This window comes from Oncorhynchus keta, chromosome 20, assembly GCF_023373465.1.
Source record: "Oncorhynchus keta strain PuntledgeMale-10-30-2019 chromosome 20, Oket_V2, whole genome shotgun sequence".
Lineage (NCBI taxonomy): Eukaryota > Metazoa > Chordata > Actinopteri > Salmoniformes > Salmonidae > Oncorhynchus > Oncorhynchus keta.
In genome coordinates this window covers 10040110-10184288 of record NC_068440.1, presented here as the reverse complement: position 1 = coordinate 10184288, position 144179 = coordinate 10040110, and the positions used below count along the sequence as shown (strand labels likewise).

The 144179-nt window shown below is 43.3% G+C and overlaps 6 protein-coding genes and 1 non-coding gene across 18 annotated transcripts in view; 2 read left to right on the top strand and 5 right to left on the bottom strand.

The window, feature by feature from the left end:
- Window positions 1-33484, top strand: part of LOC118399358 (semaphorin-6D-like) — a 186714-nt gene extending 153230 nt beyond the window's left edge. For 4 of the 5 annotated variants that reach the window (XM_035795378.2, XM_035795377.2, XM_035795380.2 and 1 more), the window contains 17 exons: window positions 1043-1257; window positions 2848-2962; window positions 3177-3234; window positions 3809-3865; window positions 4059-4160; window positions 5744-5834; window positions 6175-6297; window positions 8125-8213; window positions 10320-10537; window positions 13702-13833; window positions 13976-14131; window positions 15476-15649; window positions 16281-16421; window positions 17603-17680; window positions 20996-21054; window positions 21719-21772; window positions 29037-33484. In XM_035795378.2, coding sequence (XP_035651271.1) covers window positions 1128-1257; window positions 2848-2962; window positions 3177-3234; window positions 3809-3865; window positions 4059-4160; window positions 5744-5834; window positions 6175-6297; window positions 8125-8213; window positions 10320-10537; window positions 13702-13833; window positions 13976-14131; window positions 15476-15649; window positions 16281-16421; window positions 17603-17680; window positions 20996-21054; window positions 21719-21772; window positions 29037-30364 — 3105 coding nt within the window. In that variant the 5' untranslated portion in view covers window positions 1043-1127 and the 3' untranslated portion in view covers window positions 30365-33484. The remainder of the gene's footprint in view (window positions 1-1042; window positions 1258-2847; window positions 2963-3176; window positions 3235-3808; window positions 3866-4058; window positions 4161-5743; window positions 5835-6174; window positions 6298-8124; window positions 8214-10319; window positions 10538-13701; window positions 13834-13975; window positions 14132-15475; window positions 15650-16280; window positions 16422-17602; window positions 17681-20995; window positions 21055-21718; window positions 21773-29036) is intronic. The other variant, XM_035795382.2, reaches the window with a different exon arrangement.
- A 17786-nt stretch (window positions 33485-51270) lies between these two features.
- Window positions 51271-73041, bottom strand: tmem65 (transmembrane protein 65). 5 transcript variants are annotated; one of them, XM_035795374.2, is made up of 9 exons: window positions 72356-73041; window positions 71826-72063; window positions 63284-63358; window positions 59019-59063; window positions 57068-57135; window positions 56550-56604; window positions 54098-54140; window positions 52825-52930; window positions 51271-52595 (listed from the first exon to the last, which is right to left on the bottom strand). In XM_035795374.2, the coding sequence occupies exons 1-9, from the start codon at window positions 72374-72376 to the stop codon at window positions 52476-52478; spliced, it is 771 nt and encodes a 256-aa protein (XP_035651267.1). In that variant the 5' UTR covers window positions 72377-73041; the 3' UTR covers window positions 51271-52475. The 5 variants fall into 5 exon arrangements, with proteins under 5 accessions (XP_035651267.1, XP_052328021.1, XP_052328022.1 ...); XM_052472061.1 differs by having other exon boundaries at window positions 71826-72059; window positions 72356-73018; XM_052472062.1 differs by having other exon boundaries at window positions 71826-72059; window positions 72590-73017.
- A 5845-nt stretch (window positions 73042-78886) lies between these two features.
- Window positions 78887-83702, bottom strand: rnf139 (ring finger protein 139). 2 transcript variants are annotated; one of them, XM_035795372.2, is made up of 3 exons: window positions 83285-83702; window positions 80024-81733; window positions 78887-79654 (listed from the first exon to the last, which is right to left on the bottom strand). In XM_035795372.2, the coding sequence occupies exons 1-3, from the start codon at window positions 83445-83447 to the stop codon at window positions 79620-79622; spliced, it is 1908 nt and encodes a 635-aa protein (XP_035651265.1). In that variant the 5' UTR covers window positions 83448-83702; the 3' UTR covers window positions 78887-79619. The 2 variants fall into 2 exon arrangements, with proteins under 2 accessions (XP_035651265.1, XP_035651264.1); XM_035795371.2 differs by having other exon boundaries at window positions 78887-81733; window positions 83285-83701.
- Window positions 83703-84910: 1208 nt separating this feature from the next.
- On the bottom strand, window positions 84911-88197 carry tatdn1 (TatD DNase domain containing 1). 3 transcript variants are annotated; one of them, XM_035795368.1, is made up of 12 exons: window positions 88109-88197; window positions 87552-87617; window positions 87299-87348; window positions 86981-87044; window positions 86726-86869; window positions 86523-86565; window positions 86305-86390; window positions 86173-86213; window positions 85966-86042; window positions 85791-85861; window positions 85559-85685; window positions 84911-85340 (listed from the first exon to the last, which is right to left on the bottom strand). In XM_035795368.1, the coding sequence occupies exons 1-12, from the start codon at window positions 88173-88175 to the stop codon at window positions 85238-85240; spliced, it is 939 nt and encodes a 312-aa protein (XP_035651261.1). In that variant the 5' UTR covers window positions 88176-88197; the 3' UTR covers window positions 84911-85237. The 3 variants fall into 3 exon arrangements, with proteins under 3 accessions (XP_035651261.1, XP_052328020.1, XP_035651262.1); XM_052472060.1 differs by lacking the exon at window positions 88109-88197 and adding an exon at window positions 88028-88046; XM_035795369.2 differs by lacking the exon at window positions 88109-88197 and adding an exon at window positions 87723-87742.
- A 212-nt stretch (window positions 88198-88409) lies between these two features.
- On the top strand, window positions 88410-91949 carry ndufb9 (NADH:ubiquinone oxidoreductase subunit B9). Its single transcript, XM_035795367.2, has 4 exons — window positions 88410-88563; window positions 88902-89094; window positions 90840-90953; window positions 91560-91949. Exons 1-4 carry the CDS (start codon window positions 88475-88477, stop codon window positions 91689-91691), a joined length of 528 nt encoding a protein of 175 aa, XP_035651260.1. The 5' UTR covers window positions 88410-88474; the 3' UTR covers window positions 91692-91949.
- Window positions 91950-92071: 122 nt separating this feature from the next.
- LOC118399353 (protein MTSS 1-like) lies at window positions 92072-138852 on the bottom strand. The gene is given in 16 exon segments (XM_052472059.1): window positions 92072-94800; window positions 95082-95238; window positions 96455-96610; window positions 96985-97236; window positions 97604-97732; window positions 98869-99079; window positions 99625-99722; window positions 99909-99997; window positions 100000-100015; window positions 100806-100963; window positions 106048-106122; window positions 106790-106881; window positions 107144-107228; window positions 130672-130745; window positions 133057-133118; window positions 138344-138852. Coding segments are annotated over 16 exon segments (2364 nt in total). The 5' UTR covers window positions 138416-138852; the 3' UTR covers window positions 92072-94162.
- trnaa-ugc (transfer RNA alanine (anticodon UGC)) lies at window positions 134134-134208 on the bottom strand. Its single transcript has one exon. It is a non-coding gene; the product is annotated as a tRNA-Ala (tRNA).
- Window positions 138853-144179: the final 5327 nt, after the last annotated feature.

Genomic DNA, 144179 nt, shown 5'->3' with positions numbered 1-144179 from the left:
GTCCAGAGGGTCAGGATTTTAGAATGTTAACCTAGTAATGTATTATGTTGTAGTAAATCGAGATCTTGCTCTGTCCAATCCACTTGGTTTATCAACTTGATGCAGCCATTTACAATGTGAAACGTTTCCTGTGAGCTAATGTGGGACATTATAAAATGAGTCAAACAACTTCAATGAAACTATATTAATTGACTCGTTCAAAATGTCGATCGACACGTCTCTATGGTCCATTGGACTGATCCGTATTGTATCTCAGACAGAATGACCTTTTCCCGCCAGCGGCTCCCTCTTGTCATCGCTCTGGCTGTGTGTGTTAGCGCTGTATGTTAGTACTCTAAGAGGCAGATGTTGAAGTTGGCAGCCGTTCAGACCATCTGGGTTCCAGCTCGGACCGTTCGTTCCTCATTGATATCGTTTTGACGAAAGCAGACAGCCTGAAGTCGGTCATTAATATTTCTGACTAAAACTGTCTGGTGTCAGTCTGACCTTGGAGAGAGAGAAAAAAATGTTTTTGTGATTATTAGTGTTTGACGTTTAGTTTTAGGAGTTCTGGACTGCTGCCGGTGTCATGTGTTGATAGACCAGAACATGGAGACAATCACGTGAAACAATTGTCCTGTGTGATTTTTATTGTTGTGCATTTCTTTCAAATATTGTAATGAAGAATACATGTTGTTACGCTCACAGATTTGTGTTGCCATTAGATGCCATCAGGCTATGATGAATCATAACTGTAGCTTTTTTTTTTGATAATACAAGCATAAAATGCCTCGTCCTGAAATTGTATCATTCAATTAATAGACATCGGCTCCTGAATAAATGTTCTTTAAATCAAATCGATTTAATTTGCGAAGATCACTATCCAATTGAGAAAAGGTCCTAAATTGAGCAATTACAGATTTTGTCTGACATGTCGGTCTCTGCTGCATGATCTGTGAAATAGGTTTTCATGTATAGTCAAACAATGTGTGTGTGTTCTATGACCCCTTTTCGTCTGACTGAACTTAATTTCTCTCTTCTCCGTCCATATTTCCCTCTGCAGACAGGGCTCCTTTGGATCGGAGCCCCACACCATGACTTGCTGAAGCCGTCTTTGCTGCTACCCAACCCCCTTCTCCTCATTCAAGATGGTCCCTCCGAAACGGATGAGGAGGCGTCTCCTGCTGGCAGCCCTCGCACTCACTTCCTGTCTACTGTCCGCCATGGCCACGCCCTTCCCCAAGGACCTGGAGCCAATCAACGTTGTCGGATGGGAGCGTGAGTAGCCCCACCAGCTCCCTGATTGGCTTAGAGTGATTTAAAAGGGCAAGTGGTGCCATGTTGCATATTTTTCCTCTGTGATATAAGGGGATTAATTTAGTAGCACGGGACTGGTGGTTAGTGCACTAATATGATGTGACATATAAATTTACCCCAGAGTTAGGGGAGGAAGATTGCTGTGATATTTGTCACCAGCAGCACGCAAGGAACCGATACCCTATTTGCGTGGCCTGGCTCAGAGCCCTAATGCTACCTTGTTAATACATTGATGAGCCGAAGTCAGACTGTAGAGTTGTCCTGCACGAGAGATGAGTGTGGAGGGATGGTCTTGTGCAAATTAAACACAAGATTAGATTAACCAAAGATGTGCAAAGGGTGTTGGGCACAGTTTTCCCACAGTTCTCTAACTATACGTGGGGTCTATCGGCTCCAGGAGGTGTGGTTTACATGGGAGTTAATGAGCCGGACAGGTTCTATACATTATTGGTGTGAGAAAGGTGGATAAAGAGAGGCAAAGGTGAAAGTGTCCCTGAGGGGCTGTCATTGGGAGAGTGGCATTAGAAAGGAGTTGGTTTGCGTGAAATCGCGGAAAGAGAGAGGGAGTTTAGTGCGCTTCCAGTATGCACAAATCAAAGTCGAGGAGAAATGCTGAACATTTCCGACCGAGATCAGCTCTTATTTGCCGGATGTAGTAGCCTAACGCACCTTGAAACCGATTTGACTACGGATATATCTCCTGACATATTGGACAGTGTAAATGACAGCATCAAACCTATCTACACAAACTGGGAGTGAGAGTGGACTTCTCAAGGGCATTTTGTTTCGTGTTAGAGCATATTCGACTCTTCACCCCGCGTGTTGCGGGTTGGCGTCGTCTTTGCCATCGACGAAATGCCAACAGTCTTATCATTTAATGAACACTTTTGCCTCGTCAACATATTTGCTGTTGTGTTGTCCAAACAAAGCCTTTCGACAGAAGTTTAATCTTACGGCTACAGTATGTGCTTTAATAATTGCCATTTATGCAAATGACTTGCGCCAGAACTAGAGTAGCAGACACTTTATCTTGGCTCACTCATCACGAGCCAAATAAACTATGGATCTATCAAACCTTCATCTACCCTTCAGCAGGGTTGTGTTCATTAGGCACCAAACGGAAGAAAACGGACAACAAAAACAGGGATTTGTCCAATAAAAAAATGCTCATGTTTTCAAAAAATGTTATGTTCCGTGCCTTAATGAACAAGACTCAGGACTGGACACAAATGGCGAGAGCGGGGACTAGCAGAGGTTTCTGTTCATTACCTTCCCTCCAGTCTGACCTTTAGAAACAAGCAGGGCTCCTGAACCTGGATCCAGTCCACAGAAAGAATAGGACATGACTAGAATGGAAAGAGTTTGACCAGAGAGTGACTGGTTTAGTTTAGCTACGCCATATCAATTTATTGCCACTAGCAACTGAAAATCCAACAAATACTACATTATTAAAGATGTAAATACCATAGCAGTTGGGGTCATCAATTGGACATTGTTTTATGTATGTGATAATTCAGCTATTCTTTATATTATCATTTTCTCTCTTTGTAGACTCCTACCTCTGCCCAGGGTTCCAGGGGCTGGTGTCGGACAATGACACAGCCAGACTAGGCCTGGACTTCCAGAGGATGCTGAGGATCAATCACATACTCTACATTGCTGCCAGGTCAGTCAGCCAATCCACTGCCTCCGTTCTGGTCCACATGTTAACAATCCCAACCAATTAAACATCACAACCAGACTAACCAGTCCCGGGTCTGTTTCCCGGACACTGTAGCATTTTCAATGGAGAATCCGGGAAACCGACCCTTGGTTTGGCCTTATATTTATGAGACTGTAACAGCACACCCTGACACTAAATCTTAGTCTTTACCCCGCAGGGACCATGTCTTTGCAGTAAACCTGACCACAGCTGGTGACGACTTCGTCCCCCAGCTGGTAAGTTACGTAAATCAAACAGTCAATCAAACCTCACATGGCTATGCAAGATGGAATACAATGTACAAAACTAAAGAGGAAATAACATGGCCTTGTGGTTTATTACTGCACACGTTTGATCTGCTTGTTCTCTTCTAAACACAAAGTACCCATGATTTATTTGCAACATCAATAATATTTGTTTGTAGAAGTACCACAGCCTGGCCCCTAGTGAGTTTTCCTCACTAATGGACTCGCCTGCAAACAATGGCCCTCAGCTTGGCTGCTCCCCCAGCTACCTCCCCCTCTGTTTGACATGAAAGACCACAGTGGAGAACCCTCGAGCGTAACCCCAATATGGCAGAGGTCCAGTAGTTATACCCAGAAGCCCCTTTTCATATCAGCTTCCCAGAATCCCCCGCTGTTGACAGGGCAGACCCCAAAGGTCACAGAGAGGCCTCTGACAGGCTATGGCCACACGAGCACATTCTGTGATTGCGTCCGGTCTCTTTCATTTAACTCTGGGTGTGGTGGGGCATTCTCTAGAGCATGGTGTGGTGTCATCTTTAGTCCCCACCCCTTTCCTGTATTGCAGAAGCTCACATGGAGGTCCAAGGATGTGGCCAAGTGTACCGTGAGGGGTAGAAACAGTGTGAGTATCGATCACCATGTTCCTTGTGTGTCTACTTTGAGGTCAGGAGAGAAACTCTCCCTAGCAACATAAGCGCACCCTATAACATAATTGGATGGTTTCAAGGCTCCATAATTGTATTTGTGAATTGTTGTGATGCCCTGTAATGCCTGAGTGCTATTTTAACTATCTATCCTGTGTTTTTCTTTTCCAGGATGAGTGCTACAACTATGTCAAAGTGCTGGTACCGCGGAACGATGAGACCCTGTTTGCTTGCGGCACCAATGCCTTCAACCCCACCTGCCGCAACTACAAGGTGTGTGTGTGTGTGTGTCTAGGTGGGGATGTGTGCTGTTCATTTCTTTCTTTCATCAAACCTTTAGATTCTAGAGAGCCATGATTGACGTTTGTTAATGTCACTCCAATTAGAAGGCTGTGATTGCTGATTTGCGGGCATGCAGAGACAACGAAGCTAGTCATTATCACAATGCCACAATTTAAGTCTTCGTTCACCCCCTTTTTTTTCGCTAGGCCTTTTGTGTGTTCAGTCCTCTTGCATTGACAAGGTATAATTGCTACCTGGGCAGTCGGTTTGCACTTCAAAATGATGTCAATGTAGACTGACTTAGTTTTCATCACTCATTACTTTTTTAAATGAAAGTCAGCGCCATGCTTAATTTTTCACTACTTTTTACAATATGACTGTATGAATTAATCTGTTTATTTTCATAAAATACAACTGGCATACATAACATAGTGAGATTGTTGAAAAGCCAAGAAAGATGACTTGTCTTGTCATTTAGCATTAGAAACTAGAGGTAATTACAGCTCATTGAAGGCAGTGAGGTGAAGCCAATCAGACAGATGTTGTTTTGTTTTCCCTAGCACTGTGTGTGGGTGTGTGTGTGTGTGCGCGCACTCCTGCTCCTGCTTTGCCACAAATAGGAGACTGTCCCCAGAGGGACTGGAGGGGCAGCCAGATCATTTATGAGTGCCAACAAGGGGCTGAGCAACCACAGCCGTGCTAGCAAGGGGCCGAGCAACCACAGCCGTGCTAGCAAGGGGCTGAGCAACCACAGCCGTGCTAGCAAGGGGCCGAGCAACCAGAGTTGTGCTAGCAAGGGGCCGAGCAACCACAGCCGTGCTAACAAGGGGCCGAGCAACCACAGCCGTGCTAACAAGGGGCCGAGCAACCACAGCCGTGCTAACAAGGGGCCGAGCAACCACAGCCGTGCTAACAAGGGGCCGAGCAACCACAGCCGTGCTAACAACCAACAGCCGTGCTAACAAGGGGCCGTGCTAGCAAGGGGCCGAGCAACCACAGCCGTGCTAACAAGGGGCCGAGCAACCACAGCCGTGCTAACAAGGGGCCGAGCAACCACAGCCGTGCTAACAAGGGGCCGAGCAACCACAGCCGTGCCAACAAGGGGCCGAGCAACCACAGCCGTGCCAGCAAGGGGCCGAGCAACCACAGCCGTGCCAGCAAGGGGCTGAGCAACCACAGCCGTGCCAGCAAGGGGCTGAGCAACCACAGCCGTGCCAGCAAGGGGCTGAGCAACCACAGCCGTGCCAGCAAGGGGCTGAGCAACCACAGCCGTGCCAGCAAGGGGCTGAGCAACCACAGCCGTGCCAGCAAGGGGCTGAGCAACCACAGCCGTGCCAGCAAGGGGCTGAGCAACCACAGCCGTGCCAGCAAGGGGCTGAGCAACCACAGCCGTGCCAGCAAGGGGCTGAGCAACCACAGCCGTGCCAGCAAGGGGCTGAGCAACCACAGCCGTGCTAGCAATTCCACTGTTGCAAAGGAGGTATTGGGGATAAGGGGTTTGTGTAGTGCTAGTTTCAGTCCAGGCCCTAGGCCATAATGATGACAGAGAACTAAGTTTCCTCTCGCTCACACAGATGACCACCCTGGAGCAGGTTGGCGAAGAGGTGTTGGGTCAGGCGCGCTGTCCCTTCGAGTCGGGCCAATCCAACCTTGGCCTCTTTGCTGGTGAGTGGCTGAATCTATACATTTAGAGTTTGAAATGTCAATGTTTTGCCCATAGTCCATTAGCAATAAAATTTTGTCCAAAGCCTAAGTGTTAGGCCTTTTAGGTAGGTCAAGACGGAAGCCTAGTTTTATGGCTAAATCGATTAGTCATAATAAATCTGAGCATTCTTATAGCATAAATGTAAGTGTTTCATATATGAATTGGTAAATAGATATGACATGGACTTGTCTTTTATATAAAGCTTAACTATTTTAATTGTATTGTCTTACTATGACTTGCTTTTTTTATACTATCTTACTTATTAATTGCTATATTTACTATACTCACTTTATTTTCTAGGTGGTGATTTCTACTCTGCCACCATGACCGACTTCCTGGCCAGCGACGCTGTCATCTACCGTAGTCTTGGCGACGACAGCCCCGTCCTGCGGACCGTCAAGTACGACTCCAAGTGGCTCCGAGGTCGGTCACGTGAATGTCGTGTCTGTCAGTGTCCTGGTTGGGGGTGTGTCGATTTTTCAGCCCAGTACCAGTACACCCATTTTAACTCACCACTGCATCATCAAGTCCTTACCTACCCAGCCATCACAATGTCTTGAGACCTGTCTTAGCAAATGACGACACGTCTCTATAAACACGTATTGGAAATATCAAGACATTTTTATAATTTGTTCTTTTCATTTTCTAAAATTCATTATAAATACTAATCACTCACTCTACGACTTTCGTGCACATCCATAGCCCCAATTGTGATGGACACAAAATCAAAGTAATCAAGATTTTTTGACCAAAAATACCAATTTCATAAGCAACAAAATAACTGTAGTTGAAGGTGGTATAGAGCTCCAAACAACGCCTGCCTTTACAGCCAGAGATAGTCTTCTCTTGTTTGGGGATCTTAGAGATCCTCTTCCTTAATCTGTAAGAAAATCAAATGTAATTAGGTATCATTAGGTACCCTGCTATTTTCTTGTACGTTATTTATGAACAGCTCACCTGAAGCGTAAAGCCCCATCGTCCGCGAGGTCTTACCGTTTGACACCAGATAGGACGCCAGCTTTTGTCTATGTCCAGTCTGAAAATAGAATGAATCAGTTAAGCACTCCTGTTCTCATGGGAAGAAGTGACCGTTGCATGTGTCCTGGTCCTTTTTTTTTTTTTGCAATGCAGTGTTCTCACTTGTATTTGCTGGGTGACCACTTACCTTCATTTAGTTGGGTGGCTGACATGTCTTCCATCCTCGTATCCTGACAAAAGAGACATGGGCCGTGTCCATTACACAATGACTACCAAAGCACATGTGAAAACAAGAAAGCAGATGCAAGCATCCGTCATAACGTACCTCGTCAGCCTAACCATGCATGAAGGTCACTATAAGTCCAGTCTACTCTGCAGCACGTGAGGTTTGCAGGGCTGATCAATAAAACAAGAAACATCTATAAATGCACCAGCCATTTATCCATTTATTTGGGAGATGTTATTTAATGTAACATTTAGATGTATTCTCTGTTTAATAAAACTGCACAGGAAAGACCAGAATTAGTCGCCCGGTTAACGAGAGTAGGTCAACTTTGTCTTGAGACATCTTAAGGTGATCGGTGGTGATGGCTGAACGATCATCGAGGTTGAGACCTTTGACATGATCCCGTTCCCTCTTTGTGCTCCCCCATGGACTCCATTGGGCAAATTTAAAAAAAAGAGACATGCATTTAGAGATTTAACTATACTTGCTAGCTAATGACAGTTGTTAGCTCGCTAACCAGAGTCTGCACAATGTCACATTTGGTTGTGCCAAAACAAGATGTCTAACATATTTCTTCATATTGACTAAATATTATTTTGGCTAACGTACATTACATATTAAAATGCTTTGCATGCTTTCCTCAAGTTGAAAAAAAATCTTTCAGGTTTGACAGACTACCATTTGAGTCTTATATCAACTGTCAGTAGAATGTTCCATGAAGTTGAAATGTTAAACATTCCAAAATGAAGACTATATAAAGACTAAATCTTTTACATTAGTGTCTTGAGACATGTCTTGACACCCATAACATGTCTGGATAGATGGCATTGAGTGTTTCTTAAGACGTCTCAAGACGCAGGTGATGGCTGGGTATGTAATTAGTTGGATCTGGTGTTAGTACAGGGTTGGCGCAAATTCCTGAACAGCAAGGACTCCATCTCCGGCAGATACAGATACTCCCCAGAAAATGATGACTCCCCATAATGACTTTCATTTGATCTCACCTCTCACTTCTCCCCTCTTGTTGTGTCTGCTTGCCTCCCCAGAGCCCCATTTCCACCATGCGATCGAGTATGGGAATTATGTCTACTTCTTCCTCAGTGAGATTGCAGTGGAGTACACCACCCTGGGCAAGGTAAAAGGGTGTCAGTGATAGAACCACAAATGTATGTGCAGTCGTGGCCAAAAGTTCTGAGAATTACACAAATATAAATTTTCGCAAAGCCTGCTGTCTCAGTTTGTATGATGGCAATTTGCATATACTCCAGAATGTTATGAAGAGTGATCAGATGAATTGCAATTAATTGCAAAGTCCCTCTTTGCCATGCAAATGAACTGAATCCCCCCAAAAACATTTCCACTGCATTTCAGCCCTGCCACACAAGGACCAGCTGACATCATGTCAGTAATTCTCTTGTTAACACAAGTGTGAGTGTTGACGACGCCAAGGCTGGAGATCACTCTGTCATGCTGATTGAGTTCGAATAACAGACTGGAAGCTTCAAAAGGAGGGTGGTGCTTGGAATCATTGTTCTTCCTCTGTCAGCCATGGTTACCGCAAGGAAACACGTGCCGTCATCATTGCTTTGCACAAAAGGGCTTCACAGGCAAGGATACTGCTGCCAGTAAGATTGCATCTAAATCAACCATTTATCAGATCATCAAGAACTTCAAGGAGAGCGGTTCAATTGTTGTGAAGAAGGATTCAGGGCGCCCAAGAAAGTCCATCAAGCGCCAGGACCGTCTCCTAAAGTTGATTCAGCTGCGGAATCGGGGCACCACCAGTACAGAGCTTGCTCAGGAATGGCAGCAGGCAGGTGTGAGTGCATCTGCACGCACAGTGAGGCGAAGACTTTTGGAGGATGGCCTGGTGTCAAGAAGGGCAGCAAAGGAGCCACTTCTCTCCAGGAAAAACATCAGGGACAGACTGATATTCTGCAAAAGGTACAGGGATTTGACTGCTGAGGACTGGGGTAAAGTAATTTTCTCTGATGAATCCCCATTCCGATTGTTTGGGGCATCCAGAAAAAAGCTTGTCCTGTCCGGAGAAGACAAGGTGAGAGCTACCATCAGTCCTGTGTCATGCCAACAGTAAAGCATCCTGAGACCATTCATGTGTGGGGTTGCTTCTCAGCCAAGGGAGTGGGCTCACTCACAATTTTGCCTAAGAACACAGCCATGAATAAAGAATGGTACCAACACATCCTCCGAGAGCAACTTTTCCCAACCATCCAGGAACAGTTTGGTGACGAACAATGCCTTTTCCAGCATGATGGAGCACCTTGCCATAAGGCAAAAGTGATAACTAAGTGGCTCAGGGAACAAAACATCGATATTTTGAGTCCATGGCCAGGAAACTCCCCAGACCTTAATCCCATTGAGAACTTGTGGTCAATCCTCAAGAGGCGGGTGGACAAACATAAACCCACACATTCTAACAAACTCCAAGCATGGATTATGCAAGAATGGGCTGACATCAGTCAGGATGTGGCCCAGAAGTTAATTGACAGCATGCCAGGGTGGATTGCAGAGGTCTTGAAAAAGAAGGGTCAACACTGCAGATATTGACTCTTTGCATCAAATTCATGTAATTGTCAATAAAAGCCTTTGACACTTATGGAATGCTTGTAATTATACTTCAGTATTCCATAGTAACATCTGACAAAAATATCTAAAGACACTGACGCACCAGACTTTGAAAATGTATATTTGTGTCATTCTCAACTTTTGGCCATGACTGTACTGTATGGCCTGTGTTCTTCAGCTCTGTCCATTAGAGCAAGACGTGAGAATGGATGTACTATGTTCCCATATCAGATGTATCAAGACTAGTTGAGATGGGTGATCGATTCATTGTGAAAAAATAAAGGCACCATTATGGTCGGACATAGGAGATGAACTATAATGACAGGTCTGTAGCCTTCTGGACCGGATCCACTGAGCTAACATGGGAAATAGAACATCCATTTGGGGGAGTTAGTCTGGTGTAACCAGCGGGTTGCTGGTTGAAATCCCAGGTGAGGGCAGGTTGAAAATGAAATGGTAACGGCTGGTGACAGAATCTCAAGTACCCGCTACTACCGGTGTGCCCTTCAGCAAGGCACGTGTTAACCCCAGACAGCTAGAACTGTGGCTGCTTCAAGCCTCTCAAGTCCCATGTCCCAGGGGGTCAGGAGAAGAGCGCCAAGGATAGTAAAGCACTATTCTGTGATATTTAATTATTTTCTGGTTTTGCTCCAAGGTGGTGTTCTCTCGTGTGGCGCGGGTGTGTAAGAACGACAACGGCGGCTCTCCTCGGGTGCTGGAGCGCTACTGGACCTCCTTCCTGAAGGCGCGGCTCAACTGCTCGGTACCCGGCGACTCCTTCTTCTACTTCGACGTGCTGCAGTCACTCACCAACGTGCTGCAGATCAACCAGCGCCCCGCAGTGGTGGGAGTGTTCACTACGCAAGCTAACAGGTTAGCCGAGCGGTCATGAAAGTAGTGGTGAATGAATGTTAAATGACTGGGCGCTAGTCCATCAAAGCCAATATCCATACGTTTCCTATACCCCTTTCAGAGAGACAGAATTCCTACTATTTTACTATGGATTCTCCTTTTTACCTGCTATTTTGTATATCTGAAAGGGGTCGGGGGGTAAAAAAAAAGACATGGACAATTAAAACCCACCTAATGATCAAGTAATGTAACCAAAATACAGGTATTGGGTCTGTGTGATTTGTTCTCTGCTTTATTAAAGGTAAATTTGTTAACACTTCCATTGTTCAACACCTCCCTAATTTGAAATGCAAAAACAGCCCCCATGTACGGCTGGGCGAAATGGCCTAAAAATAATTGTTTATCTTTTTTTCAAACTTAACGGCGATTCACAATATACAACGTGTTTTCTCTAAATAGTCTTGCACAATTAAAGGTCAATAAACAGCATTTCAAACAGTCAGGAATAATCTAATGAATTCAGGGTTTATGAAAGTATACCTAAGCTAAATAAAATCCTTCCACAAGCATGAGACCCATTAACAATTTAATTATTTTCTCAAAATAGTTTAACCTGCTTTTCTTTGCAATAATCACTGATCTGGCTTTCAATTAGTCCTAGAAAATACATTTTTTTTTGTTACAAATTTTACCAGAAATATGCACGTCCACTCATAGTGACGAACTTCTTGTAGCAGGCATTATAGAAAATGAACACAGGTCTCCTAAACAATCTCTCAAGCACAAGCCCACATGCTAGCGAGTAGCCAGCTAATCTTTATATTTCAAGTCTAGCCAACTTGGATCTATTTGCTTGCTAACATGGTAGAACAATTGAACTGTTATGAATGCACCCTCCTGTCCAGCTGTTTGAATGACTTAGCCTGTTCACTTTCAGATTTGAAATCAAGTTGCCTACCTGGATAAGAAGAGGCTTATTTCACAGAATGAGAACGAGTTTCCAATTCCTTATATAAACGTGTCTCTTTATGCTCATTGCACTTTAATAAATTGCACATTTACAAAAACACAGACGAGAAAGCTAGCACATAACAGTATGTGGCTAAAATGCTGCTATGCCGCGCACAACAAACGTTTTCCGTTTTCCACAATACGTTTTCCACAATCATGTTCATTGATACTCTCGTTTTCGTAGGGTCTACTCTGTTTCACATGTTGGGAGCTGAGAGCTAAAAAAGGTTAAGTTCTCCCAGAGTGGCGCAGCGGCCTAAGGCACTGCATCACAGTGTTGAGGCGTCACTACAAGCCTGGGGTTCGATCCAAGGCTGTGTCACAGCAGGCCGTGACCGGGAGTCCCGTATGGTGGTGCACCTTTGGCCCAGCGAGGGTTTGGCGGGCGCTTTCCTTGGCTCATCGAAGCCTGCAAGCTGACTACAGTCGATCAGTTGAACAGTGTTTCCTCCGACACATTGGTGCGGCAGGCTTCCAGGCGTTAAGAAGCAGCGTGGCTTGGCGAGTCATGTTTTGGGAGGACGCGTGACACAAACTTTGCCTCTCCCAAGCCCGTTGAGGAGATTGGAAGGGAGTTGGAAATCCCGAAAATGGGGAGAAAAAAAATCTCAAAAATCAAGGTTCACTTCTCGTCTATCACAGTAAAATCATGTCTAATAGTTTTGGTGTCCATATGACCGATTCTGTTGGACCAAACCTCAAATGTAAATCGCGAGTTTAAACTGCGTGCTGTCAGAGAGGAAGAAGATACTCTGTCTTTTGTTGTACTGGAAGTGGCAGGGGCTTGGTGCGAGTGGGATGGTGCACAGTGCACACAGCACAGAAGGAGCGAGACCAAAGACCGAACGCTCATAAAAACAAGAACCTAGATTCTTGCGATACAGGCATTTTGGAATTTAATGTTTAGCCCAGCCCTACCCCCATGGTTTAACTACACCCCCCACCCCCTACCCTTCACAATTTGCCAGTTGCCCACTATGTATAAAAGAGAGATACATGCAAGAAAGTAGTATTTTTTATTTTTATTTCATCTTTATTTAACCAGGTAGGCTAGTTGAGAACAAGTTCTCATTTGCAACTGCGACCTGGCCAAGATAAAGCATAGCAGTGTGAACAGACAACACAGAGTTACACATGGAGTAAACAATTAACAAGTCAATAACACAGTAGAAAAAAAAGAGAGTCTATATACATTGTGTGCAAAAGGCATGCGGAGGTAGGCGAATAATTAAAATTTTGCAGATTAACACTGGAGTGATAAATGATCAGATGGTCATGTACAGGTAGGGATATTGGTGTGCAAAAGAGCAGAAAAGTAAATAAATAAAAACAGTATGGGGATGAGGTAGGTGAAAATGGGTGGGCTATTTACCAATAGACTATGTACAGCTGCAGCGATCGGTTAGCTGCTCAGATAGCAGATGTTTGAAGTTGGTGAGGGAGATAAAAGTCTCCAACTTCAGCGATTATTGCAATTCGTTCCAGTCACAGGCAGCAGAGTACTGGAACGAAAGTACTGGAAGAACAACATCATTGATATATACAGAGAAAAGAGTTGGCCCGAGAACTGAACCCTGTGGCACCCCCATAGAGACTGCCAGAGGACAGGACAGCATGCCCTCCGATTTGACACACTGAACTATGTCTGCAAAGTAATTGGTGAACCAGGCAAGGCAGTCATCCGAAAACCGAGGCTACTGAGTCTGCCGATCAGAATATGGTGATTGACAGAGTCGAAAGCCTTGTCAAGGTCGATGAAGACGGCTGCACAGTACTGTATAGTTTATAGTAAATGAGGGGCTGTTCGAAAGGGGGTCATATAAACATTGCCTTATACAGTATATTTTTGAGAATATACGACATCTTCTATCTGAAATGGGTATTCCACTGCAAGAATATGCGCAACACCACTAAAACTGGAAAAACAGCCTGATATTCACTCACACTGGACCTCCTTCCTCGCAGCCCAGGACCATTTTAGTTTTACCACAGAAACGTTTTGATATTGATTTTTAATTATACACATAGCTGTGCTCACCAGATCATGTCGCGTTTTTTCACCTTGTTTGACCAGCCAACCATGTTTCAACAAACCTTTTCGACAGCTCAATCCCGCGAGGCTCTTTTTTATTTATTTTTTTGAACACGCTCTTTGCGTCTGTCTCCCTCGTCAGTATCCCTGGCTCAGCTGTGTGTGCCTTCTACATGGACGACATAGAGAAGGCCTTCAATGGGAAGTTTAAGGAGCAGAAGACCAGTGACTCAGCCTGGACCCCAGTACCGGAGGAACAGGTGCCTAAGCCCAGGTATGAGACTGTCCTGAAGGGGCACTAGAATACATATGACCAGGCATGACCACAAACCTATGAGTTGGCTATACAGCACCAACAGATCTGGGACCAGCTAGCACAGTACACACCTGTGTAATTTCTCTATTCTCTGCTTTAGGCCTGGTTCCTGTGCCGGTGATGGCCCGGCCTCGGCCTACAAGTCATCCATCAACTTCCCCGACGACACGCTGACCTTCATCAAGTCTTATCCGCTGATGGACGAGGCGGTGCCCTCCGTCAACGACCGGCCCTGCTTCACCCGCACCACCAGCAGGTACAGTAGGGCAGTACCAAACAATATAACCACTTCTCTTTGTGTGGACAAATGGAAACCTAGACAAATATACAATAATGCAATGTAATATAACATTTGATCAAATTTAACATATATCAGTATTTCAGTGCAACAATAAATCGAATTAGTCAATGAATGACACTTTCCTCAAACCAGATAACTGTTCTCGCTCAGGAACAAAAACCCTGAAATTGCCTCAGCCTAGCTACTGCTAGTGTATTTGACCGGAGACTGTGGCTTCATCCACAAAGTTTGACATTTACTGGCGGTGCAAAGGTGATATGAGCTGTTTGAGTCTGCCTGCCGTACCCCCTGGGTGACCCGCCTGCTGCTTCTCACTGCAGGAAGCTGATGTGATACTCTGGTAAATGACAACAAAAGTCAGGGGTGCATGGGGAACGTGTTATCTCACACTGCTCCCAAATCTAGAGACGAAACATCCTGGTGAAATGTCCCGAGGTGAAGTCATGGAAATATTGGGAGATAAAATGGGGTTTAAATCATAAGATATTCTCATCGAGTGTGTTGCGTTCATGAACCCGAGGAAATACATATTTTATAGCATAGTTGATGTTAATGAACTGAAAATGACATACAGTGGCTATGCAGTCTTCAGCAGCCAGTTGAGATGACTGGCGTTAGATATGCACGTGCAAACACACAAAGATAAGAACCTGCACATTCTGGAAGCAATCATGGTTCATTTACAAAACCTTCCTTGACAGCTGTTATCCTGCTAGGCAACCAACAGTAACCATTCGGGAAAGTGCCAAATTTCACCCAGAAAGTAGCCTAAAGCAGAAGTGAAATTTCAACGCAGCTGCAGTCTAGCACTTCTGTCTACCCCATTTGAGTGTGCTCTCCACTCCCATCTTTTGGTGCACAGAAAATGACAGAATCACGTGGGTTAAAATCAGGAAAGCACAAAGGGTTGAAAAACCATATCCAACTGAAAGTCTCCCGAGTGGCCTAGCGGTCTAAAGCACTGCATCTCAGTGCTGGAGGCGTCACTACAGACGCCCTGGGTCGAATCCAGCCTCTATCACAACCGGCTGTGATTGAGAGTCCCATAGAACGGCGCACAATTGGTCCAGCGCTGGCTGGTTTTGGCCCGGGTAGGCCGACATTGTACATAAGAATTGTTCTTAACTGACTTGCCAAGTTAAATAAATACAAATTCTAAATTATTTATAACCCTATGTTGATCCGTATCTCCATGCCAGTCGTGGCGGTGCACTTGTTCTGAATGACTGACACATTATGGCTGACTAGTTACCGTTGCCGGCCGTACAATCAGCGCTAACTGTGTTTTCCCTTCTCCAGGTACAAGCTGACTCAGATTGCGGTGGACACCTCTGCCGGGCCGTCTAAGGACCGCACTGTAGTCTTTCTGGGCTCTGAGGATGGCAGGGTCCTGAAGGTGTTGTCCAGCACTCATCCGAACGCCTCCTTTGGCTCCCAACTCTTGGAGGACATTGATGTCTATAACCCCTCTAAGTCAGTACAGAACCTCTATAAGTCACTCTATAACGGGTTTAGTAATAGCAAAACTCGGTAATGGAATGAGAACCTGACTGTTATATAAGCACCCGTGTCTAATTTCAGCCGGGACCGTCTCCAAATGAATAAGTCTATACCTGATTTAAAGGAATACAGTATAAATACTGACCACGGCATCATAATGACGCAAAAAGCATAATAGGATGCAAAACGGTGAAAGTCCTATGTCTTGAAAACTTGATTTCTGACATGCACATTTTTGGGGGACTATACTAACAGTGGACTAATGAAACAAATACCAAAAATAGTTTTTGAGCGGAGTATTCCTTTGAAGCTTGTAACCTACATTATTATGGTATTACCCCTACCAAATGATCAAAATATGAACTAAGGTAGTTGACGGGCAGAGTAATTGCATTTTCCACACTATATTGGGTGTTCAAATGGTATATAAACTTACTAAATGAACATTTATTACACAGATAGAAATGGGAGCCCCGGAGGCTAAAGGCGACCTGTGACTAATGAATAGTACTGTGTTTCACGTGTCTGTGGTTCTAACTCTAATCCATTAGTATGGCTGTGCTGTAAGGGTTCTCACGTGTCACGTGACCATATCTTGCCACAGGTGCAACGTTCAAGGGCAGGAGGACAGGAGGATTCTGGGAATGGAGCTGGATAAGGAGCATCATGCCTTGTTCGTGGCCTTCACCAGCTGTGTCATCAGAGTACCACTCAGCCGCTGCACCGAGCACGGCGCCTGCAAAAAGTGAGTTACAACAAGGCAGAGATGATTGTGCAAGAGTGCAAAGGGGAGGATATGCAGTATTGTTAGGATTTAGTACCGCTTTTACACTGCTCAAAATGGTTTGCTCGGTGTTATAACAAATACTTAGTCTCTGGATACCAAGCTCGTTAGATGTCAATTTGTGGTCAAGTGATTTCAGTATAAACAAATGTTTATATTTGTTCTAGTCATTTTGCCAATTAATGGCGCAAGCAGAGTACAGGGAAGGCATGAGGAAATGACCAAATTCTCCAAATGTGTTTGGCGCAGAGAGCATATTTTGGCAAACAACCAAAACATTGAAAAGGGCGGCTTAATTGCCCATATAATCAATATTTGAACAGCCTGTAAATGTTGGGGGAAATGTTTGCGATATCAAGAATATATCAGTATAGTTGACTGATCCTCCCATTGGAATAATTCAACATTTAAACACCCAACTGCAAAACGAATTTCCTCCTTCGTAGTCTGTCACACACACACACTTGCACGTGCATGCAAACAAACACAGTAGGTCAGCCCACAATGATGCCGTGTGCATCATCTCCTACTGGCGGGATGTGAGGGAGGCAGGGGTTCATGGAAACAGAGAACTGAGTGACAAGTGAGAGACCCAAAGAAGACAACCCTCTCTCCTCCTCCCATAGGCAAGTGAAAGACAGACCCTCCCCTCTCCCTTCTTCCTCCCCGAGAGCTCCCCCTCAGTCCCCGTGGCCCTGGCTGTCAGTGTGTCACCACGGCTGGGGGAGAGAGACTGAGGACACCTGTCACTAAGATGACTGGCTTCACCCCTCCAGGCGGCCCATAATGACACGGCACACACAAATATTTAGAAACCGATGCACACACCTGTCCTCTAAGGTCTGTCACGGGCAGACTTGTCATCTTGGAGAAAGAGCTAAAACACACACTGACACTGTCAGACACAATCACCTCTCCCGAGTTCACACGCAGGCCAGCCAGTCTCGCTCTGCAGAGCACCAGCTGGGGAATAGCCCCAACAGAATACGCTCCACTAGACCGCAGCAGTATCCTTGGCTCAAGTGTGTGTGTGTGGCGTGTCACTGTGTCAAAGTAGACACAGTCGGGCGCCCATCGCCTGCACGCCAAGGAGCGATATCATACAGGGATTTTAACCGCCTCTTGCCTCGTCATTTTTCTAGGAGTTGTCTGTCGTCCCGCGACCCATACTGCATCTGGCTCCGGACTGGGAGCTGTGCCAACATGGCGCCAGGGTTCAAGTAAGTGTCACTTTCTGTCAATCTGAAAGGTAATAAAGGTTTGAGAGTGTGATCGTATATCTATCATCGGTATTGGGCCCCATAAAAGGAGAGGAGATTAGAGAGTAGAAGATATGAGGGAAATAAATCTCAAACCCTGTGGAAGTCATATTAAAGAAGAATGTATTGAGTGAGTGACATCATTGTACTGCAGATAAGGGCCGCTCTTCAAAGATGCATTTTCTTGCGCTAGTCAGTTTCTTTATACCAGCAAGTTATACACTCTGGTGCACCGTATGCTAATATGCATTCATTTGTTTCATTATATCTGCTGGCCTTGGGCCAGTTTCCACTTATGCAATGCACTTTAAGTGAAAGGAATGCTCAACCGCTTGAGCCACAATGGCTTGAGTTCATTGATTTATTTATGAGCTGACAGATACTGCAATCGTCAGGAATAAAACATGTTTTCACCCCGGACCTCCTGAAAATGAAAATAGTCTCTCTAATTATCTGGAACATAAGAAATGACTGAACAACTGATGGGTTGCCATCGATCAGTTCTCATGAACCGAAGAGGGGTCATTTGACACTGTGACTCATAATCGTTGATCTCCAGTGCTATCGAAAAAGCTGCTGTGTAAAAGGGTGATTATGGTGATTCACTTGGCCATGCCACCAGTTAACCTTGTTCCACAACCCCACCCATTCCCTAGCAGTGATCAGGTTTCTGTCCTGACCTAGTGCCATCGCACCCGATTTCAACTAATCAAACAAATTGCCAACACTTTGTTTCGCTGATATGAGACGATCCCCTTAAATATCCCAGTGTAGATTTTTATTTTTTGTCTGTTTGTTACTTGGTCAGTAAAAAGTGAAGATTTTAGATGTGTGGGACCGAGTAGAAGAGCGGAAAGCAGTCTGCCTGGTTTGACTGCTGAAGAATTGAGTTTCGACATGGCACTTCCAGGGTTGGCGGTTTAGCGCATTTTGTCATGTTGTGTCCGCAGTAAAAGCCTAGATTGAATCTTTTAGAGGCTGAAAAAAGGTCATTTAGCTTTCTTAAATGTCGTAGTGCACCAACATGAATTCAATACCACACACTGTAATCTAATATTGGGATTTGTGGGAAAACGTTTTGTGACATTCCTCATTCCAGCAGCACAGGAATTGGCGGTTTAAGATGAGGTTTCATCAAACTTGAGACTATTGCAAGTTCCATGAAGTTCCACTCAAAAGTATCAATCACAATTTTGGATAGAGAGTTGGAGTTCAGTGGGACGAGGAAAGTTTTCAGGGTTCTGGAAACACCTCATCCAGGACACTGTGGTTCCGCCACTTCCCTAAGAGGAGCAGCAGATGGGCCTTGTTGTCGTGGCAGCGAGTCAGTGGTTTCCCTGGAGACTAATTGGGTTGATCCAGAGGTGAATGTGACAGCTGCTTTGGCAGACCAGGCCGTCTTTGCAAAACGCTCCAAAGAGCTCCCAAGTGAGGCAACCCGGGAAAAAACTAAATGGAGCGGAAGTCGGTCCTGAAGGAACTCTGCAGCCTGGCCCGCCGCGGTTTAAAATATGTTGCTTGTTCTCCTAAACTTAAACTTCTATTTAGGCCAACTCCAAAACTGAATCCTCTGTATTTGGTTGTGAGTGGGTGTCCCTACCTGTGACTGTTTTATATGTTTTATTGGCAAACATTTGTATAAATATCCAGTGGTGGAAAAAGTACCCAATTGTCATACTTGAGTAAAAGTAAAGATATGCGTTGATAGAAAATAACTTGAATAAAAGTGAAAGTCAACCAGTAAAACAGTACTTGAGTAAAAGTATTTGGTTTTAAATGTACTTAAGTATCAAAAGTAAATGTAATTGATCAAAGTAGGGATGACCAGGGATGTCCTCTTGATGAGTGCATGAATTGGACCATTTTCCTGTCCTGCTAAGCATTCAAAATTGAGCGAGTACTTTTGGCTGTCAGGGAAAATGTATGGAGTAATAAGTACATTATTTTCTTTAGGAATGTAGTGAAGTAAAAGTTTTTTTTTTATTAAGAAAAAAAAAGAATCATGTACAGATACCAAAAAAAACGACTTAAGTCGTATTTGAAAGTATTTTTACTTAAGTACTTTACACCACTGTAAATATCTACTTATATCTACTTATATCACTGTGTCTGTATGCATCTCTGGTAGGTTGTTGTTTGCATGTATGCGTTGTCAGTCTTTTTTTCTGAGAATTTGCATCTATTCATATGTATGTCTCCTAGTCCTTTGCCCTCCTTCATTACAAGTAAATAGAGCTTTAAAGTGTCAGCGAGGGAAATGAATAGCGCTCTCTCTCGCTCACGCATCCCACACTTTTTTTGAGAATGGATACATAGAGAGCGAGTGAACGAGAGCGAGAGAGGAGGGGGAAAAGCAAAAACAAACAAATGAACACAAAGCAAGGACTCTGCAGCTCCAAGATGGAAAGGGCTGGAGGGTGAAAGAGAATGTGCGCCCGTTGGTGTCAGAAGTAGGATCCAACCTAATCCTATTCATTCCCCTTCCCATAATGGACACTTGTGTGCTGCCTTCAAACCACACATTCCATTAGCTTCCAGCCACTCTAAATGTATCTGGTTGTGTGTGGACCTTTTCTCTCATTCACAAGCACGCTAAATCTATCGATGGCTATCAGTGCAAGCGGCATGCACTGATTGAAAAATCCTAATGAGAATGAACACTCCGTGGGCAGGAGGGGAGAGTGGCCCCAAATACAGTGCTTAATAGTTAAAACCCGCACTCGTGTGTTTCACATCCCTCAAAAGTGTGCTGGAATATGCACAGGTAAGACACTGTACACTGTGTCTGGCTACATATTTTGTTTGAATAGGGTCTGGATTATGACCTTGGCTTCAGTCATAGCTGCCTTTTTTCTCCTGACTGATGCAGGCTGTCCTTGCCAAATGAGGCCCGGCGACATCTGCTCCCCCTGTCACCTGATAGGAAGAGTTATTGTCATCTGACCTTTATCAGTCGTGGCGCTGGCTTCTAATTGGACAGCAAAAATGGATGTTCTCTCCGTTCGTGCCATTCTCCTGATTCACCCACCTTGTCTGTGGATGGTGAAGTCATAGGCATATGCAGGATGTCTCTCTGACACAGTGTACGGGCTACAGGAATTCTTCTCTCCTCCACGACTGGCAGGTCGGGCAAGTTCTGTGTCAGGATGGCGCTAAATGGGCTTCCAGCCTGGAGTGAATGACACAGGTCCCAATTACAGTTGGATAGGTGGCAGCAAACAGGAAAACAGGTGATGAGCCTCCATTTTTACTCTCTCTCTCTCTCTCTCTCCCCAGGGCTGGCTTTGACCAGGACATCGAGGGAGACCACTCACTGTACCCTGAAAACTGCCATGGTGAGCTATCATCAACGTCCCCATGGCAACAGGCCACTCACCTAAACATTAGCCCTGTATGAAGAGGGTCTATTCCTTCATGGAAGAATGGGTTTCACAGGCTTCCATGGTGTTATATCAAATACCTCCTCCCCTTTTGTTATGGATTTAATTGATGATGTGGCAATTGAATTTGCTACCTGTCAATCTGCCAGCTAACATTGAAGTGGTACAGTATCAAATCAAATTGTATTCGTCACATGCCCCGAATTCAATAGGTGTAGACCTTACAGTGAAATGCTTACTTATAAGCCCTTAACCAACAATGCAGTTTTAAGAAAATACCTACAAATATACATTTTTTAAAAGTATGTTCACACGGAAGTTCTATCAACAAGGCTACATACTGCAGACACATTTACATGCTACACTGCATGTTTATACAAGGCAGACTAAAAGTACAAGAATATGAAGAGAAAAGTATGATAGGGGAGAAAAGGGCACATCTAAAAATTATTTTATGACACTTGAATCCACAACTGGGTCACATTTTGGAACCTACTACTTGTATTTCACGTCACGCCGTCGGGAAAACCCCATTTATTTTCTTCTGTCTTTGTGAGCGGTATGTAATTCACTCCGTCTCTTCTCTCTCCATATTAATGCTTTGTTTTGCTCCCATCAGCAGATGTCCTGGCGACCACACGAAACCAGAACTCCGCCGCAGACTCGGCCTACGGTCAGTTTCCATTTCTCCCAGTCTCTCGCCCTTTCTTTCTCCCTGTGTTGCTTTCCAATTCGTTTCATTGTAGTATGACTGAGCATAAACACTGAATTAAGTGACATACAATGAGTTTGCTATAACTATTTTGGCAATCAGTAGTTTCGCACCATGACGATGTGAACGCTGACCCTTTGCTTCTTGTATGTCTAATATCTTGAAAACTTGACTGCTGACATGCAAAACATTTTGGGACTGTATCAACAGGGGGACTAATGAAACCCCCAAAAAATTAAACAGTTTAAGTGTCTTTTCCCTTTAAGGCTTCTCACTAGACGACTTGAAAATGAAAGACCCCAAGCTTTTCCGTGTCTGTTAAACCTTTTGACTTAGAGACCATTATAGCTTTTTATTTGACTCGAAATTCAAAGTAATGTTTGATTGTTTGGTTCAGTTTGCTCCTTCACAGGGCTACAAACATTGCTCTAGTTCCACATCTTGTAGAGAAGATTAAACACGTGTTGCTGCTTCTGGAAATTGGAGGCTGAGGAGTAAGATCAGATACACTTTTTAAACCAAGAGGTTCTCCTTGGGTAGCCGATAGATAATGTACTTTCAATCTCGCAATTCATAACTCGGCATGGCCTAAGTCAATAAACCCCTCTGGTAGGCCTAATATTACTTGAGCGTGGTAATTGTAATTCACAGAGCGAGCCTCACACCAGAGAAGACCCTCGTGATGTAATAGAAGACCAGCCTTTGCCATTCACTGTGATTAACCCAAGGAGTGAATGACACTATTAGAGGCTAATGGAGAGACTAGCCTCGGCTGCCAACAGGCACGTTGGGCTTTAACCTCCTGGCCCTGGCGTGGCTCAGCCAAGCGTGAATGTCTGTCAGAGAAGTGATTTCTCGATTGGGGGAAGTCCAATTCTGACTAGAGTCTGTTTTTAAAAAATAATGCTATTTTGAGTGAACTTTGACTGGCCCCCAGGTGCAATCTGTGTATAAAATCATGGCGGTATCGCCTCATTAGCAGTCAATCCCATCATGCAGCAGCACACAGGGTTCAAGGTGGCCCTCCACGAGCACCGGGAACACAGCGAAGGTGGTTTTCAATCACTGAAACCCCCCAGAAACACTGGCAATGCCAAAGACCTTGAAACGGTCTTGATGGCTATGCAGAAAACGTCCTGACTCCAATGATGGACTAGGCGTAGGGAGCATGCCAACGTTTAGCCAGGTAATGGTCAGAGTGACTGTTTGTCATTTCTGAATGCCTATGAAACAAATCAATTTAATGAAGGCAGTACTTTACTGATCCTGGTTAAAACCAGAGGATGGAAATATGACATGAGAACTTACCACTGCACTTGGAATATATTATCTTTATCGTGGCTTTACATACAATGATTATTGATATACCCGTAAGCCAGTGAGGATGAACTTTGTCCATAAATCCTGCCCAAATCTGACACATTAACTTTAGTTCTAAAGTGGATACTTTATACATAATTTAGAGATGCATCAATAGGACATAGGGAATGCAGTTGGTTATTGAACTGCAGCTCATATAGTAAATTACAGTGGCCTTGTGCCCATCTATGATTACTCCACAAAGCCTAAGTGGTCCGCAGTGTTCTAAGAGATTGGTCCTGCGGCTGTAGAACATTGGACAGACCTGTGTTGTGCCAGCTGGCTCGAACAATCCGGTCCAAAAATTGGCCTTGGTTTGTTCCGAAAGCTCTACAAGGTCTTTTAAAAAGAACAAGAGCCCCTTTCGAAAAAGGTCTTGCGGGCGAACGCTGTGCAAATGATCATAATTACGGGCAATTTATGACTTATTTGGCAGTAACTGATGCTATAGACCTTCCCTTTTAATACAAGGAAGATAACACAGAGACACTCCATTTGTAAGTGCCTCAACTCATTAAAAAACACTTTAGGAACTCGGCGGTGGGTCGTCAGCTCGGGTGGAGGTATGCAATTATGGGGCCGAGACGAAGCAGAAATCACATCGGATTGTCTCATTTGCATGCGTTATGTGGACGTCCGCGTGGTAGGCCGACCTCCTAATTACTTTTACGGCAGCTTAACGTATTTCCTATAGCCGTCCGCGGTTTATCACCTTGTAGCAGTATGCACCACGCGGAGCCGCGGCCCGGGCCGTATCATTAACAAATGTACACGACACGCACGTCTTCACCTAGTGGAAATCCTTGGCATAAAGAGAGTCCTATACTGTGGTAGGTGTAACGCCGTATTGAAACGCCAATGTGTAAATAAATGAAGAGGCTGGGGAAACGATTGAATCGTCAGTTTGTATTGACGTTCAGATTGAGTCCGACAAAGGGAAGATTGGTCTTTTGAGACCGGGCTGAATATAATTTCTCTCACCACTGAGAACACCACCAACCTCTATTATACCCTGAGAGTGAGTCACTGGAGCCGGTTATCATGCTCAGGTTTTCATGTATTCAGCTTCTCTTGGGGGTGCCTAGTGGCTTTACTTGTTGACGCAGTGATTTCCCAGGCACATTCATGCAGGAAACATCAATCCTGAAGGGAAGCGCTGTCATGTTAGGCTTGGCAGCATCCATTACAGTGGTGACGAGGGTGCTCCGCCTGAAACGAGCAAAACAAGATAATGAATTTATTGCCCGTTGAGCGACGTGTACATATGGGAAAGCCAATGATTCCAGTGGCATCTATCCTGGAGATAGGCAAGGCGTTGTACAGGCCTAACAGCAGTGGCATCTATCCTGGAGATAGGCAAGGCGTTGTACAGGCCTAACAGCAGTGGCATCTATCCTGGAGATAGGCAAGGCGTTGTATATATGCCATTTAGCAGACGCTTTTATCCAAAGCGACTTACAGTCATGTGTGCATACATTCTACGTATGGGTGGTCCCGGGAATCGAACCCACTACCCTGGCGTTACAAGCGCCATGCTCTACCAACTGTGCTACAGGCCTAACAGCAGTGGCATCTATCCTGGAGATAGGCAAGGCATTGTACAGGCCTAACAGCAGTGTGTCATACTTGTACTGTACATTTAATGGTCGGATATTTGCCGGACTGGTGGTGAATTTACTTTAATGATTGGGTGGGGAAGATTTTAGGTGAAAATATTTTCCTTTCTTTGGCTGGCGAAAAGGTGTGCCTGACCTTTCACCTTTTATTTAACTAGGCAAGTCGGTTAAGAACAAATTCTTATTTACAATGACGGCCTACCACGGTCAAACCTGATCGACGCTGAGCCAAATGTGCGTCTCCCTATAGGACTCCCAATCACGGCCGGATGTGATACAGCCTGGATTCGAACCGGGGACTGTAGTGACGTCTCTTGCACTGAGATGCAGTGCCTTAGACCGCTGTGCCACTCGGGTGCCCGTACCATATAGATATGGTAATAAATAAATAAAAAATGTATGGCAATGAATGACTAAAGCTTTTCATAATTCTGAGTAAAAGGCTTTACTGATCAGTGTTCGTAGAAGATTTATTAACTGTTAGACCTCTCACAGTGACCAACCAGAAATTGAGCGAAGCCGTTTTTACCAAATATAAGCCGGTTTTGAAGCCGGTTGGATTATTTTAACCAATCACAAGCCTCTCCAGCATACATCATTTTACCTATTACTTAAACCTAACATTCCCATTGTCCTGGCTCAAGAGTGCTCAGGTTCAGAACGTACATGTGACTATAAACTCAAGCAGAAATACATTACCCAGCAACCTGAAGTGGAGCTCTGCTGAACTTAAAGACCTGCTGAAAATACCAGATGCTCCCCCATTCAATTGGATACGTGAAAATGCACCATTTTCTAGTTGTACAACTAGGAAACATATTATATTATGCAAACTGTTTGACAGCTCCGATTCTGTTCCCTGGCGGGCTCTAGTCATAATGCCTTTCCCCTCAACCACTAATCCCAAAAAGCCTTACATGTGTTAAGGTAACGTGCATATACACACTCATAATAGCACTATTCTGAGTGTTATCTGGATTTCAGTTACCGGAGCGTTCACTGGGCACTCCAATTCCACCACTAAGTGCTAAATGTTATATTCATCTTGTCAGAATTATCTCTTATCTGTTCTACTGTTAAATTACCATTTATGACCGAGAACAAAATGCACACTTCATTTTTTTTTATTTTATTGGGATTTATACAAAATGGCCTACAAAAATACATATATGCAGGTAACTGCCAAAATGAAGGAAACACCAACAAAGTGTCTGAATATAATTTTGGGCCACCATGAAGCCAGATCTGCTTCAATGCACCTTGACATAGATTCTACAGTGTCTGGAACTCTATTGGAGGGATGCGACACCCTTCTTCCACAAGAAATTCCATCATTTGGTGTGTTGCCGTCTCGGGCGTCGCTCCAGAATCTCCTATAAGCGTTCAATTGGGTTGAGATCTGGTGACTGAGACAGCCACGGCATATGGTTTACATTTGTCTTTATGCTCATTATACCATTCAGTGATCACTCGTGCTCTGTAGATGGAGGGGGGCATTGTCATCCTATAGCCATGACAGACAAAATAATGGACTGCCCAGCATTTTTATACATGACCCTAAGCATGATGGGATGTCGATTGCTTAACTAACTCACAAACCACTCTTTTGTAGAAGCACCTGCTTTCAATATACTTTGCATCCCTCTTACCCATTATTTTGGCAGTTGCCTATATCTACCAGAGGACGTTTGTTCAGAATATCACCTCAAGGCAGGGTAGACTTTCTGATGCTTGTTTTTCGCACCAGCAGTTCCGTAATCCTTCAAAAGGCACATCCTGCCAAGTCCTGAGGCCTGGTCATTGGCACTAAGCAGAGAAATCTAGATACCTCACACTCCCAGCAGATATACATATGTCCTGTTCATTGAAGCCAAATAAAGAGGCACGATCACACCCTTTTATTAGCACGGGCTATAATGCTTACACTGCGCCGTATCGTGTCAAAATAACGCCAAGATGAATGCTTCGTCAACATCTCATTATCTGTCTTCACGTACAGTAGCATTGCTGTCCTGCCAACAGAAGTAGCGCTGCTGTGAAGTATCAAACAGTCCCATTTTGATTGGCTGATATATTAACCGGTCTGTGCTTGACATTGCCAGAAGTGTCATGGAAAGTTATCAAATGTATTTATAAAGCCCTCAGCAGATGTCACAAAGTGCTATTCAGAAACACAGACTAAAACCCCAAACAGCAAGCAATGCAGGTGTAGGAAGGCAAAATAAAGTGCAGGTTACTTGGGACTGTGTATCTATCAGACTTGACTAATGGCCAAGACCATTTGGTCGCTGAATGAAACGAGAGACAACAGTTTGTGTGTGTGCGTGTGCGTGTGCGTGCGCCACACTCTCTTAGGCCAAAGGTAACAGGGTTTCTAATATTGGTCAGCAGTTTGTGACCTTTTTAAGCAACACTATCAATGGACAGTGTGTGCTGCAACAAAGGCAACATCAACAAACCTTGTCTCGCGCCGCGGGAATGCCACTGCATCGGCCTGTGAGTAGAATCTAATGCCAGTGCTGGAGTCCCTGTACCTACCGACGTACTCAGACCCTGAATATTCCTTTCTCTGTTCTTGCCCCTGTCATAAAATGTCTTTGATTGTGCGATAGCTTGGTTTCTAATTGAATTCATTTCTACTCTATGACAAACGGAAGATGTTGTTCTACAGTATATTGACTTTTCTTTGTTGTCAAACGATAGCTGGAGCATATCCAAGCCAATCAATTTTCCGTGTCATAACTGTTTATTGGAGTTGGTAGATACCTCACACATTCAACACTGTTTTGACAACAACAGAAGCCATGACTCTCTAAGCAGATCCCTCGGTTTTAACCCTTGAATGCTACTCTAAAGTTGGTTGGCAGGCCGTGCCAGCATATCGCTCGGTGCACGGGATCTCAAACCGGTGCTGAAATCCGAGGCTTATCATGCATTTGGTTCCCATTAGAGGCGAGGAATCCTCTGAGAACATCACTCTTTCTGGAAATATGTGACCTACATAAGAGTCTATATGAGAACCACACGGGAAGGGCATTGCTCGACGGGGCTTTCGAAGAGAAAGACATTCGTTTTGGTTGAGTCTAATTACCATATCTGTCTCTCTCTCGCCCTGTCCTATTTTTAACTTTTGGAGGGAAAAAAAAAGAGACAACGATGAGATGAAAGTCAGAGTGTTGGTGCTCACCAGGGGGAGATGCTATTAGTGGTGGGCGGGATGTGTGTGTTCTGTTTCGGTATCCTTTTGCATAAAGGATGTCATTATTGTGTATTCTTTTACCTCCAACTTTTAGTTCTAGAAATCTGTTCTGATTGCAAGACCACGGGGCCAAGCGCTGTTTCACACTTTAACAATTACTCCCAAGATATCAACATCTTATGAAACTATATACATGGTAGCCTTTGTAATGAAAAAATGTGATTTATTTTATTTTTTTCCCAGGAAGTGACAAGCGACGCTTTCTTTTAGTTACCCCGGTCCAGCATGCTCATCCACTCTTCCTGATCCCTCTGTTAGACCTTCATGACATTTTAATGGAGCTCCCCAGAGGACACAGACACCATTATCTCTGCTGGGCTAAACCCAACCCCAGCTGCTGCTCTGCTGGATAGGCTCGGGCACCATTCTCATTTAGCCTCGCCATAACCGAGCTGCAAATCCATGGCTTCAGCGTGCCTGTTCGAGCCCCGATAAGCTTCTGGATATCGGGAGTGTTGATCTTGGCCAGTGCGAGGAGCCAGGTGCACCTGCAGTGAAGTATGAACTCAAATCAACTCTGCAGAGGGGGAGAAAAAAACATGGCTTTCCTCCCAGGGTCCTCCTAAGCTTTGTGTGCTCTGTGTTTAGAGTCTGGGCTGATTTGGGTGTTTGTTATGATGAACGAGTAGACTGTCTGGAGGCTTCTCTGTTGTGGCCTCCTGAGACAGTGGCAGCAGAGTGCTTTGCAGGATAGCTCCCTGTGTTTGATGGAGGGAAGAATGAATGACTTGGGGGGCTGGATTCAATCCGTATTGCGGAAGTATAGCCTAAGATGCGCGTTGTAGCTTGATTTGACATTTTAAAAGCAATGTTTCTGTTTTTGCAGACACTGCAATGTTTCCGTTGTTACAGCCACAATGTGGCGGGGGGGAGAGAGAATGTGAAAGCCTTTTGATGTCATGACAGGACCTGACAAGGAAGGTTTTTATTTTCGTACGGGCTAAGTCATGACGTATTTTTCTTTCTTTTGTTCTTGCTTTTTCTCCTTTAGGTGTCCGAAGGCTCCCTGACATGGAGAAGTCCAGCCCCAGCGTCCACTATACCCTCCTGATCGCCTGCGTTCTGGTGGCCTTCTTCCTCGGCGCCATCCTCTCCGGCTTCTTGGTGTCATGCTACTGCAGTCACAACGCCCGCCGTGCCCACCGGCTTGGCAAGGACCCTGAGGCGTCCATCCACCCTGCCCTTTCGTTGCGCAGCCTGGCCAAGCTAAACGGCCTGCTGGACGGCCAACCCAAAGAGGAGAAGCTGGACGTGTCAACGCCCAAGATGTACAGCTCCTTCATTCCCAGTGGGAAGGAGCACACTCCAGAGAGGCACGGGATGTCCCTGGGAGACCCGGACCTTAACCTCTCCCAAGGGGAGAACCTCTCGGGCCTGCCCACCCCAGACTCCACCCCGGAGCTGCCCATCAAGAACATGAAGGCCTTCCGGAACCAGTGGGAGAGGAACCAGAACTGCAACAACGCCAAGGAGTCCAAGGCACCCCCCGGCACTGGCTTCAGCCTGGGTTCGTCAAGGTCCGTCACCCAGCAGGTGTTCCCCTTCTCTCACAGCCTGACCAACGGCCAAGCCCTGGGGCACCTGCCTGAGGAGAGGAAGATCCCCAACGATGAGCGTGCGCAGGGGGCTTCGGCCTCCCAATCCTGCTGCCCGCAGACGGTGGTGGACGTGGCGGCCCTGGACGAGCTCCTCAAGCACATCTACGAGGTCAGCGCCTCGGGCAGCCGCAGCATCACTGTGCTGACCTCACCGTGTGCCCCCCTACCGGGTAGCTCCAGTTCCAGCCATAACCACAGCAGCTTCAGATCCCAGCCCCAGATCCCCGAGACGGAGTCAGCCACGTACTACAGCTCCTCCACCCTGCCCAGGGACAGTCTGACCCGCCGCCTGGACATGCCCCCAGACGCCGCTGCCTCCTCCTCGGCCGGCGCCACCCCACTGCAGCAGCAGTCCATCCCCGAGCGAAGCGCAGTGACTCGCCACCACTCCCAAAGGCACTTAATGATCAAGATGGGCAACGGAGGAGCCGTCCCGCGCCAACACAACTTCAGACAGGACGGGGGTGGGCTACCGCCCCACCAACTGCTCACCCGGATGAACTCGTCAGGTGGTGGCGGGGGAGGGGTCGGCTGTGAGGTCCACCAGCCGCTCATCCCCAGTGCCTGCCTGACACGGCAGCACAGCTACAGTGAACCACCCCACCTTCACCGCGCAGCCATCGTACGCCGCACGGCCTCCCTCAAGCCCCAAGTGCCCCCCAAGCCCCTCTTCCTGCCTGCCACTTCGCCCGTAAATGAGCAAGGCAAGTACAACTACTGAGCGCTAAGGAGTCGGACCTAGAGGCTCCGAAACGACAGGCGATGTAACCGCGGTCCTCTGAGTTAGGGAAAGTGGAGCTGAAAGGGGGCAACTACTGGGACTGACACACCTTTTGGCGAGACGCCCGAGAATAGCCTCCACACCTGATGAATGTCTTTGTACCATATTGGTATTATTGCAATGCTCCTTGAGCACAGAAGGGTGATGGATTCACAGGATATAGAAAATGTGGTGGTATTATTTTTTTTTGGGGGGGGGTGCGGTTCTATACCCTTCAGTAAGGCCAAAGAATACATTAACAGGAGCCCCAGAACTCAATGTAAAGGACAGATCGCAAGTCGACCACCGACGCTATGGATAATGCCTGTTCTAGCTTGGACCCAAGCCCTCAACCTAAGAGAGCACCTCACGACACGAACGAACACCCTGCCTGTAATATGTGTATACTGTATGTGTGTGTGTACAGGCATATGCACTGCACGTGAAGATACACACATGGCGTCGCCATGAAGCAGCTACACGAACTGTGGTGAGACTCAACTCCTAGCCGTTTCTAGACCCTCTACGACATGGAGGCCCCACTCAGTACACACGTTCGGTATTACATCCCTCGACGCATGGGATTTAGCAATAACTTACCGTTGTGCAGCTAAGTGTCAACTGGACCCCTTGAGGTAAAAGGGTAGGTACTTTACTTCATGCAGCATACCTTGTGAAATGACTCCTTTGATAATGCTTCAAGTGATTCATTCTGTGTTAATGGAATGATGCTGCAGAACGAGACATGAGCGTCAGTATCGACCCAACATGCATCACAGATTTGCCATTTATGTTTGTCACTGGCGGGGGTGGGGGGTTTCATTGTCATGATACCTTAAACAATGACCGGGGGGCTCTGCTGCACCGTGACAGGTGGCGGCCGCCTCGGGGCCTGATAAGTTAGGAGAATCCTTGACCTGGTAGTGCTATGATAACTCCAGAGGAATTGAACTTGCCCCCAATATGACTGTCGTTGAAGAAGAGTATAGGGGCGAAGTGCATTGCAACCTCAAAAACGAGTTTGTTTCATTCTTGGTGAGAATTGGTTCCACGGTGAGGCGTAATCATTCAGGCTATTCAAGTGTCTTAAACCAGGGTCCCGAGAAATCACTCACAGGCACATAGCGCCCCCTTATGGACAAGCCCTTAATAACTGTAATAGTCAGTACTTATGTTTACCATATTGCTATTAACATTGTGGATATTGGTGTAAATAAAGGCAACTGTGGAAGAATACTAGCCAAACTTTGATTTGTATGTGTTAATGTGTGCCTTCTTTAATAGCGTGGTGTGTTTTTAAAAAAAAAGAGTTAAAAAGTATTTGTCTGCATTCTCAGCCTGTTATTACAAATGAATATTCAGTCTTGCCTCCTGCACGGATTCCATAGAGGTTCTGTTTTGACTGGCAGTTGAAGTCTACATTGTAGCTTGACAGATGTAAAAAAGAACAAATGGCATTCCTTGTCTTTTCTTTTGTTTCATGCTCTTCAAGCTTCTTTATATATACTCTGTACCAGTCGAAAGATTTGGAATTTCCCGGTAAAGCTGGTTGACAGAATGCCAAGAGGGTGCAAAGCTGTCGTCAAGGCTAACGGTGGATACTTTGAAGAATCTCAAATAAAATATATTTTGATTTGTTTAACAATTTTGGTTACTACATGATTCCATGTGTTATTTCATAGTTTTGATGTCTTCACTATTATTCTACAATGTAGAAAATAGTCAAACTAAAGAAAAACCCTTGAATGAGTATGTGTCCAAACTTTTGACTGGTACTGTATATATTTTTACGACGGGGGGGGCGGGGCTAGATGGATAAGATTGGAGTAGACCCAAAAGTGTATCTGCAATGTTAGGTCTGTTGATCTGTGTTGTGTTTTTGAAAGTTCTCAAATGTTTAACAAGGTATGGACATTAGGGTGATGCCCAACTCTGCTTTTAAAAGACTGTCTGTATTTAAGGGCTCCATTCAATCCGTAGATTCCCCAATAGAAATGCAAAGGTCATTTCCGATTTGCATTCGCGCTGTGCATGTCGGCTCAATCTCCGCTAAAGCAGGGACATTGCCTTTTACTTTTCGGTCATGCTATAGAATAGAGCCCCAGGTGTGTGGTGAAAGAAGCCAACTGACGGGGTGGTAAATGAAAATGCTGCGAGAGGCACTGAAAGGCTGGATGGTTGATGACGGCCTGGTCCAACAAATATGCTATTCAAATGAAGTTCAGCATTATAGGACATGAATTAGGTGTGTCTGGAGATGCATGAAGCGATGACTACAGTGAGAAGTGCCCATAGGGTAGATATTTATTTGCTATTACTGTGTAAAAATGTTAACTCCACCCAACCTATGTTGGTATTTGTTTCATGTTGGTACTATATCAACAATGGGCTCATGAAACAAAATACCGAAAGATAGTTTTGGGTTGTAACTTTCCTTAAATACAGTAATAGCATCGTGTGTGTGTGTGTGTGTGTGTGTGTGTGTGTGTGTGTGTGTGTGTGTGTGTGTGTGTGTGTGTGTGTGTGCGCGTGCGTGGAACCAAGACTTTAACAAGCGAGTTGATTGAGTGTGTGCACAGCACTGGCACCTTCTCTGCTTCAAGTTAAGCAGAAATACAGAATGAATATCATAATTCAATGCTAATGTCAATTGCAAGACACATAGCGTGGTTTTAGTGTTGTCATGAAATGCCTATCTATAGCCCCTCTCCTCTGGCCACTTTGACAACAATCAAAGTTGAGTCGGTTGCTAGAAGAGATTTTCCAAGTCAGATGAATGTGAGCTGGTTCCATTGGAGGGCTTTCTGCCATGTATACCTTTTTCAATTGCTATAAATATGGCTTCAGAAGAATGCTCTGACATGCATCTAAAATGTATTTCATTTGACATCTTATGTATCATACCATTCACTTGAGGTTTTGCTTTTTTGTTGTTGTAAATATAGCAAACCAGCGGTCACCTGCATCTCTGTGGTGATTTCTTTTCACAGGTGAACTATGGCCCAGATGCTCCTGAGTTCTATTAAATGCAGCTGTATGTCCCAATTTGAAAGATATCTAATAAAATGCTCTTCAAATGCATGTTGTACATGTGTCAAATAGTTCATACAACTGAGCAGCACCCGTCTAAGCTGAACCAATAGGGGCCCAGTTCTGACCAGAGTTAAGTGAATGTGAATGGAAAGTAATTCCCTTTTTAATTCCCACTCTTCTCTCTCTGCACATTCTGAGCTTTAACTTAAGCATGATAATAGAGTGCTATTCACCTGCTATTTGTTCAGGTGGAGATCGAAACAATTGAGGTGTGTCCGTATTCTGACCTTTTTGACTTAATTCCACAACTTTTACACACGAGGAATCCATGAATATGATCGAGCAAACCTACTGGTTCCAAGTGGGAAAAGCATCTACTTCACTTTTTTCTCTCACTATTTTCCATGCACTGTAATGTACATCTTCGTACGAGCTATTGGTAAGAGCTAGGTAAATGAGTAATCTGTTTGGAAAAGGGAATTGTAAATATATGACACTTGCTTTTAAATATTTTCCCTTATCAACTGAAAACAAATGTGAAACCAGTCATATGGCAGCTAACAAGTATAACATCACCTTTCCCACAGTAAAGTTTCAGAAATGCTGTGCCATTATGAAGAATTTAAAATGTATGGCCTTTTAAGGTGCAGGGATGGGCACTTAAATGTCTTAATTATGGGCTACAGACTTTCCTATGATGTCAAATATTAGTCACTATCTGTATCGACCATCGGTAGGCCTAATATGTTGCATGGATTCACTCGTGTGCAATAAGTGTTTAAAATGCTTTTTGAATGACTACCACATCTCTGTACCCCACACATACAATTATCTGTAAAGTCCCTCAGTCAAGCAGTGGATTTCGAACACGGATTCAACCACAAAGACCAGGGAGGTTTTCCAATGCCTCACAAAGAAATCTACCTACTGGTAGATGGGTAAAAATAAAATGTAAAAAATGACATTGAATATTGCTTTGAACATGGTGAAGTTATTTATTACACTTGGGGTGGTGTATCGATTCACCCAAATCGCTACATAGATACAGACATCCTTCCTAACACAGTTGCCGGAGAGGAAGAAAACCATTCAGGGATTTCACCATGAGGCCAATGGTGACTTTAAAGCAGTTACCGGTTAGAGTTTAATGGCTGTGATCGGAGAACACTGAGGATGGATCAACATTGTAGTTACTCTACAACCTAATTGACAGTGAAAAGAAGGAAGCCTGCGCAGAATATTAATATCCCAAAACATGCATCCTGTTTGCCCCAAGGCACCTAAGTATTAATGCAAAAAAATGTGGCAAAGCAATTAACTTTGTGTCCTGAATACAAAGAGTTATGTTTGTGGCAAATCCAATTGAACACATTATTGAGAACCACTCTCCATATTTTCAAGCATAGTGGCAGCTGTGTCATGTTATGGGTATGCTTGTTTTTTATTTTATTTTCCCTTTATTTATACAGGTTTTTCTCATTGAGAGAACATGTCTTTTCCAAGAGAGACCTGGTCCAATAGCAGCAGGGGGAACAACGTTTCAGACAAAACAACTTACATACACTAACACAACATTAAACAAAACTATAAACACACAGTACAAAAAAAAAAACATTTAGCAAAAAAACACAAGTCTTGACAAAAAAAAAACAGCTTTCCTAAAGACAATTACACTCTTCTATGATATATACACCGATCAAGTGTTTAAACTCCACCAACGAAACTAGATCATCAAATTTTTCAATGTTCAGGAGAGAATTCCAGGGAGTTAAGTAACTAAAACTATTTCTACCATGACCTGTTCTATGTTTTGGTACTGTTAGAAGCAAATGAGAATGGGACTGTAATTTGATATTTATTTACTTGTAATCATTAAGGACTCCCAAGATATAAAAAAAGAAACGGAATGGAGCTAAGAACAGGCAAAATCCTAGAGGAAAACCTGGTTCAGTCTGCTTTCCACCAGACACTGGGAGACATTCACCTTTCATCAGGACAAAACATTTCACAAGGCCAAATATACAGTGGCCGAGTTACAGTTTTGACTTAAATCTATGGCAAGACCTGAAAATGGTTGTCTAACAATGATCAACAACCAACTTGACAGAGCTTTGAAGTATTTTAAAAAGAATCATGTGCAAATATTGTACAATCCAGGTGTACAAAGCTCTTAGAGACTTACCCAGAAAGACTCTCAGCTGTAATCACGGCCAAAGGTGCTTCTACAAAGTCGATAAGGGAACACAAAGTAGATAACTGAACACATTTCTCTATTGCTGTGTGCAAACATTTCCAAAAACATGTTATCACTTTGTCATTGTGAGGTATTTTGTGTAAAATAAATCTATTTAATTTGAATTCAGGCTCTAACAACACATTGGGGAATAAGTCAAGGGGTATTAATACTTTTTGAAGGCAGTGTAGGATCATTAAAACGTTATGGCACGCAGCACGCAGACCAAGCCCGAACCGTTTGAACTGGACGCATGGCGCAATACTTGGCTGTGTCTTCAGACAGTTCCATAGTTAGTGCAGGCAATACATGAAGGTAGCCAGCCTACTATTGTGCACTATTCTCCCTATTATAAGTCGATGTACACTAATCTTCCAACATTACCGCGTGGTAATTATCTGAATTCATCAAACCACCGCTTTTTTTTCTTTCATGTGCAAAGGCTCTCAAAACCAGTTTAATGATCAATAAATACTTCCCTAAGCCCTGAATAATCTACACGATCAGAGTATTTTTAAATCTACAAATTGCTGCTGAAACAGATATGATTATGCATATATTTAGATGGCTTTCTTAGATTCTGAACCCGTTCTGTCAGCAAAATTTTTAAAAAATTCAAAAGGCACACCGTATTTAAAGGGATGGCTTAAGATAAACGTACTGAAAACCCTATTGAATGAAAACTCCAGGAGAAAACCTGTTCGCCGGCAAGTGGGAGGGTTTTCAGCGATTGAAATACATTTATTCAATGCGAGCAAGGGAACCACGCCTGCAAAGCCTGTTATACAACTTCTTAAGGGAAGTCTGAATACCAACTACTGAGAATGTGTTTGAAAGATGTGTAAGAAAGGCCTAATTTCCTAAATCGCAATCGGCCCCTGTGTGAAGAGCAAGGTTATGAATAAATCACATTGCTCCAAGTGGACCATGTCCTCTGCATGTCCAGTCAATTGCGCTTTTTACTTGGTCTGATCAGACATTAAGATTGCTTTCTATTTTAAGAATCGAAATCACTCATTTACATAGTTAATTTAAATTATAACCATACCTTGTGCCTGTCAGATTCTGATTTTCCGAGTATGTTAATGTAAAGTTTCTAAAAAATGTTTTAAAAATCAAATAATAAAAAGGTGAAGTCTGTCCTATGACATTTCCTGCCAAGAAATGTGGTATTCATATCACTTCAAATGCACATCTGGGTCATTTATCTTTAATGTAACATAAAATTGGAACAAGAACAGCTTGCAAAAGGTCAAGAATGTGATTTTATGATATACTTGGAGAAGAATAAACCATATTTTTGTGGGTGGATTAAAAAGAAATGGTTCAGGTTGCAGCCACATGCCCATGTAAAACTCAGATCTTTGGCCCTCTCGTGGGGTCTATTGCGCACTGTGCAGCGCAGAAGGAGATGGCAGCTTCTGCATCGTTTATTGATGAGTAAGTGTAGAGCCGGGATTCAAGCCCACCGCGGGTTACAGGCATTGCAGCTTTTAAAGGAAATTCCCGATAAGAGCCGACATGGTGAATGGGAACTCTGCGAAAGCAGGAACATTGCCTTGAGAAATCGCAATGCCGATAACCTGCTCTCAAATTGAATCCCGGGCCCGGTGTTTTTATGCAGACACTTTTGTGTAGTAAATTGACCAAAGAGGAAACTTGAATTCAATTATTCATTTATTAATCATAGAGAAGAGAACATGTTCAATCAATAGACAAGGGAATCTCTCATAAGTGGCTGCATGGGACCCAAATAACATTTTAAACGGGTAAAAAAGACCAAACAATTAGTCATCAATGAATAGTGAAAGGAAGTAACATAATAAAATGTAACAACATCTATCCAATGATTAGAACAGTTATAATAGCCTCAAAAACTCTACTACAAACGTTGGTGATGTACTGCTCACAGGTGTGTTGACGAGCAACATGAACACTCTCTGGTTCTTTTGTAAGTAAATCCAAAACAAGAACACAAAAAAAACAGGCCCCATTGACTAAGAACCGACTGATCAAACACCAGGTAGTACTGGATCCATTTTCCATTCAGACAAGTGTAAGACACACTCGATAGGTTAAAGCCTCTCTGCTTGGCATTAAAGAGATGGATTGGGGGGGGGGTGTATCCTGTGGAGGGGTGTACTTGTCGGCCTACATAAAGCTGCCTCACGCTACAGGGCCATTCTGCCTCAGACAGGTCTATATTGTTCAATGGTTACTTACTTCTCCCTGGCTTCCTCATACTTAAAATACTCAGCTAACACGAGGTATTTTACACAACAAAATCGCTCCGATGCTTAACCAAACATTGTTTACATCAGTAAACCTGTTGCAACCCACACATAAGGCTTTGTTTGGGCATAGCCTGCCCTGCTTGTGGTTGACCATTTATCGTGGCTGAGATTATTTATTTTTGCTCCAAATAAAGTATTTTCATAGGGGGCGCTGAATTCCATAGTCTGTAGTACTCTACTTTCTACAGAAGGAAGGACATACATCCTTCATATGCACCAAAGTCCAGGTCATAGCCTAAGTGCTGTTTGTCCATTAGTTTACACCAATTAGGGGAGGGGTGGTAGGATTAGCAGAAAATAAAGGAATCCTAGTGGAAAACCTGGTTCAGTCTGCTTTCAACCAGACACTGAGATGAATTCACCTTTCGGCAGGACAATATACTAAAACGCAAGGCCAAATCTACTCTGGAGTTGCTTACCAAGAAGACCGGAGTGGCCGAGTTACAGTTTAAACTTAAATCTACTTGAACATCTATGGCAAGATCTGAAATGGTTGTCTAGCAATGACCAACAGCCAATTTGACAGAGCTTGAAGAATAATTATGGGCAAATTATGTTGCACAATCCAGATGTGGAAAGGTTTTAGAGACTTACCCAGTAAGACTCACAGCTGTAATCACTTCCAAATATGCTTCTACAAAGTTTTGACTCAGTGGTGTGAATACTTATGTGAATGAGAACTGTATTCAATTTCTTATACATTTGCAAAACGTTTAAAACAAAACGTGTTTTCACTTTGTCTTTATTGGGTAATATATTTAATCCATTTCGAATTCAGGCTGTAACATGACAAAATGTGGAAAAGGTCAAGGGGTTTGAATACTTTCTGAATACACTGTTCATTCTCTTGTTGCAATTTCACGGTACAACAGTACATTTGGTTTGCGTTTGGAAGACATCGGCATGGCCTTTGACTTTTGGTGGCTACCATCACCACCTTATTTGCCCGTGCCTTCTGTATGACTGACTCAAGGCACCGTACAGGATCCATCGTTCCCCTGCCTTTCCTGAACCCACTTTGATCTGGTGACATTAGTCCTCTACTCTCCAGAAAGTCTGTCGGCCTTTCTGTTACCATCCTTTCCATAAGTTTACATACTTTGAGATGTCAAAGTTATCGGCCTGTAGTTTGAAGGACTAGTACGGGCTTTCCCTAGGTGTCTGTATCAGCACCTCTACAGGCTGCTTCCGACTTCCAGGCAGTTTCCCTTCCTGCCGCAGCTTATTGTATAAATCCCCAATACTTTCCCCATTGCAGTATCAGTGAGATGAGCAATCATGATATAGCGCACGTTATCCTTCCCAGGAGATGATACCCCTGATTAAGCTATTGCCCTCTTCATCTCAGCCAATGTAAAAAAGGGGCCTTCAATGCATCCCTCACCATCTCTCTCCGATCCAGGACCCCGGATGTTCTCCTCTGACCCTCTCTCCCCCACGCTGCCAGAAATGGTCTTGATTTCTTTGTTCCTTTTTCCGCTTTGAAACCGGATTTTGAGGGGGGGTAATGCTGCATTCATAACCAAGTGGGAAGGTGGTAATTTCCAGCTTGTCAGCTTGTAGTCCGAAAACCATGAAATTTGTTCTCTCTGGCTCGTTTAAGCCATTCTTATTGGTCTAGGTAGGACCCAGCTTTTGTCATATTTATATAAAAAGTAGATTTTTTTGTTTCGCATTTTAGTTGACCCTAACATTATTATCCTCACCTGCCACATGAATTCTCTTAACCTGCTGCATACGTTCTCCTCAACTTGCTACGAAACGTATATTCTGACAAAAGCCGGATCCCTTCTAGCCATAACCAAAAATGAATGGGGAAAAAATAAGGTTTAGGGATAAATGGCACCAAAAATAAGGTCTAAGGTTAACACAGGCTTAGGAGATCTTATACGTTTTGTTTCTAATATCAGTCAGTTAACATTGCCTTATTATGAAGCCTTTGTTCTTTCGGGTACTCAGGGGTAACTGCCCCCCCTGTAATTCACATTCACACCACAAGATGTCACCAAATTATTGTCCCACCACTTTCCCTGGCTGCCACTGCTCTTGCTCAACAAAAATTGTCCTCTGTGTCATAACTTTTGGAGATATTTCAACAAAATAGATTTTGTGGTAAGTTTATCTAATTACTAGGGGGTAACTGGCCCCTGAGGTGTATTTCTGTCTGTAATAAAGCCCTTTGTGGGGAAAAGCTCATTAATTCATTTACGCATTCATTCATCGCTTCTGCCCTCCCAGGCCCATCCATGTTTGCGCCACTGCCCAGTCATGTGAAATCCATAGATTAGGGCCTAATTTAATTGATTTCAATTGACTGATTTCCATACATGAACTGTAACTCAACAAAATCTTTGAGTGTTGTGTTTATATTTTTGTTCAGTATTTTATTTTTTATTTAACTAGGCAAGTCAGTTTAGAACAAATTCTTATTTGCAATGATGGCCTAGGAACAGTGGGTTAACTGCCTTGTTCAGGGGCAGAACAGATTTATATATTTTTTTACCTTGTCAGCTCTGGGATTCAATCCTGCAACCTTCGGTTACTAGTCCAACGCTCTAACCACTAGGCTACCTGCCGCCCTTAGTATAATAATGAGTAGTTATTTATGATACAAGGTTCATTGTAGATCAGTCAGTCAGCAGTCGCATGCACTGTCGAACAAGCCGAAAGACTTCTTAAACCCCAAACCCCAGTCTGCTCTAGTTAGTCTGCCTCGCCCGTGTTCCCAGAAGTCTGGCGATGTTGGGTCTCTGGCTTTAGATAATATGTGCCGTTTGTTTCATAACAGGGCTGCCTCCCTTAAGTGAATAAGGATTCTGAGTTTTCACCTAAATATATTTTCACATGCTTAAGTGTTTGCTTTGGAAAACGTTTTAAGGAAATGGCATGTATGTTCCTGAACGATTCGCCGTACTGCTCGTTGACAATATGACCGGCCGGTCAGATTACTTTTTGATTTGAGAAGGGTCCTCCTCCCTCACATATTTTTTATTTTAATTTCATTTTAATTTGTTTACCTTTATTTAACTAGGCAAGTCAGTTCAGAACAAATTATTATTTTCAATGACGGCCTAGGAACAGTGGGTTAACTGCCTTGTTCAGGGGCAGAACGACATATTTGTACCTTGTCAGCTGGGGGGTTGAACTTGCAACCTTCCGGTTACTCGATCAAACGCTCTAACCACTCGGCTACCCTGCCGCCCAATTTTACCTGGTCACATAACGGGCACCCCGGTTCAGCCTAATCAATCTCCCTCATTACCTGTTTGAAAGTGACTCACATCTGCACCCCTAGTCCCCCCCTCCCCCCCATGTGCTTTGACTGAACCGTCTGTACATGTGACACAATACAGCAGTTTCCTCAAGCTATTGAAAAAAGGGATTACCTGACATCACAACAGTGGTTGCGAAAGAATATACAAGATTCCCTTTGTGATCTAGCCCTTAAATGACCTGCCATTTTACATAGGCTCTACAGATGGGCATTACACGATCGCTTTCCTTATCAATTCTAAACCTAGTTGATATTATGAATATTACATAACAGTTGTATTTGATGTCATAAATGTATTCATACCAAACATAAATTGACTTCAAAGTTACTTTATATTACTAACTTTGCAGCAGCCTTGGGGTACACAAAGTGGGGACAGTCTGTTAGGTTTATTTTACCCAATGCAGTTGGCATTTTTCCTGTTTGTCCTTAAGAAAACAAAAACACATTTTTACACAGTAGAAAAGAGAGACTCGACATATAATATACACGGTTGGTTCATCTTAGAGGTACATTTTGGCTCTTGTAGTAACTACTCTTTCTTTTTTTGAGAATGACCCAGTAAAATGAAGTGAGAACCTGGGTTCTTTCGAGGTCGATTCTTTCACACAGCTGAAAATACATTGTTGGTCATAGTAGCGTCCCCACATTTATGAGCCATAGGGTTGCAATATATGTTTCTGACTCGGTTGTTCTGTGTGGTAAGCGAGCGGTTTCGCTTGGGGTTGAGAGCCGTGGTACTTTGGACTTGAGAGAGGGTGAGGCCAGCACTCTTTTATGTGGGGAATGGGTCTTTGCAGACGGGCTATGCTATTGGGCTGGATGTAAGGTTCTCGGCAGATGAACTTCATCTTCGTCAGTTTAAACACTATGAAGACAAACAGTTATTATCAAATCAGTTACAAAACAACACTTCAGTTGAGCTGCAGCTGTGCAAAAGGCTTTATCAGTATTGGGACTTCAGTTCACTTTAAAACTTGACGGTAAAAAAAGACCCCTCCCCCCATCCCAAGCAAACACAGTTGATTAAACTACACTGAACACAAATATAAAAGGCAACATGTTGGTCCTGTGTTTCATGAGCTTTTCCTTACGCACAAAAAGCTTATTTCTCAAAAATGTTTGTTTACATCCCTGTTAATGAGCTGATTAAACTGCATGATCATTGCACAGGTGCACCTTGCTGGGGACCTGGCTGGTGCTTCCTGTGTAGTTGCTGCCGCACAGCCTTTTTATGATTTCAGTTCCTTTTCCATCCTCATAGAAAGACGGAGAAAGAAAAGAAGAACATATGGTGGTTGTACCAGGCCTAGACAGCAGGATACAGGATCCAACATTTCCGGACCTTTCCTCCCGACTGCTTACGGTCCCAAAGCCTCTGTGCATGTGGGGGACGCTCCACGAGGCCAAATATGTCCTTTGATCGAAACTAAATACAGGTAGGCTATGGTACCGTGTGTTAACGCCATCCAGTTGGTATACAGATGCTGCATGGACGTTTCACCGGTACAATCGTGAGAAGTACCATTCGCGATTGACAGTGAGAAATGTAAAGGAAGATTCTCTGCGAGTAGAGGAGAGAACGTGTGAAAAGTAGAGAATCCTGCAAATGCGCAGAAGCCCCAGGGACACCCAACCTGCAACAGTTTTAAAAACAGCAACTCAGTTATGGACATCACATTTATTTGAGAATGTGGCTACTTTCATAATGAAAGGATTTGGAGGGGAAGGCATTCTCACCTGTGAAAGGTGTCGTTTGGCCCCCAAAACCTCGTTTTGCACATTCAAATGGAAAGTATGCAGTATAATTCCTTGTTTCACTAGTAATAAACAGTGCCTTCCGAAAGTATTCAGACTCCCTGACTTTCCACATTTTCTTAAATTACAGCATTATTCTAAAATAGATTCAAAAGATAATCGTCAGCAATCTACACAATACCCTAATATTGACAAAGTGAAAACCGGTTTATAAATGATTGCAAATCTATGAAAATGCTTAAAACAGAAATACCTTATTTACATCAGTATTCAGACCCTTTGCTGAGACTTGAAATTGAGCACAGGTGCATCCTGTTTCCATAGATCATCCTTGAGATGTTTCTACAACTTGATTGGAGTCCACCTGTGGTAAACTCAATTGATTGGACATGATTTGGAAAGGCACACACCTGTCTATATAAGGTCCCACAGTTGACAGTGCATGTCAGAGCAAAAACCAAGCCATGATGTCCAAGGAATTGTCCGTAGAGCTCTGAGACAGGATCGTGTCAAGGCACAGATCTGGGGATAGGTACCAAAACATTTCTGTGGCATTGAATTTCCCCCCAAAACACAGTGGGCTTCATAATTCTTAAATGGAAGAAGTTTGGAACCACCAAGACTCTTCCTTGGGCTGGCCACCCGTCCAAACTGAGCAATTCAGGGGGAGAAGGGCCTTGGTCAGGGAGGTGACCAAGAACCCGATGGTCACTCTGATAGGGCTCTAGAGGTCCTCTGTGGAGATGGGTAGAACCTTCTAGATGGACGACCATCTCTGCAGCACTCCACCAATCAGGCCGGGGGCCAGACAGAAGCCAACCCTCAGTAAAAAGGCACATGACAGCCCGCTCGTGCGCCATCGCTCACATGTTGACTTTGTCCACCCACACCAGACGCGACCAGGACACGCAGGTTGTAATATCAAAATGTTGACGCGAGTGAGCAGTGTGGGTTTAATCATTGAATAAGATGTATGTGTACGTTTATTTTGTAACACAAGCAGTGAGGTCGGCACGTAAGGCTGTAAAGTAACAACATGTGGAATAAGTCAACGGGTCTGAATGCTTTCCGAAGGCACTGTATGCTGTCACTGTGAGTTGTGTGTTCTACACAACACGTACTGTACTTTATTTGTGTTGAAGATGGTGTATTTCCTCTGTCTAGACCATTGAGGTATAAAGGAACTGGAGATTGCTTCCGAGATGGACAGCCATCGTTTTCAGTGTAATCTACTCACATTTCATGGTCGCTGCCATCTGGTTTACAGAGCCAATACCGCCTGTGCACTAGCACTCAGCGCGCACTGGATCAAGCATGAGCAGCGCATCACATTATCCAGACGCATGACAGAAATTGTATGAAGATTAAAATGTTAATATCTTCGGCTGTGAGTGATGAAAAAAGAACGGCCTTTAAGACAGTTACTGGACAAATGTAATGGATCATTTTGGCACAAAGATGATAACAAATGTGTATTTTTAGGAATTGGACTTCTCTATCGGGCATATCTATGGGAATTTTGCCAAGTGTGCAAAGGTGTCAAGGCAAAGGTGGGCTACTTTGAAGAACCTCAAATATAAAATATTTTGATTTAACACTTTTTGGTTACGAAATGATTCCATGTGTTATTTCATAGTTTTGATGTCTTCACAACTATTCTACAGTGTATAAAATAATGAGTAGGTGTGTCCAATCTTTTGACTGGTACTGTGTGTGTGTGTGTGTGTGTGTGTATATATATATATATATATATATATGTGTGTGTGTTGAAAAAATCAGCAACTTCCCGAATGGTGGTCCTCAAGACTAATGAAATAACGTTACCTACCTGAAGTTTTTAGTCTAATTCAAAACACCGGTCCTACCCACCAGAGGGAGTCATTCTACTGTCCTTACTCTGCCTCGACTTGCTGGCAAAGAACAAAATAACCTCACTGTTGTCTAAAAAAACATGCACAAATCAAATGGAAGGTCTGCGGTGTCCTTAGGCTCTGGAAGGGGTTCTTCACACTTAAAAACGAAACAAGCATTTGATATTTCACTGTGTTTTCTTCTGTGTTGTGCAGCTAAGCCGCTCTGCTTTGCCACACATTAGACACTGGTAGGAGGGAGCATCAGCACTGGCAATGGACCCAGGAACAGGTGAGGAATGGATGCCCAATAGCACTCACATCAGTAGCCATGAAGTGCTTTGAAAGGCTGGTCGTGGCTCACATCAACAGCATCCTCCCGGATACCCTAGACCCACTCCAATTCGTATACCGCCCCAACAGATGCACAGATGACGCAATCTCAATCGCACTCTACACTGCCCTTTCCCACCTGGACAAAAGGAACGCCAATGTTCATTGACTACAGCTCATAGTGCCCACAAAGTTCATCACTAAGCCATGGGACTAAACTCTGCAACTGGATCCTGAACTTCCAGACGGGCCGCCCCCAGGTGGTAAGGGTAGGCAACAACCCATCTGCCACGCTGATCCTAAACACGGGGGCCGCTCAGGGGTGCGTGCTTAGTCCCTTCCTGTACTCCCTGTTCACCCACGACTGCGTGGCCAAGCACGACTCCAACATCAACATTAAGTTTGCTGACAATACAACAGTGGTAGGCCTGATTACCGACAACGATGAGACAGCCTATAGGGAGGAGGTCAGAGACCTGACAGTGTTGCCAGGACAACAACCTCTCCCTCAATGTGAGCAAGACAAAGGAGCTGAACATGGACTAGAGGAAAAGGAGGGCCGAACACGCCCCCATTCACATCGACGGGGGTTGTAGTGGAGCGGGTCAAGAGTTAAGTTCCTTGGTGTCCACATCACCAAAAACGATCATCGTCCAAACACACCAAGACAGTCGTGAAGAGGGCATGACAAAGCCTATTCCCCCTCAGGAGACTGAAAATATTTGGCATGGGTTCCCAGATCCTCAAAAAGTTAGCCAGCTGTACCATCGAGAGCATCCTGACCAGTTGCATCACCACCTGGTATGGAAACTGCTCAGCATTGACTGTTCTCTCTGCTACCACACGGCAAGCGGTACTGGAGCGCCAAGTCTAGGTCCAAAAGGCTCCTTAACAGCTTCTACTCCCAAGCCATAAGAAAGACTGCTAAACAATTCATCACCACCCAAACTATTTACATTGACCCCCTCCCCCCTTTGTTTTTACACTGCTGCTACTTGCTGTTTATCATCATTGCATAGTCACTTTACCCCTAAGTACAAATTACTGACTAACGTGTACATTGACTCGGTACCAGTACCCCCTGTATATAGCCTCGTTATTGTTATTGTGTACTTCATTTAATTTTTTACTTTATTTTATTTAGTAAATATTTTCTTAACTCTGTTTCTTGAACTGCATTGTTGGTTAAGTAAACATTTCACGGTAAGGTGTTTATATTCGGCGCATGAGACAAATACAATTTCATTTGAATACGAGTTTGACTCTCCTTACTGGGAGGAAACTGGGACAATATCGTCGACCCAGGTACACTAGTCCTCCACTCTCAGACGAGAGAGACATAAATTGTTGTGTGTCTCTCTTTGGTGATTTTTTAAAACTAAATACTTTAGTGTCCACCTGATAGAGATAGACCCAAGGATACGCTACACTTGTGACCAGGCTCTTCAGTACCCCTGGTACGGTGCACAGATGCGTGTACACACACCTTCTTTTGCCCCCCCAACAGAACCTGGCCCTCAAGTTGCTCTCCCTCCCTCAGTACCTTAAAAAAAAGGTATGGGCGTGGATCAGAAAACCCATCAGTATCTGGTGTTACCACCATTTGCCTTGTGCAGCGTGACATCTCCTTCGCATAGAGTTGATCAGGCTGTTGATTGTGGCCTGTGGAAGTTGCTGGATATTGGCGAGAACTTCAACACGTTGTCGTACACGTTGATCCAGAGCATCCCAAAGATGCTTAATGGGTGACATGCCGAGTGAATATGCAGACCATGGAAGAACTGTGACATTTTCATCTTCCAGCAATTGTGTACAGACATGTGGCTGTGCATTATCATGCTGAGACGAGGTGATGGAGGTGGTTGTTCTGTGCATTCAAAATGACATCGATAAAATAAAAATGTAATTGTGTTCATTGTCCATAGCTTATGCTTGCCCATACCATAACCCCACCGCCACCATGGGGTAACTCTGTTCACAACGTTGACATCAACAAACCGCTCACCCACACAACGCCATAAACGTGGTCTGCGGTTGAGGCCGGTTAGACATACGGCCAAGTTCTCTCAAACGACATTGGAATCTGCTTATGGAGAGAAATTAACATCAAATTCTCTGGCAACAGATTTGGTGGACACTCCTGCAGTCAGCATCCCAATTGCACGCTCCCTCAGTACATGAGACATACAGTGCACTCAAAGTATTCAGACCCCTTGACTTATTCCACATATCGTTACAGCCTTATTCTAAAATAGATTAAATTGTTTTTTCCCCCCTCAATCTACACAATACCCCATAATGACAAAGCAAATGTATAAAACATTTAAATAGCAAATGTTCATAAGTATTCAGACCCTTTACTCAGTACTTGAAGCACCTTTGGCAGCGATTACAGGCTTGAATCTTCTTGTGTATGACACTACAAGCTTGGCACACCTGTATTTGGGGAGTTTCTCCCATTCTTCTCTGCAGATCCCGTCAGGTTGAATGGGGAGTGTAGCTGCACAGCTATTTTCAGAGATTTTAGATCGGGTTCAAGTCCGGGCTCTGGCTGGGCCACTCAAGGACATTCAGAGACTTGTCTCGAGGCCACTCCTGCATTGTCTTGGCTGTGTGCTTAGGGTCATTGTCCTGTTGGAATGTGAACCTTCGCCCCCAGATCTCTCTGTACTTTGCTCCATTCATCTTTCCCTCGATCCTAACTAGTCCCCCAGTCCCTGCCGCTTAAAAACATCCCAACAGCAGGATGCTGCCACCACCATGCTTCACCGTAGGGATGGTGCCAGGTTTCCTCCAGACGTGACAGTTGGCATTCAGGCCAAAGAGTTCAATCTTGGTTACATCAGACCAGAGAATCTTGTTTCTCATGGTCTGAAAGTCCTTTAGGTGCCTTTTGGCAAACTCCAAGCGGGCTGTCATGTGCCTTTTACTGAGGAATGGCGTCTGTCTGGCCCCTCTACAATAAAGGCCTGATTGGTGGAGTTGGTTGTCCTTCTGGAAGGTTCTTCAATCTCCACAGAGGAACTCTGGAGCTCTGTCAGTGTGACCATCGGGTTCTTGGTCACCTCCCTGACCAAGGCCCTTCTCCCACCATTGCTCAGTTTGACCATGTGGCCAGCTCTAGGAAGAGTCTTGTTGGTTCCAAACATCTCCCATTTAAAAATAATGGAGGACACTGTGTTCTTGGGGACCTTCAATGCTGCAGACTTTTTTTGGTACCCTTTCCCAGATCTGTGCCTCGACACAATCCTGTCTCATGGCTTGGTTTTTGCTCTGACATGCACTGTCAACAGTGGGACTTTATATAGACAGGTGTGTGCCTTTCTCAATCATGTCCAGTCAATTGAATTTACCACAGGTGGACTCCAATCAAGTTGTAGAAACACCTCAAGGATGGTCAATGGAAACAGGATGTACTGGAGTTCAATTTCGAGTCTCATAGCAAAGGGTCTGAATACTTATGTAAATAAGGTATTTCTGTTTTCGCTTTGATTATGGGGTACTGTGTAGTTTGATGAGAATTTAATTTATTTAATCACATTTAGAATAAGGTTAAGTAACAAAATGTGGAAAAATAAAGGGTTCTGAATACTTTCCGTAAGCACTGTATGCCACTCAGTGAGAGAAAGTGTAATTGATTTGGGTCAGAATGTTGTGTTGTTGGAGGTGAGTCTTCATCAGTTCAGCTCAGAAAATACCGTCCTCGTCAATCTGCCGCCATTGGCCGGCCTTTTCTGTCACCAAAAATTGTGAAACTAAAAATAAGTTGTAAATGACTAACATCCTACAATATCTTTTGGAGTGACTTCAAGAAAAATGTAGGTTTGTGTTTTTATGCTAGACATGTCAAATTCAGTTGCCCTTTGGTTCAAGACCCTGCAGTTACCTTTACGGAAAATTAACATTCCCTCAAATGACTACCTCAATGAAAATAAAAAGTTCAATAAATGTAAAGGGAATAATGAAATCAACGCATTCAAAAGTGAGAAAATGTACGATGACGTATGGTGGGCCTCACGTACTGTGCAGTGTAGTATTATGGAGGTCTATAGGTACTTTAAAAGCAATTAATTATAATAAGTTTTCTATAAACCATGTTTTGAAGAAAGAAAAAAATGTATTTAAAGAAATATATCCATTAACTTCTGCAAACTTCCACAACCTGCCCGAATGCATAGTGCAAACTGTAAAGTTTGGTGGAGGAGGAATAATGGTTCAGGATAGGCCCCTTAGTTCCAGTGAAGGGAACTCTTAACGCTATAGCATACAATGACATTCTGGACAATTCTGTGCATCAAACTTTATGGCAGCAGTTTGGGGAAGGCCCTTTCCTGTTTCAGCATGATAATGCCCCCGTGCACAAAACGAGGTAAATACAGAAATGGTTTGTCGAGACCGGTGTGGAAGAACTTGACTGGCCCTATTGAACACCTTTGGGATTAATTGGAATGCCTACTGCGAGCCAGTCCTAATCACCAAACCTCAGCGCCCAACCTTACTAATCCTCGTGGCTGAATGGAAGCAAGTCCCCACAGCAATGTTCCAACATCTAGTTGAAAGCCTTCCCAGAATAGTGGAGTTATAGCAGCAAAAGGGAGGACCAACTCCATATTAATGCCCATGATTTTGGATTGAGATGTTCGACAAGAAGGTGTCCACATACACTGCATGAACAAAAGTATCTTCTTAATCCCATGGCTTCTATCTAGATCATTCAGTTTGATAAATTAGGGTGGAATCATCCATCCTCCTCTACAACCCCATGGACCTTGACAAGCCAGTGCATCAAATTGGTAGCGAAAGGAGTTCCTGGAAGCTCAAGGGGTCACCAGGAATTTGTCAACATTTTACTGGTACAGTATTTGTTTGAATTTTTGACTTGGAATATGCCCAAAATGTACAGTATGGTATAGAACTATCTTTTCCCCACAGCTCCCACTGGAAATGTATTTAAAGAGCTTCAGATCTTCTACACAGGACATTTAGTATGATGTCTACCTCTTTTTCATGGAGGAAAACCAGGCACACAACCATTCTGGTATCTCATACTTCAGACACCATTTTGAACACCAACCTGTACTGTAGCGTTCTGTACCTACTTGTTCAGTCTCATCCCTCCCACTTCAGTTCCATTGCCATTTTCTTTGTGAATTGATTTTAGCAGTTGTTTGATTCTAAACGTTTCCTACACACAATAGGATGCCCCTGCGGGTGTGATTGACAGATGCGCCTGAATTTGTCTTGGCACCACCAGTGCGCCTCCGACTGGCTCACACCAGTAATAAAAACAAAATACTAGTTGGAAAGAAAAATCTTGGTGACTCAGGGGAATATTTTATAATGTCTAGCTACCTGTCGAGATGCAAGGAAAAATAATTAACGCGCCCAGCTGGTTAGCAAAAGGTATATTTTTAAGGAACACATGTCTAGCTACCTGTTCACTTGTTGAAATGTTCAATTAATAAAGGACTGTTATAGAAATTGGTATTTTTAATTCTGTCATTTGTATTGACTTACTCACCTGCAAAACACTGTAGCAAATTCATGGGGTGGCCCCGACCAGGACTCAAACCTGGGTCTAGCGACTCTCAACCCAACACCTTAGCCGTTACGCCGTAGAACCTAAAACAGCTGAAGGGCACATGTGACCAGGAGTCTCCAGCAAGCCCAGAACAGTGGTGCAACAAGCAAGACCAGAGGACGCCAGGAGGATAAGCAGTAGGGAGAACGAGTCGGGGCAGATACAAAATGTCTCCGTCCACCAGAGGGCAGAGGAGGTGAGGAACAAGTGCATGGCTTCTATTAGCGCTGAAGAAAAGGATGGAGTGAGACCATGATCAAACTGCAGAAATACGAGTCACCCAGAACAGAACATTTTCATTGCTTTCAAACAAAAGCCATCAAAGCATTTATGTTAAACCTTGGTGCCCGTTTTCTTATCAGTCTGGTTGTGCTGAAATATGCAGGTTTTTTTTTTACAGCCAAGTACTTTGGTGACAAAAATAAACTGCATTTGGCAGTAATAGTTTAAATAATAAGGGTCATTATGAACATTCACTACAGTTCATGAGGAAATACAGCAGCATGGTGAGGGGCATTCCAGTTTAAGTACTGCATTTACTGTAATACGAAAAGGCAAACGGAAAAATGAAAACCAATATTCGTAGACAGAAAACACAAAGATCCTTTCACACAATAAATGACTAGTTTGATTAGGCCACCATAAGCAAATGGTTGTCTATCAGTGAACAAACAGTAACTATCCTACAAAAAGTCAATCATAATGGCAACGGAATAGTAGGTGCTGTAATTGCATTTCAACAAACAGTGAGTGCGCAGTTTTACTCTGTTGTTCAGCTTACTTCGTTTCCTTAATTTCTTTAAAATCAAGCATATTAACAATGACGTTCTTTCAAACATGAAGTTTAATACTTCACAAAATAAAATCTACGTACTGGTTTTTAAAAAGGTCATAAAAATACATTTGGTTAGAGTGATGTGAAGAAAATAAAGTGAGGCACTTCTATGGTATGGACTGTGAAAATTGGCTTTGCTAAAAATAAATGTGAAAGCTAAGAGACATAGATCAGCAGTTAGAAAAGATAGGTAACTTAAGCCTGACATGCTAGGAACCCAAGGCATTACACCCACTCAATTTAGTGCGCGTATAGTAGAGGTATGTTTGTAATTATGTGTCTGAAAAACAGGTTTGGTAGTGCTAATAATCATAGCGTAATTGCTTTTTCCTTGTTGACAAACTAAATCAATGAAGTTCAATGCATAATATACTGTACAGAAATGCCTCAACAAAAAATATATATTGCACAAGCTAGTTCAACTCTTGCCATTTCAAATACCAAAAAATAAAATGCCATCGAGGTAGCAGTTCACACGTGTTCCTTTGTTTCACAATCTTAAAACATTGGTTTAAAGTCATCTCAAACTCATTTTCAACTCCTAGGCAAATTCATCTACAAAATCCATCCTATGAAAATAACTTGCCATCAAATGCAACTACTTTGTAAGCCTAATGGCTCATAGTACATTTTTGGAAGGTTATTTGGTAGCTCAGTTGGTAGAGTATGGCGCTTGCAACGCCAGCACAGTGGGTTCAATTACCGGGACCACCCGAAAGTAAAATGTGTGCACCCATGACTATGTCGCTTTGAATAAATTAGAAGTATTATATTATGAAATAGAGAACAAAGATTTTCTAGAGTTAAGAGATTCATTTAAAATCATGCTGATGATGCAGCTTGCAATTGACCCTGAGACCAGAAAGCTGGTTCACATGCTGTTAAGAGTCTGTGGTGTTGGTGTGTGCTTCTTTTTTCTTGCTCTCATCCTCATCATCCCCTAGGAATAACAGAGGGAACATTCCGAGAATGCATCCGATTGTGACTCCAATGCCTTTTCCCTGCACACAACGGGAGAAAAATGCATGTCAAATGGGAAGTTCAACAGTTTGAGTTTTGTGCATGTTTCTCTTACTATTAAGGTTATCATAAATCTTTGAACATGGATCGCTAGTAACCCACCCATCTAAATATCTCAACCTTATAGGACCAGTTTCCCCTAACCAGACTAAGATTTTTAGTACAGGAGTAGACCAGCCCATAAAAGGTAATCATTTCTAAATCACTCACCATGTGGGAGCTAACCCTGGTCTGCCACATGTCCGCCTGCTTGGGTGTGAGGTCAGGAACCTGCATCCCTAGCCTGGAGGCTAAGACCTCCACGTATCCGGCAAGACTGCCCACAGACAGACAATATAAGAAACACAGCTGTGGTTGTCATGTAAAATTTATATTACCATTCCATTTCAAGAAAGAAAAAGAAAAAAAAAAAAATCACAATCATACAGTATGTGGACACCCCTTCAAATTAGTGGATTTGGCTATTCCAGCCACACCCGTTGCTGACAGGTGTATTAAAAAATACAAAATAAAAATCGAGCACACAGCCATGCAATCTCCAGAGAAAAACGTCAGCACAATAACTTTTCTTCTGGAGCTTCATGAAATGGGCTTCCTTGTCCGAGCAGCAGCACACAAGCCTAAGATCACCATGCGCAATGCCAAGCATTGGCTGGAGTGGTGTAAAGCTTGCTGCCATTGGACTCTGGAGCAGTGGGTACGCGTTCTCTGGAGTGATGAATCACGATTCACCATCTGGCAGTCCGACAAACTAATCTGGATTTGGCGGATGCCAGGAGAACGCTACCTGCTGGAATGCATAGAGCCAACTGTAAAGTTTGGTGGAGGAGGAATAATGGTCTGGGGCTGTTTTTCATGGTTTGGGCTAGGCCCCTTAGTTGTTCCAGTGAAGGGAAATCTTAACGCTACAGCATACAATAACCTTTTATACGATTCTGTGCTTCCACTTTGTGGCAACAGTTTGGGGAAGGCCCTTTCCTGTTTCAGCATGACAAGGCCCCTGTCCACAAAGCGAAGTCCATACAGAAATGGTTTGTCGAGATCGGTGTGGAAGAACTTGACTGGCCTTCCCCAAACAGAGCCCTGACCTCAATGCCATCGAACACCTTTGGGATGAATTGGAACGCAGACTGCGAGCCAGACCTAATCACCCAACATCAGTGCCCGACCTCACTAATGCTCGTGGCTGAATGGAAGCAAGTCCCTGCAGCAATGTTCCAACATGTAGTGGAAAACCTTCCCAGAAGAGTAGAGGCTGTTGTAGCAGCAAAGGGGGGCACAACTTAATATTAATGCCCATGATTTTGAAATGAGATGTTCGGCGAGCAGGCGTCCACATACACTACATTACCAAAAGTATGTCAAAATCATACCAGTCTACCCAGTAACTTGTGATCCCCACCCCTGAAATACTTGCAAGGCTGTGAAAGTTATATAACTGACTAAATATTACACCGAATGGAGAAGTGGTTGGTGCTCTTACCCAAGTCCAGCCAGGTCTGACACTAGGTTCCCAAGAGCTGCAGCTGTAACAGAAGACGAATGAGATTTCACAGTCTCTAAACCAAACGATTCTTGAAATCAGATCATTATTCAATACAACTGCTCCTGATGCTTGTTTAAACATGTAAACAATGCTTAACAGCTGTTGTGGCATGTTGATTCCTTTTTCAAACGTTCAAAAAGGTCAGCCACTGTCTCCACAGTTTATAAAATCGGATCAGTGTACTGAATTGTATTATCACTTCATTTCATAAGCAGTCAGTCACAATATGAACCAGGCCCAAGGAACTGCATAGATCCAACTGCTATAAACCCCGAAAGCCTCATGAGAACGCTGCTTGTGCATCGCACTGGGATGAGGAGCGACTGTAAATTGCATTGTGGATGTATGGTGGCACTTGGTAAATCATGGATGAGACAAGCCAATATCAAGCACAGTTCATTCAAGTAGATCGATGTATATTAAATGTGTGCCAGCATTAGACAGCACTGATTATGAGGATTGGAATTGGCTAACATATGTTCTTGTTTTCAATTATCAAACTGTTATTCATTCGACAGTGGTGATATTACAAAAATGATCCGAGGCACTAGAATGGTGCAGGGATTCTGTTCCACATACTAGTGTTGCATCTAGTGACATGGGGGGGTAAAAAATATTTAAATATTATTTTTACGCTAGTTTGCTGTACATGCACCAAAATTCCAGTATAGCTTGTTCTCCATCTTTAAAAAAAGGTGCAATATGCAGAAATTGCTCCTCCATTTCCTGGTTACTAAAATTGTAGTACTTTACATAATTTCAGTTTAGTGTAGAGAATCATTGTAACATCTAAACCACTTGATTTGCTTCAATAAAAACAAATATTGTATTTTCAGTTGGTGTGCAAAACCAAAAGTAGAAGTAGCACACATAGAACATATACCTCTTCTTAGACTTGATTTGGATGCAAATTATAGATCTATAACTCACATTTCTATGTAAATTTGGCCAATTCGCCCAAAAAGTTAAATATTGCAGCTTTAAATAGGGAGCTCTTATTTCCATGGCTCATCAAAACGTATTGTTTTCTCGTGGCTCTCGTCCTTCTGCATCAATTTTTTTGGGAACAAATCGCAATCACAGTGTCATAGGCACCTAAGTATCGTGATAATATCGTATCGTATGGTTCTTGGCAATACTGACAAAGCAAAAACAGGTTTTTATACATTTTTGCTAATTTAGAGGGAAAAAAAGTAAACTGAAATATCACATTGACATAAGTATTCAGACCCTTTACTCAGTACTTTGTTGAAGCACCTTTGGCAGTGATTACAGCCTCTAGTCTTCTTGGGTATATTGCTACAAGCTTGGCACACCTGTATTTGGAGAGTTTCTTCCATTCTTCTCTGCAGATCCTCTCAAGCTCTGTCAGGTTGGATGGGGAGCATTACTGTGCAGCTATTTTCAGGTCTCTCCAGAGATATTAGATCGGGTTCAAGTCCGGGCTGTGGCTGGGCCACTCAAGGATATTCAGAGACTTGTCCCGAAGCCACTCCTGCGTTGACTTGGCTGTGTGCTTAGGGCCGTTGTCCTGTTGGAAGGTGAACCTTCGCCCCCAGTCGGAGATCATGAGCAGGTTTTCATCAAGGATCTCTCTGTACTTTGGCTTTATCCCGACTAGTCTCCCAGTCCCTGAAAGAAATCCCCACAGCAGGATGCTGCCACCACCATGATTCACTGTAGGGATGGTGCCAGTTTTCCTCCAGAAGTGACACTTAGCATTCAGGCCAAAGAGTTCAAACGTGGTTTCATCAGACCAGAGAATCTTGTTTCTCATGGTCAGAGAGTCTTAAGGTGCCTTTTGGGAAACTCCAAGCGGGCTGTCGTGCCTTTTACTTAGGAGTGGCTTCCGTCTGGCATTGTATGTCCACTCTAAACAAAAGTATATAGCCTAAACAAAACCATCCCACAATTATTGGGAGGGGCTTTGTCTAATGTGAATAGCTGCAGTAACCATCCATGGAACAAGCAGGGCTCAAATAGACAAAGTATGTTAGTTGAAGAGCTTCACAAAATCAGGGACAGATGCCTACATGCTTCCAAAAACATAGCCTACAAAATACCATCAGGCCCCATAGGGAGGGTAAAATGACTGCTATATACTGCCACAGTGTGATTCAAGAGGAGTAATACACAAGGCGGTGACAAAAAACAAAAACATTGACCAGCATCACTTTCAAGACTGGATGGTAACCTAATATGTACTTTTGGTTTAGCTCTGAAATAAGGACAATATGCTGTGATCTCCGGAACACCAGTTAATCTAACCCATTTGGTAGAGGCTGGCTAGACTTTTGTTACATTTAAAAATATTTCACCCCTGTAAGGTTGAGAAGTATTCTGACCAATGTTTATTGAGGGAGCTACTGCCAAATTTGAACAGTCTTACCTGCCATGGTAGATAATCCAAAGGTGACACCTATAGACAACTCAATCTGGGTTCCCTAAAAGTCAAGAAAACAGAAATATTACATTTGTTTCTTGGTGGGCCAGCAATCATGTTGACTTTCCCACCCAATGTTTTTTTGCAATGTTCCCTTTCATCCTCACAGTGGCAGTGGCCGAATTCCCATACTAGTGTACTACATACTTAAACTGCATACTCATTTTGGTGTTGGATCTAATAGAATTCACTCGTCTCTTCTGATTTACATGTCTGACAACAGCTGATAAATCAGTCAATGCAATCGCATATTAGATAACGCAGTCAGAGTACTATTTTTGAAATGTCACATACTATGTCACTATTTTTTTGCATACCATGTAGTACGTGAAGGGTATGGGTATTCAGACACGGCCAGTATCTAAAGAAAACAATGTGAAATACAAAATACATTTTAAATGGTAGTTCAAATTAAACAATGAATACAGGTACATTTAAACACAACAAAAAGTCATACCACTTACTGCTGCAATCATGATGGCATTGTCCAGAAAGCCAAAACCAATAAAGGGGATCGCATTGTGTAGAAGCACTGCAAACAAGATAGAACCCCAATAAAAACAAACATTTTCTTATCATTTGCTGCTAAGATCAACTTGTCTTGTGAGTTAGGTCTCTGCATGTGAATATACATTGACTGGCAGCAGAACACACGTGTCACTAAGGGACTCACACATGCCTGCTTGTTTGTGCCTGTGTGTACTGTAAGTTTATGGGGCACTGTCCTACTGACATTGAGGAAAATCCAAATGTATTTACTGACAGACAGCATGCAGTAATTTTTCAATGGCTGACATGAACATTCCCCCTCATTATACACTTTCCAATGTAAACTCAGCAAAAAAGAAACGTCCGTTTTCAGAACCCCGTCTTTCAAAGATAATTTGTGAAAATCCAAGTAACTTCACAGATCTTCTTTGTAAAGGGTTTAAACACCGTTTCCCATGCTTGTTTAATGAACCATAAACAATTAATGAACATGCACCTGTGGAACGGTCATTAAGAACCAAACAGCTTACAGACGGTCAGCAATTAAGGTCACAGGTATGAAAACTGAGGACACTAAAGAGGCCTTTCTACTGACTCTGAAAAACACCAAAAGAAAGATGCCCAGGGTCCTTGTTCATCTGCGTGAACATGCCTTAGGCATGCTGCAAGGGGGCATGAGGACTATAGATGTGGCTAGGGCAATAAATTGCAATATCCGTACTGTGAGATGACTAAGACAGCGCTACAGGGAGACAGGATGGAAAACTGATCGTCCTCGCAGTGGCAGACCACGTGTAACAACACCTGCACAGGATCGGTACATCCGAACAGCACACCTGCGGGACAGGTACAGGATGGCAACAATAACTGCCCGAGTTACACCAGGAACGCACAATCCCTCTATCAGTGCTCAGACTGTCCGCAATAGGCTGAGAGAGTCTGGACTGAGGGCTTGAAGGCCTGTTGGAAGGCACGTCCTCACCGGCAACAATGTCGCTTATGGGCACAAACCCACCGTCGCTAGACCAGACAGGACTGGCAAAAAGTGCTCTTCACTGACGAGTCGCGTTTTTGCCTCACCAGGGGTGATGGTCTGATTCGGGTTTATCGTCAAAGGAATAAGCGTTACATAGAGGCCTGTACTCTGGAGCGGGATTAATTTGGAGGGTCCGTCATGGTCTGGGGCAGTGTGTCACAGCATCATCGGATTGAGCTTGTTGTTATTGGAGGCAATCTCAACGCTGTGCGTTACAGGGAAGACATCCTCCCTCCATGTGGTACCCTCCTGCAGGCTCATCCTGAAGAGCCCGGACCTCAATCCCATTGAGCACGTCTGGGACCTGTTGGATCGGAGGGTGAGGGCTAGGGCCATTCCCCCCCAGACATGTCCGGGAACTTGCAGGTGCCTTGGTGGAAGAGTGGGGTAACATCTCACAGCAATAACTGGCAAATCTAGTGCAGTCCATGAGGAGATGCACTGCAGTACTTATTGCAGCTGGTGGCCACACCAGATTCTGACTGTTACTTTTGATGTTGATCCCTCCCTTTGTTCAGGAACACATTCAATTTCTGTTAGTCACATGTCTGTGGAACTTGTTCAGTTTGTCTCAGTTGTTGAATCTTATGTTCATACAAATATTTACACATTAAGTTTGCTGAAAATAAACGCAGTAGACAGTGAGATGACGTTTCTTCTTTTGCTAAGTTTATTTTGTGGGTTCATTAAGAGAAATAGCATGGGTAGAGCTGCTGGGAAACAAAAGCTGATAAGGCCATAATTAATTCGTTTTGAGAAACCGCTTTCAAAGGGGTATAATGTGACTACAGAAGCATAGACCCTTTTGATCCCACTGAGCACTTTTGAGCTATAAATCTCTATGGTATAAAGAAAATTACATTCATAATTTGAGAGCGCTTTTATCTTACCGTATTTGATCTGAGCTCGAGTAAGCGGTGAAGCCTCGTGAGTCTCTGAAAGACAAGATCAAAAACAAAGATTCATATCTGAAAAATGATGTGCACTGGGGTAGAAATTTCAGATTCTGATCAACCCTCATGCTTTCTCTCCCAAAAAGTTTGGCACAGAGGTGTAGACCGCAAACTCTTCAGCACAAATATAAAAATGTTCACTGTATAATGCTGACTACTCAGCTCTGTCCAAGAGGCTCCGTATTCTATAGTCTTGTGAGAAACAGATTCTTGGTAGGATATTCATTGAGAACTAAAGGGGCATGTTCCAAGTGAATGTGTTAGTGTGTTTAAAAAGTCATAGGACTACTAGACAGTCAACTGTTCTGTGGGAGTGAATTCAGACAGACATGAAAGTCTCCCATTACAGTTATCAAATTACTTAGTCTCTCATTCATTGAGAAAGACTAACACAAACCCCAGTGCTAAACAGATTTACACCTCTAACATGAATGCCGTTTGGAAAGGTCAAGGACCCTACCTTGAGACAAGAGGGGCTGAGGTGCTATTTCTGGAAAAGTGAACCCAAGATTAAGGCGAGGTGACCGCCAGCTGACTTTAATGAGAATGGAAATACTATTGACCGTCATTGAATACTAATTAATCAGAACAGCAGGTCAATATGCTCATGACTGCACAGCAGCTCATAGAAGAGAACAGGCTTTCAGTGTGGAGTGTAGAACCTCCCACTGAGGGAGTGTTGCTATAAAACCCATAATAAACTGCTTGCTAGTGTCCGAGTAAACGAGTTGAGCAGGGGGCATGGTCAAAGTCTGAAGGTAACCCTAAGGCAACACAACGCCTAGCGGCACAAGGCCATGCAACACAACGCCTGGCGGCACAAGGCCATGCAACACAAGGCCTGGCGGCACAAGGCCATGCAACACAAGGCCTGGCGGCACAAGGCCATGCAACACAAGGCCTGGCGGCACAAGGCCATGCAACACAAAGCCTGGCGGCACAAGGCCATGCAACACAACGCCTGGCGGCACAAGGCCATGCAACACAACGCCTAGCGGCACAAGGCCATGCAACACGACGCCTAGCGGCACAAGGCCATGCAACACGACGCCTAGCGGCACAAGGCCATGCAACACGACGCCTAGCGGCACAAGGCCATGCAACACAACGCCTAGCGGCACAAGGCCATGCAACACAACGCCTAGCGGCACAAGGCCATGCAACACAACGCCTAGCGGCACAAGGCCATGCAACACAACGCCTAGCGGCACAAGGCCATGCAACACAACGCCTAGCGGCACAAGGCCATGCAACACAACACCTAGCGGCACAAGGCCATGCAACACAACACCTAGCGGCACAAGGCCATGCAACAACACCTTGCGGCTAAAGGCCATGCAACAACACCTTGCGGCTAAAGGTCATGCAACAACACCTTGCGGCTAAAGGCCATGCAACAACACCTTGCGGCTAAAGGCCATGCAACACAACACCTAGCGGCACAAGGCCATGCAACACAACACCTAGCGGCACAAGGCCATGCAACAACACCTTGCGGCTAAAGGTCATGCAACAACACCTTGCGGCTAAAGGCCATGCAACAACACCTTGCGGCTAAAGGCCATGCAACAACACCGTGCGGCACAACACAATGCTACACAGCAAAAGTTTATTTAATTTCTGTTGACTCGAGGACACTTGGCTGATGGGAAAATATCAATAAACTTGTTGATGACAAAATTGATATCTGTGCAATCTGCAGCCACTAGACTTCCGGCAATGACTTCAGTCAATGTTCAATGAGATATAGCATAAGGCTACATATTTGTCATCGGTCACTCCAATGTCCAACCCCTCCGGCTATATTACCCTTCTAAATAAGAACGGCCTCAGCAGGCAGCAGCAGTGCTGATGAGTCATTTCCCTCGGAGCTTAGCTGAAGTGGTGCATGTGAAACTGCCTAATTACAAAAGTGTCTACTCCTGCTGTCTGTGGCAATAGTCACCACCATCTGCCCGCTGTCACAGTTCTGAGGAACTGGCACTCCAACACATTAGAAAGGCTTAACAGGGGAAGTGCAGGACTACCTGCTGCTAGTACGGAATTGGAGAGGAGATGTGTTCGTCTTTAGTCTGCTATTCTTTTGGAGGGCCAATTAATTCTCCCCAATTAAAGTAGTGGATGTAAATATTTCCCAAATTAAATTGGAGCGGAACAGGGAGATGTGCCAATATGTGTTGTTTCCCAGTGAAGAAGTTAGAGATTGTAAAATGAGTGCACTGCCCTATGGAATCTAACTACTATCTTGCTCAGACAACCTAAGGACCATAACAATATACAAATAAAATCATCACTTTATAGTGATGGTAATCATTTAGCTATTCAATTTTAAGACTCCTTAAGGTACTAAAAAAAATCTATGGATGAAATGTTGAATTTAGACCATAAACATTTATATAAAAATAAAAAAAAGTTTGTTGTGAAGTGTCTCATATCTGAGCGATAAGAAAGATCACCTATTTAACCCCTTATTTTAGCCACTAAACTACTTCCATATTTACTTCCATTCATTTTTTACTTAGGCTTCCTGCAGCTGTTGTTATCAGTAAGCTACAGTTGATCCGACTGAAGCACAGACTAATTGTGCACATTGACAAATCATAAGGCAATTTATAAAAACTATTTTGGTAGTAGGCTTGGGCTTCCATATAAAACAGCGTGTCGCAGTGCATTCACTTATACCCACGTTTTCAGTTGCAATTTGCTTTTAGCACATGTAATGATTTGCATGATATTGATTTTAAAAATTAAGCCTGGTTTGTTGTAAAGTAGGCCTACTGTACTTTATATGCAAATGAGGTTTAAAATCATTAATTTTGGATAGGCTAACGTTACTTGAAGACATGCAGCTAGCAACTCTACATTTTAGCTTCAAGACAAATGAAATGACTGTGGCCTACAGACAAGAAAATAAACCCTTTGTCTGCACATGCTTGGAAATTGTCATATGGGTTGGTTGCATTATTCAATAGTGTAAAATGTTTTTAAAGAAGAGTTTGTCATTGTTGAATAGTTTGTGCTTACTGACTACTGTGATATTGAAGGTCAATTTGAGCTGAGGACCAAGAGTGTCGCATTGCCAGCCACAACGAAAGGTAAGGATGTAATGTGAATTGAAAAGTAGAAATCCTTTTTGCCACTCCGCTCCTCAGACTCTCCTTCATATCTCGTAGTGGGAATAGGGCCTTAAGGTTTGGTTCACAGGATTAACATATTAAATAGCCCATTACTGAAATGCCACAGTGCCCCTTGACATTCAGGGCAATTTCTGTGTTGAACGCGGTTTAGGCCGATGTTGTAATCACAAGCCTCACAACTAGTGACAAACAAGAATGTGAAAAAAGAAAAGAGTTACCTGAATCACTAAACTGACTCTCCTGGGGATTTCATGTTGAACACAGAGTAACATGGAACAAGGCAGCAGCATTGGATTGTCATGCCAGCTGATAATGTAGCAACAGTATGGACAAACTAGAGTAACGTCAGTGTTTCCCCTATATTCATTTAGCAGCAGCGCACTGCTAAATTGCCGGATTTAGAGTTTAAGATCAGAGTGACAAGTTACAACAACTTATACATCTTTGTCAGATTCTCATCAGATCGTCCGAAAAACCTCCAAGGTAACTAGTGTAGCCAACCCACAGAGATAATGTAGATAGAAGACTCTTGCCCAAAAGCCTGTTTTAGCATGGACAGCGCCATTGAGGACTTTCACCATTTTTAAGGAGTCACTGGGTGGGCCTTCTTATTGATTAAGGAAGGATCACATAATTCCATCCTGGTCATCAGGAGGGATCAGCCAATGAATTAGACTCATTCTATAACTGCACGTGGCAGTAAATCACCAACCTTGGCTTTATACAGATTCAAACAACACACTCCAACTCATAGTAGTAGAAGAAAATGTACTCTCACAGACACATATTGCATCCTCTAACTATCTCCATGAGCCAACCCTATTAATAGATGTACAGTATGTAATAATTGTTAGCTAAGTTACAGTAATGTTACGTTAGCAAAACATCATTTGGGGTTAATATAGAATTGGCTGGTGATGTCATTGAGAGCAGGAGATAAAATGAAAACAAACATTCCTGAAAACCCCAGCCTGAGTTCTTAGGGGAAGCACTGAAGGTACACACACAAAGCAGGCAAGTGAAATGTTGTCAGTCTGTCCGTGAGAAAAACACACATTGTTGTACCCTGTAACCCCACTTCTCCTTCAGGTGTCTCACTCTGGCCACGCAACTGGCTTGTGCAGCTGGACACCTCAGAGTCTGGAGGGGGGGAAAAGGGGGATACGGGGCACATAAAAAGAAGAGTTGGGCATGACTGTGTGTGTAAAGGTAGTTTCACTGGGACCTTTATGGAAAAAGGGCTTCATCTACTGACAGCTGAAGTACATTGTCACACTACAGTTTAACTCACCTGACTGGGTAGGTCTTCCTCAATTCCTCAAACATTTAATAATAAGCTATGAGGTACGTTATGTACTGGATGTCAAAAGTTAACTCACCTGACTGGGTGGCTTTTATCATTTCAGTTCAAACAGCAAGAGAAAATTATCCTCATAATGCATTGACATTGGATGTACAATTAAAGAAGATAAACGCCTAGGTCTACCTCGTGAACCCTCTACAATTTTACTATAAAAATAAAACTATAATGAGCACCAGTGCAAAACATTAGTCTCTTCTCATTAGCCACTGCACTCATTCATATATAGAGTGAACACTTCTGAGAAAAGGAGAACCTGAATTGCATGATGGTTGTCCATTTAAAGCTCTGAATGCATGACCGAGGTGGCATCAGGGCTAATAGTGCTCAAGTGGTTTCCTGGGTATTTACCAGAGGCTGGCATAACAGGGACATGGTGGAGAGAGCCCATCTGTCAGAGGCCTGCTCCAAGAGAGACCAGCTGGCATGAGGGAGGGTCAGGAATGAGCTCTGGAAAAGGTCACTGTACTTCAAGCTTACATATTTCTCCCAGGGTTAAAGTCGAGGACTTTGATTTATTAGGATCCTCATTAGCTGACGCCAATGGCGACAGCTAGTCGTACTGGGGTCCGACATTACAAAAAATACATTAGATACAAAATACTTTACAATTTACATAGATTTAAAAACATAAACATGTAGTGTGTGTGCACATTTATGAGATACACACAAGAAGGTCACTGTTTAAAAAAAAAACAGGTTTGCTGTTCACTTGCGCCATTTAAGATGGGAGTTCCATGCACTCATGGCTCTGTATAATACTGTATGTTTCCTTGAATTTGTTCTGGACCTGGGGACTGTGAAAAGACATGTCTGGTAGGGTAAGTGGTGGGGTAAGTGTGTGTGTGTCAGTGTTGTGTGTAAGTTGACTATGCAAACAATTGGGAATTTCCAACACAATAATGTTTCTTATAAAAACAAGTTATGCAGTCAGTCTTTCCTCAACTCTTAGCCAATGAAGAGCCGCTCTGTTCTGGGCCAGCTGCAGCTTATCTAGGACTTTCTTTGCAGCACTTGACAATATAACTTAACAATAATCAAGATTAGATAAAACTAAAGCCTGCAGGACGTGCTCTGTGCGGTGTCAAAAAAGCAGAGCATCTTTATTATGGACAAACCTCTCCCTATCTTAACAACATTGAAACTATAGGTTTTGACCATGACAGTTTACAAGGGATGCATGATATGATTTTAAATAAATAAATCAAAATATATAATCATAAATCAAATTTTAAAAAACATCGGTGAACATTTCGGAATCGGACGATATTAGCTAAAAATGACAATATCGGTATCGGCCCGATGTCTAGTTTAATGCCGATGTCAAAGCTGACGTGCATACCTATATAACGTAGGTACGTGACGTAATGGTGTCGACTTTAATGTTGCGCTACACGTGCAACACAGAATTCCTAACCTAGCCCACAATGTCTGCTGTGTGGAATGAGCAGTCAACAAGTCGAGCAGTCATTTGAAGAGTAATAACGTTTCAGCGAGACAACTCAAAGGCGAAATCCATTAATGCAAAGATAATGGAATTCATTGCCCTTGACAATCAACCGTTCTCTGTCAAGGGTGATTTTGGCTTTCGACAACTGGTCGAGCACCAGTACACACTACCAAGAGCGCTATTTTTCCGATGTTGCCCTACCGGAGTTACACAGTAATGGCGTCACTGCTACTAGCTTCACGACATACGCTGTTTGGGTGTCAAAAAAAGATACGTCAAATAATACATTTAATTTCACACGTCAAATAACCCAGTTCTATTATAGAATGTTGTGTGTTCTGAATTTGCATGTGCAAGCCAAGCTCCACCACTACAATCAGTAGCACTGTCAAAGCTGTACAAAAACGTCTGCAAACAAGCAAACACTGTCCACGAACGATGTGATTACAATACCGCGTTGGTAATAAAGCATTATTTGTTTGACTGCCACTTCTGGGGTAACTAGCTAGCTTTAGCTTGGTACCTAGCTTGCCCCAATACAACCAGCTTGAAAACAATGACCAGTAGAAACTGCAGTAATTTTCATTATTCTTAGCAACGATTTAGGAATCCTTATGAGTAAGTATTAGCTAGGTTGCCTAATGAAATTGAACTTCAGTTCATGAAAATAAATAGCTAGCCAGCTACTTAACCCTGTTGCCCAAAGCTAACATTATAAGCAGCCAGATAGCTTCATCTGGCTAGTGAGGCTCGACCGGACCGGGTTATGTGTTATGAAGCTAGCCACAATAAGGATTAGGCACAATAGTGGAATTTGCGGTTTGCCTTCGAAATAAAAGTACCTCTTTGAAAGTGATACAGAAGGTTACACAATTGGTGGAATCATGCCATAGTTGGACTAGATAATGTTAAATAAAGGTTGGAATGTGAAGCAATGAAATGGGGTATCAGTCTACTCGGTGACACCCACAGAACACAACTGTGAAGAGTTTACACAAATATTAGCGTGGTAGCTCTTTTCGTGGGACTGTGACTGTGTGAAATCACCTCCCCAGTCAGCCTATTGTGTGAATTGACATTCATATTGCACTGTACAGCTTTCCCTAAGGATTGGGGATCAATGAAATGGGGTATCAGTCAACTCAATACGCAATGTATTTTTTCCAAAAGTCCTCAAGAGTTAGACTCCAAAACATCCACACAGTATTGTTTTTCATTAGGAATAGTGTTCAACACACATAGGTTGACAATAAATGTGGCTCAATTCACAGTTGTTTCAGAGTCCAGCAAAAAGGGCTATGGTGCTAATGTTCTCTGGGTGTCACGGAGTAGACTGATACCCCATGTAATTGATCCACAATCCATAGGTAAGGCTGTGCAATGAAATAAGTATGCCCCCAAAGCAATTCTAAAGTATAATACATCTAGTGTGATTTCAACAGATTTTCAAATTAACAAATTGTTGATTTTATATAACATTCCAACCGCATTTAGCATGATCTATTCAATTATGGCATAATTATACTATTTGTATTAATTTGCATCACTGTCAATGACATACTTTTATTTTGAAGGCTAACCGCAAAGTCAACTATTGTGGCTAGCGTCACAAAGATGGGTCCGACCACCATTAATCAAGTAAGAACTGTCTTATAAATTAGGGTTATTTTAGATGATGACACCTACTGAAACAGATTGACGTTTTGCTATGTTTTTGGGGATGAACATTGTTTGCATCCATGAGCTAGTTAGCTAGCTTTTTTTAAATGACCAGCATTGGTCATGAATCGTTGTGACATATGAAATACGAGTGAGTGTAATCAATGTGTAATAACGTAAAAAGAAAAAATGAATGAACGCGTTCAATTATTATGTGACGTGCAGTCGTATTCAGGTCCTGACGTGTCAAATAGTGTTATTTGACGTGTATCCTTTTTGACACGCCAAGACCCAAACGGTGTTCCATAGTATGAGAAATCCTGGTTGAGAATGAAACGGAATAAAATGAACAACGAAACAGCACAGCAAGTGAAAGAAATAGGTTTTGATTATGTTTTACTGGTAATGGGAACATACGTCATAGAGGTCGACCGATTAATCGGAATGGCCGATTAATTAGAGCCAACATCAAGTTTTCATAACAATCGGAAATCTGTATTTTTGGGCGCCGATTTGCCGATTTTAAAAATTGTATTATTATTTTTTATACCTTTATTTAGCTAGGCAAGTCAGTTAAGAACACATTCTTATTTTCAATGATGGCCTAGGAACGGTTGGTTACTGCCTTGTTCAGGGGCAGAACGACAGATTTTCAGCTAGGGGGATCCAATCTTGCATCCTTACAGTTAACTTGTCCAACACAATAACGACTTGCCTCTCTCTCGTTGCATTCCACACAGAGACTGCCTGTTACGCGAATGCAGTAAGCCAAGGTAAGTTGCTAGCTAGCATTAAACTTATCTTGTAAAAAACAATCAATCATAATCACTAGTTAACTACACATGGTTGATGATATTACTAGATATTATCTAACGTGTCCTGCGTTGCATATAATCTTACTGAGCATACAAGTATCTAAGTATCTGACTGAGCGGTGGTAGGCAGAAGCGGGCGCGTAAACATTCATTCAAACAGCACTTTTGTGAGTTTTGCCAGCAGCTCTTGTTGTACGTCAAGCATTGCGCTGTTTATGACTTCAAGCCTATCAACTCCCGAGATGAGGCTGGTGTAACCGAAGTGAAATGGCTAGCTAGTTAGCTCACGCAAAGAGCGTTTCAAACGTCACTCGCTCTGAGCCATCTAGTAATTGTTCCCCTTGCTCTGCATGGGTAACACTGCTTCGAAGGTGGCTGTTGTCGATGTGTTGCTGGTTCAAGCCCAGGGAGGAGCGAGGCGAGGGACGGAAGCTGTACTGTTACACTGGCAATACTAAAGTCCCTATATGAACATGCAATAGTCAAAGGTTAATGAAATACAAAATGGTATAGAGAGAAATAGTTAAATAATTACTATACCTACTACAACCTAAAACTTCTTACCTGGGAATATTGAAGACTCAAAAGGAACCACCAGCTTTCCTATGTTCTCATGTTCTGAGCAAGGAACTGAAACGTTAGCTTTCTTACATAGCACATATTGCACTTTTACTTTCTTCTCCAACACTTTGTTTTTGCATTATTTAAACAGCAGCTCTTTGTTGTGCGTCAAGCATTGAACATGTTTCATTATTTATTTGAGGCTAAATTGATTTTATTGATGTATTATATTAAGTTAAAATAAAGTGTTCATTCAGTATTGTTGTAATTGTCATTATTATTACCGATTAATCGCTATCGGCTTTTTTGGTCCTCTAATAAATCGGTATTGGCGTCGAAAAATCATAATCGGTCGACCTCTAATACATAAATGCCAACAAAATAACTTTTTGGTCAGCGTGGTGCGTGTAACCTTTATTTAAACTAGGCAAGTCAGTTAAGAACAAATTATTAATTGCAATGACGGCCTATCCCGGCCAAACCACAGACCACCGGCCAATTGTGCGCCGCCCTATGGGACTCCCAATCACGGCCTGATGTGATGCTGCCTTGATTCAATCCAGGGACGCAGTGACATCTCTTGCACTGAGATGCAGTGCCTTAGACCGCTGCGTCCATGTGTGTGTGTTAACTATTTAACTGTACCAGAATGCGGATTTAAAAATGTAAAAAAAGATCAGTATCGTTTTTTTTGGCAAAGAAAATATCAGTATCGGCCAAAAATGTAATATCGGTGCATCACTAAGTAAAAACAAGCAATTTAGTCTCCTCAACTTGTTCAACAGCCACACCATTCATTACCAGCATGAGACGGGTCTACAACCCACACAAGTGGCTCAGGTAGTGCAGCTCATCCAGGATGATACATCAATGCGAGCTGCGGCAAGAAGGTTTGCTGTGTCTGTCAGCGTAGTGTCCAGAGCATGGAGGCGCTACCAGGAGACAGGCCAGTACATCAGGAGACATGGAGGAGGCCGTAGAAGGGCAACAACCCAGCAGCAGGACTGCTACCTCCGCCTTTGTGCAAGGAGGAGCACTGCCAGAGCCCTGCAAAATTACCTCCAGCAGGCCACAATTGTGCATGTGTCTGCTCAAATGGTCAGAAATAGACTCCATGAGGGTGGTATGAGGGCCCGACGTCCACAGGTGGGGGTTGTGCTTACAGCCCAACACCGTGCAGGACGTTTGGCATTTGCCAGAGAACACCAAAATTGGCAAATTCACCACTGGCGCCCTGTGCTCTTCACAGATGAAAGCAGGTTCACACTGAGCACATGTGACAGATGTGACAGTCTGGAGACGCCGTGGAGAACATTCTGCTGCCTGCAACATCCTCCAGCATGACCGGTTTTTCGGTGGGTAAGTCATGGTGTGGAGTGGCATTTCTTTGGGGGGCACACAGCCCTCCATGTGCTCGCCAGAGGTAGCCTGACTGCCATTAGGTACCGAGATGAGATCCTCAGACCCCTTTTGGGACCATATGCTGGTGCGGTTGGCCCTGGGTTCCTCCTAATGCAAGACAATGCTAGACCTCATGTGGCTGGAGTGTGTCAGCAGTTCCTGCAAGAGGAAGGCATTGATGCTATAGACTGGCCCGCCCGTTCCCCAGACCTGAATCCAATTGAGCACATCTGGGACATCATGTCTCGCTCCATCCACCAACGCCACATTGCACCACAGACTGTTCAGGAGTTGGCGGATGCTTCAGTTCAGGTCCGGGAGGAGATCCCTCAGGAGACCATCCGCCACCTCATCAGGAGCATGCCCAGGCGTTGTAGGGAGGTCATACAGGCACGTGGAGGCCACACACACTACTGAGCCTCATTTTGACTTGTTTTAAGGACGTTACGTCAAAGTTGGATCAGCCTGTAGTGTGGTTTTCCACTTTAAATTTTGAGTGTGACTCCAAATCCAGACCTCCATGGGTTGATAAATTTGATTTCCATTGATCATTTTTGTGTGGTTTTGTTGTCAGCACATTCAACTATGTAAAGAAAAAAGTATTTAATAAGAATATTTCATTCATTCAGATCTAGGATGTGTTATTTTAGTGTTCCCTTTATTTTTTTGAGCAGTGTATATAGAAAACACAAGAAAATCTTGTTTTTGACTGCACTGGGGCTTTAAGACATTGTCTCAAATCGAGGTTGTGCCTTTAGATTGCGAAAATTAAGCAATAAGGAAGAATTTTTCACTTCTCAAACCCTGGCCTTGTCCGTTTACCGTTTCGCAAGCTTTCCTCTCAATGTTTGGCCTCTTGGTTTAGAAACTCTGATTCTGTCATCAAATTAGTGAAAAAGCATTTCATTTCAACATTGGGGCGACAGGGTAGCCTAGTGGTTAGAGCGTTGGACTAGTAACTGAAAGGTTGCAAGTTCAAATGCCCGAGCTGACAAGGTACAAATCTGTCGTTCTGCCCCTGAACAGGCAGTTAACCCAGGAAAAGGCCTTCCCCAAACGGTTGCCACAAAGTTGTAAGCACAGAATTATCTAGAATGTCATTGTATGCTGTAGCGTTAAGACTTCCTTTCACTGGGGCCTAGCCCAAACCATGACAAACAGCTGCAGACAATTATTCCTCATCCACCAAACTTTACAGTTAGCACTATACATTGGGGCAGGTAGTCTTCCCCTGGCATCTGCCAGATTCAACTGTCGGACTGCCAGCTAGTGAAGCATGATTCATCACTCCAGAGAACATGTTTCCACTGCTCCAGAGTCCAATGGCAGCGAGCTTTACACCACTCCAGCCGAAGCTTGGTATTGCACATGGTGAACTTAGGCTTGTGTGTGGCTGGTGGGCCATGGGAACCCATTTCATTAAGCTTCAGCCAAACAGTTCTCATGCTGATGTTGCTTCCAGAGACAATTTGGAACTCGGTAGTAAGTGTTGCAACCGAGGACAGAGGATTTGTACACACTACGCACTTCAGCCCCGTTCTGGGAGCTTGTGTGGCCTACCACGTCACGGCTGAGCCGTTGTTGCTTCTAAACGTTTTCACTTCACATAAACAGCACCTACAGTTGACCGGGGCAGCTCTAACAGTGCAGAAATTTGACGAACTGACTTGTTGGTGCCACGTTGAAAGTAACTGAGCTCTTCAGTAAGGCCATTCTACTGCCAATTGAGATTGCATGGCTGTGTGCTCGATTTTATACACATGTAAGCAACGGGTGTGGCTGAAATAGCCAAATCCAATCATTCTAAGTGTTGTCAACACGTGTGTGTGTGTGTGTGTGTGTGTTATATAAAAATAAATTAAATTATGTGTTTGTGGATTAAATTACTTCTGCCACAACTTTGCAAGTGGGACACCTTCAAAGTTTTTGCACTTGAAGACCATTCAAAAAGGCTACAAATGTTAAACTACAAAGCTGAGGGACACTTTACACCGTATTAGGAACTTCTTCAGGATAAAACAAAAAACACCCATAGTTGTGCTGGTCAAACACAAGTTAAGAAAAATGAAATTAATGAAATGGTAGCCTGTCAGTTGACTTGACAACAGCAATTACTTTATCCTAAAAGTGACTATTGAAAATACAAAAATAAGGATGACAAATATGACTGAAATGTTGCCCAGAATATCCCAATATATAAAAGTGGAGTACACTGTTCCCACCACGATAGCGACTAACTTGGGGTAGGAAGTTCCAACATTCCTGACATCACTATAAGAATAGGAAACACAAAGTCACCCTGCAAGGCAGAGGGAATGTCAATCATTATAAAAATGGGAGAGGAACTTGCTTTTATCTTACCTTGAGCTATAGCTATGGATTCAAAGCTCTGCAGTTCTTTCAGCAAGCATTTTCTTTCTTTGGGGTGAAGGCTGTAGATGAATTCTTTCGCTCTTTTCGGAGAGTTTAGGGGTTCCCGCGGCTCGTTGCGTCCGAGCGTTCCCATCCAACAACTTTGCAAGTGGGACACCTTCAAAACCTTTCTGACCGTGACACTTTCCAGCACTGCTCTTGTTGGGATGGTGGGTCGTAGAGCTATCTGAAGACAAAGCTTGAACATTGTGGCAAAATAGGGCAAATATGTTCGTACAAATAACTTAAAATAAAGATGGCTAGGTTCGTTACCCGTTGAATGCTCAACGGCACTGCCAACCAGATAATTCAGCGAGCTAACTAACTTTAACTAAGATGTTCGCTGTAGTAACATTAGTAGCTAATATTGCAAGTGTTAAGAGTAATGAGAGCTGTCAAAGTAGCGAACCCACACTAGTACGCTAGCAAGTAAAGCTAAGCTAGGTAACGTAAGTATTATTGCCAAGTTGCAACGCTACCTTGTAGCTAATGCCCAACATGTAACGTTTAAGTCCTCTCTTTCCTCTTCTATTATTTGGTAAGACTGGTTTTATGTAACGTTTGCTAGCAACTACAGTCGACTCCTGTTACATTTCTGCAATAATACATTAACGTTACTAAATATGTCTGGCAAGACAGAGCAGTTCACGAAAGGAAAACACAGTAGCTAGCTAACGTTAATTGCACAAAACCGAGTGTGACCAGACTCTGACATGCCTGCTACTATTGTGGCGTTAGCGGGTCCTCTTTCTTTTTGGCTTGAGAAATAAGTGATTTGCAATGGCAAACGTCCGTGCAATTCATCAGAAAGTATTGATATGGACCCAAAAAATAGAGCTCAGCGTCATAAACTGTCGTCGACTGGAAGCGTTCCTCGATTACTTCCACATGCGACCAATGTAGTTTTTTTTTCTTCTCCCGAAGACATTGGTTTTTCCTCAATCTTAATTTAGTATATTGAGCTGACATATCATTTAGATATATTCATCTAGATACATTATTTTTGCTCCGAGCTACCACGTGTCCTGAGATACTTGTTGTTCCAAATTTGATCATGAAATTCGGCCCGAGTAAACCACATTTACCAAAATGCAACACAAAACGTATTCAATTAACATGTAATTCATTACAAATATAAAATATACATTATTCCAATGTACATACATTCGGCTAAAAGGGCAATCAGACAACTAGGGAATCATCCCGTGCTGTCTATTTGTCAAACAAAGTTCCTCAAACGGCTGTTATATTACCACTTTGTTGTTTTAAACAGCTAAAACGTTAAAAACTGCTCAAAAGGTCTGAAAATTAGCCCTTTTTTTACGGTGCCATATTTATACAATAAACATTTTCCCATATTGTTATCGAGTCAACTAAGAAGGAATATTGTAGTAACTTGTACCAACATTTGAAGCAAAATTAGGTTTTCCTCAAAATAATAATTGTTGCTAGCTATGACATGACATAATAAAATTATTTGGCTATATCATAAGAGAAAAGATCACTTGCCTTTATTAAACTCGCCAGATCATCTTCCATCAATGGATGTTAATTTAACTCGTTTGACTGCTATAAAGGAAAAGGATCGGATCCTTTTTTTTTTTTTTTTTAATTTTCGCCTAAAATGACATACCCAAATGTAACTAACTGTCTGTAGCTCCGGACCTGAAGCAAGGATATGCATATTCTTGAAACCATTTGAAAGAAAACACTTTGAAGTTTGTGGAAATGTGAAATTAAGTAGGAGAATATAGCACATTAGATCTGGTTAACGATAATACAAATAAAAAACGTGTATTTTTTTTTATTTATTTTTAATCATATTTGAAATTGAAGAGAAAGGCCACAATGTATTATTCCAGTTTAGGCACAATTTAGACTTTGGCCAATAGATGGCAGTAATGTATGTGCAACGTTTTAGACTGATCCAATGAACCATTCCATTCTGTTCAGAATATTGTATCAAGTCTGCCCAAATGTGCCTAATTGGTTTATTAATACACTGCTAATCCAGTCATTAGTGGTGGTATATTGGCCATATAACGCAACCCCCTGGGGTGCCTTATTGCTATGTAATTTGAACAGTAAAAAGTAATTGTCTGTCATACCGGTGGTATATGGTCTGATATACCAAGGCTTTCAGCCAAGCAGCATTCAGGGTTTGAACCAGGTTTATAATTGTAATTAAATCCCTTTTGTGCATGTGCATAAATATTGATAAATCAGACAGGAGAGTTTGAGTGATGGCAGGGTAGCCTAGTGGTTAGAGCGTTGGGACCGGAAGGTTGCAAGTTCAAATCCCCGAGCTGACAAGGTACAAATCTGTCATTCTGCCCCTGAACAGGCAGTTAACCCACTGTTCCTAGGCCGTCATTGAAAATAAACATTTGTTCTTAACTGACTTGCCTAGTTAAATAAAGGTAAAGAAAAATAAAATTGGTCATAGGATTTCTAAATCTCTGAGCAAGAAACACTCAGGCAAACTTGAAAATAAAAAAATGTTGGGCTATTGTCTGGCAATTGTGCCAGATGTTAAGACTACAAACTGTTATAAATGGCCCATTAGCGTGATTAGTTTGTCATTTCAATAGGTTTAGGCTACAGACAAAAATCTGGGTTTATCAATTCAACTTTGCCATGGTTTGCTTAGATAAAGGTAGGTCCCTGATAGGCCTACATCTCATTTCATATAGTCTACACTAGCCGAGACAAGATGAAGGTAAAATGTCAACTGAACAATTTAGCAGCAGTGCTTTATTCAAATTAAGACTAATTTATTCAACATGAATAGTGAAGCGATTTCGAGGTAAGAAGTGCTTGTTTTTCCCAATAGCCTGCAGGAATAGGCTACTGAGGATGGGGTAATAATTTCAATCACTGAATTAAATATTAATAATATGTACACTACCGGTCAAAATTTTAGAACACCTACTTATTCAAGGGTTTTTCTTTATCTTTTACTATTTTCTACATTGTAGAATAATAGTGAAGACATCAAAACCTTGAATGAGTAGGTGTTCTAAAGCTTTTGATGTTAGTGTATTAGGAACAGAATATGCTTGTCAACAACAGCCAGTGTTTTGAATATAAAATAAAATAAACTGTAGCCTAATCTGACTAGTTTACCGTCAATCTAATGCGTTCTAACAACTGACCGGCAATTGCGATAGAGTTTAGATAACTTCAAGTGTATTTAACTAAACATTCCCATTAATAATTGCATAATAACACAATGCTACAACAGTTATAGGCTATTTATTAAATTGGTTTGCCAGCCCTATGTAGGCTACACAAGTGGCACATTGATTTGCAATGACTAAATTATATCATAATTTCAACATATTTATTGTATCAAATGGTAGCCTACAATGGTATACAAATTAATAGGCTACAACAGAGTAAAATATATCATTCTCCACATTAAAGAACCAAGCGAGGGAGTTCACAAACTACCATTTATAATTTCTACTCCGGGAGCCCCCGAAACCCAAGAACTGAGCAAGCATAAAACACTTCGCTTGAAGGCAAAGTCTACATTAGAATATTGATGTAATGAACTGTAGTGCGCCCAAAGTCGTTTTCCACTACTTTGCCTCCATTATTTCTTGATGTGCAGGAAAAAGTTTTGGAAATAGGTGTCCCCATAATTATGATCTAAATAGCCTACCTACAGCCTACGGAGCTGTGAGGGGAACGGCACCTCAGTACCTCCAGGCTCTGATCAGGCCCTACACCCAAACAAGGGCACTGCGTTCATCCACCTCTGGCCTGCTCGCCTCCCTACCACTGAGGAAGTACAGTTCCCGCTCAGCCCAGTCAAAACTGTTCGCTGCTCTGGCCCCCCAATGGTGGAACAAACTCCCTCACGACGCCAGGACAGCAGAGTCAATCACCACCTTCCGGAGACACCTGAAACCCCACCTCTTTAAGGAATACCTAGGATAGGATAAGTAATCCTTCTCACCCCCCTAAAAGATTTAGATGCACTATTGTAAAGTGGCTGTTCCACTGGATGTCATAAGGTGAATGCACCAATTTGTAAGTCGCTCTGGATAAGAGCGTCTGCTAAATGACTTAAATGTAAATGTAATATGTATATACTGTACTCGATACCATCTACTGTATCTTGCCTATGCTGCTCTGTACCATCACTCATTCATATATCTTTATGTAGATATTCTTTATCCCCTTACACTGTGTATAAGACAGTAGTTTTGGAATTGTTAGTTAGATTACTTGTTGGTTATTACTGCATTGTCGGAACTAGAAGCACAAGCATTTTGCTACACTCGCATTAACATCTGCTAACCATGTGTATGTGACAAATAAAATTTGATTTGATTTGCTACTCTTTCCTCACGTTCAGTAATTGCATCAATCACTGCCTGACGGTCAGCAGCAGGTCACAGTGAAATATATATTTTTAAGAGAAATGCCATGGCGGCCGAGGTGCAATTTAGAAATAGCAACCCTGCACAGACAGAAGGGGTAACGCAGAACGTTCTCTCCACCAAATATGGTAGTGAGAGAAAGTCCAGTCGTGGATAGTGGGCGAGGATGGAACTATTTGAAACTGGGCCGCTAATTTTCTCATCGATGAAACATCTGATCTCAATAAATATGTCACGAACACAATGCACTACGTTTTATAGACTTGACGATTTGCCAGTTTTTTTTTTAATTACATTGTTTAGAAGTGCCAGATCAAATTTAGTTTGTCAACACGCCCACTTCAGAGGAGGCGTTCCCTAACGGAAATAGCATCTTGCAAACTCGTGCTTGGCTTTGACCTTAACCCTAACCCTAACCCTTGCCTGTTCTGGCCACTGTGCTTAATTTGCTCCCACTGTAAACGACACAGATTAACTATCCAGGGTTAGTTATGCTTATCTTTCTTATTACATTAGTATCCACGTGTGATGATAATAATAAGTACCTTTGTTTTGCTAAATAATGTGTAGTAATTGCTGCATTGTCAAGCATCTACGCTACATGACCAAAAGAATGTGGAGACCTGCTCGTTGAGCATCTCATTCCAAAATGATGGGCATTAATATTGAGTTGTACCCCCTTTGCTGCTTTAATAGCCTCCACTCTTCTGGGAAGGTTTTCCACTAGATGTTGGAACATTGCTGCAGGGACTTGCTTCCATTCAGGCACAAGAGCAGTGAGGTAGTACGCAGTTGGTGTTCTAATTCATGGGGTTGAAGTAAGGGCTCTGTGCAGGCCAGTCAAGTTCTTTCATACCGATCTCAACAAACCATTTCTGTATGGACCTCGCTTTGTGCACGGGGGAATTGTCATGCTGAAACAGGAAAGGGCCAACCCAAAACTTTTGCCACAAAGTTGCAAGCACAGAATCGTCTAGAATCTCATTTTATGCTGTGGTGTTAAGATTTCCCTTCACTGGAACTAAGAGGCCTAGCCCAAACCATGAAAAACCATCCTAGACCATTGTTCCTTCACCACCAAACTTCACATGCATTGGGTCAGGTAGCGTTCTCCTGGCATCCGCAAAAACAGATTAGTCTTTCGGACTGCAGTATGGTGAAGCCGTGATTCATCACTCCTGCTCCAGAGTCCAATGGCGGCGAGCTTTACACCACTCCAGCCTACACTTGGCATTGCGCATGGTGATCTTAGGCTTGTGTGCGGCTGTTCCGACATGGAAACACATTTCTTGAAGCTCCCGACTAACAGTTCTTGTGCTGATGTTACTTCCAGAGGCACTTTGGAACTTGGTAGTGAGTGTTCCAACCAAGGAATGCGTATCGCGCTTCAGCACTCTGTGGTTTCATTCTGTGAGCTTGGTGGCCTACCACTTCATGGTTGTTGTTGCTCCTAGATGTTTCCACTTCACAATAACAGTACATACAGTTCACCGGGGCAGCTCTAGCAGGGCAGAAATGAGACAAACTGACTTGTTGGAAAGGTGGCATCCTATGACGGTGCCACATTGAAAGTAACTTAGCTCTTCACTAAAGCAATTCTACTGCCAATATGTGTCTATGGAGATTGCATGGCTGTGTGCTCGATGTTATACACCTGTCAGCAACAGTTGTGGCTGAAGTAGCCGAATCCACTCATTTGAAGGTGTCCACATACTTTTGTATATATTGTGTGTGAGGATTTAGCGTTTGTTTCATAAGGTTTACATTTGGTTTGTGTGTTGTAAGCAGGGTTATGTTGTTGTTCCCTGATCCCTGGTAGTTCTGCCTAGGTACTTATCAAAGAAACTCGTGTTCATCATCAGTAACCAAGTCCATCCAGCCATTTCATGTGGATGAATTACCTGACGCATGAAAAAAGTCACATCTGACCGGTTGATGCCGGTACAATTTTATAAATGCCGAAAGACAATTTGTTCGTTCAACATGGTGGGATTTTTCTGTCTGTAAAATTAATTATGCGAGAAATTGCGGTGGAAACGCCTTTATGCGCAAATAATGATATAATAACCATCACGCAATTATATGTTGTGTGGTCCTCACACTACGACTCGTGAAACCATTCAGTTTATTAGGCTACAGATTAAATAATGAACTTCGCAGGTTGGTCAAAGTGCACGTGGATGAGTTTGACACTCCTTTCCAATATATGTAACGTTAGAGGGTCTTATTCTGATGACATGGTGATCGATGCTTTGCTGCCGTTTGACAAATACAAATATCGCTTTTATCCATAATAATCTCATGTTGGTATCCTACCCGCACTGTAGCTGCGAATTGATTTCTATTTAACGTTAACCCAGTTTTTCTGAAAATGCAAAAAAATCCAACTATTGAGGATAAAAGTCTGTGCGTGATGACGTCGTGCACACAAAAATAACGTTCGCTGTTAAATTCTAACACCGAATGAAAAATACATTATTTTATGCAGATTTCAGAATAGTCGCATGAAAATCTGATGCAAATTGGATGGAAATGTAGCTCATGTATTGCTGATATGAAAAGGTAACTCACTAGCGTGTACTACAGTGTTTGAAGTTATTGAGCACTTATTGACCAAACAACTATTAAAGATGATTTTATTTACATGAATATTTTTTTAAATACAAAATGCTAAATTAACAGCTTTACCTGTCATTAAAAGCAAACAACTAAACCAATCATCAAAGTCCTTCATTGCTGAAACAAACTGAAAGCACAGCTTTTCAATTAAATAAGATGCCTCTCAATTCTTGGTTAAGACAAGTGATACTTTCAGTAATTTCAATTCACGATGATTAATAATAATTACTATTGTATTGAAGATAACATTGTAATCTTTAGTTGCTCTGGAAGCTGTTGTCATTTCTAAAGAATGTAATTTCAGTTGTAAAATGTAAAATCAACTGCCCTTTTAAAAACAAAAAAATTGCAAAAGTGCGGATAAGCATCACTAACAAAACTATTTCAACCAAGTGAGTTGAAGTGCAGAGATCTCTTAATGAACACATGGTCTGAGCAAAACATGGTGCAATGTTGCGGTTTCATTTCCAAGGTAAGACTCAAACATCTCTTGAAGTCGAGTAAAGTAGCATCTCTCAAAACACTCTTTTGAATACAACCTTCTCTTTTCTAAGGGAAAGTGTATTTTTATTACATGTACAATAACGTACACAATTTAAGCAAGGTCACACAAGAGACCAGTAGTAATAATAAGAGGTATATCTGTGATTACAGTAGAACTTCACGTTTTAATTAAACCTCTTCTTGGCGCCGGAGCTCTTGGAGGCCCTCTCGGCTCCCTGCTTACATTCTTTCAGCAAAACAGCAAACACACGACCAACAGCATCCCTACAAAACACAAGGAATGTGGGTCTCTCACACAGAACTGTACCTGTTGGGACACCCAACCACCTAGGCACACTTCATCATAGCAGCTACACCTCTGCAAGCCCTTGGAGGAGCTAACCCAAAGACAAACAAAAAAGGAAACAAATCTTAAGAGTGAAAATGAGTGACATCCCTGATGTTGAGAAAATGTACTTAAATATATATAATATATTTATCTCTATAGGGCTGATCAGTCCCCGTTAGAGTCTGTGTCATCATTAATATAGTCTTCCTCTATGGGCGTTTCACCGTTCTCTGTCCCCCACTCATCCTCGTCATACTCAATACTATCATTATCCTCCAGTAGTTCATTCTCATGCTCAGGCCCACCTGCGGCTGCTGCAGCCTCTGCCCCGCCGGGCTCTGCAAACTGGTCCAGGTCCCCGCCTGGCGCCACGTAGCCGTTGTTGTTGAAGGGCACCCTGTCCTGGGCCTCCTCCTCAATGTACACCTTCTGGTGGCACATGGGACACGTGTCCTGGATGTAGAGCCACTTACGGAGGCAGAGTGCGTGGAAGTAGTGTTGGCACGGCGTGATACGTGCCGACGTGGCAAACTCCTGGTAGCATATGGCGCAGACGTCCTCGATGTTGCGCAGCTGGCCACCCTTCACCTCCGGCAGGGAGTTGATCTTCTTGACAGCCGTACGGCGGTTGATGAAGGTCTTCCAGCCGTTCTTGGCCTGCAGGTAGATGTTGAAGTAGGCATGGAGGCACATCATGCAGGCGCGGATCTTGCTGCCCGCCTCGAACATCATGGTGTAGGCGCCGTTTCCAAACATGATGACGCCAAAGACAAACTCGATGACGTTGCCTGTGGAGCGCACGCAGTAGACGTAGTCGTCCAGCTTCTCCCACAGCACGTTGTAGTAGCCATCCACCATAAACAGGGCGTAGACCGTCAGCGACACCACCACCTTGAGGCAGAGCTCCACGCAGAAGGCTGTGACGGCGAACAGCCAGGTGTTGAGGGCGTAGCGGTGCCACAGGGTGTAGCTGAGCACAACAGGCAGCACGAAGAGGCAGAGCGATACCAGCAGGACCGGGAAGTGGCGGCGGAAGGAGGAGACGTGCGAGGCACCCAGCGACATGAGCACGGGGTCCGTCATGCCATGGATGAAGTGGAGGATGGCAGTCAGCAGAAGGCACATGTTGCGGCTGAGCCGCACCAGCCGTTCCTCAGGGTCCAGACCACTCAGGCCCGTTTGCAGGGCCAGGATGAAGAAAAGAACGGGCGCCACGAAGCCCAGCCGCTTGTCCTCTTCCTCGGTGGAGCCGATGAATGCCAGGATGCTGAGGCCCAGGTAGTGGGCGATGGACGAGATGACGGCACTCATGCCCAACACGGTCAGTGTAGAGTCGCAGCCGCTGATGATAAGGTTGCTGAACAGGTCCCAGAAGACGTCCCACGTCAGGTAGCTGTGTTCACCGCTCTCGTGCCGCACCACCTTGACTACGTAGACCAGGATGATGGCCTGCGCTGTCATGCGTGTGAGCCAGAAGACACGCAGCACGTCCGGGAAGCGTATCCTCTTCCAGGTGTCCTCCACCAGAAGCTGCAGCCCGTAGATGCGGTACATGTGGCGCACCAGCAGGTAGACGTAGCGGCAGGAGTAGTAGAACCACTTGAGCTTAAGGGCTAGGCACACAGCCGTGGTCAGAGCCAGAGCCAGGCCCGAGGCCACCGCTACCAGTTGCCGTACGTCCACGGGAAGCTCGATGATGAGCCCCCACAGCGGAATCATAACATCCAGGACCACAAGAGCAGCAAACACAGACTGAATGTTTAGCAGCACCACATAGCCCATGCCGAAAAGGAGTTGCACCACGGCCATGCCCAACCACAGGGTGGGCCCGTTTCGTGGTACGAGTCTAAAGCCCAGCGCTGCTTTGTAGTAGGCGCTGTAGAAGTCTATGTGAGATATGGCGTAGTAGTTGATAAGAACCGCCACCACTCCCAGGAGCACAGCGAAGAATAGCGTGTAGAACTTGAATAGGGCCTTCTGGGACAACACCAGGACCACACTGGAGACCACGATACCTGAAACAAATTCAAACCATAGTGTCAACATGACATCAAGTGAAACAGATGATCTACTGTACAAAAGGTCTTGATTTATGATAAGGTTTAGAACTACATTTAGCTGGAGAGGGATCAGTAATTTGGTAGTATCTTACTTTAGGCAAACTACCAACCCTACCGTTGAGCTTGATTACACTGAACTATACTGGGGTCGGAAAACTTACCTCAATGCAGGGATGGGATATGCCACTGTTCTCCAAGTTATACCTTTATCCACACTGATGCATCGAGAATATTGAAATACTGCTAGTTTTCCTGAAAAACAAACCCTTTTCGTCCTCTTACGAGGTAGCCCTGGCAGCCATTATGAAATGGCACGTCACGTTGAACAATGGCGGACACTGCCATTTCAAAATTGGCTGCAGTGTTTACTGTTTGCTAATATGAGGATGAAAAGGGCAGTGTTCCAGGAAAACGAACAGTATTTCAACATTCTCTATGTATCAGTGTGGATGAAGTGTAACTTGATATACAGTGGCATATCCCTTCCCTGCATGGAGGTACGTTTTCAGACCGATATCGCACTTCGGCTCCACTGTCTTAATGTAATTATGATTGCATTCCGACCCCAGTGTAGTTCAGTGTAATCAAGCGCAAAGGTAGGGTCGGTATCTAAAACTGTCTGAAAACATGTGTAACGATTGACATGTTTGCAAGGAGAGAGAGTTGTATGGTAACTTGCAGGGTAGGTAGGCTGTTTGACAAGGGTCATACAAACATAGTGTTGGACTTAAGGGCAGTAAGTATGGCCAAAAAGTAACTGATCAAACACACACCGAGGTCAGCAAACTATCTAGACATGTTTGTTTGCCTGTGACAGTATTGACAGGCCAAAATGAAGGCCACAACATCAGTTATTTGTCCTGCATTGACAAAACAGGTTTACCCATACTTCATAACCTTACTTACTAGCTACTTGGCCAGAGGTAAATTATCCTACAACACCTGGCTGGTATTAATTTGTCTGATATGTTGATCATATGCCTGCCTAACGTTACTTGCCTGCCGAACGCTGGCTAGCTAAATGTACTAGAAAGCCCAGGAGTAAGGGGTAGGGTTATTAGCTACCTATCTGGCTAACAACTGCAAAGAACATGGTCTTCGTGTTGTTATCACTGGCTCCCGAATGGCACAGACGCAGACGTCAAAGGCACTGCATCTCAGTGCTAGAGCCGTTACAACAGAGCCTGGTTCGATTCCAGGCTGTATCACAACCGGCCGTGATTATGTGTCCCATAATGCGGCGCACAGGAATTGGCCCAGCGTCTTCCAGGTTGGGGTTTGGCCGTAATTGTCAATAAGAATTTGTTCTTAACTGCTTTGCCTAGTTAAATAAAGGTCTAATAACAAAAATGAAACGGCTTTGGGAGGATTGGGCTGTGGTCCAGGCCCTTCGCGGTTGACAGGTGACACGAGTCAGCCACACTGACGTCTGCAATAGTAACTCGTAGCTGTCAAGAGGGTGACAGCAGCGCGCATGTAGGGGTCCAAAACTACTAATAATCTTACCCATTACTCGGATTAAAATCTTGCTCGCTGTTCCGGCCCATCCTGACCCAGGATCATAGTAAGAGTTAAAAATGGCGTCGATAATAAAGATACAAGGGACTCGAAATGCCACATCCAGCACGGTCAAGGCTTGTTGGCCGATTCGGACATTAGCTGAGGCCATGGCTTAGGGCGTAAATCCTGGAGGACTCAGTCACTCCATTTAAAGAGTTAAAAACTCCAGCTTCTCGCTTCTTTTGGTGTCAACTTCCCACACGTCATTTAACGGGGTCCGTACAATCCGCCATATTCGCTGCCCTCCTGTTGCTATGCAAAGAACGCGGAAGTTGCTACTTTTTTTAAACCCTCGTGACGTTTTGGACGTCAAAAGGTGTAGTCTGTGACGTATCGACGTGCTTCATCAAAGATTTGTATAACTAACCCAAGATAGACCAGAGCCTGTCTTTTCCAATGGGAGTGATTTTATCATAGTGGGTAGAACAAGCAGGGAGATGATGGGCAGAGCCAAGCACCAGCTACTGAGATTCTATTGGCGCGTTGTAGCAATTATTTGCATATTTGCCTAATCTGTGAAGTGCGCATGTGCAATAACTCAGTTCGCTCTTGCGCTCCTTCTAAACGCACATTTCAGAAACTTTGGCAAAGGGTGAAGTCTGCAAGTTTTTGGAAACAGAATACTGTATGTAGATCAAATGTGTTATTGATGAGAAAATCTGCAGAATGTTGGCCAAAATCCATCTCGCATCCCCCCCCCTTAAAAGATTTAGATGCACTATTGTAAAGTGGCTGTTCCACTGGATGTCATAAGGTGAATGCACCAATTTGTAAATCGCTCTGGATAAGAGCGTCTGCTAAATGACTTAAATGTAATCTTTCCCGCTGCCGGCCACAGGACTTCTTCCTCTCATCACCATATTTGGTAGTGAGTGGAAACGCCAACCGGATGCTTCACATTTAGACATCTGGCGAAATATCTGGTGCATTCTCCTATTTGTGGCTTTATGGTGCTTTCTGCCGCGTTCACGTGCTAGTCGGAAATAGGATACTTTATTACACCAATACAAAAGTTACATGGGGAACACAAGGGGCAGCAGGTAACCTAGTGGTTAGAGCGTTGGGCCAGTAACCTTTCGAATCCCTGAGCTGACAAAGTAAAAATCTGTGGTTCCGCCCCTGTATATACGAATTTGTTCTTAACTGACTTGCCTAGTTAAATAAAGGTTAAAATACTTATACTTAAGTGATAATGCCCTCGTGGAGGATATATTAGCACGGGTGTTGTTCAGGCTGGCTTCGAGGGCATTACCCCTTTTATAAAACACATTCAAATAACGATTAACATTTTTATTAAAAACGTTATTTTGATTAATTAATTCATACTATTTCACACTTCCACAAGATAGTCCCAATACAAAATCAAGGTTTGCTACCCAAGCCGGCTGGTCATTCGATCTATTGGTTCGGTTGCCAGAGACACGACCAGGTCGTTCAGTCTTTTTGATCTGTATCTATGGACGTTACCCAGTTGTTCTTTCTAAATGTTCCATTGCCATACTGGCCGGCAATGTTCTTATCCCTTGCTTTCCGCTGTTGAACATGAAATGTTAGTCTAAAATAAATGTGAGATAATGTCTAGATTCTTTTTATTGTGGAGATCAAGTTTATAACGTCCCTCCCTGGGCTGATGAAACAGTGGATTGCACAGTCAGATGGAACAGAGCAAATAGGCATTTTAAGGCCATGCTATCTAAATTCTCCATGCAAAGTTAGTGATAAGGTTTTTTTCTGAGGACTTCACTGATTGACACCAGCAAGTGCTAACATGAGCAGTTGGAGCCAGTTGGCAGATGGTGTAAACATAAACCACTCTTGAAGAGTAGCATGAAATGCTCTTCCTTAAGGGCAAAAGGCATTTTCAAATTAGGTCCGGGAAATGTATTTTGGGAAAAGTAATCAGCTTCCAGTAAAGAACACTTTCATAGTGGTGTTGTAAATGATGTTTGCCATCTCCACAGGATCCTCATTCCTTGCAGCAGCCATGATTTCAAGCACTTGTCTGGAACAAAGGAGAAAAAGCGATCCACGTGACAAAAAGTCAGATATCATCCTGAAGAACAACACAATGAGATCACAGGGCTGATCAATTCAGCTGGTAATGCTCAGATTAGAATGAATGAACAAGTCCAAGTTGGGTCATCCATGTAACATACTATATGCTAAGGAGACCCCCAGATTTTGTACAATCCCTTTCAACCTAGGAACCAACTGACATACATGATATGGCAAGGCTCGTTCCTGTCCTTCAAGCAGTGTCCTGCCTCCCATTTCTTCTTGGTGGGAAATGTAGTTTTGATGTGCTTGGCCCCCGCATGAGTGTTCTTCACCCCACACCATGGAGCATCTAGAAATGAGAGGAGAGCATTCACTCAAACTAGCATTCTCCCAATGTTCTGAAGCAAAACGAGACAGATTAATATCAGCACTTTTTCTCAGCAGACTCACAAACCTGTCTCAATCATCAGTCTTTCACTGGGAATGGACTTCATCGCTTCAATATTTGCTCCTGTTTTCAAAGAACTGAAATGGTGAGAGAACAAAAACAAAGATTTGGCATGAAATAGACAATATTTACACAGGTCACTATTCTCCATAATAACTTCTCAACCTCAAAATGATCTCACCAGCCGTTTATGCCAATATATAGATCCAGTTCAGTGAGGGCAGCAGCATCTTCTTTAGTTCCATCAAAAGAATGGACCTGGTAGATTTGAAAAGCATTCAATGACACTCTGATTTATAACTTTTCTAGGGGTCAAGGGGAAATAATGTATTCATTACATGAATGGTTCTCAACTACAAAATAGCATCCGATTGAGAAATTTCCTTACCACACCTCCGACACATCGGTCTCTGTTTCTCTTCATGATGTCTGCCAAGAAAACAAATGACAATATAAAACATTAGCCATTGTCATGGCATCAAGAGGCAGATGTTGTATATGTGTGAGACAACAAACATACCAAGGAAGTCCTTATGCGAGTTTCTGCAGTGAAGGAACATTGGCAGTTTGGTTTCCTCAGCCAAGTCGAACTGCTTCTCAAAATACCTGTCACAGGGAAAAAGTGGTTTGATGCACTTATAATCTTAACTTTGACATTTTTCCTTTCGTTAAGTGCAGTACATTATTTGTATTGGTGCAGTCTAGAAACATTATTCTAAAAGAAAAAAGGTAACTCACTTCATTTGAGTTTCTTTTGGACAGAATTCCAACCTGTCAAAATCTGTGATGTTGAGAGCAGAGGCATATAGTGGGCTAAATAACTTGACCCATTTATTGTACATGTACCAGTATGTTGAAACTGTAAACAACACTAAAACATACATGTATAACAGGGACTGTTAAGAGTTGGGGATGATGACAATATATGGCTGCCAACCTACCTAATCCACATTCTCCAATGGCCACCACCTTGCCCTTGTTTGATGTTGCCAACTCCCTCAGTGATGTGAAGTACTGATCTGGTCCACTCTGTTCAAACTCGCTGCAGCGTGTTGGATGACATCCAACCGTACTGTAAAATTCCTCTGTGCATAGAAACAAATTGGCAGACCATAATGAAACTGTTATAACTCTGATAGCGCTGACAAAATGTATTAACACACGAATGAATAATCATTTTGATACATCATCATTACCTCTGGACTCTGCTAATTTGAGGGCCTCCTTGCTGTCTTCAAGATTTCCCCCCGTGATCATGAACTGTAAGCATTAGGGAACATGACCCAGGGTTCTCCAACCCGGTTCCTGGAGAGCTACGCTCCTGTAGGTTTTAACTAACCTAAGTCGGTGCATCAACCAGCTAATTATTAGGATCAGGTGCCGTAGATTAGGGTTAGAGTGATAACCAACAGGACAGTAGCTCTCCAGGAAAAGGGTTGGATAGCCCTGATATAGGCTATTCACACAATATCATTTATGATATTGACATGAAATTAAACTGACACAAATCTTACCTTTTGGACTCCCACTTTGACAGCACGGTCAATTATCTGATCAAAGTCACCTGCAAATTATTTATTTTTTTAAATAAAAAAAGTTGACCAATTTATGAGTATATAACTAGCCAACAATGAAGTACAGATATGTTAGAAATGCTTAATACGTTCCCAATCAGCCTAGCAAATGTAACGTATATTGCACATATCAGATCAGATGTTTCATTTGGCCGTGTTATGTAGCCCAAATGCATGTTCAACTCACACCTACCTTGGTGTTTTTGAGTTCCTCTATAAACTCCTCGAAACATAGGGTCCGTTAGGTTAATACCGATATCTGTGGAGCAGAATGGCAAACATAATCATAACTCAGAAATCATATATATCCCCTGCTTTATAGGCATCCATGTCTATAGTAAGTACTAAGCAGCTTAATACTTACATAATTCACACAAGACAACCTTACATCACGTTCAGTTTTACCACAAATAGGCAGCCCAACAGCAATTTTGAACCGTGTATAAAGTTAGGCTATTGTCAAGTGGCACAGTAACAATAGACCATCTCTGATTCTGTAGATGATTCCTGTACAAGCTTCCATGCACAGCTAATGTAATGTAATAATGTATTGTTACATCAAGGGGCATAGTTCAGAAAACTGTCTAGACTAGCTGTCGTTCCGCAGTTGTGGTGGGTTCTGTAAGCTAAAATAGCTATCAGTAGTACTGTACATTCAGCAACACCCACTTCTCTAATTTAGACAACGTATAGTTAGTTGCTTGTAGTATATGGCAGCACTGCTCAATCCGATCCATGGTAACGTCTTACCTATACATTTTAAGTGTGCCATCCTTGCCAAGCTGCTGAAAGAAACTCCACATGCAATTTTGAGCATTTCCCATTATTCTACAACCTCATACACAATTACCATGTATAACCAAATAGATGCGCATATTTTATATTTACCTTTGTCTCAGGTGACGAAAAATGATAATAACGAAAGGAAATAGTATGTGTTGTGTATTATTACATCCACTCTAGATCATTATCATATATCCTTTGCTATTATCAATATTGCTAAAATAGTACAAATGTATTTTACGCATCACGTAGGTGTAAACTGTAATGCCAAATCGCAGACATCCAATGTCCCACAATCCTCATCGCCGCCGAAGGTGACAGGGGACAGAAAAAATGGCAACTGCGTACCTTACTCACCACCAAAAAGTCTTGAGGCTGTACAAAAAATCCTTGAGGCACCTTGAATCATGGTGTATTTTTAGGTAAGCAAAGTAGTTCTAGTTATGGAGTCGTATTGAATAATGTGCAATGTTCTTATCGACTGCATGGAACCAACTAGCTAGCTAGCTAGGTCACCCTCTGTTTACCCCTGCGCGGTGCTAATGTAACGATAAGCTCTCTGACATGCTATAGTAACTAGCTGATTGATAAACAATACATTAGCTAGCTAGCTATCTGCTCGATTCAAGTTGGTGTTTGCCTCTGTACTATGATAGCTAATGTGTTTAGCTAGCTGTCGATCATACACGCACAGTCAGTGTAGCCTATTGTTGTTGACATCAACGTTGGCACCACCTAACAGTACTAATTTGGATTACAGGGATAAATACCGCTTTTACGCGTGTATGATGAGGGCACGCTTCGACGAGGCCAAGGATGAGAAGGACATGGTCAAAGCCACTATGATGCTGAAGGCAGGAGAGGAGGAATTCTGGTCTAACCAACACCCCCAGCCTTACCTATTCCCTGACTCTCCCGGAGGAACTTCCTATGAAAGATATGAAATGTACAAGGTAACTAAATTAGGAGATTGTCCAACATCTGCATGTGCATTGTGTGTTACGGATTAGGGTCCATCTTTTATCCTGGGATTTACGGTATTACTAGTTAAGTACACAAGGGGGCACCAAAAAGATTCATAAAAGCCCATTGATTGGGAGTCTATTACCACAATGCAAACAAAATTAGCACAAGTAATAGCAAATCTCCATGGAGGCTGCTAGCTGAATATGATAACGAGCACAAATGAAAATAAACAAATTACAAAGACAGACAATCCAGCTCATTTAGTTACAGTACCAGTCAAATGTTTGGACACAGCTACTCATTCAAGAATATATCACAGACAGTGTCACCAGCAAAGCACCATCACACTTCCTCCTCCATGCTTCACGGTGGGAACCACACATGCGGAGATCATCCGTTCACCTACTCTGCGTCTCACAAAGACACAGCAGTTGGAACCAAAATTCTCAAATTTGGACTCATCAAACCAAAGGACAGATTTCCACTGGTCTAATGTCCATTGCTCGTGTTTCTTTGCCCAAGCAAGTCTCTTGGGCCAAGAAGAGAGGTTTTTGAGACTGCACTTGAAGAAACTTTCAAAGTTCTTGAAATGTTCTGGATTGACAGACCTTCGTTTCTTAAAGTAATGATGGACTGTCATTTCTCATTGCTTATTGGAGCTCTTCTTGCCAGAATATGGACTTGTTTTTTACCAAATATGGCTATTTTCTGTATACCTTGTCACAACACAACTGATTGGCTCAAACGCATTAAGGAAAGAAAATTGTACAACTTAACAAGGCACACCTGTTAATTGAAATGCATTCCAAGTGACTACCTCATGAAGCTGGTTGAGAGAATGCTAACAGTGTGCAAAGCTGTCAAGGTGGCTACTTTGAAGAATCTCAAATATTTTATATTTAAATTATATTTAACACTTTTTGGCTGTTATCTCATAGTTTTGATGTCTTCACTACAATGTAGGAAATAGTCAAAATAAAGACACTCTGGAATGAGTAGGTGTGTCCAAACATTTGACTGGTACTGTAGGTAGGAGCTACTGAATGTAATTTTTGGTGACTTTGGATATTTACAAGCGAATGTGAACGAGAGACATTGTGCAAATGAACAAAGTTTTGTTGAAAGAAGAACAGCACAGGCTCTGAAGCAGCATGTGTACACTGTGCCTGGAGTCGCTAGAGCAATGGTTAGTGCAACGGTCCTGCCTGCTTTGCTTAGAGAAGAGGTGGCAGGAGTAGACAGGGCCGAGAACGGACAGGACAAAAAACTCAAGGAAACCATGTAGTGGCAGCTGTACAGATAACTCATCCAAAGGGCACTGACTTCTCAAACACGGCCGATGCGAACACTGGTGCCTTGTGACCTTATTAATTCAGCCACTTGTTTAGATAAACTTAGGGGTCGTGTTAACTTGCAAGTTTACACGGAATTCTTAGTTGTTACTTTTCTCAATCTAAAGGTACAACCTACATTTGAGCCAATATCTTAACTAGCTGCTGCTGAACAGGTTATTATAGCTGACACATTTTCATTTTCAAAAAACGACTTCATATCGAAGGACTGCATTTGACGGCCTGCACATGCGCAGTTCGGCACAAGATGACCGTTAGAACCGATTAAGTTTTTCTGTGCATGAGTTTAGCTAGCCAAAGTCGCCATGACATCTCCAAGCTTGATCTGGGAATTCTATTGGAGAAGCAGTTTTCTGATTTCTTGTATTCTGTTTGTACAGGTCCCCGAATGGTGTCTAGATCACTGGCATCCGTCAGAGAAGGCCATGTATCCTGACTACTTTGCCAAGAGGGAGCAGTGGAAGAAGCTGCGAGAAGAGAGCTGGGCAGGAGAGGTGAGTTAGGCTACAGTCCCTTTTCCATGAAGTGAAGAATTCTGTCCATTCTCTGTGCTAAACAAAGCATCAAAGTTAAAGAATGCATGATTTGATGTTCACCAGTGGGTCTGTTTTTACATTTAGTAGTTTAGCACAAGCCCTTATCCATTGCGACTTAGTGCATTCATCTTAAGATAGCTATTTTAGAAGAAAAATGTACTTACTATGATTGTGATATGTGGTCGTCCCACCTAGCTATCAGAAAAGTCACTGCTAGTAGGGGGGCATGGGCAAGTGTTAGTTTACAAAAGGTACTTTTATGTTTTATATTTGCTGACAAGTACACTCCAACCTAAATCCTCCAAAAAGGGTCTGAGTTGGAAGTCTGGAAACATTTGATTTATGCAATGTTCGTTCAAGTCATAATCAAGGCACTGACATTTTCTTTGGAGTTCTTTAATTACTTCCCTCCCGTTGGATTAGAAATATGACATTTATCAAACGTTCATATTAATTAAATAACCCAATTGATTATACTCACTTCAGACCGCCATATCAATCTAACATCAATTGTTGAAATTTGAACTGTTCTGAGTCTTAAGCTGGTGTCATCTCTCATTTCAGGTTCAGCAGCTGCAGGAAGAGACCCCTGCCATTGGGCCCAAGACCGAGGCCCTGCCCCCGGCCCGTAAGGACGGTGACCTCCCCCCTCTGTGGTGGCAGTACGTCACCCGCCCCAGGGAGCGCCCCGTCTAAGAGCCCCCGGATGACACTACCTGGTGATAACTCCATAGTGGCACATGGCAGCTCACCACGGTACTTACTACCACACAACAGCATGCAGATTCACCTCCTGGTGAATTACTATCCATCTGTAAAGATAATTATATAATGGAGTCGTTTTGGAAGACGTTGCAGTATGTTTTGTCAAAAGATATTCCACCCTGCCTGAATGACTTTCAAATGTACTTTTCCTGTACAAGGACATCTGTTTAAATAAATATGAGTATCATTCATGTGTCTCTTGAGCAAGTGATTCCAATTTTATGATCTCCATTTAATCAGAAAATCATACTACAACAATGAGACGTTTGATGTGAAATGTAGAAAGCAGAAAATCAAAGAAACACTTATAGAACATTTTTTCAACAGACGCACATTCTGCTACATCTTTATTTTTAGCTAAAACAACTGTTACATAGAAAATAGGAGACAGAATTCCGGAACTGAACAATAATTATCTTCGACAACGTCAGTGGTACAGAAAGAGGTCAACTCTGTCCAAAACATGTCTCTAGGTCATCAGCAACTGACTCACAAGGCTAAAGTACTAGTGTGTGTCAATCTAGACCACAATCTGCGTCCCATTGCTCCTTCATTTCCTTGCCTCTTTTCCCTCGTGTCCGTGAACTTGAAGATGAACACATTAGATTAACATTATGTTTACCTGTCACATATAAGTAGGCTAAGTCCTCTTGAATCTGACCATGAAGAAAAGGAAATGAGAGAAGGAAACTATTGCAGACTATTGGGACAAAACCTCATATTTGCAAGGTGTGAGTTTAACTTGGATTACTTCTAACCATTTAGCATACATTAGATTTAGCAACGTATCTTTACACCAACGGCTGTACTTTGGAAAAAAATACTACAGTATATTACAGCTAACTTTTACATGGACAATATCAGACCATTTGTATAGAATAATTGAGTTGTGAGCCATACAGGATTTTCAGCTTCATATGCATGTCGTTGCATCGGCCACACTTTAGTTTCCCCTGCCTTACCTGTCTTGAATGGAAAAATAATCCGGCTGCAGTCACTCTGCAGAAAGTTTAACTGCTCTCAAATGGAGGAAATGTATTGGGATAAATAGGTTCAGTATAAAAATGAGCTTAAACACGTTTGAGTAAAAAATAACAAAAGACATGCATTACTCGATCTCATTTAACAGGCTGTGTGTTTGACAGTGAAGCTGGTCTACAACACCACAAACTAAGGTATGGCGTTCATGAAAAATTATAGTGGAAGATATGACAATGTTTAGAATATGTACACATATTAGGCCATGTTATTTTGTGAAATACTTTAGGTAGTTGCAATAGTGAATTCTGTCTTCAGTTCACGGTGCTTAACACAAGCTAACAAACTCCACTATGTTACCTTTCACTTTTTAATATTCTAACACTATTAGTATGATTGACTTCTAGTTACCAGTGATCACCACTAGCTTTCACAGAGTCTACTAGTATTTTCACAGCAGGACAAGCACTTGTTACGTTTTCCAGTTTTATTTGCGTATGAATCCTCTATGCCCTTTAGCACAGCATCACTTGCATTGAAATAAATGATCAGTCTCAAGCGTAATGGAAACTCTCGGGCTCTAATTCTAGAGAAAAACAGGAAAGTAAATAAGCCTATCCTATAGCCACCAATCAATGAGTGCTTCCACTGACACCAGAGTTGCATTCAAGGTAGAAACCCTTTGCGACATATTTTACTATTGACAAATGATGTGACACCCGTTGACAACCACTCCTTCGATTGTTAAGAATTGTTCGTGTGGCAAGTCTTTGCGTCCTTATTTGCTGACCAAGAAGCTTCCTATTGACAGTGGGTTGTATTTATTCTCGCTCTGAATCTTTTGGCGGTCTAGTTTATTAGGGTTGCAATTATTTGGGGTAGAACATGCAATTGGATTTATTTTTCAATGGCAAAATAAAAAAAATTATAAAACACTGGCTATTACAGGAAAGTAAAATGTTGCTCTCCATTGTGGTTATTTCCCTATGTACCCCTCTTCTCCACACAGTCTTATCTTCTATATCTTTCTCCCTCCAATCTTTTTTTTGTTTTGTTGCTGTGGATTCACAGAGAAGATGAATCATATTCAGTAAAATAAAGTCATTTAAGTTCATTCATCTCTAAGTCTTTTGGCACCTTTCATGACAATGGACGGGTAAAACGTGAAAGTACGAAGAGGAGCATTGAACACAAAACATACAAACGCATCAAAATATAAATATGTACATACAAATAAAAGATTATATATTTTCCGTCATTTGAAAATAGTCAAAGCAGTTGTCGCTCCGTTTCCCTCCTCCCCAACTTTCCCGTGTCTAGACTCCCACCCTTTTCTTAAACCTATGGGTGAAGACACAGATACTGTATGTGATTCAATCTGCTACATTGAGGGGCAGTGGACATTGTACACTAAGCGAAGCATCTCACACTATTCGCGGCGCCGACCGGTCGTTGGATGCCGTCTTCTTCAGCTTGACCCCTCGCCGTATGGCCAAGAGCACGTCTTCCCCCTCGCCGCACCCGGGCTCCTCCTCCTGAACCTCTGGCAGGGCCTCGCGGTCCCACTCCGACAGCCTACTACCAGACTGAGGTGGGGAAGTGGGAGGATCGGAGGGGGCCTGAGTGTCCCAAGTTGCCTTGGGAGACACCAACAACCCGTTGTCACCCGCTGAAGAGAGTGGGCTCCGGGGGCTCAGTGGTCCCCCTCCCTCACTCTCTCCCCTGAAGAACACCCCGGGGTGCTCTGGCACAGTGGGCGTCTTGACGGGGATCATGGGGGGCTTGACAGGGATGGGGCCCAGACCCAAGCTTCCGGAGGGCCGGCGCAGGTTGGGCTTGGAGGAGGGCGTGCGGCGGATGGTGGCCACCCCGGGGGTGACAATGCTGGCGGGGGAGGGGGCCGTGGTGGGGATGCCCGCTGTGGAGGCCGGCCGCTTGGCATGGAACATGCGGCGGTAGGACTGGCTGATGTCACTGTTGCGGGGGATGGTGGAGGACTTGTCGAAGTCGGGTTGGTCTGTCTCCTGGTCACCACCCACGGAGAAGTAGTCGTAGTCGGACACTGGCGGGAAGAGATAATATGAGGATGAGGATCATTGTCACCTACACACACAGTACACTTCAAATACACATTTTTCATCCGTATGGATATTAATAAGAATATGCCATCAGAGGTTCAGATCCTTATTCAAAACATGACTAACACCTACTATTGTTCACTATAATTCAAAGTGAGTGGATCCCTATCAAATATCCATACATTAACCTTCTACGGTACATATTAAGGACTGACGGCGATTACCCCTAACATGCAGCGGGAGACACACATACACACTACAGTACCTTGTGAGGGGATGGTGTCCTCAGAGCAGCAGGGCGTGGTGTTCTGGGTGCTGTAGCCACTGGAGCACTGCAGGGAGTCCCTGCTGGAGCGCTGGATATCCAGCTGCAACCCGCGGGCCAGAGCCAGGGCCAGCTCCTCATGGGCCTCCGCCTCCTCCTGCCGACACACACATATTAAGACGTATAGCTTATACATACCTATGCAATACGGGCCCTATTCAGACTTGGGATAAGTTGACTTTAAGGACAATTCCTGCCACTTTTCAATCTCATTTTCATTATCTCCAGCACCATACCAGTGTCTACAGATCTGAAAACGGCACGGTCTATGAGCTATAATCTTTGGTTAAGATGATAAGAAGAAAGGTCCTATAAAATATATATGCTTATCTGTGACATCACAGAGTAGGATTACAAGTTTTTAACGAGGGAGGATATTTTCTGGCTCCCCACACATCACCGTAAATCTCAGTGTTTGAAAATCACCGTTAATAAAATGTTGTAACATTTTGGTGATGTCATCGGGTATATTTTATTCTACAACATATAGAAATGCGCAGTTTTCACATACAGTATGTAGACAATGGTATTGTTATGGGGAAAATTAGATCGAAAAGTGGGTGAGTTTCCCTTTAATATGGACTTAAGTAAAAATAAATGTTGACCTAAGTCCACATTTTATTAAGTCCATGTTATCTCAAGCATACAGCAAATACATATTAAAAGACATATTTCACACCAAACAGACAACTGCATTAAACAGCCGCACAACAGACCTGGGTTAAATACTATGTCAAATACTTTTAAAAACTTGAGCTGTGCTTGATTTAGTTTCCCTTATAGTATACAGTGAACATTTGACAGGTCTTTAGTACAATAAAAATACACACATGGCATTCACATGGTCATAAAACACATTCATATACTGTACACCTCTACATTAAGGATATAGGTATTAGCATCCACGTGTTTCTGTAATTATGGGTGTAGCTGATTCATGATTTTGCCCACTGAGAAACGCTGCCTGCCTGTCTGTCTCTGTCTGCCTCGTCCCGACACCTACACGTTTATTACTAGGGGACAGCTGGAGATCGAATTTGAATATTGAAACAATGTTGAAAACAAATGTCAGAGAGACAGATAACAAGCTTTATACAAATCTCTGTTTTGAAAACTAAATGTTAGTCTAAAAGAAATGTCAGAATGTCTAGATGCTTTTTATAGTGGAGATCAAATGTTTAAATTGATTGGCTGAGCTGATGGAACAGAGTAAATAGGCATTTTAACTCCATAGATTTAGCCAGTGGTTACTTGTGGAATAGATACCGGCTGGAATGCGGTTTTAACCAATCAGCATTCAGGATTAGACCCACCCGCTGTATAACTGCATTGGTGCCCTTGGCTCTCTGGGGCTCATCCCCTGGTGTGGTGGCCTGGGGGCTGCTGGGATCTGGAGTCTGCCTCTTCTCCTTGGTCCTCCTCAAGGTGTTCACCATGGGCTGGTCGTAGGGCCCTGGCTTGGCCCAGTCCTACAAAACACAGAGAGACAAAGCTATTGAGCAATGCCCACCAAAAATAGGTCAGCTCTGTTGTGTAGCTCTGATAGCTCTGTTGTGTTCATTACGCAAGAAACGGAAGAAAAAGGACTGAAACTGATTGGGTTTTTATAGCATTCATGCTTTTATCAATGACATTTATACTGTATGACTTCACATATAAAGACTTGCATAATGTAACCGGAGAGTGTTTGCAATCTCCCTGTGATTGTGAGAAGTGACTGTGAGACATGATTGTGAAACGTGATTGTATCAGTGTCTGATCATCCACAGAGGAGACTGGAAGAGAAGGAGGAGAATAAGGAAGGAGGAAGAGGAGGAGGCGGTCGATGACAGAACGGACGCACCTTCCAGGTGAGGACCTTGGAGGAGGGGATCATGCCCGGTCCCAGGGCGCAATAGGGGGGGCTGTCCACCAGGAGGGCGGAACCTGGTCTCGACCATGCCCACTCGGGGGAGGTGGGAGAGTAGGAGGGCGAGGCGAGGGGGGTGGAGGGGGAGGATGGAGGGAGGTCGGGGTAGACCTCCTGCATGCCCCCGCCAGACAGATAGGGGGCTGCGGAGGGCCCCTGATGATGATGATCATACCCGTTTGACAGCTGAATGTGAGTGGAGGACAAAGTGACACAACAATGAGAAATCATAAGTCAAAATGGCAGCTGCTGGTGATGAAAAAGGAAGGTCAAAATGATGCACACGACTGACACCAGATGGAATCTAATAACATCAAGTCCTGGTAGCAGACACCTGTGTCATGTTCAGCAGGTACATTTAGAAACAAATGAGAAACGGAGAAGGTAGGCTACTACTTGTCCAATAAGAATGCTCCTGTATTTGAGGCCCACTGAACATGACGCTGTTGTCTATGTGACAGGAATGAGGGAGGTTTGATCAACCAGCAAATGTGCACCTAATAACACTGCTCATGTTTTGTACGTGTCTATGAGTGTCTAAACGTGTGTTCACCTGTTCCACCCTAGTGCTGGAGCAGGTCTCCTTAGAGGAGGCAGGTGAGGAAGAGGAGGACGAGGAGGAGCTGCCCTCACTGACAGGCTGGCAAGTCTCAGAGATGGCCGAGGATGAAGAGGTAGAGGTCTGCAGCAAAGCCGTGCAGCAGGACAGAAAGGCGCACACACACAAATATACATGAAAAGACACACACACACACACACACACACACACACACACACACACACACACACACACACACACACACACACACACACACACACACACACACACACACACACACACACACACACACACACACAGAAGCAGTTCAAAACAAAGCAGCCACAAAGAGACACGTAAGAAAGACAAGACGCACAGACAGAAGTACAGAGAAAAGGAACAGGAGAAAAACATTCTGGGTTTGCAACATCAATAAGAAGAAAAACATATGAAACATATCCTACAAAAGCTATAAGCACTACGGCGAAGCATGAACGTTATGCAAATCAGCATGACTTGTCACACACTAAACAGCTGACAGTATGCAGACGCAGAGATTGCAATGGACCGTATTACTAATAGTAGTCATACAGCAGGTGCTGAGTCTAAGGTGGGTGGGTGGGCGGGGGGGCTTATGTACACACTTCAAAAAACAGAGGAGCTGCTCAGCCACTAAAATCCTTCCACATAGCACAGCCATTTCGGTGGTTATTGAGCAGTCACAACAAAGGCACATACTTCCAGCCACCACTGAGACCCCACAAGCCTTATCTTGTATCTAAGCAAAACTGTAGTTGTCATACAGGTATACAATACGTAATCTACATGATCTACGTGCAGTGACTAAACACACACTTTGTGTGTGTATGCGTGGGTGCGCAATCAATCAGACCCAGGTGTGTGTTGGGTCTGTGAGCAGGGTTCCTGGCTGGTTGGGCTGCTGCTCACCCCTGTGGCTCTACTGGTCTAATGTAATGTGGGTTTGAATGTGAGGGTGACTCATCGAGATCTATCTGCACCGTTTCTCACAGTGACGCCAACCTCTGCTGTCTCTAATGAGCCCCGTTACCTAGCAACCTGGGAGGATTGTCTCTCACCAGCAACAGAGCCCAGGTGGGGAGAGTGAAGTGTCGGGTGGAATACAATGTCACGGTTACTGTGTGTGTGCATATGTTTTAGTTCATAGAGTATGTTGCTGCTTCTTAGCGGTTTAGGGTATGAGGGGAGTTGATAAAGTAGTCGTAAAACCACAAGTTCCTGTTCTCGTCTCTCTGTAGTACCTGTGGGTGGGTGTCAGGGGGCATGGGCGAGGGCGACTTGGACTGGTAGGCATCCTGGGAGATGAAGCCGGAGTCGTGGGAAGAGACACTAGAAAGGCGGGCGGGGCCTTGCTGAGGGAGAGCGGAGCTCCGGTAGCGATAGTGGGAGGTGGGGGAGTGGCAGTGAGAGCCGCTGGAGCGAGAGTCGCTGCTGTTGACGCTGTTCAGACTACTGCGAGAGACAATGAGAGAACACAGTCTTTTGGTTACTATGGATATTGGTAACTGGTTCTCAACTGAAATGCCTGGTTAAACTAAGTAAATAGATAAATAAATATTGATTCAAAACAATATTTACATGTTAAGGTTTTTAAAAGACTGTTACTAGGTCATTGCAAACAGCTACAGTTTGAACAAGTTACAGCGCCAGCCACAAGCAGAGGTTGCTAACAAGCTCGCCTAGAACACAAATATGATGGTTTCTTTGGCCCTAACGCCTCGCACTTCACATAAATTATTGAGACAGTTAACTCATTCGTTATGGAGGCGTTCTGCGGCCTCACGTCTGCTAAATGACTTAAATGTAAATGTAAATGTAAACATTCAGATTATGGCAAAAATGTCAAAGCTACAGTACCACCTCCAATCCACAAGATGGAGTAGGAGGACTGAATGCTAGGCTGATTCGTCACTCCCAGTCCATACTATGTTCTCAACCAACAGAGAGGTTTGGGTGTAGTGGTCTAGTAGTGGTGATTTGTGGGCATGCTCACTAACCTGCACATGCTGGACTTCCTGGATGCTGTGGTGCTGGGGGAGGAAGGAGGGGTCTGGTAGGACCAGCTGCTCTCAGATCCCTTCAGGTCCAGAATGACCTTGGAGGAAGAACATCAGAACAACAAGCCCTATTTCTAGAGGGAAATGGATTTCCTTACCATTGTACCTCCAATCGTGTGAATCAGTAACACAGAGACACTAACCGTTATCCAGGACATGAGTGTAACATGCACAAAGAGGACTAATTTAAGCCCTGTCCTGAGAGTGCGGGCCAAATCACTGACCTGCTCGCTGGCGGGAGGCAGCTTGTGGGGGTCCATGGTCAGAGCCTTCAGGTCATCAGTGAGGGTCTGCAGGTGAGTGATCTCCCCAACATGGACATCTCCTCTTCCTGATGAACAAGAATGGCGGGTTGGTGTAAGGCAGGGATGTCCAACCCGGTTCCCGGAGAGCTGTCCAACCCTGTTCCTGTATGTTTTCACTCCAACCCCAGTTGTAACTAACCTGGTTCAGTTTATCAACCAGCTAATTATTAGAATCAGGTATGCTAGATTAGGGTTGGAGTGAAAACCTACAGGACGGTAGCTCTCCAGGAACAGGGTTGGAGAGCCCTGGTGTAAGGGATTGTGCTAGCTTATGAATGTGGTATCCATTTCAAATGAGATCTTGTTCTCCATTAACTCAATACTTCTACTTTTAGACTGTGAATTGAAGCAGGTCATCCCTCTCTACTGGGATTTTCCAAATCTCTTTGGAGAGCAAGATACACTGGCAATAGAAACACTTAGAATAGATTACATTAATCACGTTCACAGGTGCATAGCAGAAGCAAAAACTAAAGTAAACTGACCAGCATGGACTACCGCAGGTTGTGTCTACTTCCAGAATAAACATTTACTAACAAATGCAACATTTGAGTCACGTACACCTTCACCAAAATAAAATTGCCAAATAGTTCACTTTAAAAGGATGAGATGGTTGTTTGGACGCGCAAAGTGCACTGTATATTAACGTTCATAACAAAAAAAGCTGTTGGTTGAACAACATGATTGGTTCTAATGTGTTGGAGCAATTGTGTACGCGGGGTCCGACTTCATTTATACATGCTTTCTTCAGCCCAACCCCCCACCCTAACAAAATGATGTGTGTTTGACTACACAGACTGTTGGTGGGGGACTCACCACGACGGGCCTCAGCATGGAGACTAAGGTGCAGAAGCGGCTCCGCTCCTCCACCAGGGCCTTCCTGACCGCCTGCTTCTCTGTCTCCTCCAGAAGCAGGTACTTATCACTGATGTCCTGCATGGCATTGTCCAGCTGGGGCTGGATGTCCCCCCGGCCTGCGGCACACACACACACACACACACACACACACACACACACACACACACACACAACAACCATCTTTTGTTAGTTTTATCCTAACTTAGGGTTTAGGAGGGACAAGGTTTTTCTGAGTACACAGCAACATAATCGATGTTCGGTCTCAAACCAGACAAAGGGACTGTGGCCGTGTGAGGTGAAAACAGCACAAAAAGACACCAATGTCTCTTAAAGGTATGTTTTAATTGAATTGTTGTGGTTTGCAGTCGTCATCGTCATCACCATTAGATATATGGTTTTATAGATATAACCATCAATCCCGTGCACTACTTCACGCTTAATCTTTTGATCACTAATGGTCTGTGTGATCATAGACAATTTATATCTATCGGTACAATCCTCACAGTGCTATCTCAAGCACCAATCAAATCATGTTGTGGAACCGGTTGGTGTTTACATCGGGGTCACACCCTCACAATATTAGACAGACTTAGGATTCGGGAACACACTGAAGAACCATCGCCTTAGGAGATGGGAGTGCATTTATGTAATCGCTCTTCACAAAATGGAGCATTGTTCTGATTTGGACATTTTACCCTCTCAAATTCAACCACTTAATCGTATCAAATCAGTGTCTTTGGTTTTACTGACATTCAAAAATCTAGCCGTGTTTTAATATAAAAAGTGTGACTTTTTTATTTAAAGGTCCAATGCAGCTATTTTTGTCTCTAATTATTTCTGGGTAACAATTAAGTAACTTACTGTGATTGTTTTCAATTAAAATGGTCAAAAACTAACAAAAATTGCTTCTTAGCAAAGATCAATTTCTCAAGCAAGAATTTTGCTAGGACTGTCTGGGAGTGGTCTGGGTGGGGAAAACTGAAAACTAGCTGTTAGTGGCACAGAGGTTTGGAACCAGGGTGGGAAATCAACTTTTTTTATCCACCAGCTACCGTCCGTGGCAGGTCAATTTGAAAAAATCCACCAGCCATTCAGATTTTTTACCAATTCAATTTTTTTTGTTGCCATAATTACACCAAAAAAAATATACATATAAACGGATGAGCATGATTTATATTTTTCAAAAAAGCAATGTATTTATTACTAGTAAGAAGTAATGGGGTATATTGCTTAATTTAATTTGTGTGACCTGCATCTTTAAACCAATGTATGTTCAAATAAATAATTGACACTGAACTAAAATATAAACGCAACATGCAACAATTTCAAAGATTGTACAGAGTTACAGTTCATATAAGGAAATCAGTCAATCTAAATAAATTCATTAGGCCCTAATCTATGGATTTCACATGACTGGGAATACAGATCTGCATCTGTTGGTCACAGATACCTTTAAAAAAAGGTAGTTAAATGGATCAGAAAACCAGTCAGTATCTGGTGTGACCACCATTTGCCTCATGCAGCGCGACACATCTCCTTCGCATAGAGTTGATCAGGCTGTTGATTGTGGCCTATGGAAGGTTGTCCCACACCTCTTCAATGGCTGTTCGATGTTGCTGAATATTGTCGGGAACTGCAATACGCTGTTGTACAACATAAATCCAGAGCATCCCAAACATGCTCAATTTGTGACGTCTGGTGAGTATGCAGGCCATGGAAGAACCTTGACATTTTCAGTTTACAGGAATTGTGTACAGATTATTGCGTCATGGGGCCATGCATTATCATGCTGAAACATGATCTGGTGGCGGTGGATGAATGGCACGACAAAGGGCCTCAGGATGTCGTCACGGTATCTCTGTGCAATCAAATTGCCATTGATAAAATGTGTTCATAGTCTGTGTGTAACATTTGTGTAACATTTGAGAGAAATAAGCTTTTGTGCATATGGAACATTTATGGGATCTTTAATTTCAGGTCATCAAACATGGGACCAACACCTATATTTTTGTTCATTATAGATACAATAGTAAAAACAGATAGACAGCTCTAAAACCGAACATCAAGAATCAACAGAGTGCCAACCCTGCCACAAAAGGCTGATTGATATGGCTTATTCATTATTATTATTATTATTGTTCAGGGCTCTACGGTCTACGGCTATGCGGACAGTTCTTTTTTACAAGGACTACGTCAGTAACTAGAAATGTAAAAGAACACAAATAAATCTAGGAGAACAATTTACATATGATAGTTTTAATTATAAGAAATTAATGCTCAATCAAGCACAATCATTAGGTGAGACAAAAAATGTCTAGGGACAAGCCTTTACTGTGACAACTTGGGCACTTGCATGTCTGTGATGAAAAAATATCTGACTGTGACACCTTCCTAGCATCAGACAGTTGCAGCAACTAACCTAGCCTGTGAACAAAACAATGTAACTGGCCAAGAAACACGAGGGCAAAGTCACACTTTAGTAACCATTTTTTGTCAATTCGACCAAATTCTTTGTGTGACCACCCGCCAACATGGCTGGTGAAATAGACATTCTTACTCGCCAATGAAAAAAATCTACCCGCATTTGGCAGGTAGCAGGTGAACTCTTTCTTATTGCTCTATTAACTAATTGACCACCTGGTGATGACACCAGGCAGGCCAAAACTCCCTCCCACAAAACAGGCTGAAATTTTAGGTCGGCCTTTTCAAAAAGCTCTTACACTGAAAGGGCATTAAGAATACAATCTAAGTAGATTAAGTATCAAGACATTGCGTGCTAAAATGATAAAACTCTAGTCTGAACTTGTAGAGAAAGGTTCAATAATCTCCTCTGTAGGCTTTAATGACATAAACATGCAATTAAAGTTTTACATTTCTTAGAAGAGCCAGTACTAGTTATGTGGTTAAGGCTTGATAGATGGAGGCCCTTCTTATTTTCCAGGGAAAGCACTGCAGAGGAATTCCTTCACAGGACACAGAATGCAACGTTTGGTTTCCCACAGTATTTACTGTGTGCTGAAGGATCACATTCGGGCATGTTGCTGCTCTCTATTTCACTCATAGAAATGCACTGGGGGAGTTTCCCTGTGCTATATAACAGGCTAGGGAGACTATTGAACCAGCGAGCTCTGACCACATCTGAGGTTCCTCAGGGATCAGTTATCGGTCCTGTTTGTTTTGTCTTACATGTGAGATTGAAGCTGGAAATCAAACTCTTTTGACGGTCAGGATAATATGGCCTTGTTTATAATCACAATAGGCCTTTTATGCTACTAAAACAGACAAACAGACTGGTTCAAAAGACAAATGTCTAGTTTTTCCATTGTAATTGCAAATTATTTGTGTTTGGTGAATGTATGCAAAGGGGTATCATTCAAAATGTTGAATCATTCTCTCACATTGAATATTACAACATTCCAAACCTCTACAAACAAGAATGATATACGCCTACAAATGATGTAAACACGTATATCACAATACAAGATACAAACTAAGCTGTACTTGGTTTCATAACAGGCAGAATACGGTCAGGGTGAGACAGTGCAGGAGTCAGGTCAAAACATAACTCTAAACAACAACCGATTTTCTTGACAAGCTTCTCACAAATCTATATAATGTCATAGCTGTCAAAGAAGAGGCCCTGATTGTTGGCTGTGACTGGGTTTCAGAGGAGATCTACATGTAACTGCCAAAATAAAGCAAACACTTGCGTAAATGAGGGATACAATGTATATTGAAAGCAGGTGCTTCCACACGGGTGTGGTTGCTGAGTTGTATAAAATGTATAAAAATGCCCAGTTGCCAAAATGTTTGGCTACCATGGCTAGAAGAGATCTCAGTGACCTTTAAGGAGGGGTCTCAAAGGAGCATTGTGTGTGTGTGTGTGTGTGTGTGTGTGTGTGTGTGTGTGTGTGTGTGTGTGTGTGTGTGTGTGTGTGTGTGTGTGTGTGTGTGTGTGTGTGTGTGTGTGTGTGTGTGTGTGTGTGTGTGTGTGTGTGTGTGAACAAAAACTAACACTTACAGGAGATTCTGGAGCAGCGCCTGAGACAGTTTTTCCACCACCATCTACAAAATAACTAATGATGAAATTGATTGTGTAAGAATGGTGTCGCATCCATAGAGTTCCAGACATTTGTAGAATCTATGCCAAGGCACATTGAAGCTGTTCGGGCAACTTGTGGTGGCCCAACGCCCTATTAAGACACTTTATGTTGGGGTTTCCTTTATTTTGGCATTTACCTGTTGGAGCCAGACAAATAATGAACTCCACAATTATTTACTGACTTTGCCGCAGTCCCGATCTCCCCTGATGATACAAAATTAAGCCACAGCCAAAAGCCCAAGGGAGTCAGTGAGGTATATTTGGAAGCAGACCAAACTCATGACACAGTGAGGGTAGTGGGCGGGGGAGGGGACCTCAGGGGAGACCGGAAGAGTAAGAGAAGCAGGGAGATTAACTATTTTGGGCATTCAGGAGATTTTTAACCCTTGAGTGAGGAATGTGACCGCACAATATGAAACAGACCAGTAGACAATGTGACAGGGTACATGGGGTGGGGGGACAGGGACGAGACCACACACAGGTGGGAAAGGTCAACGGAGGTCAACAGAGAACCGTGACACAAAGGGAGCTAGAGGGGGCAGCGACTTACCGAACACGTCAGCTGGAAAGAACAGGGGCGTGATCGGATGCAACATGGCAGTTGTTGGAGCAGAGAGGAGAAATCTCAGTCAGTTTAGACCCAGGAGAAGGGGACCGGTTCTTCAATGGCTACAGGTTGCAGAATTGTCACAGATCCTTATAATCTTGCCCAGTACATTAGACTTTGGCCCAAAATCGTAAAGATATAAGTTCTGTAATAAAATCCAAAGGATTTGCCAAGATGCAGCAAGGATTAGTGACTTGAATACTATTCTATCCTATCCTGTTATTTGCACAAGATAGTCCCTCCTAAATCCAGACACATAACTTCCCAAAATGATGTGGCTCAGCTGCCTCTCATCCCATTACTATTCTGACCCTTTGGCAAGTCACCTGGGACAGTATGAGATGGGTCTTGGTAGAATTCAGTATCAACACTTTAGTTTCCTTCCGCCACCCCCCAAAATCGGATTTAGCTTCAAAAGTCAAAGTCGTAAGTTCTAGTTCCAGTCGTAAGCAGTCCAAACCCGACACCAGGCATCCTCAGAGTCACCCTACCTTTCTTAGCCTTCTTCTGCAGCTTGAGAGTGTCGGAGGATTTCTTTTTGATCTCCTGACGGGCTTTCTTGTACTCTGCGGAAGGAAGGGAAACACAGTGGACACAACGTGTCGCACGTTGCCATTGTCAGTGCTTTGAAGTGCGGCAGCACACCCAAAAACGTGGGCGACTCTTAAAAAGGAATAATATCGGATTGATCTTTCTTCTGAGCGACGCCCTTTTCATCCTACTGTAACTTCGTAATGATAAGCAGTGGCTGGAATCAAACCCTGCAACGAGGGAGCACCCTGTTTCTCTAAGGGGGAGAACTGAACTCCTAGGTTGGGGATTATTGAGCGGAGATGGGGATTGGGTTCGAGGTGGTTAGCTGAAGCACATAAAAGCACTATTTTGGTGTTAACTAAGCAAAGTAATGACTTTAAACACAAAGAGGCTATTTCTAGTGATAAATGACTCTAGCATCTTTGTGATTTTATTGCTCGGGGGAAACGGTGTGTTCTGACCTACATGGATTATAAAGGGAGATATCTAGCTAACCATTATACTGTAGCACTGCAGGCAATAATGGGGTGAAGGAGTATAGACTGTAAATGGAGAGGTTTGAGAAAGTGTGTGTTGTAGTGGTAGAAGGTAGTACAGTGTGTGTGTGTGTGTGTGTGTGTGTGTGTGTGTGTGTGTGTGTGTGTGTGTGTGTGTGTGTGTGTGTGTGTGTGTGTGTGTGTGTGTGTGTGTGGCCCCTACCTTTGGCGTGGTCCTTGTCCAGCGTGTTGGCCACTCTCTTCCACTCCTCCATCTGGTCTTGCAGAGGGTTAATCAGGCAGTCGATGAAAACCCTTGGGTGGGGATTTACAACTCAAGTCAAACAGAGCAGAGAATGAGAACGATCTGTAGCAGCGAAAAATTGCTACAAGGCTACTTTGGGGGGGGCATTCCTCTAGGTGTGTGGTGTGTAGACACTGTATGCAATTTCATCTCCATCATCTCTGCCTATTTCACCCTCTCCACAATACGAGCTAAATGGGGCCCGTTCAGACAGAAGGATGGAAAAGAGAGAGAGAAAAAGGGCTGAATGAAGAGGAGGAGATGGGGGCTCACATGGAGAACTGCCTGAGCTTGGCCTCGATGCTCCGGTGCCTCATACACATCCTGGTGAGGGCTGAACCGATGTCTCTGGTGCCACCTGAAACCAGACCAACAACACAAGCTGTCAGGCAGAGTCTGTTGAAGAGGGATCTCGTCTCATAATATGTTATGACGATTTGTAATTCCCCTGTACAAATGATGGAAGGTTGTCGAAATCGTCGAACGGGTTCACGAGCTAAATCACAAACAGCCAGAGCATGCATAGAAGTGCTTTCGCGTTCAACTGGAATATCAAAATGAATTTAAAGCCCAATCACTGATATGATCATTTACAGCCGATTCCAGTTTCAACCGCTTTGTGTTACAGCGTCAACAAACTGATAAGCAGTAAGAGTGCTACTGTGAAAAATACTGTAAGTGAAACCTAAGTATCTCATAACGTACAGTAGTTGGATGCTGTATCCCTGAGCAGCGGAGGCCAACATAACGGTACGCCGTCAATGACTCATACAGTGTCCAAATATGTACACGAACAGGAGAGTTCGTTCCACAGTGGAAGGCAGTGATTGGTCCTTTGGACAGGGGTCAAAAGACAGTCAAGCACACATCACTTAGCTGACTTGGTGGTTTCTCAAAATGCTACTACTTGTAACACACCCGTTCCATTTGGCCTGGTCTGTCTAAGTCTAGAACTATCAGGAGGAGCTTGCTAGGGGAGAGGTAAGCACACGGTTCATTCCATCACTCACTGACACACACACACACACACACACACACACACACACACACACACACACACACACACACACACACACACACACACACACACACACACACACACACACACACACAGAGAGAGAGAGCCGTAATCACTTAAGTGTGACCGTTAGGGTTTCTAGTGAAAAGCAAACAAAGCCTCTGACCTCACCTCTCTAGAAAAACAGGAGGGAGTAGAGGAGTGTGAAGTGTTGAAAAATTCCTCGCCAGAAGAAAAAGTTGTGTAATCCTCCACAAAGCCCCCCCCTGGTTTCCCTGGGACAGTAAAAAAGCCACACCCCCTCCTGACCCCCTCCCTGTGCTGACTGACTAGCACTCAACAGTAGCAGACTAGCAGTAGCTAATAGCTATGCAGGCACCAGGGGACAGATGGCCACTCTCTCCCCCAGACAGAGACTCCCTCCTGGGCTATTGTTCCTCGGACTCAGTAAAGACCCAGGCTGCTCTATGGAGGAGGAAGTTCTTCAAAAACATCCCATTATAACAAGTGGGTGTGTGATTCAATGGTGCAGTGGACAATGGAATGGCCAGATCCACTGTAACTAATCTATTTGGGTTTCATATTGCACTTCTGCACTTGCAACCACGGCTGATGACCATCATTTCAAACCGTGGGGATTACAGAAACCACCTTGTGCATTTAGTCATTACTGTAAAAACAAATGAGTTTTTCTACAATATTTTACCCAATTCAGTACAAGCTCGGATGATGTTTCTCAAACCAGATCCATTTCGTGCTCAAAATCCATGTCATCGCACTTGTCACTGATCTCCTAGGAAGTACTGTGATGCATTTCAACATCCATAGCTAGGGTTAAGTCGATGAATTATTAAAAAGACCATTCTTGTCAATTCATCCAACCATGAACTGGAAGCTCATCAGCCACGGTTCACATTCCCCCTTCTCAAGTTCCCAGCTCCCAGCTTTTCATATCATCCTCATCCATCATTCACTAGGTTTCTGTGTATTGGCTGTCTTACTGTCATCACTCGGTTTGCATGACCCCTCTGTCATCCATCTACTATTGCATTAACAGATATATAATCATGTGCTGTGGTATGATATTTCCATACGTTATTGCACGGTATTTCTAACCGTTATTTCCATCTGCAGAGATTGGCCATGTAAAGCTATTGAAAATGAACCCGGGAGTTACATTATTTTAAAGGGCGGTTGGGGGTATTGTGTGACAGTATTATGCGCAGCTGTAGGATCTTAATCTGATCAGCCTGTTGCAGGAGAACTCTTAAAAAGGCTTCTGAAGTTTTTCATATCAAATTGGAAATGTCAAAACTTGATTTTCCCTTACCAAGAAAATGCACCGACCCCTACAATAAAATGTCCACTGATTTTACAATCCACGTCATAATTCACTTCTCCTGTTGCTGCAGGATTATTTTCCTGCTGTAGAAAACGGGTTCAAATTAAGATCCTACATCTGTAAAGTGCTCCTTTAGCTCAACATTTGTTAGAGGGGATTTCTGCTCACCACTCTCTTATTATGTGTCGTCCATGTCTGTGTGTAACACGGGGCTCTTTATTCTCAAGTACCCACTGGACAGTCAGATCTATAACTGTAAGGTTTTTCTCGTATAGGCACTTTACGCTGGCAAACTCAGAATTTAGCTGCCGTTGGATTAATACACTTCTATCTTAGCCTGGCAACTTGCTCCACTGCCATTCAAATCTCTACATTGTTGTAGAAGCAGTGAAAAGCTGTGTTTTTTTTCTAACGTAAGCGCCTCAGCGCCTTGTCAATGTGACAGGTCTCCTGCAAGTGACAACAACGAGAAGGGGGGGGAAATACAATGTTCCGCCCCATGATGCTCGAGGGTTGCCATGGAGACAGCAGCAGTCAACATAAATCTCAATCTCTCTCTCTCGCTCTCCCTCCTCATCCCTCTCGACATACAGAACAAATGCATCTGACTCCCTCTGCTGAATGGCATCAGTCTGTAATAAATCTCCAGCTCCTCCCCAATATATAATGCCACAGTCGTTACAATTCAACTCTTTCTCTACACCGTCCTTCGCTCACTATCTTACATAAGGAGTTGTGTTTATATGGTACAATACTTAGGTGGTGGTGTGTTTACATCTAATTGAAGTCCAGAAGAGGTTTGGAAAATTCCGGACATACTTCCTGCTCTACACACACACACACACAGGCACGCGCACACACGCATACCAATCTCCTCACACCCCCACCACACGCGCACATACACACTGTCTCCTACTCCTAGTATGTGAAGTCCCGCCCCTACAATGCCAGTCTCAAAAAAAAAAAAATCTCCTGACCCCCAAATCTATAAATAACCCGATTGGTTGGCGCGGGGGCTCTGGTTGCCAGGATCCCTCCTGAATAGCTGATGTATGGAATAGCACTCCTTATTAATAGCTGTGACATGGGGGCCCTGTGGCATGGTGAGCACTGCATTGCACCAACACCTCCCTTCTTTCTCACCCTCTCCTCACGCCCTCGCTCACCCTCCCCTCCCCTTCCCTCTCCCCTTCACTCGCCTTCTGTGAGTTACCTCTTCTCTCCTCTTCTCTCCACCTCTTTGATGCAAGAGGAAGACTGCCTCTGATATCTCCATCTGTCAGTCTGGTCTTTGTAGAATGACCTAGCATTTCAATAGAAACATGTAGACATAGCCTGTTCCTACTGAAGACAAAGGGTAACTGTTTATGCTGATGTATCAGTTGTAGATGACAAATGATTCACCGACTGCGAATAAACTTAATAGGCAGACACTAACAACAAGCTTAAAATGCAAAGCTTTTTTATGAGCTTTGTCGTAAAATATCGTAAAATAAGGTAGGGTCTGATCTAGTTGCGGAACAGTCGGCCCAGATTAGTTTGAAAGGGACCTACATAAAGTAATATATTACAAACCATAAAGAGACCTACATAAAGTCATATATTACAAACCAGAAAGAGCCCCACATAAAGTCATATATTACAAACCAGAACGAGCCCTTCATAAAGTAATATATTACAAACCAGAAAGAGACCTACATAGCTACAGTATAGGCTCTCAGAGGGCTAGAAATATACAGAGCAATGGAAGCTGGTAGAGTTTGTGTGAAATGGCACCCTAATTCCCTATATAGTGCACTACTTTTGACCAGAGCCCTGTGGAAAGTAGTGCACTATAGAGGGAATAGGGTGCCATTTTGCAGTTTAGTGTTGCCAAGTTGTACTGACTTTGCAGGCTGGCCAACGCCCTCTGGCCAACCAGGCTACAGCTGTCACACACGTATTGACCATAGCAGAGTTGATGGCATTTTAATGACAATCAGCCTGATCGATTCACCTCTTTGTCCAGACCAGCGCTAACAGTCCAGTGTGTTTACCAACGTGTGTCGCCATAATTCTGTCTGGTCTAGACAAGTCAGCAAAATGTAGCTAGACATGTATGTTGTTTACCCAGTGACCAAATATGTTTAGCGTGATATCTAGCTATCTGTAAAGCAACAGACAGTTCCTTCTTATCTTTTTGACAACAGAATGTAGAAAATGTCCGTTTTCACATGTCGACACTGGTGTGGGGCTGGAGATAATGAATACGATGTTGAAAACGGTGAAGTGCACTTATAATTAGGCTAATCTCCATACTACTTAAAAGGTCCGTGGGACAATCAGAGGGAGTGATGCTTCAAGGCACATCCTTCTTCTAGTTATTACCAATGTTGTTCTACGGTATCTGCGGTGTATTTCTTTAGGTCACTCTGAAAGCCCATTCAGCCACTTGTCTCTGTATGTCAGTGCATCAGCCTTCCCCTGAGTAGGTAGAAGAGATGGAGCTGTCCTTTCCATCTCCCGCTGTTCACACAATGTGACAGGGCATGAGGAATGTGTGGCGTCTCTCTGGGATGCTGTGTGGTGTGGAGAGAGCGAGTGTGTGTGTGTGTGTGTGTGTGGGGGGGGGGCATGGGTAAGGGCAGGGCTCCACAAACAAGCACAGAACGCAGGGATGAAGACTCACCATACTGCTACTGGCAGTCAGAGGCCCACTCAGGGAGGAAGATGCAGAGTCAAGAGCATATTGTAGATGAGAAACAGCCGTGTAGCCTTTGTTTTGTCTGTGGTTTGTTTTGAATGGATTGTTGTGGCTGTCAGTGGGTGTAAAAGTGGGAAGGCTCTTATCGGAGGGAAACTGAAGCTGAAGACTAAATCCACATCATCATTTCAACTACCATCAACCAAGCTTTTCTTGTGATAGTGAAACATAACACTGCCTATATATCTGCTTAGATAGTGTCCTACAATCACCCTTTACTGAGACGGGAGTCTGGGAAGGCAGGCAGAACTGTCCCTGTCCCTCTGTGTTAGCCTGTGTGACGCTACGCTAGTGCTAGCACCACCCCAGCCATGCCGCCACAGGGGCCTGTGGTGGAGGGAGAGAACCGGGACGGGGAATTAGAGCAGATGAGGACGAGGACATGGCCAAGGCTAAGAGATGGGGCCAGACAGAGCCAAAGATCCAATGCATACAGTGGAAATGATGAGGATAGTTCAGCGTGGCAACGGTTGGATTCAGTGCACCACCACGAAGCAAACTCTTTTAGATTGTGTGTGTCTGGGCTTTGACTTTTTTTTTTCTTCAATTCAATTTGGCTACAATTGTCAGTCGTATTGTAGCCAGGGTAATGGATAGAGCACTGTGGTACTAAGCCCTTCCTCCTCAGAATCGGACATTTAATTAACTTTATTAACTGGGGCATGACAAAGTAAGGAATATGAGCAGGTGCCTTCCTTGAAATAGAGAAAAGTCCCACAAGGTTTGAGGACAAAAAAAAGAGGACAAAAAACAGGCTCTAAGTTCTATTTTTCCAAAAGAAGTTCACATTAGAGGAAGAGGATGGGGTTCAATTTAGCAAATTCTACTGCAAAATTGCCAATGACACCACTACGCTGTCGTGACAACCTGTGAAGTCAACAAAAACTCCCCATTGTGATCATGTCACAATTACTGCTAAGGAAGCTCTGATTGGCTGAGGGACGACGGACAGGCCCAGTCATGAGACAGGAGTATCTAAAAGCTGTCGATATCAAATCCCTTCGACAGTTTTGCAGGGTGTTACATCAGTTCTTTACAGCCCTCAAGGTCAACTTAACTCCTTTTTCAAATTCCTTACCCAGGGTGTTCCTCCTCAAAACAGTGAGGGCGGAAACTAATGAACTACACATTCCAAATAGCTTCAACGGTGGGGGCACAGTCTTCACATTCCTCCAAGATTCCTTAAATAAGACCCAGAGAACCCCCTAACCTCCTTCCCTCCCACTCAGCCTATCACCCCATTAGCCCAGCTTACAGCCCCGTAGAGCCTTGTCAATCTTCATGCCATAGACATATGGTGTTTGTATGATGGGGCAGACTCTACAAGACAGACTGGGTTCAAATAATACAACTAATCCATCAAATACTTAAGCTGAGCTTGATTGAGCTCACCTGGCGCAAGGGAACCACCGGTACTTAGTCCCAAAAGTTCAAAATTGCAAACCCTGCCCGCAGGCTCAATCCAACGCCCCAATAAAACAAATGGTAGGCTATTTGAACCAGGTTTTGGCATCTATGAAACTGTGCAGAGTATCAGATTGAAGAAGGCTCTCCCTTCTATATTAGGTACGTTGGCGGTCCTATAGCTGCCTGGGGCTGGGGGGGGTGGAGACTGGATTACTACTGACAGCTGAGAGTAGGGGTGGTAGACAGGGCGGCTATAGGAATGCAGGCAGACAGACAGGGTTTGAGAGACATCCCAGCCGCTTGGTATTTCCTCATAAGGGCTTTTGAGGATGGCTCACGACTATGAGACGACTGGGAGACAGTACAGGCCTCGCAAACTGTGAGCGTAAGACAAAAACTGTGAGGGCACGGCTTGTGAAAATCAAAGCAGGCCGTTTGGGAGACCGTGGGACTAATATGATATTCCATCTGTATGTTAAGTGCAGCAGTTAGGGTGTGGTTTAAAATAACGTTAAGGTTGACAGGATTGTGTTGACCTTTTCCGAATTGCAGTACATAACAATGCGGGTCAACCAATGAAGACAGCATCATTTATTGATCCAGTTCATCCCTCCCATCATGTTATTTCACGGTCGTATTCATTACGCACCAAGTAGAAGAAAACGAACCGAAACAGGGAGCAATTACCTGAATAAGAAATACTCATTTTCGTTTTGCTAAGGCATGCCCTGATGAATATGACCCAGTTCTCGTGACTAGTCTCTAAGCAAAATCATTTCCCTCTATAGGGCAGTAATCTGTAGCTAAAGCCCCAGTGAGGACAGGAAAACACTTTTCCACTGGCAGCCTCAGTCACTACTACCCATTGGCATTACATTCATGGCTCTGTTTCCTGTATGTGTATTGCAGCTGAATGCTAAACGAATAAGCCCCAGAGTATCCAACACACACACACACACACTTCTATCTCTTCATTAGTTTCCCACTCCATTTGTCGTCTTCCAAGACCCTGCCACAGAGGCCTAGTTCTCTTCTTTTCATCCCTTTGACACACATATCTGGATCTGGGATTATTCACCGGATTTAATGCGCGACAACGTGACACCGTTTAGTCCTAGTTGCGAGCCGACCGGTGCCGTGGCTGAAAGGCCTCCGAGGCTAAAATAAGTTTCCCCCTAATCCCAGTCTTTGCTCAAGTGTTTCACGGCCTTCCCATATTACCAGGCCATCTCTGAACCAGAAGGGACACCGTTATGATGATAAGCCTACTCTCAGCTATAGCCAGATAAAAGTCAATGGGCTGTGAATGAGAAAACGGAGACGTGATGAAATAAGTGAGAAAATAAAAGAGACGGGAGGCTGCAGTCTGGAAGATTGTGGAGTAATGGAGGTTGGAAGGGAGAGCATTTAAACGTAAATTGTTCTTTTTACTACCGAGACAACTCCACTGTACTGTATCGAGCCTTCGTCATCAGCTGTGATTAGCATAGTTATTTGGTGAGGCGCACGAGGGGCTGGTGCGTGGCGGGCTTATTTTGGGGTGTTAATTGGCGTGTTTGTTCACTTTGAAACGTGAGTGAGGCGGTGGCGGTACCAGTGGGTCCGCTTCCCGAACGCCGCTCGCCTTTAATTAGCTTTCATTTATTGAAAAAACCTTGGTGATTCTCAGAGAGGTAGAAATGGAAAGGGCCGCCGACACCAGCCAAATCGCTTCACGCTGAAAATCCCCAATAGAAACAGCTCTATTAGAGGATCCATTGAAAAATGTGCCACTGTCTTCGTTCTCCTCCATCCTCTAGTGCAGCCAGATATCTCCCTGTCTGTTTCACTAATTCTGTTGGGGCTTTGAAATTGGACAGAGAACCAGAATGAGGGGGTGTAGGACATTCTCCCTCCCTCCCCGCATGTGTGTTTCCAAGCATGTGCATGAGTGTGTCTATGCCCACATGTGTGTCTGATATGGAAATATCAGGCTGGCGCATCAGGGGTGATCGTGCCCTCGGGGTAGCATGGATTTAACAAGACCCAATTTCCGGAGTGGAACACACTTCTGACCGGTTGGCTTCTAGATGGCTGCCTAGCCACGAAAGCAAAACGCCTACCAAGCAAGCCAGCCAAAAGTTCATCATGTCAGACCAGACAGAAAGAAAGAAAGGGGGGGGTAACTGCTTTTATGTCTATTAAGAGAATTGGGCCACATCCAAAGTGTGTGTGGTCTGTGGGGTTGAAGCCTGTTGAGGCCAAGCTCGGTAACGCTTTCATAAACATTAGCAGATAAAACTTGGAAGTTAGGAACATTGGGAGCATGACAGGGAGGCAAAGAGCAACGTACGCCCTGATAGGCACGGCTACTGAGCGTCTGCTAAATGACTTAAATGTAAATGTAAATGTACTCCCAGGATCAAAGGAACTCAGCAACTCTTCTACTCTGTAGCCAATTCACCCTACTGCAGCATTCCTAAAGCAATATACAGTGCGTTCGGAAAGTATTCAGACCCCTTGACTTTTTCCACATTTTGTTATGTCTTTACAGCCTTATTCTAAAATGGATGAACAAAAAAAATCCTAACCAATATACACGCAATACCCCATAATGACAACGCAAAAATAAGTGTTTAGACATTTTTTAAATAAATAAAAAAACACATTGCTATGATACCCATTGCTATGAGACTTGAAATTGAGGTCAGGTGCATCCTGTTTCCATTGATCATCCTTGAGATGTTTAAACAACTTGACTGGAGTCCACCTGTGGTAAAATCAATTGATTGGACATGATTTGGAAAGGTACATCTACCTATGTAAGGTCACACAGTTGACAGTGCATGTCAGAGTAAAAACCAAGTCATGAGGTCGAAGGAATTGTCCGTAGAGCTCCAAGACAGAATTGTGTTGAGGCACAGATCTGGGGAAGGGTACCAAAACATTTCTGCAGCATTGAAGGTCCCCAAGAACACAGTGGCCTACATCATTCGTAAATGTAAGAAGATTGGAACCACCAAGACTCTTCCTAGAGCTGACCACCCAGCCAAACTGAGCAATCTGGGGAGAAGGGTCTTGGTCAGGGAGGTGACCAAGAACCCGATGGTCACTCTGAAAGAGCTCTAGAGTTCCTCTGTGGAGACGGGAGAACCTTCCAGAAGGACAACCATCTCTGCAGCCCTCCACCAATTAGGCCTTTATGGTAGAGTGGCCAGATGGAAGCTACTCCTCAGTAAAAGACACATGGCAGCCCGCTTGGAGTTCGCCAAGAGGCACCTAAAGACTCGCATACCATGAGAAACAAGATTCTCTGGTCTGAAGAAACCAAGATTGAACTCTTTGGCTTGAATGCCAAGCGTCACATCTGGAGGAAACCTGGCACCATCCCTACGGTGAAGCATGGTGGTGGCAGCATCATACTGTGGGGATATTTTTCAGCTGTAGGGACTGGGAGACTAGTTAGGATGGAGGCAAAGATGAACGCCGCAAAGTACAGAGAAATCCTTGATGAAAACCTGCTCCAGTGCTCAGGACCTCAGACTGGGGCAAAAGTTCACCTTCCAACAGGACAACGACCCTAAGCACACAGCCAAGACAATGCAGGAGTGGCATTGGGTCAAGTCTCTGAATGTCCTTGAGTAGCCCAGCCAGAGCCCGGACTTGAACCCAATCGAACATCTTTGGAGAGACCTGAAAATAGCTGTGCAGCAACGCTCCCCATCCAACCTGACTGAATGGGAGAAACTCCCCAAATGGGAGAAACTCCCCAAATACAGGCGTGCCAAGCTTGTAGTCATACCCAAGAAGACTCGAGGCTGTAACCGCTGTCAAAGGTTCTTCAACAAAGTACTGAGTAAAGGGCCTGAATAATTATGTAAATGTGATATTTAAAAAAACATTTTTTTAAATAAATTAGCAAACATTTCTAAAATAAGTGTTTGCTTTATCATTATGGGGTATTGTGTGTAGATGATGGAAAACATCTATTTAATACATTTTTTAATAAGGCTGTAACCTCATTCTTTTGGTTGAAAAAGTCAAGGGGTCTGAATACTTTCTGAAGGCACTGTACTGTACCATGTTTTCCCTGCGTGTCGTCCCATCAAATAAGAAATGCACACAAAGTGACTTCTGTGGGTCACTCTGGAGTCTGTTAGGTGACTGCATGTGATGTTGAGCGGCTTCACTGCAAGTAGATTGTATGTTTTCATATTTAAAAAAAAAATTAAAGTTAATAAAGTTCCATGTGTTGTATTGAGTATAGGTGGGAATATCACATAGCCAAGCTATCGTTTCTCATTGTGTATTTATTTATTATTACGCGTTTTAATTTTCTATTAATTCTTTATTTTCTCTTTCTCTGCATTGTTGGGGAGGGCCCGAAAACAAGAATCCCCCCCGTTAGTCTACACCTGGTGTTCACGAAGCATGTGAAAAATAAAATGTTATTTTATTTATAGAAAAAAAAAAGAAGTTACTCAACTGATTTTCTGAATTCCCAGTACCCAGACAGATACGTTCTGTGTTGGACTATGCCTTTCATACTCCTAGTATGTCTGCACCCTAACACAAGGACATTGTGTTCCGGGGCTGTTGCTTGTATTGAAAGAACTGTTGTGTAAACAATATGATTGTACCATCACCTCCCACTATACAGTATAAAGAGGCATGTAACCATATATTATTTCAGTTCTTCCCTGTGAAATCAGAGATAGATCTCCCTTGTAGCTGCTTCTAACTAAAGATTTGTCTATTATATCATTCAATAATCTCTGCCTTAGTCTTTGGATCGAATTTTCCACAACACACACACACACACACGCAAAACTGTCTGGGAGGCCTAGGTTTACACCGTGATACATATTACCGTTGCGTAATGTTTACCACACAGAGCTGGCTTTGGGCACCGCTTCACTCTCTGTTTGGGCCTCCACTGCCAAACCTATGGCTTTGATCTGCCGATAGCATCTAGTATAGATATCTATACTATCTTGGATTTAGGGCAATCTGCAGTATCCATAGAATCAAAAAGTGACTATGCATAGAAAATAGAGAGTAGAAGCAGTGTAAAAGAGGGGTCCCGGTAGCCATTTGATTAGCTGTTCAGGAGTCTTATGGCTTGGGGTTAGAAGCTGTTAAGAAGCCTTTTGGATCTAGACTTGGCGATCCAATACCGCTTGCCGTGCGGTTGCAGAGAGAACAGTCCATGACTAGGGTTGCTGGAGTCTTTGCCAATTTTTAGGACCTTCCTCTGACACTGCCTGGTATTGAGGTTCTGGATGGCAGGAAGCTTGGCCTCAGTGATGTACTGGGCCACACAAACTACCCTCTGTAGTGCCTTGCGGTCGGAGGCCGAGCAGTTGCCATACCAGGCAGTGATGCAACCAGTCAGAATGCTCTCGATGGTGCAGCTGTAGAACTTTTTGAGGATCTGAGGACCGATGCCAAATCTTTTCAGTCTCCTGAGGGGAATAGTCTTTGTCGTGGCCTCTTCACGACTGTCTTAGTGTGTTTGGACCATGATAGTTTGTTGGTGATGTCCACACCAAGGAACTTGAAGCACTCAACCTGCTCCACTGCAGCCCTGTCGATGAGAAAGGGGGCGTGGTTGGTCCTCCTTTTCCTGTAGTCCACAATCATCTCCTTTGTCTTGATCACGTTGAGGGAAAGGTTGTTGTCCTGGCACAATACAGCTAGGTCTCTGACCTCCTCCCTATAGGCTGTCTCATCGTTGATGATGATTAGGCCTACCACTGTTGTGTCATCTGCAAATTTAATGATGGTGTTGGAGTTGTGCCTGGCCATGCAGTCATGAGTGAACAGGGAGTACAGGAGGGGACTGAGCACGCACCCCTGAGGGGCCCCCGTGTTGAGGATCAGTGTGGCGGATGTGTTGTTACCTACCCTTACCATCTGGGGGGCGTCCCGTCAGGAAGTCCAAGATCCAGTTGCTAAGGGAGGTGTTTAGTCCCAGGATCCTTAGATTAGTGATGAGCTTTGAGGGCACTATGGTGTTGAACGCTGAGCTGTAGTCAATGAATAGCATTCTCACATAGATTATTTTTTTTGTCCAGGTGGGAAAAGGCTGTGTGGAGTGCAATAGAGATTGCATCATTTGTGGATCTGTTGGGGCGGTATGCAAATTGGACGGGGTCTAGGGTTTCTGAGATAATGGTGTTGATGTGAGTCACTACCAGCCTTTGAAAGCACTTCATGGCTACAGACGTGAGTGCTACGGGTCTGTAGTCATTTAGGCAGGTTAGTGCTTAGTGTTCGCTTTTTTGATGGTTCGTTGGAAGGAATAGCGTGATTTCTTATAAGGTTCCGGGTCACTCCTTGAAAGCAGCAGCTCTACCCTTTAGCTCAGTGCGGATGTTGCCTGTAATCTATGGCTTCTGATTGTGGTACGTACGGTCACGGTGGGGACAATGTCATCAATGCACTTATTGATGAAGCCAGTGACTGATGTGGTGTAGTCCTCAATGCCATCTAAAGAATCCCAGAACATATTCCATTCTGTGCTAGCAAAACAGTCCTGTAGCTTAGCATCTGCTTCATCTGACAATTTTATTATTGACCGAGTCACTGGTGATTTCTGCTTTAGTTTTTGCTTGTAAACTGGAATCAGGAGGATACAATTATGGTCAGATTTGCCAAATGGAGGGCGAGGGAGAGCTTTGTACATGTCACTGTGTGTGGAGTAAAGGTGGTCTAGAGTTGTTTTCCCCCTGGTTGCACATTTAACATGCTGGTAGAAATGAGGTAAAACAAATTTGAGTTTCCCTGCATTAAAGTCCCTGGCCAGTAGAATCATGATCTCTCTAGCTAGCTGCCTGAAGGTTCGCAGCATGTGAGTGGTGCTGTTGGTGGAAATTGTGTCGGATGAGGTATGTGCTGTTTGTGCGCCAAAATACCACAAAAGCAGTAAATGGTTTAATTATTATGTACTGTGGTGTGCAACAAAGCACTGAGAAAAGGTAGTCAGACAACCCTACCCCCCTCCCATACAGTAACTGTGTCCCTTCCTGAGGTATTCACATTTTAAAATACTATGAAGCATTGTTCTAGGCCCATTGTGCATTTAGGCTAATGTGAGACAACAACAGTGCATTTCAAGGAAATGGTACACCGTGAGAGTTAACACAAACACTACTGAGTTTACTGTCAACAGTCCCAATGTGGGATTTGAATCCCACATATTATAGGCCGTCAATGTAAATAAGAATTTGTTCTTAACTGACTTGTCTAGTTAAATAAAGGTTACATTTAAAAAATAAATTTTAAAATAATAATATATATATATATATATAATTATAAATAGAACATAATGGTTTCTGAGGTAGAGGGTAGCCTCTCTCTTTTACACACCACCTAAGCACAATGTTCATTGGATAGCAGTGCATCCGTTTCACGTTCAATGACAACATGTTACAGCAAAAAGATTGGTGAAACAGAGTCAATCAAGAGATCAGTGACCTACTGTCAACTTTGTTTGGACCTTTACATTCAACATCAGATCACTTGTGCTTTGCGAGTCTTTGTGAGTCCGTCTTGCAGCATGACATGACTGTGAATTATTGAATACCTGTTCAACCTTTACAAAATGCGCTGCTCCCCTGGTGACCACTAAGCTTTCCCTTAGGATCCTCTGGCATCTCACCTCTCTGTGGGCTGTGTCACGATAGGACTCCACCAGTAGACTGCCACATTGTGTGACGACATGCTTTAGACAATGAACAATCGTGTATAAACAAGTAGTAGTATCTCATACTGTAGGCTGCATATTTCATGGCAGGTGCCAATGGCGATTGTGAGGGCTTGTATTCTTATTGCACTGGGAGAACTTCCCTCTTTCATTACCATGATACGGAGCTCCCCGTACAGCTATAACCACAGATAAAGGATCAGATCCCCCTACCCCCAACCTTAACCTCAAACATTAGGAACCTCAAACATTAGGAACCTAAATATAATATCTGACCCTGGACCAGTTCTATCACCAGCTTCTACCATCTACTCAATTGTGGCTACAGGTACTGGGCCATACTGGTCCTCGATAACAGACTAGCATTGTAGCATTTACATTCTAGTCATTTAGAGACAGCTAGGTGAGACAACCACATATCACAGTCATAGTAAGTACAATTACCCTCAATAAAGTAGTTATCAACAGACGCACGGGTGGTAAATTATGCTGTTTGATTCACGCTAACGAGCAGAGACGAGCAGGGCTTCATAACTAATTAAAAGGGTGGGGGGGGTTAGGCGTTGTGAAGCACATGAAAGAACAGACTCACCTGCTGGGTGATCTTAGTCAATAATTCAAACATGTCCTCTGGCTGTACAGTCAGCTGGGGGAGAACATGGTCATACACGCTACAGGAGAAAGGGCAACGTTGAATAGTTGAGGTGTTCAGCTATTTTCACTGTCGGCTTGGTTACAAAGACAAAATGACAGCCGCTGTTTCGTTACACATATTGCGTGTTGTCCGCCAGCTACCAAAAATCACACACTGCTTGCAAGGGAATTAGATAGCAAAATGTTTAGGGGGGGGGGCTCAATTGAGGGTATTGAATGATAACTGGATTCGACTAAATGCATGGATGGATGAGAGAGAGAGAAAGACAGAGTGTTATACCCCTCTCTTACAGTTATTATGGTGCCACAAGCTATGGGTTTATGTCAACACTCTGGTCCTTCATATAGGCTACCGATGGCCACTTCTAACATCACAGGCAGTCTGAGAAGACTTGTCCTTTATGTCTCAGATTTCCACTACCACCCCTCCTTCGACTAGCCCAGCCAACCGTGTAAATTGCGTCGTACGCAGAGCACTGAATCTACGGGAGGCTTTTCATATATGCATCTAGAGAGGCAGAGCATGCTCCCTCTCCTCCAAAAACACACCGACAGTGGATCAAGTGCACAGTGACGTCAGGAACTCCGCCGGCTGTTGCTATGCTGCATACCATGTCAGCCCGCTTGTAATTTTACTATTACACAATCAATTAATGCCAGTAGAATCTATATGGAGAGGGACAGGTGGGGATCGGTGACCTATTAACTCTGCCAGACCACACACACACACAACTTTCTTTCCTCATCTCCTTTCCTTTGTGGCCTCCGACATGTGAATGCATGGAATATGATTTTGCCTTGATGCTTTCACCCATCAAGTCCTTTCAGATCAGTAGGTGTGAAGGAGAGGAGATGACGGAAGGAGGATATTTGAGACTGTTTGGAACAAGTCCTTTCAGAACAGCGGCGCTGAAGGCGAGGAGACAAAGTTAGGAGGATATGTGAGATTGTTGGAACGTAGCCACCGATTTGAGAGTAGAGTAGACACATAGCGGTCTCGTATTTCCCAGAGTACCTTATTGGACATGGGTTCAGGGGGGAACGAGCCAGCCATGACACTATAGGGCTGTTTAGGCACGCAACAGGAAGAGACCTGGACACACCATCGCCACAAAAATACTTTTCAGTTAACTGCAGGGAGAATGGACTTGTAGGTCGAGTGCAACGCCTAGGATTAAAGCTAAAAAAGGTTTCAGGCATAGTTTGTGGGCTTAGAAAAAGAGACTGCGGGGACTATGGGGAGGTTTACTTTGAGGGTGCTGCTAGGTTCGTCGGCATTGGCTGTTGATAAAATTGGACAGTGGCCAAAGTACCAGGCAAGTCTCTGTCTAACAGGCCAAGGTGTCAGTGGTATGAAGTACTTAAGTAAAAATATTTGAAAGTACTACTTAAGTCATTTTTGTTGGGATATCTGTACTTCACTATTTATATTTTTGACAACTTTTACTACAACTTCACTACATTCCCGAAGGAAATTATGTACTTGACACCCAAAGGTACTCGTTACATTTTGAATGCTTAGCAGGAAATGACAATGGTCTAATTCACTTATCAGGACAACATCCCTGGTCATTCCTATGGCCTTTGATCTGGAGGACTCACTAAACACATGCTTCATTTGTAAATTATGTCTGAGTGTTGGAGTGTGCCCCTGGCTATCTGCAAATTATGTCTGAGTGTTGGAGCGTGCCCCTGGCTATCTGTAAATGATGTCTGAGTGTTGGAGCGTGCCCCTGGCTATCTGTAAATGATGTCTGAGTGTTGGAGCGTGCCCCTGGCTATCTGTAAATGATGTCTGAGTGTTGGAGCGTGCCCCTGGCTATCTGTAAATGATGTCTGAGTGTTGGAGCGTGCCCCTGGCTATCTGTAAATTATGTCTGAGTGTTGGAGCGTGCCCCTGGCTATCTGTAAATTATGTCTGAGTGTTGGAGCGTGCCCCTGGCTATCTGTAAATTATGTCTGAGTGTTGGAGCGTGCCCCTGGCTATCTGTAAATTATGTCTGAGTGTTGGAGTGTGCCCCTGGCTATCTGTAAATTATGTCTGAGTGTTGGAGCGTGCCCCGGGCTATCTGTAAATTATGTCTGAGTGTTGGAGCGTGCCCCTGGCTATCTGTAAATTATGTCTGAGTGTTGGAGCGTGCCCCTGGCTATCTGTAAATTATGTCTGAGTGTTGGAGCGTGCCCCTGGCTATCAGGAAATTTTTAAAAAACAAGAAAATGATGCCTTCTGTTTAGCTTAATATAAGGAATTTGAAATGATTTATACTTTTGATACTAAAGTATATAATTGCAATTACATTTACTTTTGATACTTAAGTGTATTTAAAACCAAATAGTTAGACTTTTACTCAAGTGGGATTTTACTGGGTGACTTTCACTTTAACTTGAGTCATTTTCTATTATGGTACCTTAACTTTAAAGTATGACAATTGGATACTTTTCCACCACTGCTAGCTACTAAGGAAAGTGGATTCAGCAAAAGAAACCCACAAATTGAATTCATCCACAAAATGTGATTTGCTAGTTTGCACTGATATCCAAGAACCTAACAAAAACAATTCCACAAATCTACCCCTTTAGTGTGAAAAGTAGCACTGAAAATCCCTTGAAATGATAAAAATGCCCTGTCTTGCGCAATGCAGTAAATATGATTTATCCCTTTTGCAGAGATGAGATCATAAAAGCAGAAGCTGCCAAAGGAGTCCATCTGTACAGTTGATGGCACTGAGGCTTTCCCCCCTGACTGGCATGCCTGTCCTTCTGTCTGTATGGGGACCACTCACTGTGCATCCTCTAGTGATTTGCCCACATAAACAAAAAGACCTTGGCCGGCCACATCAAAACGGCTCGTGGACCGGTTTTGAAACCGTGGGCCACCAATTGATCTACCTAATAACTACATATCATCTGACGTAAAGTTTTATGTACGTTGTAGTACATTTTACAATCATCAAGTAGCATATGTGGATAGTCACATTTTCTAATTTTCATATTCTCAGACAGACTTGTTTTTCAAGGACCATTTTTAACGGTTGTCTCTAAACCTAAGAAGGTAGACCTCCAGTCCCTCCAATCTGAACCACTGCATGTGACGTTAATGCTAGTTCTGATGCAACAGTCATTTCTCCGTACCGCTTGACCTTACAGTATATCTTAGTAATTCTCCAAACCCTTTCACCTCTGTCACCTACATTCAGGCTCTTTCTTACCCTGGTCCTGGATCTGTTTGTGCACTGGCGTAGCACACACACCCTTGCAGCCCCCGCAAGACGGGGGCCCACGAGCTTTGGGGGCCCCCAATGCTAGAATAGCAGGAGATTACCTCAAAGATTCTTGAAAGTCGGGACAATCCTTGTCTAGCAGGGACAATTATTTTTATAGTTGAAAATAATGGATTTATGTTACATTAGAAAATTGACATTTAAGGGTATTTTATTATGGAAAATGTCAAAATACTTTCAATATTATTAATGTCGGCTCAATGTCTGGAAATGTCCTTGTCTGGCGCAAAGGATCCAATTTTCAAACTCCCAAAAAAGCTATATATATATATAGTGAGTCAATAATGGATATTAACTCAATTATCTTATGGTAGTTTCTTGCAATAGCGCTTTGTGACTTTAAAGAATATGTATCTCAAAACTGTCATTCCTAAAAGATGTTTTGGGAGATTTGGTCAACTACGTCAGATTTGTCTAAAATCCTAAATGAATCAGGAATGAGCAGTGACAGCTATACCATAAGGACCCCTTATTCATGTCCTCATTACACGTAGTGCAACAAGACCACTCATAGTCTGTAAAGTTCTCCAATTTTGATAGATTTAGACAAACAATATTGGAATCACCACGATCACAACCATAAACTGTCAACTCCTTCTGCCTGATAGAATATGAGTTTTTGTTCAAATATGTTACATTTAATTTGTTTTTTATAGTCCTAAAGCAACTGATGAAAAACAAAATGTTTGTCAACTCTGTAAAACATCAACTCCGTCAGATTTCTGTCTGACATCAACTCCGTCAGAGTTCTGAAAGATCTGATAAAATGGTTGTGTTGTTATTGGTGATTTTCAAATGAATCATTTTCCATATTTTACAGATTGTTGTATTGAACTTGAGCTTTTAGAGGCAAAAATGTCTGTTGTTGTCAACTACATCAGAGCTTGTCAACTGCGTCACTGATGGAGTCAAAAATTTTTTTTTTCATATTCTGAAAAAATATTATAATCACAGATCTGCAACATATGCTTAAACAATTTGCTGTGCTGGACCTAATGGATAATGTTTGCTTTATACATTTTGTTTCATGTTCTAAATCTAATTAGCCTTGGAGCTTTTAATAGTGCTATAAAATAAAACAAAAAGACGTTTGGTGATTTGTATTTTTTATTTGAATAATCAAATGTTAGAATGAAACAATCAAGGCCTTTAAACACTTGTTGGACAATAATTGTACAAATGAAATGCCTTTCATGGTGACTGACGGAGTTGACAAAAATCCAGTTAAAATAAATCAATAGAAGGTTGTTCCTTTACATGGTTTGATGGCTGATACTTTGGTCTATCAAAATATAGATACCTTTTTGGGTTAATAGTAAGACAAATATTTCTGGGGGAAAAAAGTTTAGATTGTCCCATCCTTCAAGAATCCCTAAGCTCTAAAACAGCAACACTTCCTTTCAGCCTCATGGCAAAACGTGTAAAATACTGTAGCATAAGATAAGCTATAGTACTGCACATTTTCCTATCTGCCCCCACGGGGGGGGGGGGGCCTTGCTCGGACCTTGTGGGGGGGCCCCGCGAAACTCCACTACGCCACTGTATTTGTGCTGTCTTGACAACTCCTATACTCATCGTCACGTGAGTGAGCTGGCAAGGCAGCGCAAACAGATCTGGGACCAGGCTAGTCCTTTTTACCTGCAGGATCTAATTCTCTCAAAGGCAACACAGAAGGGTTGCTGACATCTGCCACAACACCCCGAGCTCTTAAAAAAAATGAATCCTTCCTGGCAGTGGGGCGCCATGGCAACCACAGCCACACAATACATAGCAAATAGGTGCTGGATGTAGAAATAGAGCAGACAGAATGACTGCGTCTCCTAGTTTTCATATAAAGACCTTAACAGTGCTGTGTCAGAGGAAGTAGGCTGGATTTAGCTGTTGAATGCTTGTTGCATACAAACTGAGACTTAAATGTGAGTGTAGCAAACATGTGTTTACCACATGCTTTTGGCAGTGATGACTGTTCTGTAATTTCTAGTTCTATGATGCATGTAGCCGTAGAGTTGAGTGCCAAATGGCCATTAATTAACACAAAGGGCTGCTCACATGATCCGATGCAAGCAAACCTCATTGAGACTGTACCTATGTTCATATCCATTGGAAATTGAAATCAAACTCCCATCACACTGAACAAGGGTGCATCAACATGAACAAAGTCCTATGTCAGGTGTCTTCACACACGGCTCTTCACAATGGTCTACCTTCTATTGTTTATGCCGTCTCCCACCGTTGAGGTGCTAAGGACTCCTACAGCATGGCTCCAGAGGCGGGACCAGCCCTCCTGATTTCCATACTTGTTGCCATGAGCACCGGTCTGGCTGTGACTAGTTGCTGTGTGGAAGGACAGTACAGGAGCCAAGCACTTATGGCCATCCGTTCGAGACGACCTCTTTGAGACGCAGATAAATATGAAAATGAGGTGTGTGGGGGGGTTTAGCGTAGCCTACTGAAGGACTGTTTATCCTGGATCAACGGTAAAGGACAGGGGTGCGGACTGGAGTAGTGTGGCTGTCTTGGTTCAAACAATCTGGGAGGTGCACTGACAATTGTAGGCCTGTCCTTTAGAAACCTCGAGGTTCCTCAAAAGGCTGTGCGATTGCGTAAGTGGATAATACTGTATGCAACACGCATTGGAACAAAAGACAAGGCACAAACAAAGGACACAAAACAAACAAACCTTAGTGGCTTTGTGTGTCGCATAAACAAAAGCGTGACTGGACGTTGTGCTGGGCCATGACCTTACATAGTCATCATACGGGCTGCCTCACACCACACCCAGACAGTCAGACCGAGTAATGAAAGGGAAGAATGAAAAGAGGGCAAAGCACTGCTATTTTCGGTGTACTCCACTTTAGATTGAGAAATGGGCCTCCCTACACTCAGTCAATCTCCCCAGTCTAGGGACTAGCACACAAAAACAGCCAATGGCTCATCATGGTGCAGTGTGGCTAACTGCGGAACCTCCCATAATGACGTTTTCATGTCTATATGACAATGTATGTTGACATGGAGAAAAGACGGTCCTATCGTACAACAAAAACATCTGTAAACATACATACACTGTGGCAGACAATCTCATTTGTCAACCTCCTCTCCTTGGCCTGTGGTTCTCAACTGGTTTTGCCTCGGGACCCAAATTGAACCAGGTTGTCTCAGTTGCGATGCAATACTAGCATTACAAAAAACAATCGGCAAAATACAATCTGGAAAACTTTTTTGTTGTTGTTGGAATTTTCCCCCGTTTTCTCCCCAAATGTCATGGTATCTAATTGTTTTAGAAGCTACTATCTTGTCTTATCGCTACAACTCCCGTACGGGCTCGGGAGAGACGAAGGTTGAAAGTCATATGTCCTCCGATACACAACCCAACCAAGCCGCACTGCTTCTTAACATAGCGCGCATCCAACCCGGAAGCCAGCCGCACCAATGTGTCGGAGGAAACACTGTGCACCTGGCAACCTTGGTTAGCGCGCACTGCGCCCGGCCCGCCACAGGAGTCGCTGGTGCGCGATGAGACAAGGACACCCCTACCGACCAAGCCCTCCCTAACCCGGACAACGCTAGGCCAATTGTGCGTCGCCTCCCTAAACTCTACATTGAAAATACTGGGATTGAAGAAATATTGTTCAGAGATTAAATTATTTAAAAATGTAAGTACACTGAAATGTCAACACACGTTCTACCTGGTTTAAGTAGTTTTTTTTACTCAGATACCCATGACCCATTCAAAACCTCACGACCTACCAGTTGAGAATCGCTGTCCTCGGCCATATTATATAATAGCCTATTCAAAAACTGGTATTGAAAGAAATGACATAGACAAACTGGATTGCGGTGCTCAGCATAAGAAAATGCTTTTATTTAGCACTGGTGGCCATTTCCACTGTGTTGGGTTGATATTCCCGTACACCTACACGGTTGAAAAGGTATTGTCAAATGTTGACCTTTCATCCTTTGTGTTGAAAGGCCTCCCACTGTGGCCTTTGAGTTGTGAGCGTCTGATTGTCTAGCTGCAATAATTTACAGCAGAGGATATGAATATGCGGAAATGTATAAATAGGGTTATGTAGCTTACGTAATGATTGAATTGAACCTATGGCAGCCAGATTCAATAGCCATTACTGGATTGAATAAAAACACGTGGCATTACAATATGTCATTACTGAGGTATTGAAAAATGGAAAACATATTACTTAAGAATCAGAGGGGTTTTATAACGAAAGCCAAGGGAGATTTTTTTTAAATGCCAATTTTTTTTTTTTACATATTGATAATAAAAGGCCCTATGGGCTTCCTTTGTTATGTCATAAAACCTTGGAAATCATTGTGGGTAGTAGCCTACATATTAGAAAGGAGGGAGAAAAGAAGGAGAGGAGAGGAGAGGAAAAGGAGGTCACCATTCTCACTTCACTCTGTCCACTGCCGTGGTATCCCGCCTTACCACTTAATTCAAGTGACAAAAGTCTCCAAATGAAGTCCATTCTGTTCAGGACATGTCCTGCCGGTGAACTTCAACGGTAAACCCTCAGAGGTGCCCAGTCTCGCCCCAAAACAAAGCTGCACCGTCACAGGCGCGACCACAACCACGGTTCAACCGCCCAGGATCGTGTGACCGTGTTCTTGAACCATATTCTCATGTTAACACTTGAAACACTTTTTTAAAAGTGTTTGATGGAACATGACAGTTCTTTAAGATGTGACACCCCTCACATTAAATGAAAAAAGCTCCACTGACCTATTAACCCTTAAATTAGCCAAGCGAAGAGGGACTGCCTGGTCGTAGCTCGTTCTGTCACCGTGACAGTCAGTGGCCATGACAGCGCTCTGTAGTGGGCAGACAGACCAACCCCGACCTGACCACAAACCCACTCTTCCTGCATCTCACAACCACTCTGTCAACAACATTAGGACCACAAATCCTGCTGATGGAAGCTTGACGTTGCATTAGATTGACAGTTACGATTGTTGAGGGCGAGGGAGACTACGCCTTCAGAAAAACATTCATATAGCATTACATAAATGTAATAATACACTCACTATTACCACATAAAAGTGTGTATGGCAAAAATATTCCCCACATCGTCAGTTAGGTAGTGTCATGCCTTCAGAAATACCAAGGCAGCTCCAGTTATGTTGACGGAAACACTATCATAGTGTATTAGGATAGTGGGTATTAGGATAGTGGGTATTAGGATAGTGGGTATTAGGATAGTGGGTATGAGGAAAACATTGTTTCCAAGACATGAACATACTGTACATGCATCCATCAATGAGGTGGACAGCTCAGTGCTCAAGTGTCTGCCAGAAAGGCAGGTTATAGGTTAGAGGTTAACAGGAGGGTGACTGAGCATGACTATTAGTGGCTCTTTGAAGTCCAAATGAAAGGTTAAGCAGAGAGCTGGCAGGGGCACATACATTATTACAATGTGGGTCTTTGTAAATCATTCTAAATGATTATGACAAGTCTTATCCATGTATTTGAACATCAGGAGAAAACATGATTTCCTCTGTCAATGTGTCCTTAGCATCACGACCAGGCCCCACAATACTCCACTGCCATTTGTCCTCCAAACCACACACACACACACACACACACACACACACACACACACACACACACACACACACACTTCATAGCCCCCCGACTATGAGGTACATCTGCTTACCTCTGCTGCCGGTTGCCAGATCAGCCACTTTCTGAAAAGCGTCCAGGAAGGCGGCTACCGCGACAACTGTCGTCCTGGGAGATGAGAAAGACACAGCTGGTCACCATTCTGATTATTATTGGCAGCAGAACATACAGTATGTACAACATCGGCCTAGAACCATACAACACCCATATTCACCATGGTTTGAATCACTTTACCAGTGGCACCATATGCTTTGGGAAAGGGGTGGACAGAGTTAGTAGTCTGGTCAAGGTTGGGTCAGTGTTAACCCAACAATTGTATACGTGGGGTGGGTCCCTCCATCTAGCTCTAATGCGCGCCCCCTAAACATGTTATAGGCTTCTATTGGTTTCAATTGACAATTCGATGCCAGAGGGCCCGGATGGGTGATGGATGTTGCTTTAGGGGCCTTTGCACCCCACATGGAAATTCAATTTGGGGAAAGACTAGGGTTGCATCCAACTAGATTCCTATTTTTTTTGCATTACCTTTCATGAGTATTCACCATCTAACTATATGAAGATGTTAACCTTCAACCATCCCCGTATTTACACAATTTCAAACCCCCTTAGGTGGTAACCATAAGCAACCACACTGCATGGGGGTACAACACTATGGATAAAGGGGTCACGGTAGATTTAATCTGGATTATTGTTGAGGCTTTTAAAAAAAAAAAATTATACCTCTATGCTCTTGCATTTCTGCATTTTAAGATTACCATGCAGCCAGAGCAACAAATCCATTACTAAATGGTCTGTTCCAGCCCTCCCTGAAATTGTATAAAGTAGAGACTGACCTTTGTTGACAAGAAACTAAGCTGAAATTGAAGTCAGTAGGTAGGCAAGGTATCATCAACCAATTTGATGTCATAAATCATTTCAGGATAGGGAATTCAACTGAGCCACATGCTGCATGATGGTAGTCTGTTGTACAATGTGCAATCCAAAGGGTTGCTTTTCTCTCATTCTTAATGAAGTAACGACTATTCATTTGAGCTCAGAAAAACACAAGGCTAAGTGGATGCACGCATTCTTCGTTATTTAAAGCAGAGCATGGTTTCTTAAAGAGTGGGCATGTCTACTCTAAATACAGATGAGATATTTAAAAGGAGAATCTGGCCGTTTTATACCCCATTTTTATTTTGGATGTAAATGGCAAGTTGTAGAAGGGTCCAGACACATTTTTTTTATAGCAATTTCACTTACCCCAACCAGTGATTCACTTCCTCATCCTCGTTGTGCAGTATGGGGGCTCTAAAAGGACTTACTTGGGTGTTTTCGGAGCATTAATTCATGTTTTTTTCCAGAGCTGCACAACGAGGATGAGGAAATCGCAAAAAAAAGAAGGGTCTGGACCCTCCTATAACATGCCATTTTAAAAAGCTAAATTCTCCTTTAAAATGGTGTTTGGAAAACACCCGGACTTGGTCGCACACAATTGGCACTGCAGAGGTTATGTGTCTCTGCCCTTTGGCACTCCGGATCTCCCTCCTTATAGCATGTAGTTGGTGCACCGTGCCACTGCTACTGTTCTAGATTACAGAGGTGTGTGTCACGTAAGCACGTACATGCACAGTGCTGTACACAGATGCAAAAAAACAAAAAAAAAAACGAATTTGCTTCACACAACATGCTATTGTAGACACACCATTTACCATGTGGTGAGAAAGAGCTGCAAAAATAGAAAAATAGAAAAATGCATGTGCTGTTTGTAATGTTAGCATGTTTCGCTTTCCCTGCGGAGAGTAAAAGGCGAGACTATAGAGGTATGGATGCAAGACGACTTGTTGAATGAGAAAAAGGCCAAGAGGCTAGGAGGACATTTCCAGCTGGCTTCCGTCACATTAGTGGCAGGATTTCTAAGGAACCCTTTTCCTCCACAAACCTCAGCGGGACAAGGAAGTAGAGATGTTTTTCAGCGGGTTAACCCGGTGTAACCCTTGGCCTGAAATAAAAGCGTCTGGCGCGCTGCGCTGATCCACCACGCTGAGATAATGACTTTATGATTTGATCGTTAATCTCAGTTGATGAAAGGTTCATTAAGTTTTTCCCTTTTTTTCATTTTCTTCCTTCCCTCATGACCTTCAGCTGTGACTGTGTGCAACTGTGATCCAGAAACACGCTCACCAGACCTAGGGAAGTGTGTGTGTGAGATTCTAGACAGATAACAAGGAACATTTGAAGAAGAAGGATTTTTTGCTTTTGTTTCTATGAGTTTGGGTATATGCAGTGTGCCTGTACCTGTGTGTGTGTGTGTGTGTGTGTGTGTGTGTGTGTGTGTGTGTGTGTGTGTGTGTGTGTGTGTGTGTGTGTGTGTGTGTGTGTGTAGTAAGTCCCGTGTTTCTTTGTTGTGTTGTTTTGCTTTGTTTGTTTGTTTGTTTACCTGAGCTGTGATTGTAGCTTCCCGGCCTTGCTGATGAAGTCATCCCACACTGGGTAACTGCTCTGAGGACATAAAAGAGAAACATGTGAGGACGAGGAGTACACACAAAAACATTTCTAATGCAACATGTCCGCAAGCTCATGTCTGAAAAATCTCACATATACAAGAGCAACAATGGGAGAGATCAATAAAGTAAATCCATAGACCCATACTGAGATTGTAGACCCCGCTCTCACTTTCAGTGTATGTAAAACAATAGCCCACAGGCAATATGGATGCAGTTAGGATCAAATTGGGTCCCAATACTTGTTGAGAATGTAGGCTACCATGACTGAAGATGAACTATACTAAACCGAAGAGTTCTAAAAAGTGGATTATAAACAGAGTGGTTCAAGCCCTTGGCTGAAAGCCGTGGTGTATCAGACCATATACCAATTTTGTTGGTAATCAGTTTATAATAGTAATAAGGCACCTCGGGGGGGTTGTGGTAGGCACTATGCATTGCGTCGTGCTTAAACCGAAGAGTTCTAAAAAGTGGATTATAAACAGAGTGGATCAAGCCCTTGGCTGAAAGCCGTGGTTTATCAGACCATATACCAATTTTGTTGGTAATCAGTTTATAATAGTAATAAGGCACCTCGGGGGGGTTGTGGTAGGCACTATGCATTGCGTCGTGCTTAAGAAGAGCCCTTAACCATGGTATATTGGTCATATACCACACCCCCCCTGGGCCTTATTGCTTAAATAGACTTCAAACATCATAGGAATCCCATCGATTGAGTGTTGCCTTTGTTGTTAGTGCTGAGACCTTGAAGGCTTATTCAGTATGAGGTGCAAGAACATTGCAAATGAACATTTTTGACACTCTCATCCAGAGCAGTTACGATTAAGTGCCTTGCTCAAAGGCACATTGACAGATTTTTCACCCAGTCGGTTCATGGATTCAAACCAGCAACCTTTCAGTTATTGTCCTAGTGCTCTTAACCACTAGGCTACCTGCCTCCTGAAATATTTGTACTTTACATTTGAGTCATTTTTAGCAGACGCTCTTATCCAGAGCGCATACATGTTCTTACTGGTCCACCGTGGGAATCGAACCCACAACCCTGGCGTTGCAAGCGCCATACTCTTGCCAACTGAGCCACACGGGACCTGAAATGTACCATATAGGACTGACACTCGTCTTAGAAGCAGGTGACTGTAGGTTAGCCTGCCTGTCTAATGACATGTTGGCCTCTGGTTGAAACACCTTGTCCTCCCCTCCCAGGCTTCTAATGTCTAAATTCAGGGCTGTGGTGGTGAAAGGCCAGAGTGGTAGATAGCCAGCTATGGTCTGGGGGCCATGCAGTAAACATCTGTCACCAGAGCAGTCTGGGTGAAGCTAACAAGGCCTCACCACAGCTGGAAGTCAACAGGGAACGGCCTCTAGCTGGGGGTGACATGCTCGCTGAGTGGACAAACACAAATGTCTTCTTAGTGGTGTGTGTGTGGTGTGTGTAAAAGTTCATAAGTGTATCCACGACTGATGAGGAGACCTGCACAGGAAGACAGACAGGAGTTAAACTACTTAGGTGGGTCAATTCAATTCCAGCTCAACTTCCTCCACTGAGTAAATATGTAATAATACATGAACATGGTGTATTTGAGATACAAGATGTGCGTTTCAATTCACTCTCCGAATAGACTACTCAATTCAAATAACTGCCCACAACTCCATTGTTTTGAACATAGAAAACACTGTAGAAAATATACACCGTACGCCTTTTTACTGTGATAGCAATGGATCACAGCCATGAGTTGATAATGGGGCCGAACAATCCCATTACGGGGCGGTGGGGTTAACGAGATAGCACACTGTCAGACTTGTCGTTGTCAAGGTGATGTGTCTTGAGTGATTGATTAGTGCCCTAGCCGCACTCCCCTGAGAGGAGGAATACATGTGAAGTCTGCCGTCTCTCAGTGCCTCTCTCAGGCATCCTTTTGTTCATCCACGGCACTAGCCCTCCACATTGGTTACCGTGACAACACGATCGAGGCAGTGACGCTGCACTTCAATCTCCCTGGCACCCATCCTTTACGTCGCTGGGCGAGGAATTACATGAAATATGCACTGCTTGAATTCACCACGCCACTCACTTATATGGCTTCTGTGCGTTGATTTCCTACTGAGAGATCATCATTTTAGCATCGCAAACGGCATTTTTAAATTCAATGCAGTGACTGAATAAATGCAGATAATTTAAAATGTATTGAATCAGGCAAACAAAAAGATCAGGCTTTGACTCAGGCAATTCTAACGCATGGTGCTCATCTCAGAAATGAAAATGGGTAAAAAGAACATGGCTCTGTGCTCAACAAGACTTCGCAAGGATCCATCAATTTATGGTCATAAACCCTAGAGCTCTGCTTTGTATCTGGTTATCTTTTCCATCCATTTCAGTTCTATGGTTCATCTAGTAATTTCACCCCAACCCCCCAGTGAGAGGATTATTTTAGCCAGAGTGATGATCCACTCTGATTTAATATAAATACTTATTAATAAACCAAAGTAGGCCTACATCCAATGCCCTCGATAGCATTACCTTCAACCTCGAGCCAACAGATTAATAATGTAATGGTGCTCAAACACGTATACATTTGAAGGGGTAATAGAGAATAAAGCATTATGGGCCGGTTTCCCAGACTAAAAATAGTCCTAGACTCTCCATTGAGTAGCCTGTGTTTTATTTCAGGACTAGGCTTAATGTATCCAGAAAACAGATGCACGAAGTAGCACAACTCACAAATAAAACCTAAAAGTACACCTCTATAGAACCAATTCTGAAATTATTCAATTACCACTAAATTCCATGATATCTTTGTCATTCATACTGCAGTATTTATACACAGTTTAAAGAACGCTTGGAGCTCAGGAAAGGCATGTAGGATTGGTTCCAGTTAAACAGATGAATGGTAATATGTCTGCTTAGACAATAAGGGATGTGTGAACAGTATCTAAATGAATGATGTATTAACACACACCATCCAGCACGCTGATTCAATTTAAGCACAAACATTGGCGAGCAAATATAGGCACACATAGAAAATCCCCACCCACACATGTACACATCCGCCAGCAGACCAGAGTGTAATTCCTGGTGCCCTTTGGAAAAGCCCTCCACCTACGAAAATGGTTTATTACACAGGTCTAGTGAAACCTGTCTGAAATGGCTGTAGAAGGCTATCACCAATGAACATATTTCTGCCTAATGTTAGACCACTGGAAAGCATTTGTCTTCATCAGAATCTACAAAAGTTGCCCATTTCTCTGAAATAGTTTATAGTTAAGCAGAGTTGATCACATGGCTTTGCAAAAGTTTCTCAAACCAGATCATGGACATCGTGGTTTTCATTTGTTTGGAATCTCAATCTCTATTCTCCTACATCAAATGTTTGTCCACCACTAGTGGCTGTATTCATGGATGCCAAAGGAAGCCTGGCTTCCTCAAACAACCGACATATATATATATATTTTTTTCTTTAATCTTTCGCCTCTCTGTGTTTCATAATTTTCCTACAGTTTGCAAAAGGCTGAATGTATTTCACCGGAGAAAGCACGAAACAGAGCCCCTCGGTATGTGCAGGCCCTCTATCTTACGCTGTCTGGTCAAAACGAGTATGACATTGTTGCCGCCGGTAGCATTGAAGGCAAGGGAAGCCAGCGAGCATCGGCCTCCCTTGACAAAATATTTGACCGAAAACTTTAATTGTTGCATTTCGTTGTGTTGCTGTTGCTAAAATTGTTCCTTTCCTACATAAGCCATGGCTGGAGATTTGGACTTGTAGTTTTACTTAATTCTCCAGTACTGGCCAATGATTATAAAGGCGATTCTGATCCAACCATACATACATTGTTGTGCCCCTGGCCTGAGAGGATGGAAGTTCAGTAAGTAGCTAGATGTAGAAGGCTAATGTTAACTAGGCTAGCGAGTAAGAATTTTAGCTCGGTAGCCTAGGACAACAAAAAATAAAAGTGTGTACTCTATGACAGAGTGATAGACCGTTTCGTCAAGAGAGGAGGATGGCGTTGGCGTTTCTCTACAAGTAGGGTGAGTCGACATGTTTTCTACTTGCACGAGCACAAATCAGAACCATGGCGAGCCACATATTTAGTTTACGTTGATTGCACTAAATTGTTTTTGGTATCTTTGAGTTGTCACTGTATTAGACTAAGCAGAGGTGATTTGATGATGTTGAAATATTGAAGTTGGAAACATTAACTTGCTTGACCATGCTGTAGATCATGTAACAACTGTCTGTTACTGTACATGCAATATGCTTTGTGGACTTCAATGGAAATAGGTTGTTATCTGGTTTTGTGATAAAACAAATGTCTGGTTGAATTTATACTTCCACTGTGTCCTCTTATTATCTCGACCCTTTACGCCTATATATCACGGTCGCAAGGCATATGAAATTACAAACACGCCAAATTACCAACAACGTAGAATGTATCACATGACTGTAACATAAAAGCGTCAGCTAAATGGTAATATGGGGGTAATGCATTCAGTTGTCAGAGGAACAGGTGGGAACGTGTAAGAATAGGCGCGACAACACTTTCGGGCAGACTGGAGCGTGCGACAATATGATATTTTCTATTATTTTCTCTCTGCTTGTTAGGCTAAGCATAGAAAATACACATTGTCATGCTTCCTTCGGAGATGACATTGTGCAAAAATAGCATTTCTTTAATTTCCAACTGTTGAGTGTAAGATAAAAGCAAAATAAAAACAGATGCGTAGCCTAAATGAGTTTCACATCTCAACAGTGACACATTTTATTGCTCTCCTCAGAACAAAAGTCAAGGGGAAACCTTCAGGACATGCATTTACTGCTACTTGATTGACGTGGTTTTAGAACATTCTATTCTAATCCATATCCTGGATCATTTAGCCTTTTATATGCATCCGTTTGTTGTCAACGAATCAGAACACACCCACCGTGCGTATCTCGATGATAGGCAGTCCCTCCGTGAGCGCAATTTGGTAGCCTCGGCTGTACACAATCATTTGCCTACCAGCCACTCTTAATTTTTTTTTATCGTATTCTGCAAAATCAAATATAATTGCATGCCCTTTATCTATCACAGTCAATGTCACATCGATTAGGTATAAACATATAAGGGCACGTACTGCCATATCAATAAAACGTATTATTCTATTAAATTAAAATGAAGATAATACACCTACGGAACCTAAATAAATATTAAGATAAACAATGAATACACGAGTCCCCGAAGTGTTACCTTCATGTCGCCTATCACTGTTTGAAAAAGTCCTCCGAGCGCACTGCATTCTCTTTCAATGACAGTCTCCATTTTCAGCAATGTATTATCTTGCCAAAACTGTAGTAAAAATGTGTATTCTGTCCTCCAAAACTGACTGAAAAAAGAAACTCAATATTAAAGTATATTTTAAGGGCAAATATCCTTTCAAAGACTTGCTGCAGTATCCTGTAGGCAGCACTCCCGAACGATGGAAAGCAAAACAGCCGTGAGATTTAAACCCCACGTTCGTTTCCACACAGATATACATTCCATGTTTTTGCGTTTAAGACCATACTGGAAGAAGAATACAAATAGGACATCCTAGAGGAAATACCACTTGTTTAAAAACGTGTGACAAAAAACGAAAACAATTCGAGTACTATCACGGCATAGTCGAGGTTCAATGAAGTTTCTTGCCACAGCTGACATGCGAACTGCAAGTGTTTTACCCACGCGCGCCAGCATGCAAACCTTGAGCGCGCGTCCGCGTCGCCCCTCCTTTTGAGGCTAGTACAAGGATACTGTAGGCCTACTTCTATGCATCGCGGTGCATGGATCATAATACATTACAAAGGGTTTGGAAAAAACGGAACTTTTTTATATCACATTTTATACTGTAGACCTAATCCTTAGATGTCATGTGATATTTAGATTTCACATCATTTATCGACTGCACATTGACTACAAGAAGCCCAAACATACATATTATTTGACTAAAACATAATAATTACAAATCTTGCTTTCATTTGTATACTATCACATATCTCTCTATATTATGAGTGGGAAAGCTATTCCATGCGAGAAATTGCCAAGATACTGAAGATCTTGTACAACGCTGTGTACTACTCCTTTCACAGAGCAGCGCAAACTGGCTCTATCCAGAATAGAAAGAAGAGTGGGAGGCCCCGGTGCACAACTGAGCAAGAGGACAAGTACATTAGCATGTCCAGTTTGAGAAACAGACGCCTCACAAGTCCTCAACTGGCAGCTTCATTAAATAGTACCCACAAAACACCAGTCTCAACAGTGAAGAGGCGACTCCGGGATGCTGTCCTTCTAGGCAGAGGTCCTCCATCCAGTGCCTGTTTTCTTTTGTCCATCTTAATCTTTTATTTTTATTGGCCAGTCTGAAATATGGCTTTTTCTTTGCAACTCTGCCTAGAAGGCCAGCATCCCGGAGTCGCCTCTCCTCTTGCTCAGTTGTGCACTGGGGCCTCCCACTCCTCTTTCTATTCTGGTTAGAGCCAGTTTGCGCTGTTCTGTGAAGGGAGTAGTACACAGCGTTGTACGAGATCTTCAGTTTCTTGGCAATTTCTCGCATGGAATAGCCTTCATTTCTCAGAACAAGAATAGACTGACGAGTTTCAGAAGAAAGTCTTTGTTTCTAGTCATTTTGAGCCTGTAATTGAAACCACAAATGCTATGCTCCAGATACACAACTATTCTAAAGAAGGCCAGATTTGTTGCTTCTTTAATTAGCACAACAGTTTTCAGTTGTGCTAACATAATTGGGTTTTCAAATTGTCACGCCTTGACCTTAGATATCTCTGTTTTTCTATATGTTTTGGTTAGGTCAGGATGTGACTAGGGTGGCTAATCTAGTTTTGTACAGTCTGTTGTGTACATTCTATGTTGTCTATTTCTTTGTTTGTGGCCGAGTGTGGTTCCCAATCAGAGGCAGCTGTCTATCGTTGTCTCTGATTGGGAATCATACTTAGACAGCCCTTTTTCCCACTTTCTGTTGTGGGATCTTGTCTATGTATTGCCTTAGTTCACAGCAGTAGCTTCACGTTTCATTTGTTTGTTTTGTTCAGTGAGTTTCGATTTATTCAAATTATGTGGAACTCTACTCACGCTGCGCCTTGGTCTGATCCTTACAACGAACGTGACACTAATGATCAATTAGCCTTTTAAAATTATAAACTTGGATTAGATAACACAATGTGCCATTAGAACACAGGAGTGATGGTTGCTGATAGTGGGCCTCTGTACACCTATGTAGATATTCCATCACAAATCTGCCGTTTCCAGCTACAATAGTCATTTACAACATTAACAATGTCTACACTCAATTTCTGATCAATTTGATGTTATTTTAATGGACAAAAAAATAGATTTTCTTTCAAAAACAAGGACATTTCTAAGTGACCCCAAACGTTTGAACGGTAGTGTAAGTATTCAGACCCAATGCTATGAGACTCGAAATTGAGCTCAGGTGCATCCTGTTACCATTGATTGTACTTAAGATGTTTTTACAACTTGGAGTCCACCTGTGGTAAATTCAATTGATTGGACATGATTTGCCAGAAATTATTGGACAGAAAGGCACTCACACCTGTCTATATAAGGTCCCACAGTTGACAGTGCATGTCAGAGTAAGGTCCCTTACTTACATTGAAGGTCCCTAAGAACACAGTGGCCTCCATCATTCTTAAATGGAAGAAGTTTGGAACCACCAAGACTAATCCTAGAGCTGGCTGCCCGGCAAAACTGAGCAATCGGGGGAGAAGGGCCTTGGTCAGGGAGGTGAAACAAGATTCTCTGGTCTGACGAAACCAAGATTGAACTCTTTGACCTGAAAGCCAAGTGTCACGTCTGGAGGAAACCTGGCACAATCCCTACGGTGAAGCATGATGGTGGCAGCATCATGCTGTGGGGATGTTTTTCAGAGGCAGGGACTGGCAGACTATTCAGGATTGAGGGGTCAGATAAACAGAACAAAGCACATCCTTGATGAAAACCTGCTCCAGAGCGCTCAGAACCTCAGACTGGGGTGAAGGTTCACCTTCCAACAGGACAAGGACCCTAAGCACACAGCCAAGACAACGCAGGAGTGGCTTCAGGACAAGTCTCTGAATGTCCTTGAGTGACCCAGCCAGAGCACGGACTTATAGCCGATCGAACATGTGGTCCTTCTGTAGCTCAGTTGGTAGAGCATGGCGCTTGTAACGCCAGGGTAGTGGGTTCGATCCCCGGGACCACCCATACGTAGAATGTATGCACACATGACTGTAAGTCGCTTTGGATAAAAGCGTCTGCTAAATGGCATATATTATTATTATTATTATTATTATCTCTGGAAAGACCTGAAAATAGCTGTGCAGCGACGCTCCCCATCCAACTTGACAGAGCTTGAGAGGATCTGCAAAGAAGAATGGGAGAAACTCCCCAAATACAGGTGTGCCAAGCTTGTAGCGTCATACCCAAGAAGACTCGAGGCTGTAATCGCTGCCAAAGGTACTTCAACAAAGTGTTGAGTAAAGGGATACTGAATACTTATGTAAATGTAATATTTCAGTTTATTATATTTAATACATTTGCAAAAATTTCTCCAAACCTGTTTTTGCTTTGTTGTTATGGGGTATTGTGTGTAGATTTATGAGGGGGGAAAAAACTATTTAATCCATTTTAGAATAAGGCTGTAATGTAACAAAATGTGTGTCTGAATCCTGTCTGAATGCACTGTATTTACAGTGGCTTGCGAAAGTATTCAACCCCCTTGGCATTTTTCCTATTTTGTTGCTTTACAACCTGGAATTAAAATTAATTTTTGGGGGGTTTGTATCATTTGATTTACACAACATGCCTACCACTTTGAAGATGCAAAACATTTTTTGTGTAACAAACAAGAAATAAGACAAAAAAACAGAACTTGAGCGTGCATTACTATTCACCCCCCCCCCAAAGTCAATACTTTGTAGAGCCACTTTTTGCAGCAATTTCAGCTGCAAGCCTCTTGGGGTATGTCTCTATAAGCTTGGCACATCTATCCACTGAGATTTTGCCCATTCTTCAAGGCAAAACTGCTCCAGCTCCTTCAAGTTGGAGGGGTTCTGCAATCTTTAAGTCATGTCACAGATTCTCAATTTGATTGAGGTCTGGGCTTTGACTAGGCCATTCCAAGACATTTAAATGTTTCCCCTTAAACTATTTGAGTGTTGCTTCAGCAGTATGCTTAGGGTAATTGTCCTGCTGGAAGGTGAACCTCTGTCCCAGTCTCAAATCTCTGGAAGACTGAAAAAGGTTTCCCTCAATAATTTCCCTGTATTTAGTGCCATCCATCATTCCTTCAATTCTGACCAGTTTCCCAGTCCCTGCCGATGGAAAAACATGCCCACAGCATGATGCTGCAACCACCATGCTTCACTGTGGGGATGGTGTTCTCGGGGTGATGAGACGTGTTGAGTTTGCACCAGAAATAGCATTTTCCTTGATGGCCTAAAATCTACATTTTAGTCTCATCAAACCAGAGTACATCCCCCATATGTTTGGGGAGTCTCCCACATGCCTTTTGGCAAACACCAAACTTGTTTGCTTATTTTGTTCTTTGAGCAATGGCTTTTTTTCTGGCCACTCTTTCGTAAAGCCCAGCTCTGTGGAGTGTACGGCTCAAAGTGGTCCTATGGACAGATAATCCAATCTCCGCTGTGGAGCTTTGCAGCTTCTTCCCGGTTATCTTTGGTCCCTTTGTTGCCTCTCTGATTAATGCCCTCATTGCCTGGTCCGAGAGTTTTAGTGGGTGGCCCTCTCTTGGGAGGTTTGTTGTGGTGCCATAATGGATTCAATGGTGCTCAGTGGGATGTTAAAAGTTTCTGATATTTTTTTTATAACCCAACCATCTGTACTTCTCCACAAATTTGTCCCTGACCTGTTTGGAGAGCTCCTTGGTCTTCATGGTGCCACTTGCTTAGTTGTGCCCCTTGCTTAGCGGTGTTGCAGACTCTGGGGTCTTTCAGAACAGGTGTATATATACTGATATCATGTGACAGATCATGTGACACCGAAATTGCACACAGGTGGACTTCATTTAACTAATTGTGTGACTTCTGAAGGTAATTGGTTGCACCAGATCTTATTTAGTGGCTTCATAGCAAAGGGGGTGAATATATATGCACACACCACTTTCCGTTTTTTATTTTTCCGAATTCTTTGAAACAAGTTATTTTTTCCATTTCACCTCCATTACATTACATCCAAATAAAAATTCATTTAAATTACAGGTTGTATTGCAACAAAATAGAAAAACCGCCAAACTCGATGAATACTTTTGCAAGGCACTGTATATACACAGTACCAGTCAAACGTTTGAACACACCTACTCATTCAAGGTTTTTTCTTTATTTGTACTATTTTCTACATTGTAGAATAATAGTGAAGACATCAAAACTATGAAATAACACACATGAAATCATGTAGTAACTGTAACGATTGTTGTTGCAAGGATGGTCGGACCAAGATGCAGAGTGGAGTAGGTTAATAATTTTTATTTATGATAACCGGCACAAAACAAGAAAGAGTAACAAACGAAACATACAGCTTTGTAGGGCTAAAAAGCAACAATACATAATCAAGATCCCACAAACAACAGGTCGGAAAAGGCTGCCTAAATATGATCCCCAATCAGAGACAATGATAGACAGTTGCCTCTGATTGGGAACCATACCAGGCCAACATAGAAAAGAAAGAACTAGACTACCCACCCTAGTCACACCCTGATCTAACCAAAATAGAGAAATAAAAGTTCTCTAAGGTCAGGGTGTGACAGTAACCAAAAAAGTGTGAAACAAAATATAATATATTTGAGATTCTTCAAAGTAGCCACCCTTTACCTTGATGACAGCTTTGCACACGCTTGGCATTCTCTCAACCAGCTTCACCTGGAATGCTTTTCCAACAGTCTTATATATATAAATTGCTCAGAAAACTTGCGGGGAACCCTGGCCTACATCATGTCCAACAAGAATGTGTATTGTGATTCAGCCAGTGACAACTCTGTCAAACAGCCATAAACCTCTAGCCATTGTCAGCAACCTAA

Coding starts and splice junctions, on each gene's coding strand:
- rnf139 (XM_035795371.2), bottom strand. CDS start 83,447: ATGGCCTCAGCTAATGTCCGAATCGGCCAACAAGCCTTGACCGTGCTG. Junction 81,734..83,284: donor GATTTTAATCCGAGTAATGG/GTAAGATTATTA, acceptor AATTTGTTTCAG/GTATCGTGGTCTCCAGTGTG.
- tatdn1 (XM_035795368.1), bottom strand. CDS start 88,175: ATGCTCAAAATTGCATGTGGAGTTTCTTTCAGCAGCTTGGCAAGGATG. Junction 86,870..86,980: donor CAAATTAGCAGAGTCCAGAG/GTAATGATGATG, acceptor TTCTATGCACAG/AGGAATTTTACAGTACGGTT. Junction 85,686..85,790: donor AAGACTGATGATTGAGACAG/GTTTGTGAGTCT, acceptor TCTCATTTCTAG/ATGCTCCATGGTGTGGGGTG.
- tmem65 (XM_035795374.2), bottom strand. CDS start 72,376: ATGTTGGGCATTAGCTACAAG. Junction 54,141..56,549: donor TGGATTATCTACCATGGCAG/GTAAGACTGTTC, acceptor CTTCTGTTACAG/CTGCAGCTCTTGGGAACCTA. Junction 52,596..52,824: donor CCAGGGTTAGCTCCCACATG/GTGAGTGATTTA, acceptor CGTTGTGTGCAG/GGAAAAGGCATTGGAGTCAC.
- ndufb9 (XM_035795367.2), top strand. CDS start 88,475: ATGGCAACTGCGTACCTTACTCACCACCAAAAAGTCTTGAGGCTGTAC. Junction 89,095..90,839: donor AAAGATATGAAATGTACAAG/GTAACTAAATTA, acceptor CTGTTTGTACAG/GTCCCCGAATGGTGTCTAGA. Junction 90,954..91,559: donor AAGAGAGCTGGGCAGGAGAG/GTGAGTTAGGCT, acceptor CTCTCATTTCAG/GTTCAGCAGCTGCAGGAAGA.